Source organism: Camelina sativa, chromosome 2 (genome assembly GCF_030686135.1).
Source record: "Camelina sativa cultivar CO46 ecotype springtype chromosome 2, ASM3068613v1".
Classification (NCBI taxonomy): Eukaryota; Viridiplantae; Streptophyta; class Magnoliopsida; order Brassicales; family Brassicaceae; genus Camelina; species Camelina sativa.
The window spans coordinates 28,888,437-29,010,332 of NC_141881.1; the positions used below are offsets into that span (position 1 = coordinate 28,888,437).

A 121,896-nucleotide genomic window follows, 5' to 3' on the forward strand; every position below is an offset into this window, starting at 1 on the left:
TCTACAACTTACTAACAATGATAAGAAGACGTCAAATCCTTCTGCGTTGGAGCTATAAAATGACTATTAATAAAAGGAAAATAAATAATCTTAGAAAAAGTTAGTTATATATTTCCCAAAACCAGATTACAGTCATGGACAATTGTATGTCATATTATCTAAAATAACATCAGAAGCAGGTCTGAAGGTTCTGAATATGGTGAACATGGACGAGGAGAGACATACAGTTACACATAAATATTCAACAATGTCACCAAGTTTACGTTAAAGAAGGTATTCTCTCAATTAAATATTAAATAATATCAGATCATAAACTCTACAACTTACTTGCATACAAAAGAACAAAAACCCTACAACTTACTATCAACGATACACAATATAAACATACGAATAAGATTCTTCGTGTGTGTGCTGCGTTGATACTGTGTTGATTAGGATAAGAATAAAAATAAAGATGTTTTGTCTGACTTCATAGTTCATATATTGCTTAGTTTATAACATAACATTTGAAGTTTTCCTGAATATGACGATATCCATATGCAGCGGAAATAGCACTGAATAATTTATTTACAGGAGAACCACGAGTAATAGAAAATAATCTCACAAGCTATTTATATAGTCAAGTTATATATTATTATTTTCAAAACAAAATCTCTAGATATTCAAGTAAATGAAGGACGGAAGAGTAAGAGACAAGAAAGTAAAAGAAGAATTCAATCGAAAAAGGTAAATGACTAAAATATTTGGAAGTCACTATAGGGGTGTTATTGGATTGAGGATTTTAATAGATTTTAATTAACCCAGGACATTAGTGGATTTAAAAGTCTAATGCATTTGTGTGGACTTTATAATGCATATAAGGTGGATTTGAAAGTCATTAATAATGTATTTTTGGTGATTGTTATGGATTTTTTAAAAAGTTATTGTTAGAAAAAATATATATATATCCATAAACTGTGTTATACACCAAAATTATATTAAATTAATAACACCCAGACTTTTACGCATGTCATAGAAAACTTGAATTAAACTGTATTTGTTTTCAATCCAGATTATTGGTGTAATTAAAAAACCCAGATGTCATGAACCCAGAAAAAAAAAATTAAAGAATACAAAAAAACACAGATCTGATGAATAAGTGTGATTATATACAAAGGGTTTGAGGAGGAAGAAACAGAGATTGAACCCAGAAAAAAAAAAGTGTGATTATATCATAAACCAAAAAAGGTTATAGATCATGAACCCAGAAAAAAAAGTTAAAGAACACAAAAAAAAAAATTCTCAAAAATAATACATATCTGATGAATAAGTGTGATTATATAAAATGATTGAGAAAAAAAATCAAACAATAATATGTCAAAGGCTAGAGATCCATCTAAAGAGAGGAGAAGAAAATGAAATGATTGAGAAAAGTGTGGTATTGTGTTTGTTCATATTTTAGAAGCAAAGTACGTTGAAATCCAAAATCACACAAAATCCAGTAGATATTGAATAACACTAGATTTTAATGGATTTTTAAAAATACCCAATTGAATAACACATGATTCTTAAATACATCAAACTCCTTTAAAAACCACAATCCAATACCAACGTATGTCCGAATATATACATAGCAATACCAACACCATCAACAAATAATCACTCTAAACCCCCAAACACCATCATTTCAAAAAAAAGTACCGTAATATAAGTAAGCTCTATACATTGTAGTATGAAATGAGCTTAACAGCAACACAGTCACACAACCAACTCATCTCAAAATCAAAAGATCACACGGTTAAAAAAAATAACATCAGCTACACAATCTCATATCCTCCAACGAGTAGATACTAAAATCAAATAATACACATTTCAGAAAAATAAACTAATCGCTATTTATGCTAAACAAAAAAATATGTATATATAAATAACTCGGTGCAACGCACGAGACTATTCCTACTAATAAATAATGCAAACTTCATTTATTCATTTCATTATATAAAGAAATGTAAATTAAAAAATGAAGAATACCATAATTTTCTTGTTGTGACATAAATTAATTTTTCTTGATCCATATGTTTAATGTTGTATAGAGAGGCCAAACTTGCCAAATAATATATATAAAAAGAAAGAACATACTAACTACTGTAGCATGGATTGTCTACAATGCCACCTTTCTTAATATTTGAAATATCGTCAAGCAACTATTGCTTCTTCAGAGATTCACATGCAAAAAGATAAGAGTGTGTCCCTAGAATTATAGTTTTGCCTAATATGGTCGAGGCTCAAATTCGAACACCATTTGACATTTTCTATGCTCTATCTAAAATATGGTTCAGTTCAATATTATAAATTTTATGATCCTATATTGCCATCCGTACGTGTGTTCCAAGTCAAATCACATGTTAGTGATTTACTCATAGTTTTGACTCCAAATATGTCCACGATATAATATAAAAAGTTTGTATTTGCTTTATAAATGTTCTAACGACACGAAGAAACTTTTCCTTAATACTGTTTTGAGTTAGGCTAAAAGCTAGAATATGTTACTATGTCAGCACCAATCAAATCATCAACGTGTTAGATTCCATGCAGACAAAAATTTTAGTTGTGGTTTATGTCGTCAACTAGAATCTATGTGCAGTACGTTGGTTATTATATTATCATTATATTCATAAATTTAGTCAAAAATTATTGAAATCTATGTGCAGTTGGTTATTATGTTATCAATTTGATCAGCCTAAAAAAAAATACTGGAATTTATTTTTTATATAAAAAAGTACTGGTATAGAGATATATACGATATGATTGTTACAGAACAAACACACTAAAATATGTCTCTATTCAACAATAATAGTTACAAGATTTATTGGCAAAAATGGCTACAGAAACAAGCATATACATAAAATTAAGGTGCCACTGTGTTTGGGCCACGTATTGGATTTGAGCATCTAAAATATATGATGAGAAACGAAACTCTCCATGTGGATTCTAAGACTAGAAACTAGAAAGTGTCTAATTAGATTCTTTGTCTTTATAAAGCAGATTCTTTTCTATTTTGTATTGTATTGTTTTTTTGTCAGATTATCTCTTCAATTCTTGTTAAATTATTTGGAATATCTACAAATCAATTCATAAGCCAATAATATCTACAAATCAATTCATAAGCCAATCATCACAGTATCTGGTTTTCATTTTGCATCGACACGCGGGCGTATTCTTTTCTCCATTTGGTGGATCGAATATTCTGATTGTAATGGATACGAAAATTATTTACTGTTTTTATTAAAAAAAAAACAAAACAAAACAAAACGTGAAGATAATTTTGAAAGTCTGACTTGATGTTTGCATTTATAATTTTTAAAAATTAATTGATAAATAAATCTTATGTTTGATAGCCAAATGCATTTACAAAGTTTTTTTTCTTCTTGTGTTGAAATTATTCTCCTTGTTTAAAATAGATTTTTTTTTTAATAGTTAAACAAATGGTAAGAAGAAGTTGTAGCTTATCCAATTATAAGAATGTAAGCCAATATGGTTAGAAATTACATGTAAGATATTTTACAATGTATAATGATGATGACAATGTCAAATAGTAAAATAATAGAGCTTTTATGGAAAACTATCTATCTAAATTAGTCTAGTAGATATACACACAAAATCCCCTTTTATCTTCCCATTTGTGCCAAGTCTCAAGATTCTTTTGTTAGCCTATAAAAAGCTGTCAAGAGAAACCATCATCATCATCATCACAAACACAAACACATTGGAAGCAAAAGAGAAAATGTCAAGAGAAATAGATTCACTAGTAGTGGGAAGAGTTGTAGGAGATGTTATAGAAATGTTCAATCCAAGCGTGACAATGAGAGTCACTTTCAGTTCCAACACAATCGTCTCTAACGGTCGCGAGCTCGCGCCTTCTCTTCTCCAATCTAAGCCTCGCGTTGAGGTCGGTGGCCAAGATCTTCGTTCATTCTTTACCTTAGTACGTAATCATCTTTCTTCTAAACTAAAGTATTTATGTTAAGTACTTACCTAGTCCTCTCTTCTAACGTTTGCTGCTTTTCTTTTTCACTCGAAAGATCATGATAGACCCCGATGCCCCTAGTCCTAGTAATCCTCATATGCGTGAATATCTTCATTGGTATGTCGGTTAGATATATAGCATATTTCTTTTCATATATAAACAACGTACAATGTATAATATGTACTTTAATGTTCATCAAATTCAGGATGGTGACAGACATTCCCGGGACAACTGATGCTTCATTCGGTAAGAATAAATCACATCATAACACATGCATATATGTACATAGACTTTTGATTCACCTCAACATCTTTGGTCAAAATACATCCTCAAGCAAACACATTTTTGGACTAAGAGGACAAGTAATGATGTATGTATGTTGATGAATGGTTTGATTGATTTGCAGGGAGAGAGATAGTGAGATACGAAGCACCTAAACCGGTGGCGGGAATACACAGATACATCTTTGTGCTGTTCAAACAGAGCGGAAGGCAAACAGTGAGTGCAGCACCGGAAACAAGAGAGTGCTTCAACACAAATGCGTTCTCTTCTTACTTTGGTCTTTCTCTACCTGTTGCTGCTGTTTACTTCAACGCTCAACGTGAAACTGCTCCTCGACGACGTTCTTTTTATTAATTAGAATAACTCTACTCTATATTCAATAAAGTTATGGATGGTTAATTAGAATAAATCAAACCACTCCCAATATTGTTTAAAACTATCCAATTTATTTCAGGTTTTGTTGTTGTTTCTTAAGAAGATAATTAAAAGAGTGTATGTTATTCTTTTTTTCTCTCATAAATGCTTATCTTATACTCCATCCGTTTCAAAATATAAGATGTTTTAGAAAAAAAATTTGCTTCATAATATATGAGGTTTTCAAGTTTCTATGCAACTTTTATATTAATTTAGTATTTTATATTATACAGTATTGTTTATGATTGGTTGAACTTGTTAAAAGTAAATGACTTATTAATCTGGGTCTTTTGTTAAAACATCTTACATTTTGAAACAGAGAGAGTATAATAAAGTATTTGCTTCCAGAACTTGACAAATGGCGTTTATGAAGTTGACACATGTCCATCAGAAAAGACTGAAGCCAAAAAATGATTAAAATCTACAATTATTTCTTCACATAAACCTACTTCATCTTCATTCTTCAAGGTCTTCTTCGGTGGGATGTGGCGGTCAATTCCGACAACTCCGAAGCTTTCTCCTTTAACATAATTAAAAACTGCCACAACCCAAGATTCAACTCCAAAGCTTTCTCTTCTGTGTGAGGAGAGGATTATAGAATCATTGGGTGATGAGCAAAGATTAGTGTAAAACGATGTCAAGTTTAGCACAGATGAATGATCATTACTCTTCTTGGTTTTGGTCTCTCGTCGTCGATGGAGTTAGCTATATCATGGTTTTGTATTTCTTGCAAAGTCCATACACATGATATAGCTAACTCCATCATCGAATAAGTTGTTAATCATAAAGTTTCTTTTAATCTTTGTTTTTGCCATCAAAGTAAATTGAATTGTTCAGTATACATATTGGTTTTTCATTTATTAGATTCCAAATCCTGAGTTCTTTCCCGTAAATTCCTAAGAATTTTTCTGCAGTTAATATTAATTTCTGATCTCTCTATTAACGTATACATTAATTCCATTTTAAGCGTATTTTAGACCTGAATGCTCGATTACTAAATTTTCTATAATTTAATGCATGATTGTTGGTGCGGGAATTAGCACCCCAACATACCGGTCTAAATCAGAAAGATAAATCGATTATTTTACCGGGAATCCGGTCTAACCTTGAATTCGGCGGTTGACTTAAGGCCCAGTCGGATCGGAAGGCCTAGCCCCGAGGATGGAGAGTCGACTTCCCAATTCGCCTCACGACCGACCTGATGAAGAAGAAGCAACTTTCCAAATCTTGGTTAAAGTTATAAGAAGAGTTAATATATTCTGTAATCTTGTAAAGAGTATAAATAAGGGGAGACCCCTCCATTGTAAACTATCGAGCAATTGAATACAAAAAACTCTTTTCTCTTTGTTCTTGCAAAAATCCTACCTTGAGCCCCAAGAGATCTAAACCCCCTTTCCAATTTCTAGCTTTGATCGAGTTTCTTGAGAGAATACTTCTTTGAATTTGTTTCCCCCTATCAAACAAATTCATTGTAAAAACCTAGTTTCTACAATGATATATTCAATCCATGTGATACAATTTTGAAATAAAAAAAATATTTTATTATTTTTTGGATGAAAATAATTTATTTCTTTTAATCTTTTAAATAATTTCAAATTTCAAATCACAATCGAACAAATTCAAAAAAATTTACTCTAAAAATGTTTAACAATATGTAATTGAGTTTATTAAAACATATGTAACGTCAAATAACACTCAATTCCAATAAGTAATAACCACAATAAACTGGATTTATTATTCGAATTAACTCACAAGTCACAACTATATCTATTGAAAGTTCTTTTTTTTTTTTTAACTCTTAATGAGCTAGAAATCATGCATCCCATTATGTTCGAATTCAATTATTACCTACATGCAAAACAAAATCTTTTCACTGAAATAAAATTTATTTGAGTTCTCGACTTTCTCTTATTGGACGAACATGTAAATTTTGTTTTTTTTGGAGAAAGACAAACTTGTAAACTACTTGTTGGTGCGGGATTCAGCGATAAATCATCCAGAATAAACTACTTTTTTTGGAGAGACTTCTCCATTGTAAATCATCCTGAATCGAATACAATAACCAAGTTCTCTTAGCAATAAACCCTAATTTCTTTGAGTTCTTCTTCTTTACTTCTAATGTCAAGGTTTAGATCTATTTTCTAGAGAGATTATCTTATTGAATTTGTTTCCCCTCTTAAACAAATTCATTGTGGAAACCTAGTTTCTACAATTGGCGCCGCCTGTCTATAATATAATATTTGATGCACTTTCTAATGTTCCTTATAAAATCAATAATGATCATAAATTATATTGCAGTCTACTTTGATACAAGCTACTTCAAGTGCAATCTTTGAAACATGAAACATGTTCAGTTATTGACATTCATATAGCTTGCCATATATAAATCTTTGTTATAGGAACTCTCTCGTTATCTCTCCCTTCTTCATGCTGAGATTGAAGCCCTTGTCTGGGTTATGCGCTGTATGATTGGGACGGATAACCAATTTGTCTTCTTTTTCACTGACTGCTCCGACTTAGTGAAGGTGGTGTCTTCGCCTTCCGAGTGGCCAGGCTTTACGCCTTATTTGGAGGACATTCAGGCAGATAAAAAGGAGTTCGGTTTTTTTCCTTTGTCTACGTCCCTCGTTCTTAGAATGTTAAAAGCGGATAATCTTGCACGGCAAGTTCGCACAGTTCCACACTTAGTTACCTATGTAAACAATGTCCCTTCGCATTGACTCGTTTGAGCTAATCTTGTATTCTGTTGTTAAAAAAAAACAAAAAAAAAAAGAGTTACTTGGACCATATGAATGGAATTGGTGTCTTTAGGTTGGATTGGTCGTTTGCCAAAAAAAAAAGGTTGGATTGGTCATTTCAAGTTATAGTAGATTACATTTCACTATTATTGCCTTACATTTCACTACTGTAAAATAAGAAAATCGGACACATAGTAGTAGTTGTAAGAAAAACTTAAACTTAAGTGGCACCTTTAAATGTATATTCTTCTGATTCACAAAAAGTGTTATTTTGACACACTTCATACAAATTAAGAAAAGTTTGAATTATACATGTTTGTCCCTATTTAATAAGTGATCAATGATATAAGTACTTTGAGTTTAAGGGTAAATTAGAAAATTTAATACTCTCTCTGTTTCAAAATATAAGATGTTTTAAAAAAAAAAAATTTGTTTCATATTATAGGATGTTTTCAAGTTTCTATGCAACTTTTGTATTATGCAGTATTGTTTCTGATTGGTTGAACTTGTTAAAAGTAAAATTTCTTAATTTGGGTACACTTTAGTTAAAACATCATATATTTTGAAACGGAGAAAATATTAAAAAGTCATCACGTTCCAACAATAATGATAAAAATCTCTCTGTGTAAGCTACTACAGTAGTTCACTTTTTAAATCCAAAATCTTTATTCAATTTTCCTCTAACAAAAATTAGTATGCACCACTTCGGATCGATGACCTCTTCTTGCTGTTGTAAGCTGTTCTTCTTCCTTCCCTTTCTTCGCTCTCCAAAGCCTTGAGCCTCTTACTTACAGGACTCAACGATGTTGCCCTCGGGTTTACAGCTGGCGAAGGTGGCAGTGTCTGGTTCTGTGAATGGTCCTGCGTCATGGCTTTCATTTTCTTCAGAGCTGAAATCAGGTCAAATGATGGTTGTTGACCTGGAGGACTTGGAGGCAGTTCAGGTATGCGCTTAATCACTGTCATTAATCACACCACATAAACACCATTCCAAGTTAGTAAGTCTGACAAATGTCCAAGATTTCAACATTGTTATTTAAGTTAGCAGAAACTGTACCTCAACGGTTATCAAGAATGACAGTCCTGTTATAACCGGCAAGATGTATAAGCTGCCGGGAGTTGTTAGATCGGTAAACTAAAATACCCCTCCTGTTTGGAATTTCGCCATATTTCGAATCTGGGAAAAAAATTAACTCATTTGAGACAAACAACGTAGCCCAACAAGCATCTTCAAAGATTAAAAAGGTCTTACAGCAAGAAAAAAGCAGATGAACAGAGGCCCCTGAATAAGCATCCCTTTCATTGGAGTGAATGGAGTGACACCGTATCTGTAAACTATGAACAAACACTGTATGGTCAGTTGGACATTTCAAGAAAAAAAACTCAAAATGTAAGGAGACTACACCAACTTAACAGCCTGCAGAGCAGACGAGCTATTGATCAACGAGGGGTAATTTTAACATAAACTCCAAATTTTAATAACTAGAATTCTTGATTATCAGACCAAAGAGATGTTTAAATTTACAAGCAGCTTACTCTTTAAACAAATTCTTCTTCATTTTTTTTTTGACCTGCCATCGTAACGGTGCCCTGAACGCAAATAAGGGGGACAAGATAACAATTTTTAAATTTTTTAAAAAGATGTAGATAAAAAATCCAGTGCAAAAGCTATTGGCAGATTAGCAAAAGTGAGGAGGAATCCATGATGTTTGGCTGTAATAACAAAGTTAACATACCTTGTTTTGCATTTCCTCCCGGATGGACTCCAACCGTGGCTTCATCAGCTGCATATAATCATAGAATAGACTTTTACTGAAGGATGCAACATACAGCAGAACCAAGTATAAATGCCAGAAAATATAAGTTTAAGTGCATAGACTTATCCTTTTGTATGTCAAAATTTGTTTCAGAACCTGAGTATGTAAACACACAAGCAAGACAAAAAATGTAATTGTTGAAAGAACTTACAGCTTATGTTGCCTTCTCTACAAAAGCACATCTCCCATTCGGAACTTACAGCTTCTGTTGCCATTCATAGAATTCGTTCAGCCACATTCGATCAGGATAAAAGGGTTCAAGATCCTCCATTCAAAAATAAAATGAAAAGGATAGAACAGACCACCTACCTGATTTCCAATGTTGAGAGGTATGACATCACCCACCACAATGTGTCATAGATTGAAATATCCACTCGCCTTCCACCTCTTGTCACCTGCAGCAATCAGCACAGGTGTAGTGTAAGTAAGGAGGGAACAAGAAAAATATTATTGAGGGAGGAAAAATTACATTGGTGCAAATCTATACCTCTAGATGTATGTTTCTCTTTTCATCACTCAAGTTTTGAAAATGGAGATGCTGTTTGTAGTCACTGACAGCTGCAGAGGAGAAGAAAGCATCAGAACAACACAAAGAGTCATTATCAAAACTTCACATATTAAGTGAAACAAGTTAACATTACCTCTGACAAGAATCACTGGAAACGCAATGCTTCCTACATCATACCAATCTTCTTTGATACCCTGTCGATATTAGTTTGATCTACAAGCAGCTTCCTTGGCCGTTGAGTTTGATCTTCAAGCAGCCTCCTCCAGTCCACTAGTCAACTGAACAAACAATCTGAAATTGTAATTTCAAAAAGCTAGGCACAAACATGAACTGTATAAATAGGCACCTCTGAGCAAGAAGCGTTATGATTGGTAATCCTATAAGAATTATAAAAAGCAGTTGAAACTGATAAGTTGGAACCAATGTAAAAAATGGTGAAAAGATTCATGTACCTAACCACCGCAACAGTTCTCCAAAAATTTCCGTGTGACAAAGACTTCTCCTGCAGCTTGCTGGTAGCTATTTGGAGCATGTATGGCTGCAACATAGAACAGAGGAAAGATCAAAGTTAGAATTGTGACAAATACCACTTTGTACGAATAATTGTTTTGATAGGCTCGGCTCACACTTGAGTTACTGTTTCATCAACTTCAGCAACTTTAATGAGAGGTTCTCCATTTAGAGAATCTAAAAGCGTGTGGTGATTAGAAGATCCAATCCACTTTACCTCCACTATAAATATAACACGGAAGTAAAGCTCATCAGCAACTTAAGTAAGAAGATTTAAGTACCAAATACATAATTCTATCTGAGAAGTAAACACACACACCAAAGCTCTGTACTTCAGCAGGATGAGCACCAGATAGCTCCTTGGCATCTAGGGTAGCAAAAGGTATCAAATGACTCAATCTGCAAAAACAAAAATACAAAAATTAAGTCAAATGAAGACACTCTTTTAGATTGATCACATTCAGACATCAATTTGGTAATCAGAATGGAAACTTAAATAGATTTTGTGTTACCTTAGTAAGGCGAGCATATGAGCTGGTCTTTGCCAAGATATCTCCATAGTACCTTCTGTATAAAAACATGAACATGAGTTTCGTATCTTCATATGTATAACAAACTGAGAAATAATAACTCAACAAGAAGAAATTGATAGAGAATTCACCAAGGCCGAAGCAAACCATATGATACCTCTCTGGAGATTTGAAAGGGTTATGGAGACCACATGCATGAGGGCACTGGGAGAAGCTGTCCACATATATAAAGGCTGCAACATAGAAAAGAGGAAAAATAAAAGTTAGAATTGAGACAGATACAAATTGGCAGTAGGAAGAAGAACGGTTTTGGTAGGCTAGTACCTGAGTTTCTGTTTCATCCACTTTAATATTGAAAGATTCTCTCCATTCAGAGGATCCGAAAGCATGTTATGATTGGAAGATCCAATCCACTTTCCCTGCACTATAAACACAACACAGGAAAAAATCTCAGATACCAAACACAACAGCACCTTAGTAAGAAACTTACCAAATTACAAAATTCAATCCGAGAAGTAAAGACACACACACCAAAGCTCTGTAGTACTTGAGCAGGATGAGCACCAGATAGCTCCTCCTCGGTAAAAGAGTATAAGGTGGATTATATATAAATGAGTACCTAGAACCAGTTTGATGTTGTTACTGTAAGGTGAAGTTCATCTCTTGTTTCGGTTCTGAATCTTCAAACCCTAGCATATCACCGATCTGCACACAAAAAGAAATATAGAACTAGAATTAGCTTCGTCAATTTTTATATATTTCTTTTGAAGTTCTGACATAAAGGGAAGGGAGAACTGTTACATACATACCTTCAAAATCAGTTTGATGATGTTACGGTATGAACGCCGGAGACCGTGTTCTACCAGATATTAGAAAACTACCCAACTGAGATCAAAACGAAAAGAGGCACATAAGCAAAATTGGAAGCCAAACCGTGGAGGAGAGAGAGGAGCAGAAATGCTGGTAGTCCGGTGAATGCAGCTCTGAGTACAAGGAAGTGTAGCTCAGACACCTCTTCTCCGCCCATCAATTTGACTAGCTCATCATGTACAATCTGCAACATATCAATGATCAGTACTATTGAAACCAAACATGATAAGAGTGAAACAACTATAAAAACCATTATGCTAATGTAAAAATATGGGGAAGGACTAAGGAATAAGGAGATGAAACAGAAAAAAAAAAAAAAAAAAAAACCTTCACCAACTGCTGATCTAGTCCGATCAGTCAAACCCATCACTGAATGATAAAAGCATCATCCAAAACCTGAAATGATAAAAACGACAAGTAGATATTAACATGTAATGAGAAGAAAAAGAAGACCATAGAACCAAAGTGAATATTCAGAGACAAATAAAAGAGATGTGTTTAGAGCAAAGGAACCCATGAGAATGCCTGAGGAAGATCACTGATTGATGATAAAAGCATCATCCAAAACCTGAAATAACAAAAACGACAAAGTAAATATTAACATGTAATCAGAGAGAAGAAAGAAAGAAAAAAAAGAGAGAAGCAAAGTGAAAATTAAGAAGTGAACATGTAACTTTGTACCAAGAATATCAGAAACTAAACCTTGTAGAGTCGTATACATCATACATAGACAATTCCATCTATAGCGTCAACCTTAGTAAGTAGCATCACAAAGCATCAAGAGACAGTACTGATCCCATTCCTGAAAAAAAAGAACACACACACAAAGTAAGTTACAACGATGTAAACCCTACAAACCATCAATATTCAAAGTTTGACAAGGATACATCAAAAAGCCATATCACCGACCAATTATTATCATAGTAGCAACCTCCACAAATATTAAATCAGTGAGAAGTAAATAACAATGTCATTCAATTTTAGAAACCCAAAAGTGAAAATATCAGAAGCTATAACGAAAGCAGAGGAAACGAGTGACAAAGTTTCAGAAAAAAAAAAAAAAGAGAGAGAGCAAAACAGCGATCAATCAATCATATATAGCACCTTTAGAATCAAACCGTAGGAGGAGGGAGCGAGCGATGATGATCGGATCATAAATTTGTTTCAAAAAAACCTGCAAAAGACAGAAGAAGAAACTTACTTAATCAGATTAAGAAGAAGAATAATAAAGAAACAAAAAATACCTTCAAACAATTGGGAGGCTCGCCTGTTAGCAAAACCGCCAAGATAATCTAATTTGAGCTCAAGGGAAAAAAAAAACAGAGAAAGAGAAGAAAAAAAAATCAAACCTTGGCCTTTGAGCTCAAGGGCAAGCGGCCTCCTCAACCGAACAAACAGCTTGGCTCTTAACTTGGCTCCTTCCGTAATGCAACTTTCATGGCCAACATGCACCTACCAAACTCCATATCTTCGATTTCAACCAGCTCCATATCTCTTGCCTCGCTACTCAACACAGGACATCACAAAGAAAGAGAAATATGAGAACTGCAAACAAGAAGAAGAAGAAGGAGGATGAAAAGAGAGAAAGTGAGATCAGAGAGTACCAAATGTAATTGTATCCGAAGAGGTCTTTTCAAGGGACTCGTTGTCTAAGAGAATGTGAGAATACAAGAATGACATCTAACGCACCCATTCTGCAAAGGTATTGGCATCATGCTCCTCATGGCCTAAAGAACCTGGCATGCTTTTGCTGCAGGTAAAATACCTATAAACCAAAACAATTAGAAGGTTAATGTTCATTCATGTTCAAAGCACTAGGAAAAGTGTAAAATTTATTCCTCTAACCTGTGAAATTATAATTCTAGAAGCATAGGCAATAATAGCTTACCCGACATCTGAGTAAATCCCGAGCTGTGAACATATCCGCAGGTGCTTTTAATACCAGAAGGGAAAGTTGACTTCTTCGGCACCAGACTTCCCTGGAAAACAGAGTTGAGGAATATAACATCAAGTAAAACTACAGAACAAGAAATGAAACCAGGAATCACAAACAAGTGTCTGAAACCTTATTGTCATGAGCAATTTCATCAAGATTTCTGTACTGCGAGTAACAATATAACTCATAAATCAGATATAAATGTTATATCATATTACCTTGGCGTCATCAAACGTATGCCATATCTGAGGAGCTGACATCACATAAGAGGAGTAATGACCAAAAGATGCTATATTCCAAAGATGCTCCACAATGGCATAAAGATGGTATTTTGTAGAAACCTGAAGAAACAAAATGATAACCAGTTATTAAGTTAAGACATGGAAATCTCAAGATTATTTTATGGAACCAAAAGGTCACTTGGGAATTGGAAGCCAAACCGTGTAGAAGAAAGAGAGAAGCTTAATTGCTGGTCGCCCGGTGAATGCAGCTCTGAGTACAAGGAAGTGTAGCTCATATACTTCTCCTCCACCCATCAATTTGACTAGCTTAATCAGCAACAAATCCATGATAGGCCACACGTTAGTACTATTGAAACCAAAATGATGGAGTGAAACAGCTATAAAAACCATTATGCTAATGAAAAAATATGTGGAAGGACTAAGGAGATGAAACAGAAACAAAAGATACCTTGGCCAATTGCTGATCTGGTTTGACTCGACGAATGACTCCCATCCCAACGGTTTGGTTACTAACAGATTGAACAAACCTTCTCACATGTTAGCAAAACCGCCAAGAGAATCCTACATTGAGCTCAGTATTGAAAAAAAGAAATCGAACCTTGACCTTTGAGTTTGGTCTGCAAGCAGCATCCTCGAGTCCACCAGTCAACAGAACAAACATCTTGGCTTTTCACTTGGCTCCTTCTGTAATGTATCTTCCATGGCCAACAGTCATTGATTTCAACTACCTCCATATCTCTCGTCTCGCTACTCAACAATCACAAAGAAGACAAATAACCAAAAACAAAAAAACTTAGAAACCACTCAACTGAGATCAAAACGGAAAAAGTAACATAAGCAAAATTGGAAGCCAAACCATGGAGAGAGAGGAGCTGAAATGCTGGTAGCCCGGTGAATGCAGCTCTGAGTACAAGAAAATGTAGCTCAGATACTATCTCATCCACCCACCAATTTCAGTAGCTCATCAAGTACAATCTGCAACATATCAAAGAAAAGCCACACTTCAGTATTATTCAAACCAAAACGATAGAGTGAAACAGCTATAGAACCATTATGCTAAGGACTAAGGAATAAGGAGACGAAACAGAAACAAAAAAATACCTTGACCAACTGCTGATCTGGTCTGACTCCACGAATGACTCCCCATCCCAACGGATTGGTCACTAATAGAACTGAAGAAACCTTCTAACCACCAAGAGAATCCCAAAACTGAGCTCAAGGGTAGAAAAAGCAGAGAAAAAAACTGAACATACATCTGAGCTCTTCACTTGGCTCCTTGTGTAATGTACCTTCCATGGCCAACAGTCTTCGATTTCAACCAGCCCCATAGCTCTGGCCTCGCTACTCGACACAGAACATCACAAAGAAAGAGAGAAATATGAGAATTGCAAACAAAGAGCCAACTGAGAGTAGAGAGTACCAAGTCTAATTGTAAACAAAGAAAGAATTGTAAAAAAAGAAACATGAGAAGGAGGATGAAAAGAGAGAAAGTGAGCGTACCAAATCTAATTGTATCCGAAGAGGTCTTTTTCAAGGGACTCGTTGTCTTTTGCTTCCTCTTTGAGAGTACCAAATACTTCTCCTCCACCCAGCAATTTCACTAGGGCATCATGTACAAATCTGCAACAATGCCATGATAAGTCACAGTTCAGTCAAGGCTCATCATGTACTACCAAAGCTAATTCGTTAATGCGTAAAAAAAACAAAAAAAAAAACAGAGAATGAAGAAGGGAACCTTGGCCATTGAGTTTGGCTCTCTCCAAGCTTCAGAGAAGCAGACCTTGACAACAATCATGTGTACAAGTTATGAGCACTTGATTGAGTCCTTACGGCGTAGTAAAGTGCACGGAAGCCACCAAAACTCTGCAGGAAAAAAAAAAAAGAGAAACAAGAAATCAAATGACAAGTAGAGTGACTGAATTAGACAACACAAAGACATATAAAAAAAATTACCTGACCCAAAATAGTCCATAGTTCTCGTCTCAGCGGCTCAGCCACTCTACACATAAGTCATAACATCACAAGAATTGGGAAGACAAACCATGGAGGAGAGAAGATGAATTGCTGCTGGTACCGTTACACCGGTGCGGCGGTGAATGCACAGTGCTCTCTCTCCCTCTCTCTCTCTATTCACACCTGAGAAATTTTAATTGCTGGAAAATTTTCCCTGAGAGGCAAAATAAATAATCATAATAATAATAATCTTCTAAATGATTATAAATAAATAAAAATAGAAGGGCTGAAAAAATTCACCTGGGCTGGGCATGTCTTGTTTGATGGGCTGAAGTTGTTGTTATTGGGCCTTTGTCGGCCTGCTGAACACACGCACGAAATAAAACGATCAATCCACACACGAAATAAATCTGAAAAATCAAGAAGGATCGAACCTTGGCCTTTTTTGAGTTTGCTCTCTCCAAACAGCAGCCTCCTCAAAGTCCACCAGTCAACTGAACAAACAAACATCTCGGCTCTTCACTTGTGGCTCCTTCTTTAATGTATCTTCCATTGCCAACACTTTTCCATTCCACCCAACTCCATAGCTCCATTACAATGCTTACCTAGCCAAAGTAACAGTGTATTATTTCAAACAGAGATGGAACCAATACAATTAGGAAGAGACTATTATTCAATGTGAATGAATAATTAATACCGTACCTTGCTGTCCACTCTAAGAAGAGGTTTGTTAATTACCTGCATCACACACAAATCTATGGTTTCAAAACAAGTCACAAAACAGAGTTGTCATCAAATACAAACATCTAGGAAGAATGTGTTACCTTAGGTAAAGCGAGCATATGATCTGCCTTTGTCGAGATATATCTCCATCTCCATACAAGAGGTATCTGTACAAAAAAAAAACATGACCATAAGTATCTTCGAATATAGAACAAACCAGTGGAGATTTGAACGGGTTATGGAGACCAAACTTATGGGGGCCGTGGGAGAAGAAGCTGTCCACCAATATATAATGGCTGCAACATAATCGAACAGAGAAGTTAGAATTGAGAGTAATACAACTTCGCAGTAGCAATAAAGGCTTTTTGATAGGCTAGTAGTACCTGAGAGTTCTATGTTTCATCCACTTGAGCAACTTTAACATTGAAGGGGTTCTCTCCAATCAGAGGATCCAAAAGTGTGTTATGACTTATGATTGGAAGATCCAAATCCACTTTCCCGGCTGCACTATAAACCTAACACACAGGAAAGTAAAAAAGCTCAGATACCAAATACAAAAGAAACTTTAGTAATAGTAAGCTTACCAAATTCAAAGTCTGACAAGTAAAGACACACACCAGACCAGAGAGCTCTGTCGTACTTCAGGAGCAGTCTGAGTACCAGAGAACTAGCTCGTAGAGTCGTAGGCATAGGGTTCAATCTGCAAAAACAAAACAAAACACAGAAAAAATTAAAGTCAATGGTTGGATTCTGATGAGAGTAGAGACAAGGTGATACGATACATAACAAACAAAGAAAAAGAAAAAGAGTATAAGGGTGGATAATATATTAAAACAAAACATAAAAGAGAGTTAAAGAGAACCAGTTTGTTTGTTTGATGTTGTTATTGTAAGGCATCTCAGTGTTGGTTCTGAATCTTCTTTGTCAGTTCTTCAAACCCTAGCATAGCGACCATGTTCTGAATCTACTTTCGTCGCTTCACAAGAAAAAAAAAAAAAAAAAGGAAAAAAAACCAAATCAACAGAAATCAGAAACGAAGAAAAGGAACAAGAAGCACAAAATTGGGAAGACAAACCGTGGGGGAGAAGAGAGAGATCGAGACGAGTTGAATTGGTGGGTGAGGATTGAGGAAGCAAGAACAGAGTAGCAGACACGCAATCTCTCCTACACGTCTCGACTCGATGATGGTTTTGCAATCTTGTCCGAAAGAAAAAAAAAAACCCTAAAAACAAAAATCAGACAAGTATGAGAATTGCAAAACAAGAAGAAGAAGAAGAACAGAGAGAAAGAGAGAGATCAGAGAGTACCAAACAAGAAATAAGAAGGGCTCGTCGATCATCGTAGTCTTCGCTAATTCCTCTTTAGAAATTGGCCCGTTCGTGTTTTGGACTGGAAAACATCTCCCACCGTTGGATAAGACAAGACCTAACAACAATATCAGATGTTAGAATTTTGGAAATCCGTTAAATTCTAAGATGAAGGAGAAAAGCAGAGAGTAGGGAAGCGTACTTACTTAACTTGGATAGAACGTATATCTCTACTACAATCGGGTCTTCCCTTCGGCTTCATCGATTCATCATCGTCTCGAGAGACCACCGGCGGCGACAGAGCGGCTTCGCTCTTCGCAGAGAGAACCCAAAATATAAATAAAATTAAAAAATAGAAAGATATGATTTTTGTTTTTCCATCGAGTGATGTAAGAGTATTTATAAGATTTTGTAGGGTTTACTAACTCCTAATAATAAAATAAATAGGATTTCCTTTTTCCTTTTCTTTTTTGTTTTGTTTTGCATATTTCTTTTTCTTTTTTTTTTAGATTAACGTTTCTTTTTTTTTTTGCAATTGTACTATCAGATCACAAGATTCACAACGGTAAGATTATAAATAGTAATAAAAAAAGAATTGATGTTTTATTATGATTTGTTGTAAGAAGAGATGTAGTTAGTATATTTATTTATAAGTTAAGGTTTTTTAACACAGACAAAAAAAAAAAAAAAGAAGACTTGTATTGTTTCTTTTTTTATATGATTTATCAGCATCATTCACAATATATATAGGCTATCACAATTATAATATGGTTCATTCATTCTAAAGAAACCAGTATCATTCACATACACAAACACATTAATTGGAAGACAAAAGAGCAAATGTCAAGAGAACTAGAACCCCACTTATGTAGTGTGGGAAGTTCATGATATAGGAGGAGATGTACGTACTAAGACATGCAAATGCAGCAGCGTGACAATGAGAGTCATCCCCTTTCAGTTCCAACACTATCATCCTCTAATTAACGGTCACGAGCTCTCGCACCGTCTCTTCTCCTCTCTAAACAGCTCCCATATATGTTTAAATTTATTTCATATTTTGTTACTTAACAAGATAATTAAAGGAGCGTATGTTATTCAAATTGTTTCTATAAAAACAATCTTCTATTCTCTAACCGGTAAAAAACAAACATACCCTACCGTTCCATAAAATTATCAAGGAACACATATGATTTCACTAGTGTAGTAGCTGACACCTCCAGCTTTTTTTAGCTCTCAAGAGTAGTTTCCATCAATAATGGGAAAATTCTGTGTATGTAGTAACTAGTTCACTTTCTTGACTCAAAAGCTTTATTAATTTTTCCTCTGGCCGGCTAGCAAAAATACTATATGCACCCTTCTGGATCACCTCTTCTTGCTGCTGTTCTTCTTCCTTCCCTTCACTTGGCTCTCCAAAGCCTTGAGCCTCTTACTAACAGGACTCAACGATGTTGACGAGGCCCTCGGGTTTACTGGCGAAGCTGGTAGTGTCTGGTTCTGTGAATGGTCCTGTGTCATGGCTTTCATTTTCTTGAGAGCTGAAAACAGGTCAAATGATTGTTGTTGACCTGGAGGAGTTGGAGGCAATTCAGGTATGCGTAACATCTTCTTCACTTGAGGACGCTTAATCACTGTCATTAATCACCACCACATAAACCATTCCTTGTTATTGTTTCAAACCTAGAATACGCTGCAATTAATTAGGAATCTTGATTATTACACACTCACTCACCAAGTCCATACATGAGGGAGAACATGTTGGATGTAATCCAGTAACAAAATATAGCCTGCAAATAAATTTTCGCAGAGACATTAGAAAATCCATATCACAAAGTCTTTGGGGTTGCTATTACCGGTAATAATAATAACCTGTGGAAAACTCATTGTCATGGGCACCGTGAGGAGAGCGAACCCCCGGAAAACATTTTTTATTGTGCCAGCCATCGGATTCCCTTCCATGCCTTCTTGTGCATTACACTGGGAAGTAACAATTTTCAAGCTTAAGTTAGTAAGTCATGACAAATGTTGAAGATGTCAACATTGTTATTTAAGTTAGCAGAAACCGTACCTCAACGGTTATCAAGAATGTCAATCCTGTTATAACCGGCAAGATGTATAAGCTGTCAGGAGTAGTTAGATCCGTAAACCATAATGCCCCTCCTGTTTGAAATGAAGGTACCTTCTCTGCCATATTTCGAATCTGGGAAAAAAATTTAACTCATTTTGAGACAAAAAGCCTCATGATAAACAACATATCCCAACAAGCATCTTAAAGATTAAAAGATCTTACCGCAAGAAAAAAGCAGATGAACAGGGGTCCCTGAATGAGCATCCCTTTCATTGGAGTGAATGGAGTGACACCATATCTGTAAATTATAAACAAACTCTGTATGGTTATTTGGACATATCAACCAGAATAGCTCAAAATGTCAGGAGACTACACCAACTCAATAGCTAGCAGAGCAGCCGAGCTATAATATGACATAATATGATGAACGAGGGGTAATTTTGACATGAACTCCAAATCTTAAGAATTAGTCTAGAATTCTTGTATCAGACCAAAAGAAGTTCAACACTCCAAAAGAGATGTTTCAAGTTGATTTCTGGTCAAAAGAAGTTTAAGTCTAAAAGCAGCTTACTCTTTAAACAAATTCTTCATCTTCTTTTGACCTTCTGCCATCGTAACGGCGTCCATGCCCTGAACGGAAAATATGGAGAAAAAAATTAAAGAAAGATGTAGATAAGGAAATTCGGAGCTAAAGCTGAGTGGACATGTAGTCAGTGCCAAAGCTATTGGCAGAGTAGCAAAAGTGAGGAGGAATCCCATGTTGTATGGCTGTAATAACAACAAAGTAAACATACCTTGTTTTGCATTTCCTCCCGGATGGACTCCAACCGTGGCTTCATCAGCTGCATATGATCAGACAATAGACTACTGATGGATGCGGCATACGGCAGAAAAGATAGAGAACCAAGTATAAATGCCACAAAATATAAGTTAAAGTTCATCGACTTATTTATGCTTTTCTTTTATAACTTAAATTTTGTTTTAGAACATGAGTATGTAAACACAGAAGCAAGACGAAAATGTAATGGTTGAAAAGTAGGAGATCCGCATGAAATTTACAAGTACTTCCTTTATGATTTATTGGAGACTTGTGTCATTGACTACAGTGATGTGAATCTCATTTCCTATTCTATTGAGAGTTCATATTCCACATGTAATGTTTAATAATTTCATAATCGAAAAAGCATGTCGAATTCTCTAAACACAGACAATCTCCATATCTGAAATGACTTTATATAGGCACTATCCTAAATGGTCTGCAAAGTGTAAAAAGGAGGAAAAAGGAAGATACATACCGCCAACTTTGTCGTGTCTTTCATTTGTTTGATCAAGAGAGGAACTGTTGATGACCGGATCAATATGGTTGCTACAACAATGGACGCCCACCTGTTAATAGCCGGAAAGGATATGAGGAAATGGTAATATATTAACCATATGCTATGTTCAGAATATAACTCATATATATCCAGGAACTCAATCCAGAACTATTCAGCTAACATTTGATGTATAATACTTAAGATCAACTCCAGGCAGATTGTTGAAATCAAGTTCCTTACCACTCAAAGCCAGTGAATGAATGCACCATATCAATGCAATGTTGAAGGGCAGCAATAGGGAAGAAAGAGTCAGCAGCTGCAAGTGTAACTTCACTGACTGCAGCAGCAGCCTGAGCTGGAACATCTTGCAATGTTGATTCGCTTATGACTTCTGCAATATCAGACATCACACCAATATTTTCCGAACCGACACCAGGTGCACTTGACATGTAACGATAGAAAGCAAAACCAGAAGCAGGAGCCAGAGGCAAATGTAAGCCTCTTCCTCCTCCTCCCGGAATTTTGGAGAAATCAAAGCTGTTGTTAACGGAGCTTTGGTGAAGAAAGCTATGGTAACTTCTTTGGGATGTTTCTTGACAAAATGATTCCCCTTCATGATCATTTACACGAGGAGGTACAATATGATAAACTGGTTGATTCCGACGAGCGAAAAGTGTGGACCTTATAGATAAGGTTCGCCTGAAAGCCATTTTCAGAATCTAAACAAGATCCTGCAAGTAGTAAAAAGGACAAATTACTAAATTAGTGAAACTGTAATTTTGGTCATAGACGAATTAAAAATGTGATTTTTAGATTAAAGAACAAAGCTTTTGTCATCCTCGATCTTACTAACAAGATCCTTACAAGACTCATACTATAGATTGAACTGTGACATATGAAAGAACCAGAGCAGATTTGAAATCAGAGACTTAAACATACAATATCCAAATCTAAGCTAACCATATGGTAGAAACAAGCATTTTAAAAAACCACAAACAGAGTAACAATCAATAGCAGCAGAGGAACAAAACCAATATTGAACAGAGAGAATCTGAAGAAATAGTGAAACCTGGAAATGGAAGAAGAATACGGTGGCGGTGAGATGAGACAGCTACGGCGAAAACTTGACGACGATGATGAAGGGGTTTTAGAACGGCCCAAAGTTTTTTTTTTTTTTTTTTACGACATCACTAATGGAAGAAGGTACGAGATTCAGATTGGTACGGCAAATTAGGGATTTTAGTTTAACCGAACTGGTTTGTGTTTGGTTTATAAATCGAACCGAATCCGATCGCTTTTGACTTTTTGACTTTTGATCTCAATTTGTTTTATCTAACCGAATCCGATCTGGTTTGTGTTTATATCCAATTTTACTTAAATTTGTTTTGTATATTTAAGATGTGAGAAGATTTGTATATACAGTATTTTAGTTTGTTGTAGAAGAAAAATAATTTGTTGTGATAAAAATTTCATATTCTGTTTAGGTTTACTACTCACAATTTCTATTGTTAAATAAAAATTTTACGTTGTATAGGGTTTTACAAAAATAGACGTGACGAAGAGAAGAAGCAAAGAGAACAATCACAATATCTCATCACAACGACAACGTCGTCGCTATCGTGAAATCTCCACCGGGAAAAAGTCCGGTTTTATTATGCATAGCATACCCCTCTCGATCTAACGGTGGAGATCCAATGTGTTTATATTAGTGTTAAATTTTCCAACATACTGTAATTTTTTTTTTAACTCTCTTATCTCTATGAGCTTAATTCTTGATCACCTTTTACTTGCACACGGTTTTCACTACTAACATTTGTTAAGAAATGCTAAACGTGCACGTCAATGACACTATTGTATGCACCATGAATCACCATTCGCATGAAATGACTTGTTTTTAGATGATATCACACAACCTCTGTTGGAAACCAACTCCAAACACACACACGGAAACGCTCATTTTTTTCTGTCTTGTCTATAAACCATAGCTTGTACAACAAGCAAAAACGTTCTAACTAGCTAGTTTCGTCAAATAAAGATTCATCATCCTCTTATAAAGTTATGTATATGATGAAATCATTCTATCCGATGATGTCTCTCTTCTTATTACTATTGTCGGCTACATGTTCAGCGACGGTGGAAAACGCTGCCGATTGTGCGGCGGTAGGAACGCTGGTCACGTCGTGCACGGAGTTTGTAAACTACGGTTACCCGGATCCGATACCAGGGTCTAGCTGCTGCGACGCCATGACGGTGATCGGAACCTACTCTGATTCGTCGGAGAAGAGAAAGTGGCTCTGTAATTGCTTCATGGAACTCATCAATGTCTATAACTCTAACGCCACCGCCATTTCTACGTTATCTGGTTTCTGCGGTGTTGTTTTGGGTTTCACCATCGACCCTAACACCGATTGCAACTTGTAACTTACTACTAAACCTTTCCTCTTTGTATATATATTCTTGTATCATCTAAATTATCAAATTTGATTAATTTATATGCTTTTTTCTAGCATTCAGTGAAGGCACTAAAATCTTTCAAGCTGGCTCAGTGGATTTAGAACGATGTCGTAGCACTCACGACTAATAAGTGTTTAAATCTGACTGAGGAGGTTTGGTTATCCTAAACAAAGATGTATTAAACTCACTGTTGTTGTCTTGGAAATATAGTTACATCGGTTAGCCTTTGTTTAGTTTCGATTTGTTCTAATATCTAAATCATTTTAGCCATTTCAACATTCATTCCGTTTTTTGACACAGTTTTTAGTAAACACTTTTTACCGGTCTAACTTGGATCAAAGCAGTTTGATTTATCTTTGATTGAGCACTACTAATCAACAAAGATAGAGAGAACAGAGCTATGTTCCTTCTTTTGCAAGCAATCGAAACTTGTTAAAAACAATTTACACATCCCCCAGTGTTAATACTCTTTAGCTCCTGGAAGGAAAATTACCAAACTCAAACCACAAGAAAAAGAAAAGAAAAGAGAAGAGAATCATAATCTAAACAAGAAACGAAGAATGCATCCTCGATTTAGCGCTTTGGTTACGATTCAATCGATCAGAAAGTCCTCCTCCGTAGTAACCGGGGCTTCCAACATCCGCACTCTCTTCTGCAACCGCCGTGTAGTAGTAATACTGTCCCTGAACAGATCTCTTGTAGCCACTGGTATCATTAGAGACCTCAGCTCTCTGTTTCGGTGCGCTCTGTGACCGGACTTTAGCTTTATAAGACTCTGTGTTAGCCATGTAATTCGGATGATACCCCGAGTAGTAATAGTTATTACATCCCCAAGAATACTCGCTTCTTGATGTCGGCGTAAACGGAGTTCTTCGTCTTGATCCACTAGACCCAACTTGAGGACTATTCTCTGTACTTCTTGGACACAACAAAGATTGTTGTCTTTTCCTCGGAGACTCGTTGTTTCTATCTGAACGTAGCTGTTTGGGATGAAAATGAGGCTTCCAAGTATCCACTTCTAGGATCTTGTCTTCGTCTTGGACTTCCTCGGCTTGCCAATCTAACCGCTTAGAGCCACCTCGGTGGTCCATAGAGATGACTTCAGCGTTTGAAACGCAGCGAGTGTGGAGAGAACGTGGAGAAGAAGAGGAAGATGGGAATAATAGAGCGGTCGAGGAGTGGAAAGAAACAGAGGAGTGAGAAGAACGAGAGGCTCGAGCACGAGCTTGAGATTGGAGACGAACCAGAGTTTGCATCCTTCTAAGCATATCTGCGGTTTGTTTTCTCACTATGTTTCCTCTCACTAACGCTTGAAGCTTCACTAATGCCTTTAATGCTCTTAATGCCCTCCTCGCCTGAAATGTAACACATTAGCCAAAATAGAACCAAAAAAAAAACTTCAATGCAGACAATAAATGCAACAAGACACAAGTTACAATCGTTTGCATGTACTTCCGAAGCCAATGTATAAAGTTTATAATTTTTGACTTCGTATAAAATAATTTGGCTCCACCACAAATAATCGAAGTTGAGTTTGTTTGAAAGGGAATGATAACAAGGACAAGACGAGTTTAATGATTTGTTAAAGACACAATCATCGTTAATTTTGAAAACCGCTAATGGGATTAGTGGTTTGTGAAATTATTCTATCTTGCTTTTAGTTTCCCAACCACTTCCACTTGGTACCAAAAACTAGATATAGTAATCACAGAGCCCACCATTCTCGAAAGTATTATGTCTCAACTCAAGGTCAAATGTACACACACACACACGAGTTCTTCTTTTCACATTGGTCAAGATGTGAGAACACACATACTAGATCTTGGAAATAACATAATTTAACTCGAATTAAAGAATCTCCAAATTCCGTGTTTTGAACCCTTTTATTTATAAACAAATTTATTCATCCATAAGAACTTGAAAAAGAGTTGGAAAAAAAACATGGTTAAAAAATGAAACTTTATTAACTAAAAGTGAAGATAAAATAGGCAACTTGTAAAAGTTTTTGGCTAAAGATTTCAACTTTAAAGTTTCTGTCCTAAAGAAAAAGAGAACCCATCTGTAAAATACTAATTAGTCTTATTTATTTCCATAAAGTTCAGAACTAAAAAAAAAAAAAGCAGAAAATAACGTGGAAAGAAAGAAAGAAAAAAAAAAAAAAAGAACTTGGCCCATCATACAACTAAAATCAAATGATTCACACCAACAATAATCTAACTTCATCTCAAAAAATTCTTATCAGATCTTTCATCAAATTTTCCTGAGTAGTTAAAGAAATAAAACAAGTTTTTAAGTACTCTCTAATTCATAACCACTAAAAATAGTGTCGGCAGAATGTAACAAGTTTCAAAGAAACTTCTATGATTCACATTTGTTTGTCTTCTTCTTCTTCTATAGTCAGTTTCTTTCGGACCAAAACCCCACACAAGAAAATACAAAATTTTACCCATTGTTTCCAATTTTTCAAAATTTTGAATTTTGGGAATGATTTAAACAACAAAACCCCGAATTTTCAGACAGCTAGTTCACACTACGTTAAAGAATTTTAGGAAAGTTTCCTTAATAGACTAAAAGATTAATTAAGGAAAGAACAGAGATAAGAGTTTTCAAGATTCAAGAAAATCAAGAAAAATGAGTAAACTACTAACCAGATAACCACGAAAAGATGATTGAATCTTCATAGCCGCGAGATTCTCCTGAGCCCACCGACGGTTACTTCTTCCGATTTGAAACACCGACGAGTTTCCTCCACCGCCACCGTTTCTCTCGCTTCCGTTTCCGCTAGTGAGTCTGACGACTTCCGCAGCCGCATGAGCAGCAGTAAGAGCAGCTTCAGCCACAGCAGCAGTCGCAGCCGCAACGGCTATCGCATGTTTGTCGGCATCCAAACCATTTTCCTCAACCACCACCGAAGCCGACGACTTGGACGGAGCTCTCTTGCTGGAATTAGAAGATCTGGTGGTGGTGAAGCTCCACCTCCGTTTATTATCTGACTTTTTTTTACTTCCCCCGAAAAGTCTCCCGAAAAAGCCCATCGTTCATCGTCGGAAACTCGCCGGAGAATGTTTACCGTAGATTTATTTCCCCGGTTAATCTACTACACTCTTCATCATCATGTACTTGCTGAGACTTTATTTTATTTTTAAGTTACAAAGAAAGAAAAAAAACATAAAACGTTTTGGTAATGGAGAGAGAGCTTTTAACGGCTTATATATATACACATTCAGACAGATTACAGAGTACGCATCCACGCGCCAAGATGTAAAGCGTTGGTTACACGCGTATGTTTTTGAAAGGCTTTAATAAGTAAAAAAAAAAGAGCGTCGGTTAAAGTCAATGGGCCTGACTACACTTCCTACCAACCGTACCAGATCTCTTCTTTGTGTTTCGGTTTCAAACCCTTTTATTATAACATACGTCACTTTTATGTTTTCTTTTTTTTTGAGTATGTGTGTAATGTGAAATGGGATGTGAAATTGTGAAGTGATGAATATTAGATATTTGAATTATGTAATGTTGAGAAAAAATAAAATTTTCATTTTGTAAAAAAAAAAGAGAGAATAATTGGGAGGACGTGTCATTCTTTGAAGCCCATACTTTCACTGGAGTCTAGTGTCTACGACTTCTGCATACTGCAGCTTTTTTTTTTTGTTTCTTTGTTCCAATGACTGCAAAACTATACAATTTGTGTTGGGAATATATTTTTTTAAAAACAGATTTTTTTGTTGTTGTTGTTGTTGTTGACTTGTTGTTGTGTGGATGATACTGGATAGGTGGTTTATCTTTTAATCCAGACCACATAATGTTACATATGTTGTTATTGTGGTGGCATACTGGCATAATTCAAAGTCTTATACTCTTTATTGCAACACTAAAGATGTTACCCATATATTTCTAACCCAATTTGAAAGCTTTATAATTCCTTCCAAGTCACTTATTATTCGTTGTCGTTTATTTTCTACTCATTATGAGGATGCAGTTTAGAAGTAGCTCAGTAAGTTTATATGAAAAAAGAAAATAATAGGGAATATTCGAAAATAGAAATAGATGTGATGTACATGATAACGATCGTCTAGACTAGATCAAACCCCTATATCTTATCCTCAAGTCTTATTCAGCAATCAGCACTAGGGGTCAGGTATTTGTAGACTTTCTAGCTTCTTAAACACACATACTCCACTTTTTAGCTTAACAAACAAAACAACTTGCATGATTTTTCCATGCATGTTTTAACAACCTACAACTAATCTAGGAGTACTTTTCCGATAACTAGACTTTCGTACATGATTAAAAGCATTTATTTCGTACAGGGAAGTTTTATCCTCATAATTAGCAAAGCCGTATTATTACACTAGTACATAAATTTTCAAGCAAAACTTCTCAGAACTTTATTACAAGTATTAAAAGAAAACAAAAGGCAGGAGCGAGAAAAAAACATAAAAATAGAATTTTTATCGTTATTCTTTTTTTTTTTTATCCATTTCCCTCTCGATCATCTCAGAATTGACTCGTAGCTAAACTAAGCACTTATACCTGCACAACACAAACCAAAAGACAAAAAAACCTCAGAAAAGAGTTATGAAAATACGAGTCTATACATCATATATAAAAGAACACTAGTCGAGTTAGCTAGAGCCTATAGAGTTGATATTTCAGGTACGATTCTACTTCATCTACCTTTTAAAAATGGCTAATATTTTTTTAGCTAGCCCAACAAATTTCTATTGTATTATTTATAAAATCGTATAGATGTTGACAACAAAGCTATCGTATCCAAACTCAAACTATGTATTGAGATTTTTTCTGTTCATGCTCATCTTGGAACGAACCAAATTTTCCAAACTTATGGTTAAAAGTGAATAAATCAGTACCGCAATCCACAGGAGGAAGGCTACAAAGCGCAGGAAGAGAGGTAGCTGCGCGGAGAGCGTTGCATAGACAATCTCTGTTAGTTGATTGAAGTGCGGCGCAACACTCTGAATTCGGTCTGCCTGAACCCGGCAGCACCATGGCAGCACACACCTGAACATTTGCTAGATCGTTGCCACATTCTTGGGCTTGACCCATCAGTATAGCACCCATGGCTGAGAACGGCTGCCAAAGACTTTAACGATGCCATAGATAAGTTTGTTTCTTTATATGTATATCTGATGTAGTTCTATCTATATGATTTAATTAGGACCTCACAGCAATATATGAATATTTATATAATGTCACGAGTGTGTATATTTTGAGAGATTAATTAGATAAAGAAGCGCGGAGACGTTTGGCATGGCCACATGGTCTGGTTGGTTCATAAGATTAACATGCGAAAAAAAACTAAATTAAAGAATATCACAACTGTTCCATTTTTAGTTTGTTTGTTTTTTTTTCATAAATTAAATCCACGCTGAGTGCATTTATACGTGTACTCAGTTATCTTATTATATACAAATAACTATAGTATCTATACAAAGAGTTGATTAATTAGCTAGAATCTCTTCTATATTGTGGGGTGGATTTAGTAGGATGGTTGGTATATGGAAAATGAAAAGTATATGTTTTTCAAGTTTTTTTTTTTTTTGTATAATTTTTAATTAAACCTTGCATACTATATTTTTAAAAAAATGCATAGAGACATTTCATCATAATTTCACTATTTCAGAGTCAGAATTAGCAGACTACATATATCCAGCCTATAATAAATGTTATCATTCGACTTGAAAACAGAAGGTGATGTTTAGGCCATCTTTATAGGCATAACACCAAGGATGTTCTTAGCACAAAAAATTAGAAAAATAATGAATAGTGGCATAAGAACACCAAGATCAGTTCTTAATGTAGAACTGTTCTTGGCTCAGTTCTAAGCTGATGTGGCAAACTGTGAATAGATATTATTTTTTGTAAACAATTTTTCACAAATTAAAAGAGGATTTGATTGAGAATATATAGAGTAAATTTGGACATTAAACTATATATTAATTAAATAAAATGTTTGTGTGCTTTAATTAAGTAATATGTTTGTTTTTTTTCTTTTTTAATGTTTTTTTGTTTCATAAAATTTTAGTATTGTATTTTGAATTTTAGTAAAAGTTTTATAAGTTTGCAATTTAAATGTTATTTTATAAGTTTTTATAATTGTAATATATTTGACATTATTATATTATTAAATCTTATGATCTTAAACATGTTACCCCAATAACTAACTTTTTAACAAAAGATCTTAACTACTGATCTTACATTATTTTCATAATATATTTACTCTAAGAACCCCCAAAATAGTTCCCCCTATAAAGATGCTCTTAGGGACAGTGGCCAAGTGTTACCTACGATGAATGATATACCCGCTTATGCTCGGAGATAAAAGTAACAAAGTTTTGCCTTGCTCAATGCTCACGCATACTTAAATCACAAAGGCTGTAATTCTCTACGGCTCCAACGATCAGTGTTCTGTTTAGTAGTATGCAGAAAAAAGTCATTTACTTATTTATTGAGAACAATATATATCATCTAACTACTTTAATGGGTTCGAGTCATATATATAACTTAATGTTTACTTTTCAAATCTCGTTATCGAGTCTCTTTATTGCTCTCTATAGTCTATGGCTCTATGCTACTACATATAGCTATAGTTTACAGCATCTGTAAAATGGAACTGACCTTACCCAGCCAGTAATAAATACTGAACCTTTCATCTGATTTGGAGGTTTGAATATACTGATGTAATCGTAATCAGAGATCCAAAGTGTTAAACTAAAGACATCAGTGTTTAGCTTGTTTTGTAATTGTACCTATCAGCTTTTAAATAAAACATTCATATAGACGAAAAAAGCACATATTGATTGATAAAGCGATGAGTTCTTGAAGAACAGAGTCTTCTTTTCCAGAATTAGTAACACTTTCCAGAAAAACCTCTTCATAAAAAGAGAAGCTTAATCTAAGAAGAAGAAAGAACAACAACATCGTAGACACGTCAACATTGAAACCCCCTCATGAGATTCATATACCTAAGAAAGTTAGTCTTTAACTCAGTTCTTTACAAAGACAACATTGGAAACTAACTATCAAATCCCAAAAGACCTCTCATGCCTTCCAAGAATATCCCATGTTTTCATCAACCTCATTGCTAAAGAACCCGTTATTAGCAAAGTTGAGAGATGTATTAGAGACCATACCGTCCTGGTTTTGGCCCTGCTCTAACCCCTTAATACCTCTGAATCTGTTGGAGCCGGTGCTTAGTGTTTCCACTGTAGGAACATAATCTGTTCTGTTTCTTCCCATGTTGGCATTGCAATTCATCATGTTCTGACCAGATAGTGACTGCTGTTGTTGTTGTTGTTGACCGGAGCCTCCATTGCTGTTTGCCATCTGTTGCCATATTTGGTGAATCATTTGTTGTTCCAATGTTTGGTTACCGCTACTACAGGAAGGTGGTTGTTGGTGGTATTGCTGGGTTGAGCTATTATTATAACTGGAGCTTGGCATTTGCCGCTGAGGAGACAGATGGGAAGAAACACCGCTTATAGATGGGCTATGCACAAAACCAGGCAACAAAGGACTAGTTCCTTGATAGCTCGGAGATGCACTCCGGTTTCTTGATGGCTCTTGTTGGATCGTAGTGTTGTTTTGGTCTGAATTCAGGTGGTTTTGTTTCATGAGCATGGTCTGGTAATTGGTAAGCGCAAAGGCAGCAGCTTGTGCAGAGCCAGGAAGAGCACCTTGACCGGTCATATTGTTCATCGGTATGTTAATCCCGGAATTTCGTAAGGCCATCAGTTTGTTGAGACTGTTCCTGTCAGGTGGAAGTCCACGAGCAGAATTTGCTAGTTGCTCCATCTCCTGCATCTGCGATTTACCAGCCTTCATTCGATATGGATAGCTCTTCAAAGCCTCTGCAGATGTAAAAAGGTAGCAAGCTTTATATAAGCACAAAGAAATAGAAACACAAATGCGTTTTGATGAATCTCAAGGAAACTCTAAGGTTTATGTATTGACTTACCGATTGGACCAACTTTTTGGTCACGGCAGAAGTCAATCATATCTTTCATGCTGCTGACAACCTCAGAAATCTGTTAAAAAAAGAAGACTTAAGAAAGTGCAGAGAAATTAGGAAATTACTGACTTAAGAAAGTAAGCATAGAGATACCTGCAAACATCGAACATATCGTTTGGAGAAGCCTAAGTCATTGAGTGAATGTGACTCCAAGCTTTTTGCTAGTTGACGTCCAGCAGCCATGACCCTGGAGCAAAAGACTTGGCATCAGCACATAATATTTGTACTACTATCAAGCTAAATTAGCTCTTATCTTCTTCTCATCAGTGAATATTTTTACCTCAATACTCTAGAAAATGCAATAAATAGTGAAAATGAACTGACTGAAAGAAATAAAGATGAAAGAAATGTAAAAATTGACTAGACTCATCGACTCACATATTGCTATTCGCTTGCAAATCCTGTTGATGAATCCCATCTGATCCACTTTGATCAATTGTGCTCTGACATTTCTCTGCAACCTGAAGTAGTTGGTTCACCTGCACGACCAAAGGAAACAGACATTCCAAAGTCTCAGGACCAGGTATTTCAAAGATACAAAGATATTACGAACCATTTATGTTACCTGTGGAGCTACTAGGCGACGAGGAAGTAGCTCTTCATGTCTGCGAGTACAGAACTCCCATGAGAGAATCTGGAAAAAAAGCAAAAGGATAAGCCAAATCACTCTAATACATAAATGATTGAAAGTATTTAGAAAACAAAAGCTCTTTAAACCTTAAGCTCTTGGGAGAATATAATCCGAAGATGGCCTTCGCGAACAACACGGATCTGTTCATACACACTCTCCTGAACTGCTTTTGCGTACTCTAACACCATAATACCAGAACCATATCTGCGTTCAGATGGTACGCCCAGATAAAGAAGCTCGTCAAGGACACCACTTGCAAATTTGATCTCGTTAAGCCTTGGCAGGACATCAAAAGTTGCTTCTGCACATTTCATAAGAAAAAACTTACTAAGAGAAGATGTTTTGGTTTTTTCCTCTTCTTCATCAGGGGATAAGTAAACTAGAACTTACCAAATCCTCTTCCTGATTTAGAACCACAAAGATCACACTGCCATTCATCCTAAAAATAGCAAATATACAGACAACAAGAATAAGTAACTTATGTGCAACTCCACCGTAAGGCAAGCATATGATAAGCTCACATGATCAAGAGAAAGAGAGGAGACAAACCGTGGCTGCCTGAGGAGAAACACCAAGTGCGCTATGCCCCACATTATCATAATGAGAAAGACACCATCTTTTCTTTGCGCGAGGAGAAAAATACTCCGTGACAAATTTCCTCCAATAAACAATACTGCTCTCCTACAAAATCAGCAACGACACGACTGGTATCTGTCAAGAGCTTTTTTCTAGAATACACATAAAAAAACAAATAATTCTGAAGACTATGAGCACACTCACAGAAGGCCTTTGTCGCTGATGATATAAGTACTGCATCAATCTTCGAGCGCAGACGCTATTTTCATAAGGTCTTGGCCCACCGGTTAACTGCAGTTGCATTCCTTGTTGCAACTGTTGCTGTTGTTGTTGGTGCTGCTGCTGCAACTGTTGTTGTTGCTGCACTTGTTGCTGTTGCTGCAGCTGAACCCGTTGCAATGGTGGGAGCGACTGAAGATATTGTTGCTGCTGTTGCCTCAGCTTTTGTTGCTGAAGCAAAAGTTGGAACTGCGGGTTTTGGCCTTGCTGTTGTTGCTGCTGCTGCTGCTGCAACATATCCTGTCTCTGAAGCCACTGACGCAAAATCTGCTGCTGCAAAGCATCATCCTGCTTTGAATCTAACCTAGGTTTTTTCCTAGCTTGGCTCAAGTTGTTTGGGTCTTGAAAGAAGGATTCAGAAGCACGACGAGCCATAGAAAGCGGGATTTGATTAGTTTGTGATGTAGGCAGCGATGTAGCACTGGAGCCACCAAGCTGAAAACTAGGATCATGCCGTTGTACCACAGTAGACCCATCAACAACTGACGACCCAGAGATGCTGATATTGTTTGAAGAGAAGGACATAGGAGACGCAGGCAAACGCATATAGGACTCGTTATTGATGCTAGCACTACGCTGCAAATGAGGACCACCTCCAGAAAGCCCTGAATTAGCATCAGTCACCATTGAACTAGCTCCAGCGCTTGGACCAGGGGTTGAAACACTCATCATAACCGGATTATGCATATCCCCAGAAACCATACTGAGATTGTGATAGCCACCACATCCAGGTACAGAGTTAGATGAATTCCCATAAGAGGAAGTCAAGTGAGAGTTGATGAAACTTTGAGATTCATCATCTCCTTGAAAGAAAATCCCAGAAGCTGAAGAAGCCATTAAAGTAGGGTCTCAAAGACAAAATTGTTTCTTCTTCTTCCCCAATGCGACAACAAATGTCCCACCTTTTTACTGCGGATACCTACAAGGACAAACAAAAATACATATTCACCAGTTATATAAATCAGATCAATAACATTGTCTTCTATCGAAACCTAAACTCGAATCTGGTGCTCCACTAACATTGAACTTGACATCTGTAACCCCCCCCAAAAATCAAAACCCTAATTTTTTTTTTTCTAAAGTTCGTTACTTTACATAATTAACCGAGAAACTAACCAAATCACACAACAAAAATAGTAGATTTCATCCCTTAAAAATCTCGAAATCAGATACTTTAAAAGCAACATATAAATTACAAAAAGGAAAATAAAATTAATATAGAAGACCACAGAAGAGACCAACATACCAAGAACTGTGAAGTGAAGCTTCGATCAACATAGAACAAAAGCTGAAAACCACAACTAGCAGAAGAAAAAAAACACCCAACTGAATCGAAACCAAAGACGAGGAAGAGAATTAATAAAGTGAAATAGAGAAAACAAAAAAAAAAAAGTTTTAAGCTTTGTTTGTAATATATTTATAAAGATTAAAAGCTACAATAAATAAATCTTTTTTTTTTTCTTTTAAGTTAGAATATAAATGGGGAAAAAAATCCTGGAGAGAGCTGGAGGAACAACAATGCACTTGACGCGCCTAGTTGAAATCGTAAAGAACTAAATCTGACCGGACGAGCCAGTGCCCATCCACCGCCTTGTGGTTTTTTTTCTTGCAAGTGCTTTTTATTACCCGTTAGTCAATACCGACACGTGTCGGATTCATCGTAACAAGTATCGTTTGATCTATTGGGTAAGCTTTAGATGTTCTGATTGCGTGGCGTAATCGTGACCCTATACCGATAAAGTTTAACTGTATTTTTGGATCGTCCGATTGAGAGAGCGGATCGTGTGCGACGCGTGTAGATTAATAAAGTTGATTGACCAAAATTATAATTTTTTTTTTTTTTTTTTTGGGGTGATGATAACTGTACCAATGATTGCAGCTGTAAATGAGTGGGCTACGACAAATATCCCCTTTTGTTTTGCATGATTACTTATTGACCCCAATATTACTCACTTTGACAATTCAACCCACACAAACAATATATCGTATAAAGATCAAATGATGGAGCTAATAAGACCCATATACAATCACTAACCATAAAATCTTAGCTCATTGAGAGCCCCAAAAAAACTAAATTATGCTTTTTCAATCACACACCTTACCAAACTAAAAACATAAGCCCTAAATTAGGTTCTTGCGAGAGTACTTCACCTACAGAACAGAAGATAAAGAATCTTGCGAAACAGAAATTCAGGTTAAAAAAAAAACATAAGCCCTAGCTTTCCAATTTCCAACAGGCCCATTTTATCAAACTCTATACCCATTATTAAGCCCATTAATAAAATACCAGAAATAATACTAATAGTTTACAAAAAAAAAACTCTCTGTTCTCCAACAGTGGAAAGCTCTGTTCTGGAACAGTCTTTTTGATGTCAAAACCCAACCGTGTCTCTGTCTAAAGCACTAACTTGTTTCAGTAAAGGATTAAAGAAAGCTTTCGTGTAGTCTGTATGTTATCAGGTCGAAAACTTAGCAAGAAGACACACCACACCGACGATAATTCGAGACAGTTTGGATCTTCGCAAGAGAGAGAGAGATTTATTACAGTTTGCAGAGTATTTTGTCGGAGTTAAAAGCGATGACGTGTAGAACACGACTTATATTAATAACAGAACAGAGATGATAAATGTAGGGGATATAAATAGCGTCATTATTTATCATGAGAAATAAATATTGTGGGGGATACAATACAAACATATAGTATGAGACATAACAACAATCACATTAGCTGTCACTCTTTCTTTTTCTTTTCTTAATGATTCTTTCATCTTTTCTTCTATACTTCTAACTTGTTCCACGAGTTCTGTCTAGAAACGGAAATATTAATTTATTAAAAAACAAAAAAGTATATTTATTTTGTTTTTTTGTTAAAGGTATATTTATTTTGTTGAGAGACGTTTCTTTATTCTTCTTCTTGATCGTGTTCAGACGTCAAGTTCATCTCATCATTTCTCTCTTCTCTCTTTTACCCCTAAAAGAAATATGATGAAAATGCAAATTGGAACAACGGCGACTACTCCCGGCGACGGTGAATTAGAGCTCCGACCTGGAGGAATGGTTGTACAGAAACGAACGGATCAAATCTCCAACGTGCCACGTGTTATTCGGGTTCGGGTCAAATACGGTTCGGTTCACCACGAGATCAGTATCAACTCTCAATCTAGTTTTGGTACACAACAACAAAAACCTAGGAGTTATGCTCTGTTCTTTTTTTTTCTTCTGAATTTGATTGTTTTTTTTTGTTGTTGAATTATATAAATGGATAGGAGAGTTAAAGAAGAAATTGTCTGGTGCGACAGGAGTGCATCATCAAGACATGAAGATTATATACAAAGACAAAGAAAGAGATTCAAAGATGTTTCTTGATCTTTCCGGTGTTAAAGATCGTTCCAAACTTGTTCTCAAAGATGATCTGATTTCTCAGGAGAAACGTCTCCTCGAGTTGAGGAAAATCTCACTCCATGACAAATCTACTAGAGCAATCTCTGACATTACTTTCCAAGTCCAAAAACTCGCCGGCCAAGTATAACGACTTTTTTTTTTTTTTTTTTTATATAAATTCCTAATTTCTCCGATCAGTTAATTAACACTTTCTTGTTTTGTCTCGTAAATTGAAGTTTAGAATTTTTTTTAAAAATGTTTTTTATTTTTGGATTTTAGCTGTCGGCGTTTGATACAGTGATTGGTAAAGGAGGAAAAGTTGAAGAGAAGAATCTGGAGAATTTGATGGACATGTTGATGAATCAACTGGTTAAACTCGATTCTATCTCAGGAGATGGAGACTTTGAATTAAAGAAGAAGATACAGGTACTTAACTTTAAGATCTTTTCTTTGTAGTAAATAATGACTTCGTCTTCTTGTTACTAATCAAACCTAGAAATTCTATGGAATGACATAACTCTTATTAGTATAAGTTACCAATCATAAGCATAAAGTCTTGTTATTTAATATTTTTTGCAGTCGAATTGATAAGTTTTTTTTTTTAAATAGTAGTAGATATTTTGAGTCTAATGTGTTTTGAAAACACTGTTTTCTAATGATTGGATTTGAAAAATGTTGGAAGGAGGAAAGATTACAGAAGTATGTTGAGGCACTCGACTTGTTGAAGATCAAAAACTCCACACAACCGCAACCGCAACCGCAAATGCAACCAAAGCCACAAACACAACCGCGATACAAGGAACAGGATTTGCTGACATTTGATGAGCAAGTGCCAAGGAAACCGACGGCCTCCTCATCAAGTCCTTCGGTGATCATAACAACGAGATGGGAAACCTTTGATTCCCATTCTACTTCCGCGGCCACGCCACAAACAGTTAAACCGGTTCAACCTAATCACAAATGGGAATTATTCAATTAAGACACATATACATATACATATATATATATACACCATACTTTACATATTAAATATTTTGCTCTCAGATTCCCTTTCTTGTAACATATGTGACTTTTTTTTGTGTGTGTCGTGATTAGTCTTTTCGGTTACATTATCTAATTTTGTTGTCGTGTGTTGCTTATGCTTCAACGAATACTGATGATTATCATAATCGTGTATATGTATATATATGTTTTCTGTATCTTCATGATTTTCGTTAAACTCATCATTTTTATTGATAATATGGAGATCAATCGCATACATTAAAACAAGTGTTGAACAATAATGAGCTTATGAATTGGCACACACATATATATAGTAGAGTAGTAAGTAGTCACTGTAGTGTAGTCGGTAGTGGTGGATGGTGTAACAACGACTGTTCAGATGCGAAAAGATCCATAGCAATTCAAGAATATATATATAGGGACAAACCATAAACTTCCAAGCAGTCGTTGTACACCTGATGTAGGGAAAAATAATAATATTGCTCATATAATTTCTCATTTCGTCGCTTTATTTCTGAAGTCTGAATGGTTTTTGGCAAACGTTTTTTTTTTCGTATACCAACAAATTTAAGACTACACAAACGGTTCCGAACGACAGAACAAAGCCTACAAATGATAATTTAATAAAATAAATCCTAAAAAATTACAGATTAATTAAAACAATCGGCTTTAGTATTAAAAAGACGAATTAAAATAAAAATAAAAAGAGTATTAAAGTTTTGAGGCGATTTGCCCAAAAAACTATATATATATATATATATATATATATATATAAATTATAAATTATACTGTTCTAACTTCTAAGCATAGATCTACAACTACAATCACTCAATATATATATAATCTATTAACTTCATAAAACAGCATCCAAATTAAATATGACGATTAAAAAAAAATATCCAAAATATAAATATAATGTCAAAACCAAAACAAATATCCAAAATTTAAATATAATCTCAAACCAGAACAAATATCCCAATTTAAATAGTCTTAAACCAAAACAATATCCGAAATTTAAATATAGTCTTAAAGAAGAGAACGACATAACCAAGTTATCAGATATTAATCAGATACTTTTATTGAAAGCGAAATAGAGAGGGCCTCGAGGCTCTTTTAGAACAAGTCATCAATATCGATCATAAAGTTCATGCAGTCTCCTTCGGTCGTCCAATCCTATATCAGAAAACATAAACACATACCAGTCAGTTAATTTGATATGAGAAGTTCGAATGTAGTTCACATGTGACATTCCTGAACTACAAGTATAAAAATACGACCTAATATATCTATGCCTAATATTGATATAAAAATGAGAATAAGGTATTGGTATATAATTAGCTTTTTTTCCCCCTTCGAAGTTTAATTTGAAACAAAATGGGGTTCAAAAGGTTTAAAGCATTTTACCAGCTGATCGATTGGTGTCAATGGAACTTCCGGCAAAGGTGCAACTCCTTTTTCCTATGCAATTAAATGTTTAAATATCAATTACTATTTGTCATGCCATTTCACATGAAAATAATTCAAAATAAAAGATGTCTATAGTTACCAGATTGCGAGTGCTTATGTCGGGAGTAGGACTAGGAATACGCATCTCCGAAGAACTAGCAGCGATAGAGTTCAATGTTGATTCATCGCTACCTTGTTCCTATGCAAGTAATGTTCAAATATCAAATTATTTGTCACGTTAATAATTTGCATGAAAGTGATTCAAGGAAAAATTATATTCATATATAGTTACCTGATTGATAGCGTTCATATCTGGAGTAGGAAGATACATCTCCGAATTCACAGTTAGATAGTTCAATGCTTCTTCATTCCTACTTTGTTCCTCCTATGGATGCAATAATTGTTTAAATATCAATGGTTTGTCATGTCACTGTAAGGTAAAAATAATAAGATATTCTATATAGTTTACCTGGGTTATTGCGTTCATGCCGGGATTAGGAATGTACATTTTCGAATTAGCATCGACAGAGTTGAATGTTTTCTCAGTAGGGTTGTCATTCACCTAAATCATAGATTATGTATATATGATTCATAAATTTTCTCTCCATATAGATATACAATGTACACAGTTATATATGCTACTAAAAAGAAAGGTTAAAAATAAACATGACTTACGTTACCAAAGTTCCAGTTGCTCCTTTCAAAAAGAGCATTTTTGGCGAATTCAGGATATCCAGCATTCACTTGACCTTGATGCTGCTTAATTAAATCATCACATATATCACTACATATATCACTATATATAAATTAATTTTAAAAAGTTATATATACATGACTTACAATATCAAAGCTCCCATTACCAAATGCATTTTGAAAAACACCATTGGCCATTTCATAATTTCCAACATTCACTTGACTTTGATACTGCAAGCGCAAATCATCACATATAAATCACATATATAGTATATGATACTAAGAGTAAAATATATAAATATGACTTACGTTATTAAAGCTCCAATTGTTAATTGCATTTCCTTCAAGAAGAATATCGTTGGACAGCCCAAAATTTCCAGCACTCACTTGACCCTGATGCTGTTCAGATCATCATATTTAAATCACACTATATATATAACAGATATGCTACTTAAAGAAATTAATAGTATAAACATGGCTTACGTTATAGCTCCAGTTATTAATCACATTCTCTCCAAGAGCAATACCATTGGGCAAATTAGGGTTTCCATCACTCACTTGACCTTGATGTTGCTTATAAATCATATATAAATCATATATTTACGCCATTAGAAAGAAAGAAAAAAAAGTTAGTTAATTATGACTTACGTAATTATTAAAGCTCCAATTATTGATGGCATTCCCTTCCAGAAGAACATTGTTGAACAGTTCAGGATTTCCAGCACCCACTTGATATTGATGCTGGTCAAATAATCACATATATAAATACCACTAATAATAAGTAATATAGACATGGCTTATGTTACTAAATCTCCAATTATTAAGTGCATTGCTTTCAACTTGACCTTGATACTGCATACATCATCTCATATAAACGGCTTATATATGGTAGTAAAAGAAAGTAATTAACACAAACATGACTTACGTTATTGACGTTCCAATTATCAATTGCATTCTTTTCAAGAAGAACATTGTTGGACAATTCAGGATTTCCAGCACCCACTTGACCTTGATACTGCCCAAACCATCACATAAAATCACATATATATATATATATATATATATATATGCTACTAAAAGAAAGTAATATAATCATGGCTTACGTTATCAAAGCTACAATTATTAATCACATACTTTTCAAGAAAAATATCGTTCAATTTAGAATTTTCAGCACTCACTTGATCACCATAATGCTAGTCAAATAATCACATATTTATGCCAGTAGATAAAAGGAATATAAACATGACTTACGTTATTAAAGCTCCAGTTTGTAAACTTCTGAAGAAGAGCAGTGTTGGATAGTTCATGATCTCCAGCACTCACTTGACCTTGATACTGGTCAAATAATCACACATATATATATATATACCACTAAAATACTATAGAAAAGAAACATAAAATAGAGTAATATAAAAATTGACTTACATTATTGAAATTACTCCAATTATTAACTATATTCTCAAGAAGAGCATCGTTGGACGATTCAGAATCTCCAACACCCATTTGCTTTAGAAGCTGCTCAAATCATCACATATGAATCACACACACACACACACACACACACACACTCATACGTATACATATATATACTAACTAAAAAAAACAAAAAATCATGCACTTACGTGATCAAATTTCGAATTGCTAGTTGCACTTCCTTCAGGAACATCGTTGGACAATCCAGAGTTTCCAGCACTCACTTGACCTTTATGCTACTCAAATCATCACATATAAATCACACCATTAGCTTCATTTCTGTAAACTAATATTAAAGAAGGTTAAATTAGTTAATACGGTTATAAGTTACTCTACCTGATTCTGATCAAACTGGGAGTTAACTGTATTGCCAATGTCATCATTGCACACGCTCATACTCTCTAGTATAGGTATCAGACCATCCAGTTGCGCATTCAAATTTCTTTGTACCCGATCCTCGCTGGCAAAGAAGGATGACAATGGGGAAGAAAGCCTCGAAGTTGAACTTCCATGGCTCGTCATGTTATTGTTCATTGTGCCCACATTTTCACCAAGAGAGCCATTAAATCTTGCTCCACCATGTCCAGTCAAATCTATATATTCAGTTGTATTGATCCCAGCGTTGTAAACATCATTTCTTGTACCATATTGCCCAATTCGAGGAGCTTGAGATGTCCCCAAGGTGCTTCTAGAAGCCCAAGCACTCATTTGTGCAAGCAAATTGCTCTGTGTCTGACCACCGTTGGATAAGGACTTTCCAAATGTAGAAGGAAGAATCGGGTCACTCATATTGTTGTTATTGACATCCAAGTTCATGGCAGCCAAGCTTCCACCAGGAGAGCCATAAGCATTACCATCAACTCGGCCGGCTCCATAAGCATTACCATATTGTCCAAGTACAGGAACTCGAGACACTTGAGGTGTTGCCGAAAAGCTTCTCATTTCGTTGTTCAAAGGCAACACGCCACTAGAATATCCGCGACCTCCTCCCACAGGCAACAAGTTGGATCTGGTTTGTTGCATCATGTAGTTTCTAGAGGCACTCTTGTTCAGAATAAGGCTCGACTGACCAACACCATCGCCGAGCTGGGATTGAAACAGATCGTCCATGTTCAGTTGTGCGCATTTGAAGGTGCCTTGTAGGTCAAGTACACCGGATGATGCAGATGCAGATGCAGATGCAGAGATGGTGAGTTTCCTATTAATTATTTTTGCCATTGCGGCTCTTTTGGCCTTTTGCTTAAGCCTTTTCAAGTGTTTTCTGTACTTCTGTACAACGTAAACAACTCCAACATTAGTCATATCTTTTATGCTGATATAAGATATTACGTCCAACAAATAGCATTGATTATATTATGTTCTTTGAAATATGATTAAATGGCATATATATGGTTATGACTTTAAGCAATGTTATAGATCAGGATCGAACCTGCAAGTGGCTGGCAATGTGACTTCTAGTTATGCCTTTCACGTTCATGAATTCTTGGATCGTCTTGGGCATAGCCTCTACAAAATGATATCAATCACCAAGCAAAAGATAGATCATTAGTTTGGGTATTAAATATATATGTCCCAATAACTTGACATATGAGAAAAGTAAAATAAATTATGAAGCATGCTCGATAGAACGACCTGAACCTTCTTAAGTTCTAATACTTAACGTATTTAATCTACCTTAAAATGAATTAAAGATCAAAACTTAAAACTACACTTGATAAATATAATAATGTTGCCATAATTTTTTCATATGAATAAGCAACTAAAAATAGATCATGAATTTACTTATCGGGTAATACATCGTCAGCCCTAAATTACAAATATATATATATATATATCGACATTAATAATATGTCGTTACTATATTTTAATTTGGCTGAGCGGTTTTAATATCATTCTCTTCAAAGTACTGGTTCTTTATTTGCAAAATCACTGATATTTTAAAAAAACTTTTGCAAGTTAGGGCTTGACACATTTCATTGTAATTTTTCATTTACTGGATAAGTTAAAATTAAGAAGACGAATAACTCAGTCTAAAAATTTATTGAGTTATACGTCAGCCCTATATAACCAAAAGAAAAAAAAAAAAAAAAAAAAAAAAAGCAAACTAAAGTCATGAATGTTTAATGGTTTTTAGATTATAGTTTATGATTTTTAGATTTTGGTTTTTAGTTTTTAGATTTTGTAAAAAGAAAAAAAAATTAAACAGAAAAAAAATATTAATCTTCGTTTGAGAACAATGAAAAACACAAATATTTGGTTTTTGGATTCTTAATGAAGAAAATTGGTGAAAATTCCAAAAATCAGATTCCCTATTTTTAAGAGAATCTATTTTGACAAAAATTTTGATTGTGTAAAATATGAGTTTTGAGAAGCTAAATCCAAAATCCATAGTTCTAAAAACTATATAAACAATCAAGACCTAAAAGAATTTATATACGTCGATATATCATGGCTTAAAAATTATAACACAACATTCCCTTTAAATCTTATGGCATCTCAATGTGTAATAAAATATACAACCTAAAAACATTTGAAAAGTAATATCTTTTGCAAATAAGATATTTGTTTAAATTAACACGAACACGACGAATACCCAGCCCTAACTTAATAAATAACTCAAGCAAAATAACCAAATTGATATTAACGATAGACTTCAATTCTAATAAACTGATGTTAGATTCTTTATTCATCGCTATAGTAGGTAAAGAGAACTTTTGATACTTACTGCGTAGACCAAGGTGGTCAATGGCTTCCAGAAATTTTTGTTGAAGCTCATTTTCCCATCTGATCTTAGTTTTCTTTGGACGCCGTCCCTGAGAATTGTCACCATTTGAACTGATGGTTGATGCTATCATCCCGTTTTGATTTGAACCATCAGCTGAATTGGTTTCTTCTATATATATATACTAGTAGTCATTCCGTGCTACGCACGGATTTAGTTTACACTGTTTTTAGATATTTTTTTTGTAATTTTTTCTTGATCATCAACACAAATATATTTTTTTTACCTTAAAAACACCATATCTTATGAAGCCGGTTCAAATAGAATAGCCTCGTGAGCTGACCATTCCGGAACTTGCGGACTTACATAGGAAAAGAAAGATCCTTGTGCTCGAGCCATTTTTGCAAGACGGTCGATACGGACATTGATCAATTTAGGTATACATTCAATAGAAAACATAGAAAATCAAGACTGTAAAGAATCTAATTCTGAAGCAAACGCTGGCCAGTCTTTTAACTCATCTATGACAGTTCAAATCCCTTAACAATCTGTCACAAAATGAACCACAACATATCCCAGAGAGAAAGCACTTTCCATGGCCCAGCATAAAGGCTCTAGTTCTGCATGAAGAGGTGATAACAAACAGGGCATTGCTCTTAGGCCCCAGATAGGCAGCTCTAAGCCAGACAAAAGAAAGCCAATACCTATAGCTGTGTCATCTTTTTGTAACTTTGGAGATTTTTAGTTAAGACAACATAAATTAAATAAAAATATTATGTAAGATTTGAGATATGAGGGTTAGTAAAATGTCTATCTTTCTATTTATAAGAGAAATTGTAGTTAAGAACATATAGAAAATTTATACTTTCTCCAGTTTTTTACTTGGCTATAAATTCTTAAAATCAAAACACATGGATTTTGAAATAATATGTTTTATCCTTGAATTTGAATCCTTCTATTTTACACTTTCAAATCCATGCAAATCCATTTAAAACATAATGTGGATTTGGAAATCCAAAAACAAATCATTGAATGAATAACATGAGATTTTAACAAGTATTTGTAAATCATAGAACCAATAACACATAATTTTGATAAGTATTTTAAAATCAATGATTGAATAACACATGATTTTTGTTTGGATTTCCAAATCTATTAAAATAATAGAACCAATAACCCCCTCTTAGTACAACATATGGGATTGATGAGACAGAATAGAAAAGTTAATAAAAAATGTGTCAGGTTTATAAAACTGTCCATTTTTTTAAATATATATTCAAGAGTTATATATTATAAATATAGATCTATGAACGGACATCTTAGCTAATCAAGTCATGAATTTAAATATATATTCACTTCTCTGTTTAAACAGAAATATATACAGTTATCTCTTTATCAAAAAATTATATTCAATTCTCATTTAGTTATTTAGATATTATATATTAAAATATACTTTAGTTTAATTTAAATGGATTGAAAATGAAATAAAATAATGTAATATCAAGATTATGTGAATTATTTATATATATTAAAGTGTGGAAATAAAACAGCCAATAATTACTTGACATTATCCTATACAACCCAAATATATATATATATATATATATATATTATAATCTTATATCCTTAAACTATTTAATCATCAAATTATTTGTTAAGCGAAAATTTTATTATGTAAATTCAATTGAATAAATTTGTTACACTAAAAATTAAAAGAAACAAAATGACACATGTGAAAGAAAAGGGCATCAAATGACAATCTTTTGGAAAGCATTTTACTTTATTATTAGATGATATAATAATAAACCTGACAGTTGTAAAGTTTCTTTCAACTCTTGCTCTAAGAATCTGACGCCCAACATCATTATATATTAAAATTCTTTTAAAATCAAATACTCATGAAATTATTTATTTTCTTTTATAAATATTTCAAAAAGATTGTATAAATCATCAAAAGATGAACAAAAGTAAAAATAATTTACATTTTTGGAAAAGATATTCAAGACTTAGTAAGATAATATTTCTTCTAAAGTTAGGAACTTCCCGAAAATGAATGATCAGAACAACGATACTATTGTTACCGGTGTTTTGTTGTTCGTTGGAGATTGAATCGAGGATATAATAGAAAGTAAATGTTTTAGTTTTCACAATAGTATGAAAGAGGATGTGTTTGTATGGTAATAGGTTGTTTTTAGAAAACTAAACTTTATAGAATATTTGAGCCTTTAAGAAGGAGAAAGGATTGAAATCAAATATTAATGATCATAAATCCGTAAGTGTTTCAAAATAATAAGTTTAAAATGAGAAGTAATATAAACAAAAATGAAAATTAAGGAAAATAGTGGGTATGAGGCAATGCATAAAATGATGGTATTATTTCAAATCAAAACATAACTGATAATATTCATAATTTATTCTGAAATTTCTAATATGAAAACTTATAAATTTTATGTAATTCAAAAATACCATGGCGTTTGAAATATAAGTGTGAATCGAACAAAATAATTATAGAATTAGATCAAAACCATCTCACAATCTTACGTAATTTTCCTGAAAGTAAGCTCAAAATTTTAATTTTATATAAACAATTTTTTAAAAATTGAAACTAATTTACTTAAATAATACCTACCCACCATCTTACTTAAATTTAATTTCGTTTGTGCCCGTGAAAATTATATAAGATTCAAACACAGAAACTAAACCAAGAATTCAAACCTATAAATTTAATTTAATGTTGGTATAGTTCCGAGATGAAACCAACCACAGACTGATATAAGGTGGCTTTAAATTTTTGGAGGCTGCATATATTTCTGACTAAAGAAGGAAGGAAGAAAAAATAGATGTTTTTTTTTTTAGTTTTATGGGCTTGTAATTAATTAGATATAATTTAATTAGGCCCAAACAAAAAAATACAGGTGTCAGAAATATATGAAGCCAAGTGTCATCTCCTTAGCAAAAGTTGAGAAAAACCTTCTCATCTTATTTGGAAAAGATATTCAAGACTTAGTAAGATAATATTTCTTCTAAAGTTAGGAACTTCCCGAAAATGAATGATCAGAACAACGATACTATTATTACCGGTGTTTTGTTGTTCGTTGGAATCCAATTGGGTCTCATCACTGTTTACGCTTCATTTCCATTAAATCTCCAATTCAGCATCGTCTCCGTTTTCCCCATTTGGTTTAATTTTAAAATCTCCTAAACTTATTTAAATTTGGTTTAATTTTAAAATCTCCTAAACTTATTTAAATTTGGTTTAATTATCCTCCACTAACATTCAATTCTAACCCATAAGATCCCTACCAGCGATTCCAATTGTATGTGACATTAATTTGTATTCATCTTCGTTTTCAAAAAGGTTTGAATCAAATTTTATTACAACTTTCCCAAATTTAGTTTAAGTATCCTCCACTACCATTAATTTCTTATCCCTAAGATTCCAACCAGCTATTACAATCGTATGTGTCATTAATTTGTATGCATCTTCGTGTTGAAAGAGTTTTGAATCAATATTCATTATTATTTTTTCAAACCAAAGTTAAGATCCGCACGACACACTATTTTGATTTTTACAATCGCAAATTTTAGTAAAATCACCCGATAAATTTGAAACAATTTTTTTTTTTTTTTTTTTTTTAAAAAGCAACTAAGATCCGCAAAAAACACTGTTTTGATTTTTACAATCACAAATTTCAATATGATCCTCTCGATAAATTAGAATAATAGAAAATATAATTTATGGGCCTGTAATTAATTAGATATAATTTAATTAGGCCCAAACAAAAAAATACAGGTGTCAGAAATATATGAAGCCAAGTGTCATCTCCTTAGCAAAAGTTGAGAAAAACCTTCTCATCTTATTTGGAAAAGATATTCAAGACTTAGTAAGATAATATTTCTTCTAAAGTTAGGAACTTCCCGAAAATGAATGATCAGAACAACGATACTATTATTACCGGTGTTTTGTTGTTCGTTGGAGATTGAATCGAGGATATAATAGGAAGTAAATGTTTTAGTTTTCACAATAGTATGAAAGAGGATGTGTTTGTATGGTAATAGGTTGTTTTTAGAAAACTAAACTTTATAGAATATTTGAGCCTTTAAGAAGGAGAAAGGATTGAAATCAAATATTAATGATCATAAATCCGTAAGTGTTTCAAAATAATAAGTTTAAAATGAGAAGTAATATAAACAAAAATGAAAATTAAGGAAAATAGTGGGTATAAGGCAATGCATAAAATGATGGTATTATTTCAAATCAAAACATAACTGATAATATTCATAATTTATTCTGAAATTTCTAATATGAAAACTTATAAATTTTATGTAATTCAAAAATACCATGGCGTTTGAAATATAAGTGTGAACCGAACAAAATAATTATAGAATTAGATCAAAACCATCTCACAATCTTACGTAATTTTCCTGAAATTTTCCTGAAAGTAAGCTCAAAATTTTAATTTTATACAAAAAAAAATTAAAAAATTGAAACTAATTTACTTAAATAATACCTACCCACCATCTTACTTAAATTTAATTTCGTTTGTGCTCGTGAAAATTATATAAGATTCAAACACAGAAATTAAACCAAGAATTCAAACCTATAAATTTAATCTAATGTTGGTATAGTTCCAAGATGAAACCAACCACAGACTGATATAAGGTGGCTTTAAATTTTTGGAGGCTGCATATATTTCTGACTAAAGAAGGGAGAAAGAAAAAATAGATGATTTTTTTTTTTTAGTTTTATGGGCCTGTAATTAATTAGATATAATTTAGTTAGGCCCAAACAAAAAAATACAGATGTCAGAAATATATGAAGCCAAGTGTCATCTCCTTAGCAAAAGTTGAGAAAAACCTTCTCATATTATATAAGATATGTAGATTTGGATTATTGTATCAAAACACAGCATAAAATTCTCATTAGTGAAAACAAGGCTAAACAATAAGGTTGTTAATTCATCGGTCACATAGTTAGATTTACCGCTCATTTTGTCGCTAAGAGCTTGGACTGTTACCACACAACGTTGAGGTCACGTGAAACAAAAGAGCTCCAATGGATCGGACAATAGAGCTTTGTCCCCACCCAAATTTTTTGTTCTTCTCCGCGGATATCACTGTATTATAATCATATAAAAAATCGTTAGCATCATCAAATTAAGGATCTAAAGAATAAAACACTGCATTAAGAAATCTTTTGTTCTAGTGCTATCTTTCTTCTTCTACACTGACCTGAGAAATTTTTTCTTGCTTGAGTAGTAGATTTTCTTGTCTCACTATGTTCTTATATATGACATTATACTGTTAAGTGCAATAGCTTAGCTGTATATGACCTGTATTATTCTATTCAACATTTTATTATTTCAAAGATAGAAAATGAAAATGAGAAATTTATGTTCCCTTTTGTATATTACCCGTTTTATTACTGACAGGTCCACTTTATAAAGAAAGAAAAAAAAAATCCCATTTGTGCTATGAAAATATCCCTAAAATCTTTAAATGCACAGCTAATTTTTTAACAACTAAGATTTACAAAATATTATAAAATAATCACAAGCAAAATTAGTGGTTTATACATGATAACAAGATTAATTGAAAATCTGTGCAACCAATAGTAATCCTGTTTTCTTTATCATCCCTTATCACTTATCCTTTTATTACAAGGAAAAAATTGTTTGACAGCCAATTTGCAGTATTATATAATAATAATTACATATATAGCATTTTTCAATTACTTTTTTTTTTTAAAGCCAAAAGTAGAATAAAAAAATAACCAAAAAGAGGAAACATGCACTTTCCAAATAACAGACACATCCCAAATTTTTAATCAATTATCTTTTTTTTTTTTAAAGGTGAACAAACCAGCAGGCATATGATATAATCTGTGATTACAGTACATGTCTACAACGTCTATGTTGTTACATTGATCTCTAAGCGTAGTTGAGACATGCTAATCGGTGATTACAACGTCTACGTTGTTGCACTGAAGCGTAGTTTTGGAACCCTCTAAAATCAAGACCGACTTTGAACTAATTGGTCCATAGTTATATAGTTTATATACACAATACATATATTAAAACATTTGAAGTAATTGTAAGTCTATCCATAAGAAACAGATAAAAAAATATAATAAAACATGTTCTTTTTTTTTTTTTTTACAATGAGAAAATTGAAAAAGGATTTTTGTGAGTCAAAGAGCGGGAAAATGAAACTGGTGATCTTAAAGGTCGATTCCTCTCTCGACGGTAAAACTCTCCGGCCGACGAGCCTAGAGAGCAAAAACAAAAAACACAAAAAAAAAACCAAAAGAAGAAAACAGGAAAATATAGAGAGGAAGACCTTAAAAAGCGAAAGCAAATTCACCACAGAAGAACCAAACAGCATTGCTTGCTTCTTCTGCAAAAAACACACCCTAAAACAACTTCTGGACACCGGAGAAACTCGCCGGAAAAAATAAAAGATAAAAAAGAGACTTTTTTTTTTGTGAATCCATTCATTCACTTGGATTTCTTGAGATGAACGGTGGTTCTGAAAACAGCGTCATCGCAGACAAAACTCCACCAAATGTAAGAGAGAGGGATCCCTGCGGCGCGCCAAAGAGCGTGAGCATCGATGTAGCCTTTGTACGGTGGGAAATCTAGCATTCTTAGGCACATTGTGAGTATGCTCAACATTAAGAAAGATCTTAGCTTCCACTTTGATGGATGTGACGTTAAAGCAGCCCATATTCCCCACACTACTATCTCTATCCCTCCAATCCCGAATATAACTTTCCTGTGAAGCCCTGTTAACATTATAGAGTGAGATGCATTTGAAGAAACCAACGTTTTAGTTTCATAATCCCTAAGAAAAGATGATACCTTCGTCGAGGTTGTAGAAATTGAGGTAGAGAATATGAGTAGCTGCAACAGCGAGAATAGGTGCAGTAACCATGATTTTGACAGACTGATCGTGAATACTGAAAGACCGGAGTGTTGCTAGAATGAGAGTAAATGCAGCTAATACAGTAGCTGAAGAGTAATCTAGCCTCTCTGTCAGTTCAACATCTCTATATATAGAAAGCAACAAAGTTACTAAATAAAGAGAGGATTCCTTGATTGACAATCTTGGATATGTTAGTTACCTGCTATGACAAATACCACTCCAGAAGAGTGAATTCATAACGATGATGGCATAGATATGCATCAATCCGTTGTACTCGTAGTACGTTTTTCGATTTGGCTGGAGAGGCAGTTTATAGTAAACGAGGATGAAATATGAGACCCATCCTTGGAACTGCATAGCAAGGTCTAGAGCAGAGAATGCAACAGAGACAGGTTCCTGAAAGATAGATATACATAGATATATCAGCTGCTGAAAGGGTTGCTGAAATATACAGAATTGCAAAAAGAAGACGAGTTACCTGAATTCCATAGACATGTTTGAGTGGCCATTTACCGAAATACTTGGTAGGTCTCTCCCCATTTCTTCTTCTTTCTTCTTCTCTTGTCATCATGCATTCGTACTGACAATCACTTTGGCAATCCCATTGTTTCCATCTCAAGTAAAGTGGCTCTTGCATGTACCATGGACCGTCAATGACTTTTCCATCAGCTGAGAATTTACAGTTCTGGAAGCAAGTATCCCCCACACATCCTGTTTTCTGACATTGCTCAACACATGACCTGTAAACCAAAACCAATCAGCATATTAACACTGGTTTGTTCTTTAAACTGAGTAAAAAGCCACAAGGATAAAGCAGCATCTTTAATCCCAGCAGAGAGAGTACACTAACAACCAAACTTTAACCAATGTTATTAGCAAACAGAGTGAACTTAGACGATACCACCCTCCTAACTTAGAAGATGGACAGGGAGAAAGACAAGCTTCCACTAAGTTAAAAAAAAAAGAAAACACCAAACTAGTTGAAACCACTTGCAGCGACACAAGTCACTTTCTAGTATCTTTGGCTTTATAATCTTTCCAACAAAAGCAAATGACCCTACAGTTAAAATGAAAGGGCTTGTGGAAACACACAAAGATCTCATCTCTAACGTGTCCCAACTCTCACCCACAAGACTTTGGAAAGAAGAAAAAAAGAAAAAAAAAAAGATTTGGAAAAGTCAACCAACAGAGTTGATAGTTTTAGTTTGTAAACTCATAGTTAAGCCCTTCCCCACCACCTCCTCCTCCTCCTCCTCCTAATCACTCCATTGTTTGTGGCTCTAATTTCCAACCAAAACCTGTGAAACCATAACCTTACATGTACTTGCATCCTAAAAGGTAGTAAATAAAACACAGAGTTTTAAGACAACAATGAGAATCATCCTAGCTGCCAAGTTATGCAATCAATGAATATCTTAACGGTCGACTCTGACAGTAATTAAAAAACCTAGACAGTATCAATGCAATCAATGAATGTAAATAGATTCGTTCCGTTAGAGATAACAAGAAAGCTAATTAAGATATAAAAAAGATTGTATCTTTAAACATCTCCAACGATATGAAAGCAGAGAAGAGAGGGTTCTGAATTGGAAACAAAATCTGATCTAAGAAAAAGAAAAAAAAAAAGAAAAAAAAAGAAGAAGACTTTATTATTATTATTACTTGTAAAGAGGATCAGAATCTCCGTCACTAGCTTCAAGTGCTGAAACAAGACACAACGAGACCACAACGATAAGCAGAACCCATCTCTGATTTCGCGCCATCCGATTTAGAGAGTAGAGACAGAGTAACAGAAGAGGAAACGAAAGAGAAGAGGAGGAATAAAGAAAAAGCTTAAAACTTTATTTAGTTATCTAGAGGAGGAGGGGGTGAGTAAGTCGGTGCGGGATGATCGGAGTAAATTGAATAGGTTTCGGTGTGGCAGTTTCTTCTTGTCCATCAAATCGCGGAGACAGGTGGATGCTTCATAGAGAGAACAAGAGAGAAGAGAGAGAAAGAGAGAGAGATCTCGCTGCGGCAAAAGAGAGAGAGAGAGAACCCGTGAGAGAGATAGAGGGAGTGAGGCGTGAAAGAGGAAGAAGAGAAGCGCGTGGCGAAAGAGAGAGAGACGCGTGTGAAGAGCAGTGCCTTCACAGACGTCGATTCACCCTCTCACTTGTGTGTGTTTCTTTTCTTGTCTTCTTTTTTTATTTGTGTAGACTTTTTTTTTCAGATATTTTATTTTATTCATATATATATATATATATCAATATATGGTCACAGTGTCACACCAACATTTTTAGCTGTGAGCTATCTACTGTAATATTAAGCCAGATAATCAAAATCATCAAATCACTACTGTACAAGTACAACTAAAGGTTTGATGAACATTAGATGATATTGTTGTCACACCATCATCATCATTCACACACTTAGCATATATGCTTTGCTCATATGTGACATACTGCAGAAAAACTAGTCGACCAAGTCAAGTTTCTCGGCATTATTTATATATGTCATTATTATCCACCAACATCACTTTGCATTCAGTTTATTGAAATGTTCTTTTACCCATTGTGAATCTATATGATGATGGTAACTTTGAATCTAATTTTTTTTATCTAACTCATTCATCATCACTAGTAAATTAATCTTTCAAGAAGTTTTAGGAATTAGTCTTGACTTCAATAACTTCTGTTACTTTCTTTAGTTGACAAAAGTGTTTTTTTTTTAATCTTTCAAGAATTCTTAGGAATTAGTCTTTGGCTTGTGTTTTGACTTTGGACTTTAGATCAGGGCCGGCTCAAACTTTTCTTGCACCTTATGCCAAATTTTTTTTTTCTCCTAATTTACAGGTCTTATTTTTAGATTTTCAATATTTTGGGGTTTTTTTGTCAAAATATGAAACATTGAAGAGCCTAAAAACCTTATAATTTTTTCCAAAATATTGTGACATGGTGCAAATGCACTTTGTGCACTGGGTCATCGTCGGCACTGCTCTAGATTCTAAATAAGAAGAAAAACGAATCAAAATAACTCTAGTTTAACGTGAAACCAAATAAAAAATACGTGCGTTGGGCGAATACATTGACAACACGATGATTTCACCAGCCTCACGTTTCAAGTCTTGCGCGTGTGAATGTGAGAGAACTGGTCCCCAAAATTTTGGGAGGAAATTTCCTATCGATGAACTGCCTTTTGTTTTTTCTTGTACTATTATCACTAATGTACTAGTTAAACTGTCCTTAAAAACTACACCAGTTAAGTAAGTAGTACTGTATCTTTTTAAGCATCATCGACTGATACGAAACAGTACACACACATACAAAAACCATTATTATCATTTGTAGTTTATTGATTACAACAATCCTACAACTATAGTAGTAGAAGAGAAAGGAAATCTTTTCTTGAAACGTAGTAAAACAAGAAGATCAACGCAATGATATTATAGTTGCACGTGGTAATTAGTGTTTGGCCAGAGAGTTTTGTTGATTTCTGAGTACGAGGAAGATTTTATTCCATTTTCCCAAACTCATATCTTTTCTTTTAACTAAATTTACACATAAGTCTGTTATTCTTTAATTTATTTAACCAATTTTATGTGCGTAAAACACGGCAACCAAGTTGGAAGGGAACCCTGAAGGCAAATTTGCAAGAAGAAGAAGAAGAAAAAAAAAAAAAAATACAATAATAATATAATCATCTGATGATGCTTTTCTACAGTATGAAGAAAAAAAACACTAATTGTTTTCTGGAATAAGTCATATCGAACTTTTTCATGACAAGTCATGTACAGTACAGTAATCAATCAAATTTTTCAAACAAAAGTAGTATCATCAACTACAAGGTCGGTCAGATAAAATCACGAAGATAATATATATTTTTGGTAGATCACATTTCCACAAACGAACAAGTGTTAAAGATATGTGTCAATCGCATTCACTTCTTCAATCTGTAATTTGGTTTTTTTCCATGCTCAGGCCCATCATTTCTCCTTTTCTTTTCTATTCCTAGGGGTGTCACGCAACCATTACAATTTTAATGTATTCAATTCTTCCACAATCATCTATGAAAAAACATACTAATACAAGTTTGTAACAAAAACAACTTTTGTTACTTCAAAACTCAAAACAAATTATAGCTTATCATCAAGATCAAGATTCAAGATCAAGAATCAGAGACTGAAATAACAGCTTGTAGATCGGCGAGACACTCCTCCGGAAGAGATAGGAACGTGTTCATAAACCAATCGTCGACGGTCTCAACTTTAGCCACGCCTACGAGTCTACACTTCCCTTCTTTATCCATTCTCTCCCCTCTCCCACTCTTCCTCTCTCCTCTTGACTCTTCCGTCGTCAACACCGTTTTCACCACCAACGCTGGTGCTCTGTATATCCCTCCTCCCGCCGTGAAAAAGAACTTCGCCGTAAACTCCAGTTCCACCTTTCATATCAAACCCATGTCAAAAAAGTTCAAAAAGAACTTCTAAAAACAGAGGACTTCTAAAAACAGAGGATTTATAAGAACAGAGGATTTTATGAAATTTGTTACCTTTCCGGATTCAGGTTCGATAGTTCCTTGGAAAACCTCCGGTGAGATATCGATTTTTAGAAACGGAGGCAATGGAAAGCCGAGAAATTTCGTGGTTTGGCTAGTGAGAGGAGGGATATAGAGAGTAGCCACATTGAAACAAACAGACAACAATCCAAAGTTTGATGCTCTGTTTTCGTCGATCTTTTGAGCGGTTCCGGTGCCGGAGCCACCTTGAGGAGAGTATTCGAAATCGGGATATCTGGAGATGCCAAGCTTACCTGTTCCAACGGTTTTGAAGCTGACACTGTAGAGATTATTGGGGAGCTGTGTTGTTGTGTTGGGTTTTGGGTTTAGTGAATTTGAAATCACAAGTTTGATTTGGTTTTGGGATTTGTGGTTATTGTATCTTCTTGGGGATTTGTAGATTGTTGTTAATGGGTTTATTTTCGTTGAAGCCATGTCTCTCACTCACTACTACTATTAACACTTACTTGTTTATATTGTTTATGATGTTTTTTTTTTTGGTTTGCTTGAATCATCAATTTGATCGAAGAAAGCATAAATCTTATCGTCAGTTTTGATTGTGTGGTAGTAAGTACGACAGATATGTGGCTAGTTATAATAACACCAATGTGTAAAGTCTACAATGATAGGAATAATACCAATCTGTTCATTATATAACACAACAAAAACAACGGGCTAAAAGAAGAATTGTATTTGTTGTTTACATGGGCTCAAAATGCTCAATATTGAGATTATGATCTAATATTTAAATTGTGCTGAAGATCTGACATGATGTGGGTCTTGGACTTGTGGTTAGTGGACTTGTGGTTAGTCAAAAAATGATGGTAAAATAAAACATGTAACAAATGGATATGGTTGAGTTGTAAGTTTGAAACAATACTACTAGCTTCTATTAGTTGATGTCCGAGGAAAAAAACCAATATAAAGTGATAAGTTGGAAATTAGCTGTATGGATAATAGCAAAGATAGAAATTTGCAAAAACAAAGATAGAAGAAAATCAAGTATTAGCTATGATTTAAGATACATTATTAAAATTTTGAATAGTTTAATTTCCTAAAATATTGTTATAAACGTTACGTTGGGGCCACAATCACATTCACACACCAACGGCGGACTTGGCTAGAAGGCCCATCTGTTTTTTTTGCCAACAAGGCCCATCTGTTTTGGTCATGCAAGACATGTTTTCAAATGAGTCTCTCTCCACTATGATCCAGCATCCACTTAACCTACGCACCAAGTTATGTTTTTAAAAGAAAACACTAAGATATCATTTATAATGACTCAAAAGACGAGAAACATGTGTAAAACTATATTAGTCATATATTCATATTGATTATCCTACGATATCTAAATCTTGTTTCTCATGTTAATCAAGTAATGGACTCTCTCTCTCTCTCTCTCTCTCTCTCTCTCTTATTAAGAGTAGGTAGCTCACTTGGTTGTTGATTGACTTCTGAAATCTAACTGAGGAAAACTTCATACGTTAGTATTCGAGTTTTTCTTTGGGAGGAAACTAATTTAGCCTCCAGCCCACATAGACGCATGGACTTTTTCCCGAAATTGGCAGATAACCAAAACAAATTATTGACTTGTATGATTGTATTGTATCATTCAAATTTCCTCGACTAAACAAAACACCAATTTGTATAGTAATGAAAGCCAATATATATGATCGAATCATTGGGATGGTTGGACATTATTAACTTAATTTTCTAAAACTCATAAAAAGAAACCACGACCATTAAAAAAAAAATCATATATTCCATAATTGATAGTTTTATATAAACCTTTCTTGCGCAAATATGTGCATATGAAACACTTAATGGATGCTTATAATAACAAGTAAGACTTTCGGCCGTTGTGGAAAATATATAAACCTATAGAATTGTTGGGACTGCTTTTATAGAATGTGGACCGATCGGACTTTGTCAAATTTCATTCTAACCGTTGATCCTCATTTCGTGTTTACTCATCTTCCGCACGCCATTAACAATAAAGATTCCCATTATTTTTCGTCGTCAAATTTGTCTAACCTTCACTAACACCATATTCCCTAATCTTAGTGTACATCAACACGATGTATACTAATCGAGTATCTAATTTAAAAGTAAAAGCATTCAAAGATAAAATTTTAGTTTTAAATTTAATATAGTGATGTGCTTTCACAAAGTTTTGGAATGCTAAATTTTAAAATGATCATATCCTTTAAAATACATTTCATCGGGTTATTCAGTTACATCTATCAGATCCCACTATCTCCTATGTATAAATTTGGTTAGATGTTTGTTTTTCACTTTTGGTTTGTAAGGTTTTTACAACGTCCTTCTTACGTTATTGCTGAAATAGGATCAATATTAGGAATAAAAAGACTTTGCTACGCATTTATCACTATATGGAAAATTCAGTTAGATGCTGTAGGAGAGGATGCATCTTTCTTCAAACTTATCAAAACGTATTGCAGTTTACTTGGTTTGCTCAGTACCCATCTTCAATGATTCATAATAATACTTAGATTTAATGTACTACAAATTAAAAATAGCTAGTTGAATAATTAATTCCGTTATATCAAATCATTTACTTTCATCAAATGTTATGACTGGTTCACCAGGTTATGGTATGGTATATTCACGACAGGACAACCGATACGATGACAACTGGTACGAATTCTTTTTATCCAAAACATACGAATAATAGAATCGATCGGCAACACGTTGACAAAAAAAAAAAAAATGATAATACTGATGAACCACTTTTATAACGAATTAGAGTATTTTGTAATTTGAGGATTATAAGAAATCGTACATAATATCTAAGGTTAATTAGTTAAGTAATAAAAGGTAGTTGGAGCGTTGGCTTTTGTGGAACTATAATAACTTACGTGTCTTTAAATGGCGGCTGGCTAGCTACTCTCGAAGGCTACGTTTCTTTTAACCATATTCTCTATTTTCCTTAGTTAATACTTCACAATATAAGATGTTTTCAAGTTTCTATACAATTTTTAGATTAATTTACTATTTTATATTATGTAGTATTGTTTCTGATTGATTGAACTCACTTAAAAGTAAAGACTTCTTAATCTACGTATTTAAGTTACCATATACTATATTTTGAAACGAAAATAGTATTACTTAAATACGATATCCTAAATTTTTTTCCAATATAATCTATTTGATAAAACATTATATACTCTGAAAAGTATCTTTGGTGGCCGTGGGCAACATTGGTACATCTCATTCGCAGGAACTTAAGAAGAAAAGATCGATTTTTCGTTTAGAACTAGTGTTTATCTTTTGGACTTTATTGTTATTGCCTCTGTTCTTAGTTGTTTGGTTTCGACCTACTTCGTTTTGGCTTTCAATCTTTCTGTTGTGTAGTTTTAGCTGACTCCAGGACTTATCCTTTGTCCGCCGGCCTAGCTTCCCTTGTTTGGGCTTAGACTCTGGGGATATATCGTTTTTCCGCCGGCAAAGTTGTATTTCTACCACTTCCAACAAGGGTTACTGCTAAAACACCGCTTACTTTTCAAAGACAAACTGCTCCTAAACCAAGCCTGAACACGTTTCCAGTTGTTGATCGACGCGTGTCGTGATCACCAGCATAGTCGGCGTCGTAACATTTCAAGTATTATCAATATAACATTAGATGACAAAAAAAAAAAGTATCTTATTTTATATTTGTGATACTTTAATTGAAATTATAGATTTGGTGTAGTATTAATTAAATTGATTGGTCAACTATAACAATATCTAAAATAAACAAATAAATAGTATTTTCAATATCTTAACTAGTACTAAAAGAGGAGTTCAGAGATATTATGAAAATTACTCGAATCTAAAAACTCCATTACATGTCACCTTGTCATCTCTGCGACTCTACCATTCATTTTGTTACACTTGTGAAGATTTTATTTATAGTTTTTAATATTCTATATTTTTTTCTTTCTACCTTTTTTGCTAAATTTTTTGGCATATAAAATGTTATTCACTATTATCTAAATTTCGAATCTACTTTTTTTTTTTTTTCGTAGTTTAACTTTTTTTTTAATATTTTAGGAAATTGCTATTAGGCTACATGTCCTAAGCTGTTTAGTTTTAAAACGCCACCTATATAGGTTTTTTAATGACATACATTTAATTTTATACAATGACATAAAAATCCATTTATTAATATATATAAAATAAAAATATATATTCAAATCAGTGATAAGGATGCTTTTTTTTTTTTTTTTTTGGGAAACTGATAAGGATGATATGACTTGGAGGAATAGGTTAAAAGAAAGTGCAAACATCTCCTTTAGTGAGTCACAACCGTTGACCTGCACCACAAGCATAAAGAGACCAAGTCTCTAACCCAACCAACACAACACAACACCCCTAGACCAAAAGACGAAACTACCCTCACTTCTCTTCCCAATATAAAACAACTCAAAACGCATGTCAAATAAATACATAACTCAATTTCCCATTCCTTATCGAAAGAGAGAAAAACTCGAAGCGTTTTATACTTTTGTCTTTAATATAGAAGAAACTAAAAAGGCATGAGAGGTTCAAGAACAGGTTCTTCAGACATGAGCGCTTGGTGTTCTGCTGTTGTGTTGCTGTCTTTAATACTTTTGTTATCTGTTCGTGAGAACAACGCTTCTAACTCGATCAGAGGGTCTCAATTCTCAGAGAAACCTTGCGAAGAGATTTACGTCGTCGGAGAAGGTGAGACGCTTCATACCATCGGAGATAAATGCGGTGACCCGTTTATAGTGGAGCGAAACCCTCATATCCATGATCCGGATGATGTCTTTCCGGGTCTTGTCCTCAAAATCGCACCTTTTTACTTCTCCAGAAAATTCTAAGACGTAACCAAAAAGAAAAAAAGTTTGTTGTTTTTTTTTTTTCTCTTTTAATTTTGTTTTAAGCATACTTTTTCCTATGTACATATATACTAAAGGATTCCATAATAAATACAGAGTTTTCAAAGAAACAGAGCAAAAACAGAGTATTTGTTTTAGGTATACAAAGTAAAGTAGTATGGATACGTTTCACGCTTTGAGTTGAAAAATTGATAGTATAAAATAAAAATTAGTTGCTGAATTTATGCAATAACGAAACGCCAAGTTTCATTCAAAAAAAAAAAGTATAACGAAACGCCAAGTTAGAAAAAAGACCAACTGACTTTGGACTACCGTAATTTTAAAAGAGTATCTTTGGTTATTTGATAAACTCTGATTTACGCCTAAGAAAATCTTGAATAAATAAAAAAGGATATGAATTTGATTTATATATACTGTACGAATATTTAATGATAATACTCTAACTAGGTAAACAAGTGCGGATAAATTGAATTCAAATAAAATTATTACGAATAAAATTATTATTTGAGATCTAAGATTCGTTTGTATAAAACAAAATATGTAACTAATTTTTATTATTATTTAAATTTGTGACTATTTTATGTAAAAATACATTTTACCCGTGAAATATTTGAATGTAGAAAAGAATCTTAACGTGGTGGAAAAATTTGTATGAACTTTATTTTAATAAAATATGAATAATTATCATTTTAAAAAAATAATTTGTTGTTTTTAAAAAAATAGTAATATAGTTTCAAATTAAATGGGTACAAATAGTTTTAATTTATGTAATGAATTTTGATATAAATCTATAGTGACATAGATGTAATTAGTATAATTAATAAAAGTTATTTGCTAAAATATGCTTCGAGCTCTCTGGCGACGACACATCAGCATTTTTTCAAGAATGCTTCTCTTTTAATTTATAGGGGATTGACCAAGAACGGAAGAGTAGCATAAATTAACAAGAAGAGAGCTCCAATTGATAAAACTAAGTTGTGTACGAGCTGTATCCTGTATGTACATCTTTTAAAGGGTTTAAACAAAAACTCGATGAAAAGTTTCTCAAATCCATGCCCATTCGCAATCCATAATCAGCTGAACGGCGATTACTTTCGAGCCCCGTAAGCCACATTTACTTGTGATGTGGATCGTACTTAGTTATGGCGTATAAACCCTGAACTAACATGTTTCCAAATTCCTAGTTTTTAAGATTCAACATGCGCATTCCCTCTCTTGATACATTAATTGGGATTTACGGTAAATTTACAAAATTATCTTTCTTAGTAGTCAATAGAGTCAAGCTTTCGAAATTTGCAATAAATACATAATTACCAAAACTATCTCCAACTATAATTTTTGTTTTTTTTTTTTTTTCCTACGTTTTGCAATAAATTAGTTTGCAGAAACTAATAAACTACACATCTAGACTAATTATGTCGTCATCTCCAAAAACCACTGCTTCTAATTTCAAATACAAAATTTCCAATTAAAAGTTTTTAAAAACAGTATTACTGCGCATGTCGACATTATTCACAAAAAATTACACAAATTCCATATCTTTAGGGTCAAAGGAAAATTCAATATCTCTAAAACCCTCTGTAAACGAGAATCTCTTATATATAAGCAACGCGAATTGTTCACTGTTACAAACTCACGATCAAAGCCATCAAGGAAGAAAAAGAAAAAACCAAAACCCTAACTTTTTTCAAAAGCCAACGATGGGTAGATTCCAAAAAACCCTAATTTCTGCTTTCGTTCTCTACTTGGTTATTCTACCTCTTCTAGTCTCAGCTGCAGAGGAAGAAAACGAATGTGGCGGATCCAAAGGTGGTGACGACTCTGCTGCGGCAAAAGCATCAGTTCGTAATTACAAGATCATAGCTTTTTTCTCAATCCTATTTGCCGGAATAATTGGCGTCTGTTTACCTATTTTTGGCCTCAAGTCAGAGAGCGATTTCTTCATGTATGTGAAAGCATTCGCCGCGGGTGTAATCCTAGCCACCGGTTTTGTCCACATTCTTCCTGATGCTACCGAGAGTCTCACTAGTCCGTGCCTTGGAGAAGAGCCACCGTGGGGTGATTTTCCGATGACGGGGCTTGTTGCTATGTCTGCTGCGATCTTGACAATGTTGATTGAGTCCTTTGCTTCAGGTTATTTCAACAGATCTCGGTTGGAGAATGAGGGTAAGACTTTGCCGGTGAGTACAGGCGGGGATATGGAGGAACATTCTCATGCTGCCTCTGCTCATACTCATGCCTCACAAGGACATTCACATGGCTCTCTTCTTGTTCCCCTTGATGATCACACTAATATGAGGAAAAAGATTGTAACTCAAGTAAGTAAAAGGACAAAACCCAAACCTTTTTTTTCTTCTGTTATAATTAAATTCTTGAATATGTTTTAGAAAATCTGTTTTAGTATTGACTCTGTTTTTCATATGGTGATAGATATTGGAATTAGGTATTGTGGTTCACTCAGTGATAATAGGAGTATCTCTGGGAGTATCTCCAAGTGAAAGCACAATAAAGCCTCTCATAGCTGCAATTACCTTCCATCAATTGTTTGAAGGTTTTGGTCTTGGTGGTTGCATCTCTGAGGTAATCTTAAATTCATTTTTTTTTTTACTTTCATATGATTATATCAGCTGAGGAGATAAAACTTACACATTTCTGTGTATGCAGGCAAAGTTTGAAGCAAAGAAAATTTGGGTTATGTTGTTGTTCTTCTCACTCACGGCACCAGTAGGGATCGGAATTGGTATTGGAGTGTCAGAGATTTACAATGAGAATAGTCCAATGGCCCTAAAAGTGTCTGGTTTTCTTAACGCTGCAGCTGCTGGAATCTTGATTTACATGGCCCTTGTTGATTTGGTAGCTCCACTTTTCATGAACCACAAAGCTCAGAGTAGTATGAAGATACAAGTATTTTGTAGCTTATCTCTTGTTGTTGGTGCTGGTTTGATGTCGCTTATAGCTTTGTGGGCTTGAATAAGTTTTAGTGTGTGTTTTTTTCAGTATTTTTTCAGATTTTGTAGAACAAAGAAATAGTATTTGGATTTTTGATTAAAAACTCAGTCAATTCGTGGCAAGATACTATCAGCTCTTGACTAAGTTATGAGGTTAGAATGTAAATAAATAAAATCCTAAGTCTAATGGTGCCTCATAAAGTAGAGCGAAACTTTGACCATTTTGTGGGACAACAGCAAATGACTCCCCAACCTGCAAAAACTGGAAGTAAGAAAGAGATTTGTCAACAAGCTACTCAAAAATTGGATAATTTGTAATGAATATGACTCTCACAAGTCACAACTTTGGCTCTTCATAAAAGCATAAACCAAAAAGAGATCAAATTCTCATCAAAACGATCCGTTTTCATCTTCTGGATATTCATGGAATAACCCCTTCATACAGGATATGCCATTTTACAAGTTTTTATTCCAATTCTTCCACTTCCGTAATCACCAGTATACATTTTAAATATCTTGAGACAACCAAAAAAAAAGCCTAGATTCTTTTATTTTTCGTTATGAAAATATCATGCTAGCATATCCTGTAAAATGCTTCGTTAGTAGAGACATGCCTTTGAACTTGGGTGGGTAAAAAACATATTTGGTTGATTTCTTCCACTTCCATAAGCAGTCTACATACTCTTTTAATTATATTGAGACAATAAAAGGACTAGATTCGTTGCTTTTTCATGGAAAAAATCATTCTAGTGCTCGCCGCATATGAAAACATGAAAGTGTGTGTAGATGTATAATACATATGCAAAGTAAAATGCTTCATTAGTAGAGACATACACGCTTTCGAACCTGGGTGGGTATTAAAAAAAAAACACATACACACACATCCTTGAATGGCTTCATTATGAAGCGAAATAATGAGAGAACAAGAGAAGCATCATCATAAAAAGGCAACACTTCAAAAAGAAACAAAAATGGAGATGGATATCCATGGGAATAACCCATTAAAGCATCTTCTTCTTTTTTTCTCAAATCACTCAAATGTCAAAAAGTCACCTTTATTATCAAAACTTGTATATATATAAACTGAGCCATGAGTCCATTAATAACCAACCAACCTTCTCTGAACGCAAAACACAAGATGGAGAAGGAGAAGTTATTACAATAAGCGGAGAAGTAATAGGGCATCTTTCTATTGGCAGGCGACTCTGTCGATTTGCCTTTGTTTTTTGTTTTGCATTGTTCTTTTGGCTATTGGCTATGTCACTTGCCAAAGGAGAGTTGCCCTGTCACTGCTTCCGCTTAAACACACAAATCCGAATCAGAGATTGATGAATCTATCATAGTAAGTTTTCACTTTGCTTTTATGCTTTACATTTTCACGTGGAAACACTTTGCATTTTTTGTTCTTCCGGTAAATATAAAATATACACAGATCGTTCATGGTTATTCTCTCTAGGCTACACACTCGTGGCTATTGCAGTAGTATGTTTATAGCATTTGTTTTTCACATTGAATCTTTGACATGAACTATTCATTCATCAAGGATCTAAACCATTGTTTTTTATGAAGTTAAACCCCCAATTTCGATCACGATTGTTTTGATCTATCTTGTTTCTTCAGTGCAGATATTGTATTAATGTTCCAAGAACGTACCAGTATCATCCCTATTGGATTAGCGTAGATAATATCCAGATGTAAACTGAGACGAACATGAACTGGTGAATGTCTCCGATCAGCAGTAATTTAGCTTGAAGCGTAAACGTTACGTTTAGTTGGAAACTCTCTTTGGGCTTTTGTTACAATCTTTTATCTAAATGGGCCTATGTTTTTTTCTTAATGCATATAGATAATGGGCCTTTTGGGCTTTACGTAATCAGAAATTGGATGGAGAAAAAACTTAAACTCAAATATTTCATACAACTGTTTGAGCGTCTCTCTTGAGCTAATGAAAAAAGAATAATTGAAACTAGGAACAGCGAATATTTCCAAAATGTTTCGAAAAAAAATTTCAAGATGTGTAAAGTATGACTTATCGCTCAACGAAATTATATACTAATTCTGTTGGGAAACAGTAAGTAATGGAGGAAGTGAAACGAATCAATGCAAGACACGTGAGAAAGCCCACTGACATGTATTGTACGATGATGTCGATGCCAACTTCGACGACACTGTTTCCTTATTGGCGTTCCACTTTTTCGATACTGTTTTCTCCATTACTTAAATAATAATAGCAAAAAATGGATTTTGATCACCAAAAACAAAATAGAAAAGAGGACAACAGTGTTATTTTCTTAAATCATAACCATTATTAATCCATTAAGATATTGACACGACCAGACTCTCCAGTTCCTCCTATATACTACTTTTTTTTCCTTTCTGTTAACGTCTCTGTTCACTAGGAACTACTACTAGTCATAATACAGATCTCATACCGTGGTCAAGAATTTCAAATTTCGGTTCTTTATTTCCAAACTATATGCATTTTACAAATTACAACTTCAACTTGTGTTGCTTCTGTAAACCTAAAGCTTCCGGATAATCCCTAAAGATTTTGCTCTAATGGCCATGATCCAAATTAGTATCAGCATGATGATGATAACATCAAAACCTTCCAGCCTCATCATGATTCTTAAAACCATCTTTCCTTTTTTTTTCCGGCTGGCATGTCTTTCCACGCAGTCTTGACACAAGTTGTCATGATCATGTCTATGATCTAAAATTTAGAAACATTGGTTTTATATGCTTTAATGCTTACAACATAATTTTGAGACAAAAAAAAAAATATGAAATATGATAGAAATGGGTTTGTGAGCAATATATTTTCGCTAGCTGTGAGCTTTGTCGAGAAATGGGTTTGTTATTAATAATTCTCTAAATTTTGATTCAATCACTAAACCTTTTAAACTAATTCCCACTAACCATATAATTATACATTTCTCTTGTAATGACGACATTGTTAGAAGTTCAAACCCAAAGAATTATTTTATTCATATTGCTCACATAGTCCATACTCCATCGCTCTTTCTCTCTCCCAAAATTTCCTATTTTAGAGGCGACTTTCCAAAATTTGTAGTTCTTTCTTTCCTCGTTCATTTTGCCAAAACAAGGTAAAGAATATGTTTATTCGTAGTCGTAGACCATAAGGCAGAAGCCACATCACATGAATCCTTTCCTAATGCTTAATATCTTTTTTATATTTTTAGGTTATATCTCGGACGGACATTATTATAATGCAACATTTTGAACCTGCCACGATTGTCTTTTTCTCAATTATTTATCAAAAAGTTGAAATACTATAATCGGTTCACCAGTTGTCCCAACAAAAAAAAGACTATAATCGGTTCACAAGTACAATTATTTGCTCTTTTCCCCCGTCGTTTTAAGCGCCGAATATTAATGTTCATATTTATGTTTAGTAGCTTGAGGGCGAAATATCGAATAAAAATACACTTTTAAGTTTAACTAATTAATGTAGTAACTATTTCCTTCAATTACCTTTATACTATAGTATGTAATCACAATATTTTTTGTTGAAATTTGATACACATAGATAACCAAGAAACATAATGCATTCAATAGTATCTAATTAAAACAATAGTCTCTTTTTTTGAACAACAAGACAATATTCTAAAGTAGCACTCATAACCTCCGGGGGCCAATCTCAGATTCTCAGTCCTATCGCGATTTTGGCGTCCCCATACTGTGGTTATAAGAAGAATTTCGAAAGAACAGAAGATCATAATGATCTTCTTATAACCGTTCCATAGTTCCATAGCAAACATTCCTCACAACGACAATGATAAATTGATAACGATGAACCATATATAGGTAATACTTTGAAGACAATTAACCCCAAAAAAAAAACAGATTTCTTAACTATATGTTAGGAAAAAAACAGTCACTAAGCAGTTTCGTGTAACTTCGTATTTTTCTTTTCTAACTATATCTTCTTGTAAACATTGTAAGGTAGTGAATAAGTTCAGAAGTAAAAAAATGGTTAATATCATATAATTTTGCTGACAAACATATCAATTGATATACTCCAATATGGAGTTCAGACATAGATGAAATAAAAATAAGAAATATCCTGTTTCTTGTTTTGGCATCTAATTATCCTTATGTATGTGGCGAGGAGCAGATATGGACACAAATTAGAAATATTCTACACATTACATTTTTATTATTATCAAGAACAAAAATTAAAAAAATAAGAATGGCATCATTTTATTGTGTGACCCATGACAAAAAGAAAAGAAATAAAAACTTGCCCCTTCCTTCTCTCACAGATCATTCTAGGGTTCCTGACAAAAAAACCAAATACCTTTTTCTCTTTCCATTTTTGTAGAATATCTATCAGCTCTTTCTTCTCCTCCCCAACCAAAGTCTCTTCTTTGTGTAATCCGTCCAAAAATCTTTCGCAATGATCTTTTCCTAATTAATTAAGAAGTTCTTGATTTAAACCTTGTACCCTCTCTTCACAAACGAGCTTATCTCTTCTTCAATTTTCTCTGCCGACATTTAATTACTCTCCCCTTTCTGGTGAGATCCCTCTCTATTTATCTCTCTTTTATGACTCTGGTTATTATGTTAACCGGTCAATGGCTGATTTAGGGTTTTAATCTTTACAGATCTTGTGGCAGAAAAAGGTCAAAAAAGAAGAAAAAATGGTGAGAGGAAAGATAGAGATGAAGAAAATAGAAAACGCGACGAGTAGACAAGTGACTTTCTCAAAAAGAAGAAATGGTTTGTTGAAGAAAGCTTATGAGCTCTCAGTGCTCTGTGATGCTCAAGTCTCCCTCATCATCTTCTCTCAGAGAGGAAGGCTTTATGAATTCTCTAGCTCTGAGTATGTGTTCTTAATTTTAATTTCTTCTTGATTCTTTTTATTAAATTTTTCTTTTACTTTTTCGTACTTTTTTTGGGGGGTTAATTAGGCTTTTAGGTCATGTGTTTGTGTCTGGTCTGATTTTTTTTTCTGAATCGTAATTGACTAAAGCAAACTTCTTAGATTTTGGTACTTGAGAGATTCGATCCTTGTCTGAATCCTAAAGATTTCTTTCTTCTCTTCCCCCTATTAATATAATTTCAATTTTCTATATTATCATATTATTTCATAATTAATTGGTTAGAAATCTAGACAAACTCTGATATATACCTGAACTTTCCATCCAAACTAAATAGTGAGAGTTTATATATTGATATATATGTGTGTCTAGGGTTTCCAAATTCTTGAAAGTATTAACAGAAAACAACATCGGAACTAGCTCTAAATAGGACTTAATTATACTATCATTTAGATAATTATTTGGTGTGATCCGTACCAAGTTGCACATATTTTTACCAATTTATTTGGTGATAAGATTAAAAAAAAAAGGTTTACTTTTTCGTGCCCCTAGTTAGGTTGTGTACTATCGTTTTTGGTTTTCGCCATGTCTTTATTTGGGCACTACTTTTGTAGCCATAGTAATTATACTTGCTCTTTCTTCGTTGATTCAGGTGTGCAGTGCATACATAGAACCCTGTCTATATATATATGCCTGGATATATACTTGTTTGTCACTACTAATATATACAGTATTCTATATTTATCAAAAAAGAAGCCAATCTAAGATTATAAAATGCATCCCACTTAATGTTTAACACATTTACATCTCTAAGCTGGTGCTATATATAGTCAATGTTGGATCGGCGTAGCTATAAAGTTGTGATATTTTTTTCTGTACTAATTGTATATATTTGTATATATCGTTGGTTTTGCAATTGGATTAATGGTAGATTCAATTATTTGATGTTAGGCAAATGAAATTGCCAAAAAAGTTGGAGAAAAAGGCATGGTAATTCATAGGGCATGGGTTTAAATAGTTACCTATAGAGATATTACCCGTCAGCTAAAAGATATTGTAGTACATTTTAGGACTAGTTAAGTCAAGTAACTTATAATTTTTTTCAGTCAAGTAAACTTTTCATATCTCGTCGCTGTAAAATGTACCTCTTATTTTAAATATAATAAATTTAGTTAGAGATTCAACAAAGAAATTACGAAGATAAGTACATGAATTCGAATCTGAAAAGATATATATGTCTATGTTTGATCAGTATGAAGAAGACGATCGAACGCTACCGCAAGTACACAAAAGATCATGAAACCAGCAATCACGACTCAGAAATTTACATACAGGTTTGTTACCAAACAATTTGATTTTTTTACTTGGTAAAAGTAAAATTTCATACTTAACTTTACATGCCGTTGATTCTTTGACTTTTCAACCAAGTCTTGAGAGATCAAAACTACACATTACAAAATAAATGATGCGGTTTTATATAATATGTTCAAAAGTCTATTAGAATCGATGGTCACATAGATTTTAGCAGTTTATAGTGGCCATATATACAACGATTACGTATTGATCTATTTTACTTCTCTTTTGCGTCCTATCATTTCAATTGTGGACGAAATGTAGCAATTAAAGCAAGAAGCAAGCCACATGATAACAAAGATTGACCTCCTTGAGGTTCACAAACGGTATATATCATGTCTTAATTATAAACTTTGTTTTCCTTTTCTTTTTGTTGCTAGCTATTCTAAATCTTGATTATTATAATTAATATTTTTAACATTTACGTTAATGTTTGTGTTTTATATAAACCCTTATTTATAGTTAAACTTTTTGACCAAAAAAATATTTATTAATAGACTTAATTTTGGACTTTTTGTTAGCATTTTAGGAAAATAGCTTAATAAAATTTGAAGCTTTAAAATAATTTTTTGTTTCCAGATGTTAAGGTAAATATAATCAAAGACCAAACTATAGTAACATTAGTAATGTATTTGTTAGTGATTTCCTCTTTAACAGTTTATTGAAAACTCAATATTTTTTACTACGTACTTTATTAGCATGTTTTCCGATTACTCTAAATTTATTCAAGAGATAGTATCGAAAAGAATCTTATTACGCTCTGCATGATGAATTCTCGGACGATGAATCCAAAAATCTATCTTTGATCTCAGATATGTGAACAATTTTGGAGATTTTACAAAATTAGTTATGAATTCTCTTTTGCGTTTGTATATATAGGAAGCTGTTGGGACAAGGAATTGCTTCTTGTTCTCTAGAAGACCTTCAGGAAATCGATAGTCAACTCCAAAAAAGTCTAGGCAAGGTGCGAGCAAGAAAGGTATATATATACTTCATCACTATATATTACTAAGATGATATAAGGTAAATATGCAATATACATGATGACAATAATTATAATATCCATCTCAATCATCTAGTTATGTATAGTACTCATTTAGATAAGAACCTACAAAACGAATTTTTTAACGATTAAGTGACAATCAATATACGATAACATTGATCAAGACATGTCTGTATTTTATATATTAGTGTTGTTATCATGGTACTGAGAAAAGGTTGTAAAAATGTTTTATATATAGGCTCAGTTGTTCAAGGAGCAGGTGGAGAATCTAAAAGCAAAGGTTTGATATATATTTTTAAAGTTTAACATATAGTATATGGTACATGTATATATATTTAATTAGCTTTGTATAAAATGGCGAGAGACTGTCGGTTTTAATATTTCAGGAGAAACAATTGTTAGAAGAGAACGTCAAATTACATCAAAAGGTGATCCATCTTTCTTTCTATTTTACATATTTAATATATACCTTTATACTCACATAATTAGAAATATATATATACATACGGATACTAGTTCACCCTGAAAATTACATATGTAATGAATTGCTAATGTTTTAATATGCTGAAAATATTACCAAAAGACCTCTTATTGGGTTTACTGATTGATAGTTTAAATGATAAATTCAATATTTTAATATAGATCAATATCACACGGGTTTGTTCGTTAAAATTTGGATCTAGTTCTTTTCTTATGAAATATATCATTAGTTTTACGGATTTCAAAGTAAGAATGTGTTTGTTTATTTTGTTTCGTCTACAATTTTTTGGAATAAAAAAGAAAGAAAACAGTACGCATAATCTAGATGTCATTTTATCCTTTTCCCTAGAGATAAAAATCATATATTTTGTGGTTGATGAAATTGCAATCTATCTATGTTTATGAACAGAATGTTATAGATACATGGAGAGGATCGAATGAACACCAAGAGAAATACAGAGTTATAGATCTGAATTTGGATGTTCAAACTGATTTATTCATCGGTTTGCCAGATAGAAACTGCTAGTAACATTTTATTTTTATGTTTATTTATTTATCATGAAATTTGCAAAATCATTCAATAAATTGTGCCATAATGATTTGGGATAATATCTCTCTTTAGTATAGTTGTTGTAATTCTAGTCCTTACATATAATTAAAGAGAGTAGTATGTATCTATACATTCAAAATCCTTCAGCTAATTGTGAGGTATGATATTATATAACTCGAAGCTCATATTCGTACTTGGAATGTCTGGTCATCATCCAAGATCCAAAAGACCAAAACCAATTCTATTAGGCCGAAGGTTTTATTAACATCTCAACTATTCGCACTTGTTAACATAGGTGAAACACTTTTTTTTGGTTAACTTTTGTCAACTAAAAAATGAAAAGAGGCTGAATTATGCCATTCTTTTCTAAACTACTTTTACTGCTCATTGTCTCAACTTTAAAGCTTTCTTGTTCATCAAGTTATGGGCTCCAAGCGGCCCAACAAGTATCTAATGGATTAAATTAATACTATTTTCTGGCCGGATCTGATACACAGGCACAGCCAACCAACCACTCACTGATCACCTACCCGTCTTTGTTTCAGCTAACTCGTTTTGGGGATCTGATAAACATAGACATGCATATTAGTATATTACATAGGGTTATATTACTTCATTTCATTATATTAGTATTCTACTAAATGTATAGAAGATAAATGCATCAGGTCACGGTTAGCTACTTATTCTGCTGTATTTGAATTTTGAAATCCACTAACTTCGACCGTTGAATTCTGTAAGAATACTTTTATTCATTAGATACTCTTTAATTATAATTAAGTATATATATGTGGAGAACATATTATTGCAGCCGTAGGTTTGGGATTATCGTATTCTACAGCTCTGACGATATGTATGTAGTTCTTTAATTTTTCTTCTCAATAACGGTAAATTTACCTTCTAGACAAAAGGAAAAATTTATCGATTACGAAATTAATTACATGTATTAATTATTTCATTGTTATACTTTTGGTTGTACTTGTGTATATGAGGATACATCGAAGTGTTTAATAATTACATTCTCGTACCGTACGTACATAGGTTAGAGGAGCCATGCATTTGCATTTGCATTTGCATATGACTGACTGGTTCGTTTTTATAGTTGTTCTAGGACTTTACATAGTATGCTTTCTAACTTTACACTTTTTCCTGATCTTCTGTAAATCCTTTTCAGTTTTCTCTTGGACTATTTTAAATATATAAAACCAATGTGTAATAGGTAGGCACTTACACTTAATTTTTTTTATTACTAGAAAAAGAAAAGTGTAAATTGGAACAAAGGTAAATTATTCTCTTTTCTCAAAAGGGTCGCCTAACTGCAATTTCCCTTCTTAATAATACGAGAGGGAATATAAATATCTAAGAGAAACGTAAAATCTAGCTTTTGTAATCGGAAAATATTATCAAAAGGTTAACTGTAAGTACTTTAGATTTATGCAAACCTAAGTGTATATATTTAGTATTTTTTTCCCAGTAGTAAAATTTATTAATTGAATCCCAGACATAGTACTACTACATCTATACTTTTTTAGATGTTTATTAATTAAATAATTTTCCTTCCTAATCCAAGATTTTCTTTTCAACAAGTATGCCACTATACAGAACCTTTCATTTAAACATATATAAAACGAAACTCTTAAGTTTTAATTTAATAGGAGGGATTAGTTGTTCAAAAAGAAAAATGTTTAATATACAGTAATTATTTAAAAAATGCCAGTACGAAATAGTCCATTTTCATGAACAAGTTATAGTAAATTCATGTCAATATTTTTCCACAAATCCATTGTAACGGTAAAATTAATAGAATTGCACTACAACAAATACGGTAGAAGACGTCACTTTTTCTAAGTCATTTTCAAAACCGACGTTAAAAATTAAATTGGGAAGGGATTTAGCGTCAGTTACTAAACCGACTTCAATTTTAAGTTTTTAATAACATAAAATAACTTAACATATATTTCTTCCTTAACAAAACGAATAAGTTTCATTAAAATAGTGAGTTGTGTGGATCGATCCAGAGGAACTCATACTATTTTATCTCTGATTCGGTAAAAGCTCGAAATTCTGAAACTTCTATGGAGTTCTTCGTACTTTTACATCTCCGATTAGTTCAAATTGATAATCTCCATCGACATTCAAATCCCTAGACGAAAAACTATATCTCAATTCGATCCCAGGTTTGCTTTCTCTTTCTCTGAGAGTACTCTTCTATAATCGATTGAGATGCATTTGATAATTTGATTCTGGTTCTGATGAATAACTTGGATTGTAACGGTAAGGGATAGATAGTTTTGTAGAATTTTTTTTGGGTAGGATTTCATAAATCGTAAGTAGAAGGTAAGGTTTTGATTAGATTTCTATTTTGAAGAATTTTTCAATCATGAATATTACTTCTGGTTGAGATATTTGCAGGAATCATGAGAAAATTGATAATATTGAGAGTTAGTGATTCGAATAGATGGTATATCACTTGATTTTACTGTTCTGTTTGCACAAGTTAGTGTATTGATTCATTGTTGTGGGCAAATGAATCCAAAATCAGGAATGGAGAACAAGTTTAGCGACTCAGAGCTCTACCACACCCAAAAATTCTCAAGACTGGTTATGAAAAATAACTTTTTGTTGCAGGTCTTGAATTTTGAGTGCTTATGAGAATAGTTGTGTTGCAGGTCCTGAGATATGGTCATCTGTTATATAAGGTGACTACCAAAAGATCATATTGAAGTAGAGGACACAAAGATTATCAAAAGGTTAGCCTTAACCATTATTCTCTTCCACTTATTGAGTAACTATATTACATTGAACATATAAACACCAACAACAGGTTGGGATCACTTCACAAAAACTAAATACTATATAGTTTAGTTATACTGATACAGCCCTTGATTCTAGTTCTACAATCTTGTTATTTCTCTAGGACTATTCATAAGTAGCTAGGGAAAGTGAACAATGGTGCTTCTCTATTGAACTTTGCTCCCTTAATGATTTCTTTTTCGTTTACACTCCATAGTTTGAAGTACGAATCTTTTAAGAGTCCACTACATCCGTCATATTGATACATTAGCAAACAATGATGTTGTTTTTGTTACTTTCCAGTTACTGATTATGTTGGCTATATTAGAAGAGTTGGTCTTCGTTGGCATTTCTATGGAAGGTTGAGAAGAATGTCTGGACTCTAGAGTATCTTCATGATGGGGTAATTTACTAAAACTATCCACCAGTTTAATGCGTATCTAGAAAACATATCTTCAGAACCCATGTTCATGTTCAATTAAATTCATTCTAGGATGTCCATCCTATAATCCACAAAGATCAAATCATCCAAGAAACAAGTTGATGGTGGGTCAATGTCAATCCATGAGAGCTTACGTAAATGTATCTTCACTCTCCTTGAAATCTCTGTCTAAACCACCCCACCCCGACTCCGAGTTTTGCTCATGGTGGATTGTCTTTTACTTCAGGTTGCTGACTTTGGACTATAATGAAGAACATGCTACCAACATCAAAGGTGAAAGGACATCTGGTTATCTCAATTCCGAAGATGTTTCGAGCAGATAACTCATTCACCAAGAAAGGAGATATTTATGGCTCTGGGCTTTACTCTATGGAGTTTTTGAGTTGGTAAATGTATCTATAATATTATGTTTATGTTTTGTAAGACAGTGACAAAATTACATTTTGTATTTTGATCAATAGATATCTAGAATGATTTATATGAATCGGCTTTTACAATTTTTTTTGTTGAACCACATTTGTATTGTTTTTAATAAATAATCAGTATAAAAAGAAAATAAATAATGCATACTTGCGTCGGTTTTATATTTGACCCAAAGCTGAAGATTTAACGTCAAACTAAAACCGATGCTAAAGTGAGAAGAACCGACGTTATTCTTTTGACGTTAAATATAACGTCACTTCTTTAAGTGACGCTAAATGCTAAACTAAAAAATTTAGCGTCACTTAAAGAAGTGACGTTATATTTAACGTCAGTCGATGTTACGTAGTTTAACAAAATGACGTTAAATTATTAACATCAGTTTAGTACCGACGTTAAGTATATAAACAAATGACGTTACAATCCGTGTTTCTTGTAGTGTTGGAATACTAGTTTTGCTACGCCCTACATAACGTAACTTCAGTTTTTTAGCCAAATTTTATCGTTGGGTATGTGGTTGTGTTCGAATAAAGGAAGAATGTTTTTTTCTCTTCTAGTTATACGCACATTATACATTTTCATATTGAAACATGTGTAGGACTTTATAATAATCAGCTTTCAAATGTCAATTTCTGATTCTTCAAACTCATATACTGTGGATAATATACTCCTTAGGAAAACATTTCTTCACGTTTACTTGATTTCGTTTTTATAAATTTAACATTATCCGGAAATACCGTACCTTGAAAGAGTACTCTAGGACACTTCAAATTTACACTATGCAAAATCACATTCTCGAAAATATATATGCTAAATATAAAAATAATCCAACAGTAGACTATTTTATGTTGCTTATTTAATATATCTCGAATATGTTCATAGATTTACCAACATAACATTTAAATTCCAACAAACTGGGTAATCAATTAATATTCGCAAGAAAAGATGCAAAGAGATTAACTAATTAATATGAACATCAATTAATAGATGTTGGTCAACCCTATCAATAACGGTTAGTAAAAGAAGATCATACAGATTATATATAAAATATATTCATGACCCATGTGACTTTGGCTCTGATCTTATAATTTTTGCTGCCTATTTTTGAATCTCCCGCTCAACGGTCGACAGATTAGTTGGACACCTAAGCTACGACAAATATAATATGATCATATGATAACGTCTATACACACGCATACAACAGACATTTAAATGTGGAAATCTGATGATACGATCGATCCAGAGCATTTTGTTATATGTACTTGATGATAAATGTGAAACTTTGGATATATATATATATATACCAGCCTGTTATAAGTTGAGTCATCGATCTTGTTTGCTGATAAATTAATAATCTTTTATTTCAAAAAGTTAATTAGTTGTGTGCTGGAATTATATGTATGTTGTGATTTTTTCCTTTCTTTTATATATAAGATATTCAGAACTTCGTCAAAAGTAATAAACGATAAAATGTTTCAATTTGAGAGGTAACTGATGAGATTTCAATGCTGAAATTTATGTTGATAGTGTGAGTTTGTAACTGTCAAATGAATTCTATAATGATTTAAGTTTGTATGTCCAATACAAGTAGATTTAATTTACAATCTCGGCTCTAGCTTAGTAAGAAAGAATTAAAAACACAAGAATGTTTATAAGAATGACTCTCTTATATTAGCTTAAAGAAACTGACTCAAAACTTTAAGCTTTCTCTCACAATCTCTCTATCTTAATCTCTCAAGCTCATAGGTTTACCACAACTTTGGCAACTCTATATTTATAGAGATTAGAGATAATTCCTAATACAAATTATAATTGTGTTTAGATAACTCCTAAACTTTAGCTAATCCTATTCCTTTTAGGGAAACCATTACTCGGTAGGATTAGGATAGACTTTGACTTAATCTCTCTTCTTCTTCAAGCTTATCCCAACAATCTCCCCTCTAAGCTTGAAATCCTTCCTTGACATGCTGTGAACTCCAATATGATTTCTCATTTCCTTGAATCTGTTCTTATCAAGTGCTTTGGTCAGAATGTCAGCTTTCTGTTCAACTCCTGGGACATGTAACACCTCAACCTGTCCATTTTCAACACATTCCCGTATAAAGTGATAACGCCGGTGAATGTGTTTACTGCGACCGTGGAAGACAGGATTCTTAGTAAGTGCAATAGCAGATTTGTTGTCGACTTGTATTAACACCCTTTCACAAGTGGTTCCAACGATTTCAGCAAAGAGTTCTTGAAGCCAAATAGCTTGTTTAGCAGCCTCTGTTGCCGCAATGAATTCAGCTTCGCATGAGGACAAGGCCACCACTTGTTGTTTTTGCGAACACCAAGTGATAGGACAATCGTTGAAATAAAAGACATGACCGGCTGTGCTTCTTCCATCATCAACATCCACTCCATGGCTACTGTCACTATATCCGACTAAACCAGTTTGATCTCCTTTCTTGAAATGAAGTCCGAAATCAAGTGTTCCACGAAGATATCTCAGAACTTGTTTCAACGCAGCTCCATGTGATTCTCTAGGCTCCAATAGATATCGACTCAGAATCCCTACAGCATATGAAAGATCAGGCCGAGTGTGAAGTAAATACCTTAAGCAACCAATATTCTTTCGATACACTCGTTCATCAATTCGTCGAGGATCCTCTGTTTTAGAAAGAACCAAACCAGTCTCCATTGGTATAAGAACAGAGTTACACTCGTTCATTCCTGCCTCTGTTAAGATCTTCTTCGCATATCTCTCTTGTTTTAACCAAATCCCATCAGCTCCTTGGAAAACTTCGATTCCCAGATAGTAAGTGAGTTTTCCCAAGTTACTCATTTCAAATCGTCCACCCATCTCTTTCTTGAAGTCAAGTATCAGCCCAAGACTCGAACCAGTGACAAGTAGATCGTCCACGTAGACTGCTACGATGAGAAGTTGATCATTGTATCGTTTCCTATACAGAGATGGCTCTTTGGTACACCGTTCAAAGTTTAAGTCCCCAAGAATAATGTTTAGCTTGATGTTCCAAGCACGAGGTGCTTGTTTAAGCCCGTAGAGCGCCTTGTGCAATTTGTAGACCTTCTCTTCACAGTTCTTAACAACAAATCCCTCTGGCTGTCGAACATAAACATCCTCTCTTAAATCACCATGAAGAAAAGCTGTCTTCACATCTAAGTGGTGAATCTCCCACCCTCTTGAAGCAGCTAAAGAGATAATGAAACGAATTGTTTCAATTCTAGCAACAGGAGCAAAAACCTCGTCAAAATCTATCCCATGCCTCTGAACATATCCTTTTGCGATAAGCCTCGCTTTATATTTGTTAATGCTGTTGTCCACATTACGTTTTAGTTTAAAAACCCACTTCAAACCAATAGGCTTGACTCCAAATGGTAAATCGACTAGACTCCAAGTCTTATTCTTCGTTATCGAACTAATTTCTTCTTCGCAAGCATCTCTCCACACCTTTAACTCGCTTGCTTCTCTAAAATTACAGGGTTCTCCATTAGCCACCAACAGAAGATTCTCTCCTTCAATGTCTGCTAACAATACATAGTCATTCAGGTAACTAGGTCTCTTCACTTGTCTTGCTGATTGTCGTAAAACCAGTGGCTGCTGCAACTGTTGGTCCGTAACAGGGTTCTGCGACAACACAGAGGACTCATGTGTCTGTTCTTGTTCTTCTGCAGTTTCGGTTTCAGATTCTGTAGCTTCATCATCTCCAAGAACATCACCATTATTTCCTCCATTTTCTTCATTCTCCTCTGTTTCGTTTATAGTGTCTGCAGTTTCTCTCACCCCATTATTACCAAACTCACCAAAACTGAGAGTAAACGAGCCTGATTCTGCAGATTCTTCTTGAGACTTATTCCACTTCCAGCTTCGATTCTCTTCATACACAACATCCCTACTGACTGTGATTTTCCGGTATGTAGGGTCAAGAAGTCGATATGCCTTGGAGCATGGTTCTGTTCCAAGGTACACAAGCATTTTCGATCTATCATCGAGTTTCTTGAGATGTGCATTCTCTATCTTAGCATAGGCAACACAGCCAAATACTCTAAGATGCTCTACATTCGGTTTCCTCTTCTTAAAACATTCGTATGGCGTCTGAAACACCAAACTTCGTGTTCCAACCCTGTTGATGATGTAGGTCGCATGCCTCACCGCTTCTCCCCATAGGTAATTGGGCATGTTCATATGCTTCAGCAGACTCCTAGTCATCTCAAGCAGTGTCCTATTCCGCCTCTCGACCACACCGTTTTGTTGCGGTGTATAGGGTGCGGTGAAGTGCCTGTTGATGCCTTCTTTCTCACAGAAACTCAGAAACTCTTGAGACATGAACTCACCTCCCCTGTCTGTTCTGAATGTTTTGATCATAACTCCAGACTCTTGTTCAACTACTGCTTTAAATGCTTTGAATTTTTCGAATGCCTCACTCTTCTCTTTTAAAAGAAAAGACCACATATACCGAGAATGATCATCAATCAAGACGAAAATGTACCTCTTGTGTGCAGGTGTAGATGGTGAGATTGGACCACAAAGATCTCCATGGACAAGGTCAAGAACCTGTGTTGCTCGATAAGATGTTGCTCTTGGAAAGACTTTTCTTGTCTGTTTACCAAGCAAACAGGATTCGCATATCTCCTTCTCTTTTGCCAAATTCGAAATTCCAAACACTAGTTTCTTTTCTGCCATGGTCTTGATGGTTTCAAGACTCACGTGTCCTAGGCGTTCATGCCACAGATTCGAATCATTAGAAGCCACAAGTTGCAGGTACTTAGTACTGTCGACTTCCAATACTACTTTGTAGAGTCTGTTCCTCGACCTTAATGTTTTTAACAGCAAGTTTCCTACTCGATCATACAAGGTGAGACAACCTCCTTTCATCCTGACCTCACAACCGGCTTCAGTAGCTTGTCCTAAGCTAATGATGTTGCTTTTGAGGTTTGGTATGTAATAGACATTCTGCAACACCTTACGCTCTCCAGTTTTAGTAATAAACACGATCGAACCTTTACCTTTTATGTCAATATGTGAGTCATCGCCAAAACGAACTCTCCCTGTGACCATAGTGTCAATTCTGCTGAACCATGCTTGATTTCCAGTCATATGATTACTGGCACCATTGTCCAGATACCAAGTATTGTCTGAGCAATCTTCATACTTCTTTAGCTGCATATTTTTCTCATTGAGAAATACCACCTCATGCATCATAAGAGACTCTGCTTCTTATGTGTTATCCTCATCTTCCTTCTCCAAAGTTTCTTGTGCTTTGATTAGTTTGAGGAGACGATCAGGGCAGTTAGATGCATAATGTCCAACCTTGTCACACCTATAACAAGTAATTCTCGACTTGTCTCTTGGTTGGAAACCAGAACGTCCTTGACCTCTGCCTCTCCCACGGTAAGAACCTCTTCCTCCTCTGCCTCCCTCATAGTTGAATTCATAGGACTGTGAATCCGAATTTGCATACATGAGCTTACTCTGATTATCTTGTGAATCTTCTTCCTCTGCGATCCGTTCTTCGTAAGTCTTTAACCTCCCAACAATGTCTTCAAACGTTGTTGTCTTCAGATCAAGAACCTGCTCAAGTGCTGCAATGATGTGTATGTATTTCTTTCTCGGTAAACTTTTCAAGAATTTCTTCACAATTTTAGTTTCTTCAATGGTTTCTCCCAATGATGCAGATTTTGTGGAGATCTCTGCGAGTTTACCGACAAAGTTGTCAATAGTATCTGTCTCTTTCATCTTTAGCCTGTCGAATTCAGCCATGAGAGTCTGCAGTTTTGCTTCCTTTACTCGATCAGCTCCAAGATTTCTTGCTTTGATCGAGTCCCATACCCCTTTAGCAGTAATCTGATCACCAACTTGCAGAATCATCGACTCTGGTATGGACTGAAACAAGAGAGCTCTTGCAAGGTCATTCTTCTCCGGTTCTGTTGTTCCAGGATCGATTGCTTCCCAAACTTTGTGGACACGCAGAGCAACATTCATCCTCATAGCCCAAACCGTATAGTTGATAGGGGTTAGCATCGGACATTGTATCGATGAAGGTACGTTCTCTTTTGGTTTGATGCTAGTCTCGGTTATTTCACTCATGTTTCAAATACCGAACCTGGAGGCTCTGATACCAAATCTAGCTTAGTAAGAAAGAATTAAGAACACAAGAATGTTTATAAGAATGACTCTCTTATATTAGCTTAAAGAAACTGACTCAAAACTTTAAGCTTTCTCTCACAATCTCTCTATCTTAATCTCTCAAGCTCATAGGTTTACCACAACTTTGGCAACTCTATATTTATAGAGATTAGAGATAATTCCTAATACAAATTATAATTGTGTTTAGATAACTCCTAAACTTTAGCTAATCCTAATCTTTTTAGGGAAACCATTACTCGGTAGGATTAGGATAGATTTTGACTTAATCTCTCTTCTTCTTCAAGCTTATCCCAACATCGGCCACCGTAAGTCCGTAACCAAACACAAAACAAAACAGTAGTTTCATTGTCATGCAATATAATTTCAACAAACTATGTATTATATGAATTCTAAATTGCATGAATGGTGTCTTCATTACGACAGATGTAGCTTTAATCTTCACGTAAATGTCTCGGGTCCATGCAAAAATCTATCTTTCGTATTGTCTTTTTACTACTTTACAAGGTTCCCTGCACCTTTTTAATTACTTTTCTTTTTCTTTTTTTCTTTTCTTTTTTCTTATGTATATATATGTAAGAGATATATTCTTCTCTTACACTCCGTTACTATAATTATTTTGGACAATCGTCAGAATTATTTAAGCTCTCTGAGATGCACAAACTCTCATGACATGATAATAAGAACAAAGATACATAATAAGATTCCTCTTGAAATTTACGTACGTTTTTGTACCCATCGTCAACGTCATAATCGTCAAATGCTTTTGAAAATTTGTTGTGCCTGTATATTATTCTTTTTTATTATAACTTCACAATCTTGATTTTACCATCGTTTCGATACGTTTAGCATCTTAAGAAAACATGAGGTTGGGAAACAAATGACATAGTCCACACTAAGAGACTAATAACAATTTAACATATGAATTATGTATTCTAGGGAAATTATGACATACATTATAAAGCAGTAAATTATTAATATATCATCATTCGCCACATTAAATATCATAATTAATCAGTTGATCAAATAGAGTACGTAAAATCAGGCTTATCGCTGATTTAATATTTCATCAAGATGGTTCAATAACTATATAAGTGTCATGTGTTCAATTAATTTTAGAAAAATTGGAATATTTTTGTCACATTTCATAACTATAGTGTCATATTCCGTTTGGAGTGAATAATTCTTTCTGCAAAAATGCGCGATGTGTGTCACATCGTCAGAGAGGGTACATAATTATAATGGGTATTCTGAAAAACTTTATTATGGTATGCTCGACAGTTTCATTTATATATTTTGTGAAATTAAAGTGTATGGATCATTGTATAATTTGTTTTTTTTTTTTTAAATCTTGGATGCTATTGTCCAAAATAGTTTATTTTGTTGCTTTGTTATGACAAATAATGAATATAATTACATACAAATACACATGAGATCATAACACTCATCACACTCTTCACAAACACCTTTACTTCTAAAGTACTCCGATGAAGACTCTGCACCACACCGACATTTAAATATGCAATCAGAATTCACAAAATAAAATATATTATCTGGTAATCAAACCATTATGGTCTTTAAACACTAAACAATTCTAAGATAGAATTCAAAATTCATGTCGAACTGTAAACAAAAAAAAAGTTGAAAATTCACACAAAGAGACAACATATAGAATAAGGCTAATATGGCAACAAAAACAAAAATTCAAACAAACAAATTAAATGTTTTGGGCCCAAAATTATTTCACTTCTCCTATCCTATGACCCCCAAAATAGTATATGCTTCTCTAGTTGGTGTGTATAGTATTCAAACCTAGATGTACAACGATATGATTTCAAATATTTCCAATAGACCCCCATAATTCATTTTTGACTGTTGATTCAGTGTCATCAAGTGCGTGAAAAATAAAAAAACACTTGTATTGACACATCTTTATCTTAACCAAAAACAGCCTGCCAACAACAACATCAAATGATCATTCAAAAAAAGATATTAAAAACAAAAAGAGTCATGAATATGAATACTATTCTTTAGTCTACATAGCATATGCAAAACCCATGGGATGTTGGAATAGACGGGGGACAAAAACATCTGTGAGATTGACACATCTATCTATCTCTCTACCAAAAAGCTCCATTACGGTCCACACCACTCTCTTCACTTTTTCAAAAAAAGAATATATAAATTTTAATTTTATTTATTTTATATAACGGCTACAAAAGTATTTGAAAATTAATATAAATAAATAGTCTTAAAAAAAAAAAAACCTATACAAAGAAGAACCAGTAAATGTCTGCCATGTGGAATACTTCTTTTATCCACGTGGAAGTCTCAATCTCCTTGAGAACGAGTCGTGGTGGGACCACTTTTGAAGAGTATCTCGTCACGTGAACTCCCCACGTGCCACTGACATCATCGTTACGCTTGAGCGGCGCCGTTTTGGTCATCCACGTGGTAAAGTAATCCGTCGTCGTTTCGGTCACGAGTGTTTCAAAGATTCCTCTCTCAATCTCCGTGACGATTCCTTCTCCGTCCTCTTCAAACGCCGACTCGATCTCCGGGAAATCTCCGGCGACTAGAGCGTCGATGTCTTCTAAAACCAAACACTTTGCTAAAGGGAACCTCTCGATTCTCCGAGATAACTCGTCGATGAGCTCCGAACCTTTTAGATTCCTCTGTGACTGAGCAGAGTAACGACACACCCAAGGTTTAAGGTTGAAGTGTGGTTTTAAGATATCGGCGAGGATCTCGTCGGCTAAGTGGAAGAGTAGCTTTCTGTTGCATCGGAGAGAGAGATTCTCCGGTGAGCTTCTTCTACTAGGTTTGGTTGATGTAACAGCGAAATGTTCGAGGAAGTAGAAGATTGATGGATCGAGTGGGTGTGAAGGAGAGAACCATTTAGCGTATGAGATTGGTGTGTCTCTGTCGATCCCTGTTCTTCTTAGTGTTCTTGTTATGTACTCTAACTCGCCGCCGGCGATTGGTGCAATGTGGGGTTGTTGTGATTGGCTCGCAAAACTAGGCAACTCTGTTGTTGATGATGATGCTCTGTTTCTTGGTGTTTGTGTTTCTCTGAGCTTTACGTTTGACTGCCAAAATAATAAATAAATAAATATTTAAACTTTGGATAAGGGTTTTTTTATTTCTAAGAGAGAGAGTTGTATTACCGATTTGTGATGAGGTGATGAATCTTTCTTCTTGATGGTGGATACACTAGTGAAGTTGATGAGATGATTAATGGACAAAGGTGTCTTTTTGTTGGAAGATTTGTCTCCTTGAATGAGAAGAAGACCATTGTTGTTCTTGTTACTTGTTGTTGTTGTTGGTGGTCGAACAAACGGCTCTTCTTGCATTGTCTGTGGCGGTTTCACTAATCTCGACTTGAAATTCTCTGGTTTCTTGCATTTCTTTGTAGAATTCCTCTGTTTTACTTGCTCTGTTCCTTGTGGCTCTTCTTGCACTGTTGGTAACCTGTTCTTGTCTTGACCCTTCACTGTTGTTGTTTCCAGATTCTTGGAAGCGACATTATTTGTTTGTTTTGTTTTGGGGATCTCCGTTAGTCCCAGTCTCGGGGATGAATCATGAGTGATGATTGTGATCTTAGAAGATGCTTTCTTGGAGTCATGAGTCTCTTCTCTTGATTGTTGTTCTTTGTTGGTGATATCAGTTCCCATTCTTCTCCGTCGGCTTACGTTCTCCTTTAACTGCATCACTATCTGTCTAGCGTACTCACGTGGACTCCGATTCTCTTTATCTTCGTGTATCTTCATCTCTTTCACCCTCGTGAGCTTCACATTGTTAATACCAGACAACACGTTGTTGTTGTTGTTGTTGTTGTTGTTGTTGTTGTTGTTGTTGTTGTTGTTGTTGTTGTTGTTGTTGTCTCTGAGATGAAGTGAAGAACGTTGGTGTTCGTAGGAGCAGTTGACGTCAACGGATCGTCTCCCGAGTGAAATCCTCGGAGTCTCGGGAAGAGAACGTGTGCCTCCGTCTACAGAGTTTCTTTGGAGAGAGTAATGTCTGTGTTTCTTGGAGTGAGAAGATCTTGTTGTTGTCTTTAGATCGATTAAGGTAGAAGAAGATGAAGAAGATGGAGTAGGAGATGATGATCTGTAATTGTCAGGAACAAGATCAAGACCCATGAGTCTAGCAACCAAAGTTGGTGTCTTTATGCTCGGAGAATATGATTCAGTTGATGTAACTGATGATCTTGCTTGTGGTTTGGTCTTGATTTTGATACCCATCTGTAAAAATTATGATTATGGTCAAAAAGGAAGAAACTTTTTAGTAACCCAAGAAGCTTATATTAAAAAAAACAGAGTTGGATAGATAAGTTTTTTATTATTCACTTACAGAGATATTTAGATTTCCATCTTTTCTGGTTGGTGAAGATGTAGTCTCCTCCTCCGTTGATTCGAAGCTGTTTCTTGGAGCATCTACACCTGAATTTGATTTATTATTGTAACAGAGAATCAGATTATGTAATGTAAAATAAGTTTGAAAGAAGTAATGAGAAGATGGTTAGTACCTTTAGGAAGATGAAGATGGTGGTGGTTAATAGGAAACTGTAAATGTTGAAGATCGAAAATGTTGTTGAACACAGCACTCATACAACCAGCCGCCGTTGCAGTATTCTCGGCGAGAGTTGATGGTGGTGGCGGCGGTGGTGGTGTTTTGATTTCTTCTTTCTTTGACTTGCTTGAGGATTTCTTCTTCCCTCCGCCGAGCCAGGACCAGTCTCTTCCCATTTTTGTATTTTTTTTTACCGTTTTAAGAATGAGCTCTGTAGTCTCTGAGAGTTGTTGAACTGGTTTTGTGTGTGACTTGAGGAGGAAGAAGTAGAAATATGAAGAAGTAAAAAAAATTATATAGCTGAAGCTGAGAGAGAAAGTGGATCCATGAGATTGAGACCGTATAAATAAATACGTAAATAATATTTTTCGTAGGCTTTTTTTTTTTTCGTCAACTATATTTTCGTAGAGTTTTAATTAGGAGAGATTTGTCAAATGAAAAATCAATGAATATTTTGAAAAAAATAAATAAAGAAAGAAAGATGAAGAAAAGGCTATTTCTAATGAAAATAAGAAAAATGTTTTTAGTTATAAAAGGCAAGTAGGGGCCCTGCAGGTTTTGGCGTCTTTGAAATATACGTAAATGTTTAGTATTCCGTCGGTATCACATGATGTATATATTTATGTTGGAAGACTATAAATTACATATCTAGCTCGACCATGACATGAGTAGTGCAATATATAATTACATGCAGCTTGAACCGCGTTATACTTCAAAATTTTCAAAATGTGTGTCCGTTTTTATTTTGACAACGACACAGTGACACAGTTTTGTTTTGTATTTTTGTTAGCAGTCTTACCGATCATAAATATATCTTTCGCTGTTAGTCTATATCACTCACAAGTAACAATTATAAAAAAAGAAATGGACCATATTCTACAATAACTTGCATATTTCGGAGTTTATATATATATATTTTTTCTTAATCATGTAAAAAGAAAATAATAATATATATAGTTACAACTTACACAAACAATGTCAGACTCTCGCAACTACACCACCACTGTTTTATAAAAGAATCCATAAACATTAATTTATTCAAAAGCTCAAACTACAATAAGATTCGTACACAAACTCCATGGCGGTGTTACCAAACAAACAGCGAGGGGATCTTCAATCGTGACCCTTATGTTTCAAACCATGACGTCTTCCTCCTCCTCCCTTTCAAATTTTTATCCTTAAATTCATTTTGACTTGATTTCTCATAATTTAATATCCAGTGATCATTAAACAAGTACAATATTTATGATCTTATCCATCAATAAATGTGATGTGAAAAAATCAGTACTTAGATGGTATAGTACGACTACTACTCTACTTATTCACATTGACCCAAATGACCGTTGTTTGGTCATCACTCGTATGTATTTAATATGCGACAGTTCTATTCATACTGATTGATACATATATCATTTATTCGTCCTTAGATTGTATGTATGTATGTATAAACAGTAAAATAACTTCAGCTAGCAGTGAAAGTAAAAACAAAAACAGCCCATATATGTAGTGCGCATGTACTACTAAAGAATGATACATTGTGTACAATGTATATTAATAAAGGGAGAGTAGAGACTGGACCATAACATGGTATTATTTAAGTGAATGTAGCCAATACGAATCACATGAATTTTTTTTTTTTTAATATAGGTATGGTCATTGTACGTCCCACGTTAGAGTTGTCCTTGTAATTAAAACAAAGCAAAAAACAAAGAACAGAGAAAAGGACTGAATTTTTTTTCAAAAGATTGTGCTTAAAGCAAACAAGACGAAGAAGAGGAGGAAAGAGCCAATGAGATCAATTGTCTCTCCAGTCTCATACTAATTCGGTAAGATCTCAGTTTACGTTCCTGGAATTTTCCAGTCTCTATAAACATGCATCATTGCAACATCCTGCAATATTGCTATCATCTATAAAAAAAAAAGGACCACAACTTCTATATATGGACCATTTTAGATATGTTTTCGCCAAGATTCCTTCCTAGTGGTAATCACCAATTCAAATCACATCAATTTATATATAGTATTTGTTATTTTCTTATCTTATAAAAATCCAACGGTGAATTAGTATTCTGATTGTTTGGTTTTGAAAACAAATGCAATGATTGTTTGTGATACCGTATTTACAATTAAATGCCGAGTGAGCGAAATCGTAAGAACGTAATAATTTGCAGAGTGGAAAGAAAAGTTCAAAGAGGAATTAATGTTGTTGTATCATATATTTTTTCCGTATTGCAGAGTGGCAACATTAATGTGCTACTAAATCAACAGAGTAGCTTCTATAAGGAGTAGGTCCATATTCTAATAATGAAACATAACTCTTGCAGAATTGAATATATTTCATGTAAATGTCTCCTCTTTGAGTCTATGTCTTAACTGTTGTGCCCACAAGCTGTTTCTTCCAAATCAGTAAGTTAATTTATTTCAAGATTTGGTTAGAAATTGGCATTGTTTTAACTCAAACTTAATATTAAAGATAGTGAAAATTGCTATAAGTTGGAATCGTTACAAGTTTTAAGAACTTGGTTAGATCGACATTGATACAATTCCAGGAAACGTAAAAACGTACCAATGTATGGAGTTAATAAGTTCTTTGAAAGATACATGACTTAAGTTCTGGAGACATAAACGGCAGTAATGATCCCCCCCTCCCAGGGAAATTGTTTTTATGAGACAACAACGTGCTTCAAAATTACAATTACAACTTCTGTTGTATTGAACCCAAATATTAAGTAGGCCCATAAGGTATATATAAAGCCCATTTTTGTTTTTGTTTATATTAGCTAGGTTTTTTTTTTTTTTTCGGCAAATCAAATATATTATATCATTAAGAGTTTTACAAAATACATGAATCATTCTTATACAACCATTGACACAAATAAAGAAAATTAAACTTAATTTCGGTAAAAGAGTGGAATTGACCATGCTTGCCAATCGGAAGCCTTATAGGCTAACAGAAAAAGCTGTTATATCTCTCTTTCACAACTCGTAATTGGCTATCATCGTATAGACGAAACTCCAAAATGCTTTTTGCATTACTTTTATTAAAATAAAAAACAGAATTGTTGCTTCAAATGACTCTTGTGTTTTGAAACTCAATATGATATGCTGAAATCGCCTTACGCAACGTTACCAATTAATGACCATGAACACCCTTTTCACAGAAGTAGAATTTTCCAACTGAGGGAAAGAGATAACATCACGATCACAAACACCCGCCGTCCTTTGCCTTCCCATCACGCTCACATCTCGTTTGGGCTTAGGTTTATACCAAAGACAAATTAATTTAATAAAATAAAGAACTCGTGTCGGTAGAAGAAAGACTTCCGTCCATGAAAAGTTATCACCATCACCATTCTCAAAGAAAGTTTCCACCTTGAATGTAGAACTATATATTTCACAACTTATGAAATATTTCAACCAGGGTAATAAGGAAGCATCACGTTGATCACCATCATCTGACATCGTTATTGTAAGATCACAAATTTTGATTCCATCCAGTTGACTGATTCCTCCATTGATTCCAGGATCAAAAACCCATGTAGAACTTCCATACCATTGGGTAAGAGGACATTCACCGGTTAATACCTGGAAACTCCACCGGTAGCGAGCGAACACTCCAGAAACAAACTTTCTATAAAGAAAGACATCACGATTCCTTTGAATCGATATTATATGAAAGGAACAACAATAGATATGAGATAAATCTGTTATATTGATTAGTGAAATTCCAATGAACTGACAGATGAACCAAATCAAGGATGGATCCAATGACGCGGCCAGAGTCTGTTAACTAGATGATGGACTCAGTCCCTGAAACACCATCGACGCAAAGAGGCAACTTGCGTGGATTTGATAATCTCGATTTGCCATTTTAATTACTGAAAATCTAAAACTGTATAGTACTTAGATGAAGTACAAACAACTGATTAAAACAAGCAACGGTGGCCGACGCCGGAGAAGCCGACGCCGGCCAAAAGCACTGGAAAATAGAGTTTTACTATGAAACGGTGGTAAGGGGAAAATCACCTATGGCGAGAGAGAAAAAACAGTTATTTATTCTTTATTCTTTTATTAGCTAGTTTATATCATTCCATTTCTTAAATTTCGCGTATCTCATGTATTTTTTTCGTTCAGTTTTCTCTAATAAAGTACTAAATCTTCTATTAGTGGATCGTGGAGGTGCAAACTACAGTAGAACCTCTATAAATTAATACTCTTTAAATTAATAATCGCTATAAATTAATAAATTTTTCCGGTCCCAAGTTGGGCCGGTGTAAAAAATGACATATTTCGATAAAATAATAAGATAATAAATTTTTTAGAAATCCTATGTAAAAATATAGTCCCATCAATATCATAAATTAATAAATTAAATAAACTAATATATATACATATATATCTAAGAAAATCTAGTGAGATATGACTCTTTTGTTGTTTACCTATCTAAGAAAATCTAGTGAAATATAACTCTATTGTTGTTTGCATATTCTTGAATTTGTATTTTTGTTGAAGCTCATCTCTAATCTTTTTCATTGTTATCTTCTTAAATTGCATTCAAAAATTGTGGAGAGTCCTAGATGTGATAACTGCTTCTTTAGAAACTGGTTCTTAAGGTACTGCAATATCTTTTTCGATTTCATCATTACCATGAAGGATATTAGTAGCAATTTCTTCTAAACTCTAAACTTCTAACATTTATCATTTTTATTTAGATAATCTAGTAAACAATTAACATTCATCCTATTACGATAGCCAAGATTATAAATTGAAAATATTATTTAAAAATGTGAATGATAACAAAAGTACATATCTTATTTTGTAATATAAAATTATAAAAATAAGAAAATCTTTTCATAAATTAATATTTTATTAATTTATCGATAAATTAATTATCGATAAATTAAAACCTCTATAAATTAATAAGATTTCTTTGTCCCGACCTTATTAATTTATAGAGGTTTTACTGTAGTTCCCTGAGATTCTGAAAACGACGAAGTCTCGAATACAATATGTAAGTCTTTTGGGGATGGAGTTGGCTTGAGTCAACGCACAAAAGATTCACTAAACCCTCAAGAGGACATGTTAATTCTTTCTTAAAAATTCTTAACAGACTATTGCTTCCCATAAGGAAATGGTGGAGGCTGTGAAGGGAATGAAATGTGAGATTGAAACAATGAAGAAGGTGACATGTGCTTTTTAATATCTTGATGCCAATGTGAGATTGAAACAATGAAGAAGGTGACATGTGCTTTTTAATATCTTGATGCATATGACATGTTCCTCCTTTGTGACACGTAATTACTGCTCAGAACGAGATGCTTGAGAACGCATAAATATATAACCAGAACAATTTTGTAAGAAAATAAAGTTAACAAAGAATTAAATAGAAATACTTTAATCGGATATAAGTTCTTGTTTAAGATATTGTGTAGTAGATTTCATATACAAAATAGTGTGTTTAATGATATATGTTTTCGTAATTATATGGAAGTACACAATTTTTTTTATAGACTATATAACTTTCACAAGTTGGTTACAAAATAGGTTATATAGATTAAATATAGGTTAGTTACAAAAAAGGTCATGGATTAATTGGTCAATTTATGGGCTACATAAATACATTTAAGAATATCCCAAAGAATCCTCAAGAATATTCCAATGATTTATATAATTGCCAAAATAAAAACTTTAATATTCCATATTGTTATAAAATATATAATGTTAGACATAAAAATATATTGTTAGGTGTAAAAAGAAATAAAATCTTGGTAATTTATCACACTTAATCGTGATTTCCGAGATCTTATTTTGCAGTTGTAAATAAAATTTTACCTAAGCACGAGTCATATTAAAAAACTTTCACCAAACATGTTCAAAAATTAAAATAAAAACAAACAACAAACATAACCATTTCTCATACATAAGATTACAAATTTAACAATATAAAACTTACAAAATAGATGTTTTTTTCAAGCCATCATATTTAGCATATGATTTTATTGCATAATATATTATCCAAAAAAACTTTTAAAACAATAATATAAAAAGAATTTAAACTCGTGCTATAGCACAGGTCCAAATCTAGTGTCTTATTAATTTCAAAAGGGGTGAAGTATAGTTCATATGAAATTTTTTAATTTTCAAATCGTAGTGTAAATAATTATTTAAAGATTTTGTACAACAAAAATTGAGACATAAAGAAGAAAAAAATATACTAGGAGAGCAGTAGGTAAAAGAGCTTTTTTTTTTGTTTAAGATTTTTGTTTTTTGGATCCTTGAAATAGAAAATTTTGATTTGAAATTCTGAGTTCAGTGGATTCAAAATAAAAAGAAAGTAATTATCGTTATTTTTTAAAAAAACTTTCATGAATCCAATCCAAATATGCAGCTTAGCTAAATAAAACGAATTAAGCAATTAGCTAGAAATGCTCGAGACAGTTCTAAAGTGGAGCAATCATATATTTGTTTTGAGGAAGCTCAATGTTCATCCCTACTATTAAAAAGAAAAGTCATAAAACTAACCTTAGTTTTGTAAAAAATGTCATTGGAGTTATGATTATTCATTAATAGAAGATATTCTAAGATTTAATTTTCCTAATTTTTTTTTTGACAACATTTAATTTTCCTATTCGTAACAATATAATCTTACTCCAAATTTAAAGAATCACTAGGATTTACCCCGTGGTACACCACGGGCCATTTTTTTTTTACATTATCAAATTTAGTTTGTTGCAAAAGTTTAATTTTTTTTGTTTAGTTTGCTAAGACATACTAAATATATTTGCACAATCTCAGTTTGATAAAACTAACTATACATATATAGTTATTACTATAGGAGATGAGGTCCACAATTATAGTGCTATATATATCTAACTTATTTGTTATAGTGCTGACTTTATAATTTAAGGTGTATCTTCATTCATTTTTTAAAATTCAGAATTTAAGTTGTGTTGCTACATAGTTTTATTGTTTTTATAATTATTTAGATATATTGAACTATAATAAATAACAGAATTAGTTTTTACTGAATCTAACATATATATATATATGTTAGTTTTTACTGAATCTAACATATATATATATATATATATGTATATTTATTTATTTAGAATTTTGTACCCCATACTAATGATTTTTTAGTGATTTTTGTTTTACTTGTTTACGAACACAAAAAAATAAGAATAAAATTTAAAAGGAATTGTCAATATTAGTTTTGATAAAATACATATTAGCCCTATTAATTTACTATCCCATATTAAAAATAGCATAGCTTTGTTTGTGACATAAATTGAACATCAAAGTAATGTTCATAAATTTTTCAGAAGACTGGTAGTAATGCTAAATAAAGAGAATCCCTTATACTGCTTATTTTTATTTTCATTTCTGTGTACGTCCTTCTAAAGTTCTAATTGTACCAAAGAAAATGTTAGGAAGTAATAAAAAAGAGAATCATATTTGGCATTAATGTGCTTTATATTTGCGTTATTGATTTGATATTTTTTAACTTACATGTAAAAAACAGGGAAAAAACCCAATTTTGTCATCTTGACCTGGAAAAGAAAATATAATTCTCCATCATCAACCTTGATTCTTCTTATTATCATCCTCTTTTTTTTTTTTGAACAACAGCAAGACATGCTATATAACATCATCTTCCTCTTTTCATTATCTGAGATTTTCTTATGCGATTAAACCAGAAATTAAGGCATGCTATATAAAAATAAAAGTACTCTAGAAAACTCACTTTTCAACTCTTAAATAAATATCGATTTATTAGTTGGATTGTTGTTCTCTTTAAGCAAGTCCACTCCCCAATGTTAACGATTTGGCCATCTAGAAAGAAAAGAAAAAATTATTTAGTATAGTTGCTAAAAATCTGAAACAATGACTCATCTACAAAAACAATTAAGACGTGGACTTATATAAAATACAAATCAACAACCAATAAACAAATATAAAGCAGCCATTGGAATATTAAGGGTTGGTTTGTTTCTAAGCTAAATGCTCGTTTGAGATTGTGCATTTTCGTTAAAATATAACCTTAGTATTTATAGAGTTTAATGGTGATGATAATAGTAGTTGTGATTCAAATCGTAAAAGAAATTGGTGAGCAAGGAAAATATCTTTGCTAATCATACAATTACGAATTAATAGGAAATAATGAATAATACGTGAAGATAAGGAATATGTCATTGTATTTAACTCAAATTATGTTAATTTTCTCCATAGTATGTAAATTAGTCACAGAAAATTTAGAGTTTAATTCGATTTTATTGTGAGAAATATTAACATTTATTATCAATTAAGATTTATCCCATAAAAGGTAGTTAATGGGGACATATTACATTTTTGAGTTTTATATCTTAAATGAATCTTGCCTAATAAGATTGTATCTTTAATTTGTTGCTATAATTTAGGGATATAAATAAGTTAGCAAGTCCGATAGAATATTTGTGTAATAAAGAGGATGAGATTTGCAAAAAAGAAAATCACATATATTTTGTAAAGATCCGATTTATTGAATCGGTTTAAATTCTTTAAAAAAACCTGACCCGGGTGTGGAAAAGAAGGAGACAAATTTGTACTCCAGGCCATCGATCTTGGTTTCAAGAAAGTTATGTTCGCTTCAGATTCACTTCAGTTGATCAAAGCTCTCAATTGGGAGGTCTCCTTCAAGGAGCTTCACGGGATTCACCATGACATCCTTTGTTTATCGCGTCGTTTCGATTCTGTCTCTTTTGTTTCTGTATCTAGGGAAGTAAATGGTAAAGCCGATGCGTTAGCAAAATCGGTTTTATTATCCCCAACTGCTGTACCAAACCACAATTAATGAATGGAAAACCGGTTTGTGAAAAAAAAAAAAAAAAGATAATAAAATCTATATCCAAAGATAATAAAAAAAGATAATAAAAATGAATGGATGATCCATACGCGCGTGTACAGTTCTTTTTGAATGGCGAAATGGCTCTCCTGGAGTGAGAAGGCAGATCGATGAGGCACAAGAGTGCTAGTTGGATTGAGGTGGGTGAAAGATTCAATTCATTCTCCATCTTCACCGTTAAGCTTCTTGACTAGACTTTTTGATCTTTCTCTGTCTGACGCTCGTCATCTCATATCATTAGATAAAACGACTATTAATTTCAAGTCAGTCAGAATTTGCGGGATCTTGACTGTGAGGAGCAAGAAAAGAAAGAAGAACTCATCAGGCAAGAAGGGACTTTTCACTCTTTCGGAGATGTAATAGAAGATGCAGACTTCGGGCATTCAAATGACTTCCTGTTCTGGAATGTCAAGCCATTAGTAGTAGATGTCGGCATTTCCTAAAGAAAGCTGTTTGAGTAGCAGGAGGCGCTAATGAATAATCGAAGGCGGATTAAGAGAAGAGAGCGTCATAGTTTAATTGTTTTGGATATAGATATAAAAAAAGATAAAAAAAAAAAAAAGATAATAGAATGAATGAACATTAGCACCTACCATAACAATTAGGAGGAACATAAGAATTAAAAAGAACATAATTAATAATAATTCTAAAATTTATCATAATAATAATTTCACAATCTTAACAAAATATATCTAAATCCAAGGTTTTTTGGCAACTCGAATGTAATACATTATTATTGTTTAAGAATATTGCACCGGATCTGGCATATTCTTTTCATCGAGTAGTTACATATGGCTATAAATATATAAACATCCTCAAAGTTTAACATAACATCCCACTATTAAAACCATTCACAAAAAGCATACACTTTTGAAATCACAATAGTTGCAAATGTTATTCACAAGTCTTGCTATGACCAAACCTTTTAAAACAAGTTGGAGGTTCAAGTGAAAATAATGCACACATAGAAAATCATACACGAGGAAACCATAGAGATGAATTTACCCGATGTGTCTCTGTAAGTTACTTGATTTTTTTTTAATTATGTTTTGTTGGAAAGGATTATATATAGTTATGACTAAACTATGTTTATTACTTATGATTTAGGTTCCCGAAGGATGGACTATCACATCCTTGACAATTCAAGAAAAGTATATTTGTGGTGATATTTGTGGTGAAAGAGATGCTAAAAGTAAGGAATATTTGCTACCTAAGTAGTTATGATTATTAGGAAAATCATTTTATGCAATAGTAAAAGTACAAGAAACATTGCCCTATCTTATACCATCTCTATATTTATAGAACAAAATCTCTAGTTTGGAATAATTATTTGAAAATTTTAGGAAACATTTTTTTAATAACATGTAAATGATGTCATTTATATAAAAAAATATGATCTTATAGAAAAGAACGTGTAACAAACGAGAACGGGTAATTCAAACAATAAAAGTAATTATCTAAACTATTTCTAATCAAAAAACAAGATGAGATCACATAATTTGGATAATTAAATTTAATTTCAACTTTCAAATATAAAAATGGATAAGATACAAAAATATGTTGTATGTCGAGATAGTACGTAAAAGATATCTTAGTCTTAGTGGTTAATAGGTCATTGTGTATTATGTTGTTTATACAAAAATAAATATTTTTAAAAAGTTGACTATGCGATATATAATCAGTTACTTTGTGGTGCAGCGTAAGCTTGATAGAAACTCGATGTTTGTTGATTCAAAGAATACCAAACAAGGAGTTGTCTCGAAGATCGTTGATTCCGAAGAATAGCTGCTCAACGAGGGATCTTGATAATCGTTGATTCACAGAGAATGCCGATAACAAGGAAGATTAGAAGCTTGAAAAGCTCTAGGTTTTTATTCAATAAACGTATATCTCGATCTTTTACACAAAGGAGGCTTTAAATACTAAAGTCTCAAAGACAAAACCCTAAGCATAGCAAAAGGAAATAATCAAAGAGCAAACTTAAAGCCCAAGAAACAACATAAAGCCTAGATAATAAAGCACAGCCCACAAAAGAAATAAGAGATATAAAAGAGTCGAGATGCGCTGCATCACTTTGGAACGAGTACTTTGAAAATTTTGGATATTTCTGAAAACAATTAAATAGTTTTTTGAATAATTTCAACTAACTAAATAAAAGTAAGTATTTAACGGGGAATTCAGGTATCCTGTCTAATTTTTTTACTCAATTTCTATTAATAAATATCGTCTAACGAGTAATCATTTAAAAGACGGAATGGGAGGATACATGGAACAAGATGGAATGGAACAATAAGGATGGAACAGGAGGGGACATATTCCCCTTTCTAAAGTAGATATGTCTAGATTATATACGTACAATAATCCAAACTAAAACCAAACTGAAATCTGATATTTGGATTTAATACCAATATTGTACAAATACTTAATTTATGTATTTAAAATAATAAAATTCTAACATATTTTTACGAATTTAAATTTTATAGAAAAAAAAATATTTTGTCTGTGCTGTAGCATGGGTTACTACCTAGTGTTCAAATAAAATGAAACAAGTCTCTATGAAAACAATAAATTTTTATGTAAAGCAAAAATAAAATAAAACTTTGATTACTATCAGGGGGGTATTGGTTTAGGATTTCGAAAGAATTTTAATGACTTTGTGTTTTTAAAAATCTTGCTGATTTTTAAAATCATAGAAAATTAGAAAGTAAAAATGAAGGATTCTATAAGAGATTGTTTAGGAAGTTATTTTAAATCTTGCTGATTTGTGTTTCCTAATCTTGTAAAATCTTTCATAAAATCTTTCTATTTGATGAAAGAGTTTTCATGACTTTTGTTATGAAGGAAATGATATAAAATCCTAAACCAATAACACAAAATTTGAATTCATTAACAATCCAAGATTCTTTTGTTTTAATTGAATAACATAAAACTTTTAATGACTTTATAAAACTCTTAATCCAATAAGACTAGATTTATCAAGATTTTAGATAACTTTTTACAAATCCACAACCAATAACACCAAATTTTTTAAAGAGTTTTAAAAAGTCTTGATTGAATAACAACATATTTTACATAACTTTTAATGTCATTAAAATTCTTTCTAAATCCTAAACCAATATAATCCCCTCAAATAATTCATGTCAAATAGTTAGAATGAATTAAAAATATAATGAACTTTAATAACCAATAATAATGCACCATGTGTTCTAGTGGTCCCAAATTTTGTTTATTCAACATAGTTTAGTCCACATCAATTTTTTTTTTTTCATTTTTCAACACCTTCATTTATGAGTTTAACTATTGAATTAATGATTCAACACATCTATTGAATATAGTCAAAGAGTCTTACCATAAACTTCTATGTTCACTTTTACTATAAATTGCAACACAAAGTGAACATATTCATCATCAATCAATCTTATTTTCTCTACTTCTTCCAAAAGAAATAAAAATAAATAAAAGAGATGAAGTTTTTGGTTTCATTGATTATGTTCTCTCTTCTCTTGAATGGTTTTGCATTTGCTCAAACTCTCATTCAAGATTCTTGCAAGAAAGCAACCGTGATAGAACCGGGCTTGACATACAATTTCTGCGTCGATTCTCTTACACAAGATCCACAAAGCAAAACCGCAACCACCCTTGAAGGTTTGATCATAGCATCGACGAAGAACGCTGAAGCAGAAGCTATGAACGTTAAAGGAATTGTTGAACATATCCTCAAGGGCAAGGGATATGCAAGTATTGAAGCAGAGCTACGCCTCTGCGTCGAGTTTTATGGCGATGCTAAAGATTCATTACACACTGCTTTAGCGAGCGTTCGATCGCACGATTATAAAGAGGCTAATGTAAATTTTAGTATTGCTGAGGATGTACCAAGAAATTGCGAGGATGCTATCAAAGATAGAATACCGAAATCTCCCATTAGTAACGAGAACTATATTTTGTTTCAGAAGATTGTGATTCCTTCTGTTTTTGATTATATGCTAATATGAATTTGTCAAAGTTCTTTACCAATTAAACATCGATTAATGATTACCATGTAAAGTTGAGTGCAAAGAGACTTTATCATAATAGAAATAAAAATTTGCTTTACATGTTTGGGGTTTTTTTTTTCCAGCAACATTGACATATTGATTTTTCTTTTTGGTAACACATTGACATATTGATTTTAAAACGTAAAAAATAAGCTATTTTCTTGAAATTTAAACTTAATACGCGATTTTAATTAGATAAGATCTTATCCTACTATATTAATGAGAATTTGTTAGAAATGCCCTCTTTGACATACCCCTTTTCAAAAATACCTCTTTTTGAATATTTTCATTTTTGCCCTCTTTTACACAATTACCCTATGTTAAATTAATTTTTAGAATTTGTTTTTTTAGGTTTGGGTTCCAATTTACATTTAGGATATAATTTTTAAGTGTTAGGATTTAGTATTTGGGGTTTAGGATTTATAATTTTGTCATTTTATATATAAAAGGGTATTTTTGAAAATGGACACCATTAAAGGGTATTTTTAAAAAGTGACATAGAAAAATGGGTATTTTTGAAAAAGAAGTACAAAATTAAAAATAACCTTGAAAAGTGTAAAAATTTACATTCAATTGCCATTAGAGAAAGTTAAATAAAAGCTAAAACTGTTGAAGGTATAAACGATAATTATTAATAATCATCTTATTACTTATTATTAATCATTAATCAACCAAAATTAATCACCCAAAATCACGGGTTACATGGATAATTAATCGACTTAAATGGACTTAAATTAAAAACATGAACCAATTAATCGATCTAATCCCAAATCTTTGGCTAAAACTGTTGAGCGTATAAAAATAATTATTAATAATCATCTTATTATCTTATTACTTATTATTAAATACATTAACCAATACGCCATTTAGATTTTTTACACATTTTTAAAAAAATTAATTAATTTTGTTTGAGACATATCAACATTTTCTCCAAAAATTATAATACAATAATTTTACTTTATACAATAATTTAGTTATAACACAATAGTATAGCACGAAGAGTTTTTCATCAAAACAAAAAATTAATCAACCAACTTTTTTAATCACAAACTATTATAAATAATTTATTTAACAAATATATTATTACATATTTTTTAAAGACAAAATGTTCAGCCCGCGGTCTACTGCGGGTTAGTACCTAGTTTACTTTTTAATTCGTCAACCAATAAGGAATTATTATATAGGTTTGAATCTCAATAGTAACACTATATATGAAAATACAACTTACGAGCATAAAAATCATGTTACATATTTTGATTACAAAAGTATTATTTATTTGATTAGTTTTTCACTAAGATAATAGAAATAATACATGTCACATCTATCCTACTATTTTTGCAGCAGTTTTTGCTCAAAAATACTTTTTGAAAAGTTTTGATATTTAATGCATTGACTTTAATATTAGTTACCAAAACTTCAAAATTAATTATAGGTAAGATTTAAAAAAATAAAGAAATCTTTTTACCTCATTCAAATAATATATGATTCCCTTTCATTTTTTATTGGAATTTATATTTAAATTATTTTGAATTATTCTATAATACATTTAGTTTATAAAAATTGTTATTTTTCCTGCATATGATGTAATACAAAATTTTAAAAACAGACATATATTATTCAATAGATGAATAAAAATATACCGGTACAATATCCCACATCTTCTAAAAAAATTGGGCAATGTTCAGAGTCATAATATAAAATAAACCAAAATGATTCCGACTAAAAATGAGTAGAAAGCTTGATTTATCAGACATTCAAACTTTAAAAACTTTTATTTGGTTTATTTCGGTCTTTATTTTAAAGATTTTCAAAGGTTAAATATGAAAAATATTTAAAACTTTTAAAAAGTTAAATATGATAAATATTATACCATAGATACACAATAAATATTAAAATATAACAAAAGATGATATAGTATGAGTTAAAATATTTCGGGATGAGGTTATATAGCGGGACGGGTTTTATCGATATTTATATAAATTAAAAAATATCATTAATTCGGTGTTACAAGGGTAAAAGTGTAGGCCTAAGATTAATATCCGATATCCGCGGATATCCGTATTTGTATCCGAATCCATTCTGAAAAATGGATATCCGGGCAAACGGATACAGATACGGATAGTAAAACAGCAAATAAAACGGATACGAATACGAATACGAATAGTGCTAAATTTTAAAACGAACAACGGATATCCGTTTTTCCCCAAATATCCTTTATTATATACGGATAAGGATACGAATAATGCTAAATTTTAAAACAAATATTTGTTTTTTACGGATATCCGGTATCTATATACGGATATCTAGTATTTTTGTCCAAAATACACGGTATTTTATACAAAATACGCTGTATTTTAGTTCAAAATGCATAATTTTCTATTTCAAAAAATTAAACGGATATCCGCGGATAATCAAATTTTTAGTGGATATCCGGATAACGGATATCGGAAATTTTTGGATACAAATACGGATAATAAATCACGGATAAAACGGATACGGATATCTCAAAAAAGCGGATATCCGCTCTGTTAACAGGGCTAGGTAAAATATCATTTCATTATTTTGTTAACACTGTCGGTATTAGAGAATAGATATATCTGATTAAATTGATTAAAAATATTATGTAAAAAATAAATTATATTGCGGTATTATATGGTTTATTTAACAATTATTATATAATTATAGCATATTTAACCAACAAATACAACATATAATTTAAATATTTTAGTTATAAATAATTTTGCCCCGCGGTCCTAATCTAGTATATATATATATATAAAGTTAACTTTGCTCACTTCTCCTTCATCCACATTAACATCCACCTAATCAATTTTTTTTTCCATAAAATTTACTATTTTTAATATTCATTAATTGCATAATTCTTACTTATAATAAATAATAGTAAATATAAATAAAAAACGAATTAACTAAAATTAATTGAATTTTAAAATAGTGTAAATAATAATATAATTTTTTAGTAAAAATAAAAATAATAACTATCTAAAAATGAATTAAGTAAAATAAATGTAAAATTTTTAAATAGTAAAAATAATACTATAAATTTGTTTTAGTAACAATGTTATTTTTAAAATCATAACCAAAAAATGATTATATTCCAAAATTTAGAATGGGTTAATGAGTTTAAAAATGTAAGTAAGATTTTAATGCATGGTGGAGTAAAAAAAAGTTATGTAATTGTATTTTAAAAATCTAAACACGAAAATAAAATTGAAGTGAAACATTAGTTTCTAAGAAACATATACCATAACGATTTATCATCAAATTTTATTTATAAGAAAGAAAAGATTAATTACTTAACTTAATTTAAAAGTTTTTATCTAAAACTAAGATATTGTAACGGACACAATTTTTTTTGGGAAAACTATGAAAAAGAATTTTGAAAAAATAATCTATCTAAAGAAACAAAATCAATGGTCAGGAAATATAGAAAAAATGATATGTAAGCGGTTACAAAAAGTGGCATGTGATTTGTGTAGCATATCTCATAAGGTATATTATCAACTGGAGCAACAATTTTATAATTAACACATATGGTTGACAAAAAAAAATAAAAAATATAACATATATAACAAATATGATATATATATATATATATAATCAAATGCTTTTAACCCAAAACATTTGCAAAAACAATATATCTAAAGTACAATATGTTTTTTTTAGAAGACGAAGCTGGGTTGCATCACAAAATTAACATCTGCAAATAACATATGAGATTTTAGAAAAATATGTACTTTGGATTAGTGAATAGATATTCATTTGGGATTTAAACGTTTCATCATTTAAACATTCTTGACTTAGTTGAAAATTCTATTATGGCAGATGATGCATTAGGACAACCTAGTGACATAACACTAAAACTGTTCATGAAACTTTTTATATTCGCATTTAATGTAGGATATCGATATGTTTAAATGGTCTCTATAATTAGGTCAACGATCGACATTGACGTTAAAACTTTTAAAATTATGTTTTCATGGGATATGAATATGGAATGAACTCTTATAAAGATAAAACTATAAAAAGTCAGAAGATTGTCGACAATATTATAATCTTCAAATTATATTCATATTCAATGATTTTTACTGATAAAAAATTAATTAAAATCCCACGTAAAATCGTAAATAAATATAACAAAGAAATATTATCGTCAAAAATATATATGTTGTATATCACTGAGTAAAGTAAGTTTAGTATATATAGATTTATTCTCAAAAGTTGGAATAATTATATTTGAGCTCAACAATTTCTATTGATAAAAAATATTTAAAATTAAAATCTCCTACGTGTGCGGGTACAAATTCTAGTATTATATAATATGACAAAGTATTTTATCTAAATTCCGTATTAACTTTGCTCTCCATCCCCACTCCTATAAATGTCTTCTCAACTTATATAATAAGACGACTCAAGAGTCAAGAGAAAGCCTTGAAAGTGTAATAGTTATTACCATACATTTCCAATTTAATTCCACCAAAAATTATATAAACAAACAGCAATATGAAATCCATCTCAAATCTTCCTCATATAGGTTTCGATGCAAAGGTCATAAATCAGCAACCAAACAACATACCAATAGAATTCATATGGCCCGACAAAGAGCAACCCTCCACCGACGTCAAAGAGCTCCAAGTCCCTATCATCGACATCTCTAGTTTCCTCTCCGGCCAAGACAACCAGATCTTGGCGTCTCGAGCTTCTAGGCTCGTGTCCGAAGCTGCAAAGATGCACGGGTTCTTCATCGTCACAAACCATGGAGTTCACGAGGGGATTTTGTCACGTGCCTACAAGTGTATGGACATGTTTTTCAACTTGCCGGCTTCCGAGAAGCAGAAGGTGAAGAGGGAGTGGGGTGAGATCTCCGGTTATTCCGATAGCTTTGTCGGAAGATTCTACTCACAGCTTCCTTGGAAAGAAACGCTTTCGTTTAGGTTCTCCGCCGAGGAGAAGCTCAAGAATGGCACCGAAACTGTTAAAGATTACATCTCTAGGTCAATGGGTGACTTAAACGAAGAGTTTGGGTAATATATATTGAGTAATTAATGAGTATATATATTACTCCTTTTCTTAACAATAATAGACTAGTAGTATTGAGTAATTAATGAGTATATATATTACTCCTTTCATTATAAGTTTGGTTTAAAGTTTTCTTTAACACAAATTCAATATATTAAAAATTAAAGTTTTTGTTTTACTCCTTATTAATCAATAATGGGAGTACGTAGTGTCATACTATATTATAAAAAAATTTTGTTTTGAATTAATTTCAATTCAGATTTTTAAAAGATTCTCCTTCTATAATTTTTACATTTGCTTATTAATTACATATAGAAATTATAAAAAATATTAATAACGGCTATAGAAATTTTAATAGTTCTTTGTTTGTTACTTCTTAGTATGCATTATTTAAAAAAAAACTGATATTATAATGAGATAGATGGAGTATAGGTGGAGTGTAGGTTAAATTATAGTATTGGGTTTAAAGTAATTATTTTAAAACGACAAAAATATTGTGATGTCGAAAGGCACAAATCAAAGTAAGTGACAGTGATTTTTGTTTTCAGTGTATAATAGTTAATACATTAATGAGATTCCACGAGTATTCATGTATAGTACGAATGCATGATTGAGCCAAATAATAATAGACAACAAAAACTATTGGGATTATGCCATGCAGAACTGCATTTCAAGAATACGCAGAGGTGATGAACACTCTCTCGTTAAAGATCATGGAGTTTCTTGGAATAAGTCTAGGGATCGACAGACGCTATTTCAGAGAGTTTTACGAAGATAACGACTCAATACTCAGGCTGAATTATTATCCGCCGTACAAGCAGCCAAATCTAACATTAGGGACAGGTCCTCACAACGACCCAACCTCTCTAACCATACTTGATCAGGACCAAGTTGGTGGTCTTCAGGTTTTCGTGGAGAATCAATGGAGATCCATCGCTCCAAAGCCCAGATCATTCGTCGTTAACATCGGCGACACCTTCATGGTAAAACTAACTTTTTTCTTACATAGGGAACATGTATATACAAATTTGTCACAAACCAAAAAAAAATTTAAAATATATTATATACTGTAATATCTTGTTTTATATGACAATATGGTAGGGTATATACTGAAAACTTATCTAGATCACCTAAAGCATTCAACTTTTACGAAATATTATTTAAATAGATTCATATCTAGCTAAGCTTATTTGATCCAGAAAAGTTTCATGATGATGAGAGTAGTATATGTACCATGCGACTAAAGACAAAAAAAAAAACACATATTTAGTGTTAATATGTCGGTTGTCGTGGGATGGTGGGAGGGTTATATATTTGCGCATTTTCATGTGTATATTTTTTGGATATATAAATAGAAAGAAATCATATCCTATACCTTTAATAGATATTATATAGAACATATATATAGAGAACTGATATATATATATATATATCACTTTAGTGCATTTGGTTTGGGGATATTTCTGCTGAAACATCATTGGACATACTTGATTTTTAACTTACATGCAAGATCAACATCATCTTTGTCATCTTTAGTGTTTGAGATGTGGGTCGCAATAGATAGGATGATTGGAGCGTTACATGTATATAAAGATAACATACACACATAGAAGATATAATGTGGAAAGGTATCGACTGTAGAATCGAGTTATTAATAACCGTATAAAAATTTTCTCCCTGATAAAGAAACTTTGTAATAACGAATATTGACAATTTGTGTTTATTTTTAATTCCAAGTTTGTCTATGTATATACAGGCGTTGACGAATGGAATATACAAAAGTTGTTTGCACCGGGCTGTGGTGAACAGCGAGAGGGAAAGGAAGTCGATAGCATTTTTCTTATGTCCACAAAAGGACAAAGTGGTGGAGCCACCAAAGAAGCTACTAGAAGAGTTCGGTCAAAGAGTGTACCCTAACTTTACATGGTCCATGTTTCTTGAGTTCACGCAGAAGCAGTACAGATCTGACAAGAACACTCTTCAAGAGTTCTCAGAACGGCTTAAGAACAAACAGGTTGTCAGCAACAGTGTCATCTAAACCAAAAACAAAAAAAGTTGTCAGCAACAAACTTGTCGAACAAAGTTAGAAGAGAGCGAGAGAGAGTGATTAGAAAACAAATTAAAGGCTTTTGATTATTTTGTGTCAACGTGAATCATTTATTTAAACAATTCGTTTGATCATCCGGACCGGAAAACAAAGATTACATAAACAAAGTAATTAACAAAAACCAGACATATATACGAGCTTACAATCAGTCAAAATACAAATCCAATTTTGATCAAAAAGCTATCCACATTCATGCATATATTATATATATGCTTTAAATATCGAAAGACTCTTTAATGAAAATTTCTTAACTAAAATTTGTTATATTCGGACATAGGATCACACATCAGATACAAAAGATTAGACTCTACAGCTCAACGTCAACTAACCCCATTAAAAACCTATCAACATCGTTTCTTAATTTCCACTGGAACCACAACATCAATGCATGGTAATAAATTGAACACTTAATCTTGTACATATATCATCATCAAGAATTCTCCAGGACAAATAAACTAAGTTCATATATATAAACCTGATGTTGAGGCCGGGAAAACACCACCAGCTTACGGAATATCAGAAAAAAGCCCACGTTTGTCAGGTCTTCTCCAATCCAAATACGTACACACCTTTCTATTTTCGAGTTTATGTGGCCGTTCTCCTAATATAAATTGTTTTTATTGTCACCCATTGCAAAAATCACGTAAACACAATTAACATGCTCTACAAAGTTTCAAATTCAAACATCCTATTGGAGACAAAGAGTTGCACATTCGTAGCTATGCTGATACATCAAACCATAGATATTTTTAGGTCTTATCGTCTTTGAAGATAAGATTCTGACAGTCATTGACAATAAGTGGGAGATATCGTTACAGCAATACAAGACATGTCTAAGACCGTGACAAGAGAGCTAGAGAGCTGAGAAACAATCTTATACATTTATGTTGCATATACCCGCGGCACAAAGGCAGTGGCCCTAGGAGTTAACATAACTACGGACCCCTTTATGTTATGTTATATGTTCCTTCTGTGTTATCAAATTATATTTTCAAATATCAAAATTTTCATCCTTATATCAACTGATTTGATCAGTTTATTTAAAATGTACATTTTAGTAGTTTAGAAATAAAACAATATAACTTTATGTAGTTATTAAAATTAAACGTGCTTTAAGATCTAACCATCTCAGCTAAGTTATCGTTAGATTAGTTATACACCACTTTAACCATATCCTCGCAGTACACATTTCTAATGCATTTTTTTTTTTTTGCTAAGAACATTTCTAATGCATTGTATATGACCGGGTGTTTTGTATTAAAAGGGTAAAGACAAAGAGAAACATAATGTATATAGAACAAAAAGTATGGCCCATCTTAATAATTTTCTGTAATGACTCCACATGAACAGTAGTTGTTCATTCCGCCATATCTCCATTAAAGCTCGATAAATGTGTTTTTGTTTTCTTCTTAATTATAATGTGAGTACATGTAGCTAGTGTTATCATGAACAGTTTATTGAATAAAATATTAAGATGAAGCAATTATAAACTCTTTTAGTATAACTTGACTATAAACGTGCTCTTTTATCTTTCCCTTTCTTTATTATATAGTACTGCGCCATCGTGCTAGTGTTATCAATGAACAGTTCCATGAACAACCAACAAGTGGAAAAAAAGTATCTAAAGAAGTAACGTAACTAAAAAACTAAATTACAATTTTAAATCAATTTAAATAAAACTAGGTTCGGAGCCGCACGTACGTGCGGGGTTATGCTTATAAACTAATTTATTTTAGTAGTCATAATCAAACTCATACTAATTTAGATTTTAGTTTGACTTTTTTTGGTTTAGTTTATTAATGTTTGAAAATTTAAAATAATAATGGTTTCACCAATATTTTAAAATTCGGAACAACATAATGGTTGGACTGATAACAAACTAAATCAGACAAATGATTGGTTAGATTCTATTAAATTAGTGAGCTATCAAATCAAATATATAACCGCTAACAACGATGAAAACCCGTTTGAGACCAATGCAAATATTTAGGGGTAGACGTAATTCTCTTTCCGTTTTATCATGTTCCATCATGTCCTACACCCGTTCTCAAATTTCCGTTGCATAAAAGAAAACATTCTCAATATGGGACCAATTTGTATTTTCGATCAAAAACATACATTCTCAAACTCTCGTATAGAACAAACATAAATATAAATATAATTAATAGTATATTTATATCATATGTTATAATAAAAATATTACAAAATTAATTGACTTCTTTATTCTTATTACATATTATATGGTTCATTCTTAAAGATAAGTTATAAATGAGGAACATAGGCATGTATATTTTGGACATCCCGTGTCCATCGAATGTAAATTTTTGTTATATAATAATTTTTTTAATTATTATTCGTTTGAAAAATATTTATATTAGTCCAACGAATAAGAGATTAGGAAAAGAATATCCGTATTTAATTGTCAAAAAAAAAAAAAAGCTTCTACGGGATATCCATGTTTTCCATTTGATTATTTAATTTTTACAAAATTACTACAAAATTAATGGAAATTATACAAACTTTCTTTATATTTTTTTAAAAACATTATCTGTTTTTTTTATTATCCAAAAATAGCTGAATTCTACAAATTATATGTTCTTAAATTAACTCTTACCAAAATTATTAAGAATTTAAAATTTTAATGTTGCTATCTAAATTTTCTAATCTCATGTGGTATTTTTCGGGGTAGTCCTGTTTCTAAATTTTATAGACTTTTTAAAGATAATGATGACTTAAAAACAAATTTCAAGATACTCATGTTATAAAATTTTACGTATTGTTTGTTTTATTTTCCATATACATAATGCTTATAGTGTCATTTTAATAAAGACTGTTCACATCATATATTTGAAAAAATAAGAAAAATCTATAAAAAATCGATTTCTCTATTTATAGACTGGAAAGAGTCAGGCTAAACATTTTTTATTTTTACGTTTAAAACAACAAAAATCTATATAAAATTTTTAAAAATCTTATTTATTTTTTAGTTAATGCATATACAATATGTTAGAATCTATATGGATGATTAGATTTGGATAATGAATAAATTGTCTAGATTTTGCAAGTCCTATTAAACCGATGAGAGTATATGTATAAGGTTAGTTTTAGAAATAATCCCTAAATTTTAGATATTTGGGAAACTAATTACTGATTTATTTCAAGATTTCTTAAAATAAATCATCTGTTTAAATTAAAGTTAAATTATTTTCATATTACTATTAGAAATTAATTAGATACATTCGTTATGGAAATCTTGTTAAATGATAAGTTTTATTAATTGCAAAACTATCTTATTATTTTATAAAATTCTAATAACTATAAAATTCAAGGAATTGTTAATAGAAATAATTTTGTTTTTATTATAATATTTAAAATTTTCATTTTGTAATCTTATTGGCTGTAATTTTTTTATAGTGACGGTATGTCAAATATTTAAATTTATTATTTGTAATTAATATAATTTCATAAAATATAGGAATGTATCTTTTATAGTTAATATAGTTTCCTAAAATATTGGAAGAGTTAATCATTTATTTCTTTAGTAATTGTTACCATTTTTTTAAGGAAGTTTACTTATGAAAGAGTTAATCATTTATTCTTTTATAATTGTTACCATTGGTTTAGAGAAGTTTAATTTTTTTTTTTTAATTATATAGGTAAGTTGGTCTGTTTGACAACATGGATATATGTCATTTTTTTGTTTTTTTTTATCCTAAGTGTACTCCCCATTTAGTAGTATAGATAAATTAAGTGTACATAAAGATAGAAATGCATGTGATGGGCCATCAATTGGGCCTTAGTTTGTGGCGAGGTCTGACTTTAACCAAGTAACCTTCACGTGCTACGTCTTGGCTGACAGTGATGCGAAACAAACACAGTCGTACTGACAGTCGTCAACATTTATATGCCTTGGCCGACAAACCAAGAGACGTTTAACGTTTATGGGGCTGCTGGGGAACCTTAACGTTTATGTTGCTTGTTATTATTGTAAATTTCTAATCTTACTTTTTACAATTTTTTTATTGTGACTTTTTTATTTATTTATTAGTTAAATTTTTGATATATTAAGAATCAATCTCTTTTTCGGTTTTTTTTTTTTTTTTTTTTTAATTAAGGATTTTGAGAAAATCTTAGCAATGTTGTTAAAAAGTGACTGGTAGAACTTGATTTTTTAGTGATAAATTCTTATAATATGGGGTACTGAACATAGAATGATATGGGCCTAAATGTATTAGGCTCTTTGTTTTACTAATTTGTAATGTAATCATCAATTGGGCCTTTGATATTAAATTAATAAAGAAAACAAAAAAAACGGTTACGGAGCAGAGGAGGAGGAAGAAACGAAACTTCCGATGGAAAGAAACAGAGCTTTACGCTTAGAAGGATCCATGATCTCAGCACCGTGACCATCGTCGCCGTTAAATAGCTCCACCACTTCAACTCTCTTCTTCTTCATCAGCTTCGCCACATCTCTCTGCCAATCTACCATCGGATCTAGTTCTCCTCCAATCACCATCACTTTCCATCCCAACCGTCCAAATTTCTCCAGATTCTCAGATCCATCTCCCACCGTCGGATTCGAATACTCATGATCCCTATCAACGCCGACGGGAAGAGACAGATCCCACATTACGTCGGTGACTACGGGAGGGCAAACCTGGTCGTTCGCGAGCCTGATCTCAGATCCGCACCGCTCTTTCCCGCCGAAGAACGGGTGGTGCAGGATCAGTCCACGGATCTGTAACGGACTCAGATCGGAGACGGAATCGTCGGCGGATCTTAGCCCGACGTTGTAGGCCAAGTTCCCACCGGCGCTAGTTCCCATGAGGAACACGTTTGAGAGATCGGCGTGTGATTTGATCCACTCGTCGTCGGAGTTTTTGATCCACTCCAGCGCCTCCGTACCGTCTTCGTACGCCGCCGGTAATCTATGCTCCGGAGCTAAACGGTAAGAAGGAGAAACGACGATGGCGTTGAGATCACGCGCCATCTCGGAGCAGAATTCGTGGAAGCGTTGAAAGTCTACGCTGCACATGACGAATCCTCCGCCGTGGTAATAAACAACGACGGGGAGTTTCTGAGACGAAACGATGTCGTTGGTTACGGCGGAGGTGGGGACGTAGAGACGGAGCCACGTTGACTTTGAGTGGTTTAAGGGAAGATCTTTTGAAACGGCGGGGTTTTGAGGGGAGGGATCAGGTGTGGCTGCGGTGCATGGGAAGTTGCTGGGGAGACGAGTGATTGAACCATCTGGATTCTTTACCATGTTAAGATAAGCGTAAGGATCAGAGATTGGTGTTTGTTCCGACATTTTTTTTCTTCTTTTTTTTTTGGGAAGGTTCGGTCTTTTTGGATTTTAATGTGTGTTTTGTTGTACTTCGTATATGTTAGAACTCGAATATGCTAGTCTTTATATAATACTTACTACTAATTCGTGTGATAAATTGTTTTATAATTGAAGATCTTGCCTTTTATTTTTAATGAATTATACTAGTATCTCTTTGCATTTATAAGAACCACCAAAAAGAGAAAGAAGAATCTACAATGGTTAGCTGAGGCAAGTGGAGAAAGAAAAGATTTAAACCACACAACATAATGACAATGACAGTAGTATAAAGAGAAGTGCTCTTTGATTTTCTCTCTTTTCATATGCATTGAAACGAGAGACCAGTCTTGGTTTACAAGTCGCTAGCACATCTTTTTTCATATATGATGATCTAGAAGTTGCTGTTGACTTGTTGGCAAGGCCAAAACTAATTTTTACGTTTGACAAATTATTGAGTTGATTTAACACCATACATATTTCACTAGTGAATCGCTTTTTTTTTTCTTTCTTTTACAGTAATTACTAATCAGAAGCTAACTGATAGAAACTAAATAATAAGTAAAAGTTCACTTCACAAAGGAAAGATTGAAGACACGAAAATGATAGCAACATGAATATATTGTGAGGTATGAAGTAATAATTAATCATCATTATCACCCAAATTACACAAAATTGATAGGAGGATACAAGAGAGAGCCTCCTTAAGTTTGTTCAAAGCCAATAAAAAAAACATTCAAAAACACCTATAATGTAGAAGTCATCAGCGCAAGAAGATATATAGTAAAAAGACATTATAAGAGGAGAGTTTAGTTTTTATCAAAAGGAGACGTAGGGTTTGAGTTTTCAATATTTCTGGCCTCTACCACCTACCTCCTCCTCTACCGCCACCTCTTCCTCCTCTGCCGCCACCACTGCCGAACCGGTTTCCACCACCTCTTCCCCCACCACTGCCGAACCGGCTTCCACCGCGACCAAATCTTCTTTGTGGCAATGGTTCTCTCTCCTGAAGTTTAGGCATCTCCTTAACCACTTCCAAGCTCATACTTCCAGCATTCTTTTGTCCAGCTGCAAGGAATAAGTCTAGATCCGATTGCACAACGTCAAACACTGCTCCGCTTTTATCTGCTGTTAGACTCAACCCTTCAATCCGCTCCACCTTGTCTTCTGGTAAAACTCTTCTTAGCATTCCATAAACATATCTGTTGCAATAAATCATTTTAGTACTTAGCTTTTGATGTTAACAAAGACTACAAAAGCAGAGTATAGGGAGAAAGAGGAACTTACGACGGCGAGTATATTTCCCTTCCTGCTTCAAGATGTAGTGTTACATGGTTCTCCATTGATGTAAGAAGTGACCTTTTCTTAATCTCAGTGAAGCCCTGTAGTGATCAGAAACTAAGTACTTGTTTTGATTGAGAAAAACAAAACATTTTAAAAGGAAATTTTTCAAGGAGACTTACCGCTGTTTTTGCAAGAGCTTTTGCGAGGAGTACTTCAGCTGATAAACCAGAACTTTCTAATAAATTCTTCGCAGCTTCCAAGAATGCAGGAACCACACTGCATTTAAATGTATTCTTAGGTAAATATACCATTTCCCAGTTATTAATTAGATTTTATAGAACATGGAGGTGCAACTGTAAGCATACCTGTCGCAAACTTGTTTAATTTTCTCAGCAGCATCCATACCACCAGCTCGGGCAATATCATCAGGCTGAGGTGCAGACAAGTACTCAAATTTTATACCTGCTTCTTTTTCGATCCTGGATATACTTGACTTTCTAGATTCGTAAAGTGTAACTGCAACTCCAGTGTTGCCTGCAACAAAAAGAAAATAAAGATTATAATAACATCAAGCAAACCTTACTCATTAATCTAGGAACTGCACAAATATGATAAAGTCGTCCAAATAATGTCTATGCTTTTACCTGCTCTTCCTGTTCGGCCTGAACGATGAATATATGATTCAACATCACGTGGAGGCTCACACTGCAACACATTTAAACAAAAGGCATGACATTAGAACACCAACAAGGCATTAAACCATAATGATTAGTACGTGCGGGCTGCCACTAACCTGTATAATTAACTGCACATCATTGATATCTAGACCACGAGCAGCAACGTTAGTAGCCACCAATGTCGAAAACTTGCCCTTCCTAAATCCAGCAAGAGTAACCTATAATCACAGGACTCATAGTTAGCAGGCTGATACTCCAATGTTTGAGCAATTCAACCGGATAAGAAGAAAGATCATATTCTCCCCCACTTAAAATTCACATATGCAAGAAAGCTTAAAATAAAATTTAATAATATACCTCGCGTTGTGATTGCTGTATGTCTCCATGCAAAGTTCTTGACCCAGCCAACAAACCAGAAAGCTCGTTCGCTTCCTCTTTTTTCTCAGCAAAAATAATGGTTTGGCCTCCACTAGATTGTGATAACAAAATTGGTTAAGAGTCTTGAGCACTTTCACTCGAGACGAATAAAGGTTATGAAAAAGCAGTAACATAGTTGAAGAGCTAAAGGATACCTGCTATAGCAACTGATAATATCAGGAATCAACCGAGGCATGGCTGCCTTATTACAGGGAATAGCAATGTGTCGTACACTATTACTGGCCTTCATTTTATCATTACCAACAAGATCAATAGTCTTCAGGTCTTTTTTAAGAAACTTGCGAGAGATCTGGTAGGAACAAGAAAGGTCTCAGCCACAAATAGAGAGAAAAGGAACAGAAAAACAAAATAAATGAAGCTTAACCAATGAAAAATAGTAAGGGGAAATATTTGAAAGGGACGCACACTTTGAACCCATTGTGGGAGAGTAGCACTGAAGAGAAGAGTCTGGACTTTAGTAGCATCTTCCACTTTCCCTGAAGTTATGGAAAGAAGATATAAGACACTATGAATAAGCTTTATATCAAGAAAAACAAAAACCACATTCCATACCTAATATAAATTCAACATCCTCAACAAACCCCATCCTCAACATTTCATCAGCTTCATCAAGCACACGGAATTGTAGATAGCTCAGATCAATTTTTTCGGTATTAATAAAGTCCTGCAATGAATGTCAACTACAAGGTCAACAGATCAACGATGATTTGAATCCAGGGGCAACCAAGAGAGAGAGACGTACCTTAACACGACCAGGGGTTCCAACCACAATGTCAACACCTTTCCTTAAACTATTCTGCTGGAAAGAATAACCTTCACCTCCATAGACACAGCAAGAAGTTAACCCAAGTGCTAATCCGTATGTTTCAAAGTCAGCATTCACCTAACAAAGAAAACGATACCATCAGTAAAAAAACCTAGAGAGCCTAAAAAAATCGTAACAACAAGCTAACAAATCTTTACCTGCTTGGCCAATTCTCTGGTTGGTAAAAGGACCAAAACACTTGGTGGCCTCCCATACCCATTCTTCTTTTTACTTTTCGCAGGTCCATTGATCAATGATTCCAATATAGGCAACACAAAGGCCAGTGTTTTACCCTGCATCACACCATATGTAATCAACAAAAAGCCCCTAACTTTAAAAATCTCACTCCAAACAGACAATACATTCACAATACATTAATAATACTAAACCTTCCACATATAAATCCAAAGCACCGAACTTGAGTAATTACATAGAACAAAGAAGCATTATTACCTGACCAGTACGAGCACGTCCAACTAAATCAGCACCATCGAGAACCATATCAAAGGTTGTAGCTTGAATAGGGAAAAGAGCTTCAATACCATTCTTCTTAAGCATCTCCCTCAACGGAGCAGAGATCCTAAACTTGGAAACAGCGTTAGGGTTATCAACCTCAACATCTTCAATACCCAACTTAACCTTTTTGCTGCTCTTCTTCTTCTTCTTCTTCTCAGAGCTAGAATCGCTCTTCCCTTCTTCTTCTTCCTCCTCCGACTCCGCAGCCTTACGTTTCTTGTCCTTCCTCTTACTCTTCTTCTTCTCCGAATCTTCTTCATCAGAAGATGAAAACTTCAGCTTTGCCTCCTTCTTCCCCTTCTTAGAGTCAAGCTCTGGGGTTTCCAATGCTATCTTCTTCTTCATCTTCTTCTCCTCTTTCTTGTCGGATAAGATTAGTGAAGGCATTTAGGGTTTTTAATTTGGGGAGGTTCGAAGAATATTTGAGAAGCGAATCGAATCTCTCCTGCTTTTAAAGAGATTGAGGCGATTGAAAGAACGGAAGCAGGCAGAGAGACGAAGAGGAAGAAAAATGTTTAGGGTTTACGCGACTATTTATAGTTTCTAGGTTTTGGAGGCTCCTTTGTTCCAAAACCCTAGTTAACGCCTTTTTAACTGTGCAATCTGGTCCGTTGATGAGTTTTATTTTGCTTTGCCGTTTTTATATTTTGGAAGGACAATGCGTGTCGTTGTTGTGTCCCCTTGTCAACTAGGTCATAGAAGACGCAAAATATCTTCTTTCTTTTTTGTTTAATTTTAAGACTCAAAAAAAAATGTATATTAATAATATCACTTTCGATAAAAATGGTAAGTTGCTAATTTTGTGACCCAAAAACAAATCCCCTATATATTAATAGAGAAGCACTGAGAAAAACCTGATGTGTCACCGCGAGAGAGCTCATGACACTTTCTAATTAATTACAGCTCTATGTCATTGTATTTATTTTTTAAACAATTAACAGAATAATAATTAGATATGTTATCATTTCTCACACAAATTTGATTGTAAGGCAAAATTTCACTAAAATTTACTTACAAATATATAAGTCAAAATTATATTAATTTTTTAAAATTAATATAAATATTGATTTCTTAAAATCAATAAAAGTAAAATATTCTAAAAGGGCTATAAAAACATATCAATTAATATAAAGTTATTAAAAATAAAGAATATATAACTTATTAACAAAATCATATAAAAACAAAATGATATTTTTATGTTAGTATTATTATCATAATAATTTAAATAACAAGCTTTCAATAGTTATTATAATTGATTATAAAAAGAAGTATATTACCCATGAATTATCTCCAACTCATTAAAAAACTTAATTTCCAATAAATATATATATATATTCATAAATAAATATAAAAATGACAAAAAATTAGGGGATATCATGATGTGTGATTATTTATATATATATCTAAGTCTGTAAACTAATTAAACATTTAGTGTGATTATTCATTAAAAATGGAAATATTGATAACCGAATAAGAATATATGTTCTAATTGTATATTCATCTATGTGCTATTAAAAAGGAATGAGACAATAATCCTTATCATAATAAATAAACTTAGTAACAAAAAAAATCATAATATATTTAAAATAAGTGATTAGTAGAATATGCAAAATTGTTATAGTTACTTGATAAATCATAAATAAAAATTTGATTTTTAAAACACACAAAAATATATATTGCCATAAATTTTAACATTTTATAAATATTTCTTTACCATGTTCACATATTTCACGGGAAAATGTATTCTTACACGAATACATTGATTTTGGAATTTCATTAATTTTTCATAATGTTTTTTTGGTAATAATCCGTCATTTATAGAAAATATTAACAAACCGACTAACTCAAATAATTTAAATAGCCTAATCAAAAATATTAAATCAATAAATTAGATTATCTTCAGAAAATTTAGTTTAGAATCTGATTGTTACAAACATATAATAAAATTAAATAATTAAACTACAGAGTAATTTAGTATATGTTGTTATGGTTACATAAGAAACATGCAAAATTGTTGTGATTACAAGATAAAGCATAAGAAGATATGAATTTGATTTTTAAATCACACAAGACATATTGCAATAAACAGTAACATTTTATCAATACTTTCTCTACCATAAAACCTCTTACACATTCAAAGATTTCACGGGTAAAATATATTTTTTATACAAAAAACGCAGCTTTAAATAAATAAATAAAAAACTTTAATTACATATTATGTTTGATACAAACAGATATTGGTTCTAGGATAATAATTTTACTTATAATAATTTTCTTTAAATCGATTTGTCCCGCACATGGTGCGGGTTGTTACCTAGTGTTGTTTTATTCACAACAACGTGGTTTAAAACGGAATCTTAAACATAGAGTTTGATGTCGGTCTGCACATACCCAAATACCCAATCCGAATCCAGTCCAAAAAATTAGGTTCGGGTTGGATACGAATTTACTTATAAACTCTATTAGATTTTATTTTCCAATATATATGGATTCGGGTTAGGATCGAATAATAGCCGGTATCAGTTCGGGTACCATCCAACCCGAACATATAAACATATTTATAATATTTAGCATTAATATAATTTAATTTACCAAAATTATAATTTTTTGAATATTTTAATTAATTTTATATCTAAATATCAAAAAATAATCAAATTATTTAAAATAATTTGTTACATAAGTCAAAATTTAGCAAAATTTATTAAAATTTAATAATTAAAAAAAAAAAAATTTTGGTGCTCGATAGTTCGGATAGTAATCAGTTTCTGAAATTTGTAAACCCAACCCGATAATACCCAAACCGAACCCATATATCAAAATACCAAATGAATTCTATTTTTCTAAACCTGTTTATCCGAAGAGGTTACCCGAATGCCCAATCCTAGTCGTGTCTTTGATGGATGGGTTGTCACAAATTTCTAATGGATACACACACTTCTCATATAATCTACACACTCTGTAATTAGGAGTAGTAAACTTCATCGTAGCTTTTAATGGTTAATACATGATCTGAGACCCAAGAACGGTACACATTTTATTTATTCTTCACAAGTCCTAAATTATGTTCATACAAAAACCCGACAGTGAAAAAAAAACCGAAACCATAACACAACAGCTTACAAGAGCAATGTTGTACCGGCGAGAATAAACCCTAAGAGTATGATAACGATCCTTCTGAGACCAAAGGCTAAGACATTAGAATCCGAGGCGCTATTGCAGTAGTTGAAACCATACCATACACTCTCAGGGACGTGCGTGTTATATGAGAAGGTGACAGCTTTGGAGCCATGGCTATATATCTTTACACTCTCTGGAATCCAACCATCTGGACCTGACCTGTAGAGATACACATAGCATATCTGGTATGTGCATGGTCCGTTTATCTCAAATGTATCTGATGAACATTGCTCAAACGTTTTTGTAGATGGATCGTCAAGCCTTGGTGCATATATCTGATCACAAGAAAACAAAACTCCAGCTATGAATTTCATCGAACCAAAGCTAAAAACTGAGCATCCTAACGGTTTATTAGTGACAGATACAATAAGAAATTAGAGACAAGATACAACCAAAACCAATCCATTGACACTTTCATCTCTATACTACTCTAAAACTCCACATAAACGATCAATTTGGCATCGATATTTTGGTAGCCCTGTGTGTAAAACACGAAGCTGTACACCAAATAAGCCAGAGCAATAGAAGAATTTGACAATTTTGGTTGTTAGGTGTCTTCCATACCAGTGATAATGTTATGCATATATAGAACTGACCTGAGCATACTAGAAAAAATCTAAAGAAACCAAAGATGAGCACAAAATCTGAGTATGTCCACTATAACTAAGCTCAATTACAAAGAATTTAGATCAACCACTTGTACTCAAACTAACTTAGCTTCTGGGATGAAACATTTCAAATTGGAACCCTAAAAATCAAAAGTCATACCAAATTCAAAATCAAATGTTCTGAAGCGGGAAAGAACCTAACCTGGTTCCCATATCCATCGCCGAAAGCGACGCTGATCTGATCTCGCGTGTACCTAGTCGATGAACAGCTCGTGGAAATTATCACTGTGTACGAACAAGTATTCCCCAATCTCTGCATCATCGATGGGAATTTAAAACCATAGAGGGAGAATCATAAGTTTCTCGAGAAAAACCGTACAGAAGAAGACGGGAAAAAAAAAATTATCCGGAGGAGAGTTCAAAAGGGGAAAAAGAGAACGAACCTGGATGAGGCTGACATTGAAAGATTCAGCGACGTGAGGCTCTAATTCGTTTGATTTGGCAACAGAGATGGATATAAGGAAGACGAAGCAGAGGAGAGTGAAGAAGAGTCGTACCGACGCCATTTTCGTGCTTCCCAGAAATTTGCTTCGCAGATACAAAACGAAAGAGAGAAATCGAGAAGATAAAGTATCGAACCAGTTTGAGCTGAACCGGAATAGACCGGATCAAAATTCGATTTCGGTATACGAATCGAATTAAAATGGCCACGCTCCCAAATTTACTGGCCACACATCTCTCAATGTGACAATGTCTGTCATTAGGTAAGACCGTCATTAAGAGTAGAAAAGGTAATTAATGTTTTTGTGTATTAGATAGGTAAATACTGTATCTAGGTTATGTCTTAATCAAGATACCAATTTAAGCTTTGATAAAATAAATTTACATTTCAAAACCATACTTGCAAACTGACAGATAAATTTATAACTTTTTACTATTATACAATAACTTGTCAACGCTAACACTAGAATTAACTCATTAAGTATAGAAAGATTTGAATTTCAAGAGTGCGTACGTGCTCATTAAATTGGTAATTTGGTACACAGATGACGTTATCAATTTGTATTTTCGTGGAACATTTTACTTGTATGTTAATTAGCGTAATCTCACATTCAACAAGAAAGTCGTAATATATCACATACTAAAACACATGATGGCGAGTTCATATGGAATACTTAAATATAATTCTAAGTTAGAGAGTCTCTCTACTAACTCATACATTATTTTTGAAGAGACTAACTCATACATTTAACTAATAATGTGTCCACAATATCCAACTACAAAGGTATTGCACCACACTCGTTAGTTATTGAGCAAACTCTTAACTAAAATAACTCACACAGCCACGGCCGCAAAGGCAAACACAATCGTAGCAAACGCAAGAACCAAACAATCACCACCTCTACGTCCAGAGGCAGCAGATGGCCGTGGTGGCGGTGGCGGGATAGAAGGTGGTCCCGGAGGAAAAGAAGGCGGTGGGACGGTGGGGGGAAACGGTGGCCAACTGGTGGTGTTGCAGTTGTTGTTGCCGGACCAAATGTTCTCAGGGACGTTTTTATTGAAATCGAATTTCACGGACTTGGAACCTTCCTTGTATATCTCGATGGTTTCAGGGATCCAGCCGTCGGGACCAGAACGGTAGATGTAGACGGAGCAGATAGTGTTGAGACATGCACCTTTTATTTCGAATGTGTCCGAAGAGCATTTCTCAAAACCTCCTCGTCCTCCACTTAGCGGTTCGTTTAGCCTCGGTGCGACCACCTAGTAGCAATATTAACACAAACTGTTACACTAGAGCTCATGGTTTCCAAATATATAATCTTAAATAAGAATTCACATCATCATGGTTTAGTTCAGATTTTGGTTTTTTCTTTTCTTTTTCTTTTTTTCTTTTTTGGTTTATCCGATTCCGATTTAACACACTTCTTACATGGATCCGTTGCATCAACTAAGCTTGAATATAGTAGTTTAAAGATCTTTAACCAAAAAAAGAAAAAAAGAGTTTTAAATTAATATAAAATAACCGACAAAAAGGAAAAGAAAGCAAATTCTAAGGTGTTTTGTTTTGTTATGGTAATGAAAATCCTAAGGCTTGTCGTAATTTGTAGAGACAAACCTGGTTGCCGTTGGCGTCACCTAAAGCGATAGTTATCTGATCCTTAGACCAATCAGGAGATAAACAGCTTGTAGTGACAATCACAGTGTAAGGGCAGCTCTCTTCTTCATGAAGTTTAAGAGAGATCAATGGCTGATCATCAGTTAGGGAGAGAACGGAAGTATTGAAGCAGAGGACAAGGAGAAGGAAGATGGGTGAGAGAGAGAAAAACTTCATTGTTGTCTTCTTGAGAGTGAGAGTTAAAAAGAGAACTTGAGAAGTTGTTATATAGATGACTAATGTTACCTTCTTACTTAAAACATTTACACTTGGCACAACACAACCCACGAACGGAGTATATAGAGCCACGTAACCAACAAGCAAAATATCTTTACTGAAAAAGTGATAGTTTGTGGACTCTTTTCTTTAGTATTACTATTACATTTGAGTTATGAGTATATGTATATTGGTATTATTCTTGAAACATAGATTATAATTATATATTATTTTTTTTGTCAAAGGATTATAATTATATATTATACACCAACTATCCTTTCTTTTAAGGCCATGTTATTTTGGGTGAACTTATCTCCCATTCCTTGTAACCGATTTTGGTGTAGACTTGTTCTTTACTTTTGGTATCCAAAACAAAACAAAAAAAACTAAGTAAACCCGATTATTAGTGTCGAACGTATTTACACTGGCAAAAAAAAAAACATAATAGACTCACACAATCAACGAAACCATATAAAGTTTAAAACTGATCTAGCTTCTTTTCTCGATCGTTACGGATTATTGGATTTCTTGGGAATTAACATACTATTTGTCAATATATCTACAATCATCAAAGTGTCACGAGTATTACACGATTCTCAAACCTAACCCACAAAATCAAATTCTACTACTTCTCCTACCTACCACCTCAGTTTCTATCTTCGTACAACTTATATTAATTATTTGGGTGAACTTATCTCCCGTTCATTGTAACCAATTTTGGTGTAGACCAATTTGTTCTAAAAAAAAAAAATTAGTAAATCAAACTTTAAATTTATTTAAAAGCAAAAATTCAAAACCAAACCAAAAATTTAAATGCTAAATCTACATAAAGATGTAGATAACAAATTAACTTGTGGAAT

The 121,896-nt window shown here is 33.3% G+C and overlaps 18 protein-coding genes, 1 long non-coding RNA gene and 5 pseudogenes across 37 annotated transcripts; 9 read left to right on the forward strand and 15 right to left on the reverse strand.

Annotated features, from left to right (window-relative positions):
• The first annotated feature begins 3,664 nt into the window (after positions 1 to 3,664).
• LOC104739445 (protein BROTHER of FT and TFL 1) lies at positions 3,665 to 4,808 on the forward strand. Its single transcript, XM_010459795.2, has 4 exons — positions 3,665 to 3,964; positions 4,062 to 4,123; positions 4,212 to 4,252; positions 4,413 to 4,808. The coding sequence occupies exons 1-4, from the start codon at positions 3,764 to 3,766 to the stop codon at positions 4,640 to 4,642; spliced, it is 534 nt and encodes a 177-aa protein (XP_010458097.2). The 5' UTR covers positions 3,665 to 3,763; the 3' UTR covers positions 4,643 to 4,808.
• A 3,172-nt stretch (positions 4,809 to 7,980) lies between these two features.
• Positions 7,981 to 11,494, reverse strand: LOC147949314 (uncharacterized). The gene is made up of 16 exons (XM_087473027.1): positions 11,425 to 11,494; positions 11,130 to 11,229; positions 10,963 to 11,038; positions 10,788 to 10,842; positions 10,595 to 10,674; positions 10,394 to 10,497; positions 10,218 to 10,303; positions 9,899 to 10,056; positions 9,745 to 9,815; positions 9,567 to 9,652; positions 9,409 to 9,462; positions 9,177 to 9,224; positions 8,977 to 9,030; positions 8,693 to 8,775; positions 8,498 to 8,617; positions 7,981 to 8,399 (listed from the first exon to the last, which is right to left on the reverse strand). The coding sequence occupies exons 3-8, from the start codon at positions 11,027 to 11,029 to the stop codon at positions 10,014 to 10,016; spliced, it is 435 nt and encodes a 144-aa protein (XP_087329153.1). The 5' UTR covers positions 11,030 to 11,038; positions 11,130 to 11,229; positions 11,425 to 11,494; the 3' UTR covers positions 7,981 to 8,399; positions 8,498 to 8,617; positions 8,693 to 8,775; positions 8,977 to 9,030; positions 9,177 to 9,224; positions 9,409 to 9,462; positions 9,567 to 9,652; positions 9,745 to 9,815; positions 9,899 to 10,013.
• Positions 11,495 to 11,738: 244 nt separating this feature from the next.
• LOC104739455 (uncharacterized) lies at positions 11,739 to 18,225 on the reverse strand. Of its 9 annotated transcripts, XM_087472999.1 has the most exons (27): positions 18,043 to 18,225; positions 17,837 to 17,954; positions 17,392 to 17,751; positions 17,147 to 17,229; positions 16,913 to 17,044; positions 16,781 to 16,825; positions 16,631 to 16,696; positions 16,509 to 16,544; positions 16,241 to 16,411; positions 16,107 to 16,168; positions 15,807 to 16,020; positions 15,589 to 15,716; positions 15,354 to 15,473; positions 14,955 to 15,194; positions 14,710 to 14,828; positions 14,452 to 14,600; positions 14,302 to 14,380; positions 14,052 to 14,159; positions 13,830 to 13,952; positions 13,564 to 13,654; positions 13,280 to 13,440; positions 13,025 to 13,178; positions 12,780 to 12,849; positions 12,378 to 12,477; positions 12,201 to 12,243; positions 12,009 to 12,071; positions 11,739 to 11,859 (listed from the first exon to the last, which is right to left on the reverse strand). In XM_087472999.1, the coding sequence occupies exons 16-21, from the start codon at positions 14,481 to 14,483 to the stop codon at positions 13,403 to 13,405; spliced, it is 471 nt and encodes a 156-aa protein (XP_087329125.1). In that variant the 5' UTR covers positions 14,484 to 14,600; positions 14,710 to 14,828; positions 14,955 to 15,194; positions 15,354 to 15,473; positions 15,589 to 15,716; positions 15,807 to 16,020; positions 16,107 to 16,168; positions 16,241 to 16,411; positions 16,509 to 16,544; positions 16,631 to 16,696; positions 16,781 to 16,825; positions 16,913 to 17,044; positions 17,147 to 17,229; positions 17,392 to 17,751; positions 17,837 to 17,954; positions 18,043 to 18,225; the 3' UTR covers positions 11,739 to 11,859; positions 12,009 to 12,071; positions 12,201 to 12,243; positions 12,378 to 12,477; positions 12,780 to 12,849; positions 13,025 to 13,178; positions 13,280 to 13,402. The 9 variants fall into 9 exon arrangements, with proteins under 9 accessions (XP_087329125.1, XP_087329121.1, XP_087329130.1 ...); XM_087472995.1 differs by having other exon boundaries at positions 12,003 to 12,243; XM_087473004.1 differs by lacking the exon at positions 11,739 to 11,859 and having other exon boundaries at positions 12,003 to 12,243; positions 12,357 to 12,477.
• Positions 18,226 to 18,939: 714 nt separating this feature from the next.
• On the reverse strand, positions 18,940 to 22,583 carry LOC104739507 (mitochondrial inner membrane protein OXA1). Its single transcript, XM_010459893.2, has 10 exons — positions 22,287 to 22,583; positions 21,458 to 21,948; positions 21,197 to 21,287; positions 20,696 to 20,743; positions 20,473 to 20,531; positions 20,124 to 20,199; positions 19,902 to 20,033; positions 19,703 to 19,810; positions 19,566 to 19,620; positions 18,940 to 19,464 (listed from the first exon to the last, which is right to left on the reverse strand). The coding sequence occupies exons 2-10, from the start codon at positions 21,925 to 21,927 to the stop codon at positions 19,199 to 19,201; spliced, it is 1,305 nt and encodes a 434-aa protein (XP_010458195.1). The 5' UTR covers positions 21,928 to 21,948; positions 22,287 to 22,583; the 3' UTR covers positions 18,940 to 19,198.
• Positions 22,584 to 23,129: 546 nt separating this feature from the next.
• On the forward strand, positions 23,130 to 23,941 carry LOC104739513 (putative non-specific lipid-transfer protein 14). Its single transcript, XM_010459902.3, has 2 exons — positions 23,130 to 23,634; positions 23,725 to 23,941. The coding sequence occupies exons 1-2, from the start codon at positions 23,276 to 23,278 to the stop codon at positions 23,732 to 23,734; spliced, it is 369 nt and encodes a 122-aa protein (XP_010458204.1). The 5' UTR covers positions 23,130 to 23,275; the 3' UTR covers positions 23,735 to 23,941.
• A 116-nt stretch (positions 23,942 to 24,057) lies between these two features.
• Positions 24,058 to 27,129, reverse strand: LOC104739523 (protein IQ-DOMAIN 23). The gene is made up of 2 exons (XM_010459912.3): positions 26,320 to 27,129; positions 24,058 to 25,026 (listed from the first exon to the last, which is right to left on the reverse strand). Exons 1-2 carry the CDS (start codon positions 26,704 to 26,706, stop codon positions 24,214 to 24,216), a joined length of 1,200 nt encoding a protein of 399 aa, XP_010458214.2. The 5' UTR covers positions 26,707 to 27,129; the 3' UTR covers positions 24,058 to 24,213.
• Positions 27,130 to 27,967: 838 nt separating this feature from the next.
• LOC104739539 (tapetum-specific protein A9-like) lies at positions 27,968 to 28,790 on the reverse strand (annotated as a pseudogene). Its single transcript, XR_015574546.1, has 2 exons — positions 28,543 to 28,790; positions 27,968 to 28,204 (listed from the first exon to the last, which is right to left on the reverse strand). The product of XR_015574546.1 is annotated as a tapetum-specific protein A9-like (transcript).
• A 1,679-nt stretch (positions 28,791 to 30,469) lies between these two features.
• On the reverse strand, positions 30,470 to 34,827 carry LOC104739547 (putative transcriptional regulator SLK2). The gene is made up of 10 exons (XM_010459943.3): positions 34,436 to 34,827; positions 33,115 to 34,108; positions 32,884 to 33,015; positions 32,725 to 32,773; positions 32,421 to 32,635; positions 32,269 to 32,337; positions 32,082 to 32,182; positions 31,797 to 31,890; positions 31,650 to 31,719; positions 30,470 to 31,542 (listed from the first exon to the last, which is right to left on the reverse strand). The coding sequence occupies exons 2-10, from the start codon at positions 34,024 to 34,026 to the stop codon at positions 30,734 to 30,736; spliced, it is 2,451 nt and encodes an 816-aa protein (XP_010458245.2). The 5' UTR covers positions 34,027 to 34,108; positions 34,436 to 34,827; the 3' UTR covers positions 30,470 to 30,733.
• Positions 34,828 to 35,866: 1,039 nt separating this feature from the next.
• On the forward strand, positions 35,867 to 37,769 carry LOC104739557 (BAG family molecular chaperone regulator 2-like). 4 transcript variants are annotated; one of them, XM_010459955.3, is made up of 4 exons: positions 35,867 to 36,358; positions 36,456 to 36,712; positions 36,850 to 36,996; positions 37,253 to 37,769. In XM_010459955.3, exons 1-4 carry the CDS (start codon positions 36,172 to 36,174, stop codon positions 37,547 to 37,549), a joined length of 888 nt encoding a protein of 295 aa, XP_010458257.1. In that variant the 5' UTR covers positions 35,867 to 36,171; the 3' UTR covers positions 37,550 to 37,769. The 4 variants fall into 4 exon arrangements, with proteins under 4 accessions (XP_010458257.1, XP_010458273.1, XP_010458265.1 ...); XM_010459971.3 differs by having other exon boundaries at positions 35,919 to 36,358; positions 37,261 to 37,769; XM_010459963.3 differs by having other exon boundaries at positions 35,920 to 36,358; positions 36,489 to 36,712.
• Positions 37,770 to 38,508: 739 nt separating this feature from the next.
• On the reverse strand, positions 38,509 to 49,166 carry LOC147949315 (uncharacterized). 2 transcript variants are annotated; one of them, XR_015571418.1, is made up of 19 exons: positions 49,139 to 49,166; positions 48,891 to 49,023; positions 43,910 to 44,077; positions 42,614 to 42,690; positions 41,521 to 42,453; positions 41,334 to 41,420; positions 41,137 to 41,226; positions 40,963 to 41,046; positions 40,637 to 40,726; positions 40,360 to 40,452; positions 40,195 to 40,274; positions 40,021 to 40,110; positions 39,859 to 39,942; positions 39,694 to 39,774; positions 39,488 to 39,580; positions 39,311 to 39,403; positions 39,119 to 39,217; positions 38,977 to 39,030; positions 38,509 to 38,745 (listed from the first exon to the last, which is right to left on the reverse strand). XR_015571418.1 is itself a non-coding variant. In XM_087473042.1 (19 exons), exons 2-19 carry the CDS (start codon positions 48,895 to 48,897, stop codon positions 38,686 to 38,688), a joined length of 2,373 nt encoding a protein of 790 aa, XP_087329168.1. In that variant the 5' UTR covers positions 48,898 to 49,023; positions 49,139 to 49,159; the 3' UTR covers positions 38,509 to 38,685. The 2 variants fall into 2 exon arrangements, 1 of the variants encoding a protein (XP_087329168.1); XM_087473042.1 differs by having other exon boundaries at positions 40,195 to 40,284; positions 49,139 to 49,159.
• Positions 49,167 to 50,086: 920 nt separating this feature from the next.
• On the reverse strand, positions 50,087 to 53,040 carry LOC104739576 (uncharacterized). Of its 2 annotated transcripts, XM_087473048.1 has the most exons (6): positions 52,493 to 52,872; positions 52,018 to 52,128; positions 51,309 to 51,570; positions 51,030 to 51,226; positions 50,767 to 50,954; positions 50,087 to 50,690 (listed from the first exon to the last, which is right to left on the reverse strand). In XM_087473048.1, exons 3-6 carry the CDS (start codon positions 51,465 to 51,467, stop codon positions 50,404 to 50,406), a joined length of 831 nt encoding a protein of 276 aa, XP_087329174.1. In that variant the 5' UTR covers positions 51,468 to 51,570; positions 52,018 to 52,128; positions 52,493 to 52,872; the 3' UTR covers positions 50,087 to 50,403. The 2 variants fall into 2 exon arrangements, with proteins under 2 accessions (XP_087329174.1, XP_010458286.1); XM_010459984.3 differs by lacking the exon at positions 52,018 to 52,128 and having other exon boundaries at positions 52,493 to 53,040.
• A 1,799-nt stretch (positions 53,041 to 54,839) lies between these two features.
• On the reverse strand, positions 54,840 to 55,990 carry LOC104739585 (uncharacterized). The gene is made up of 2 exons (XM_010459996.3): positions 55,361 to 55,990; positions 54,840 to 55,252 (listed from the first exon to the last, which is right to left on the reverse strand). Exons 1-2 carry the CDS (start codon positions 55,799 to 55,801, stop codon positions 54,977 to 54,979), a joined length of 717 nt encoding a protein of 238 aa, XP_010458298.1. The 5' UTR covers positions 55,802 to 55,990; the 3' UTR covers positions 54,840 to 54,976.
• Positions 55,991 to 59,819: 3,829 nt separating this feature from the next.
• LOC104739594 (uncharacterized) lies at positions 59,820 to 60,341 on the forward strand. The gene has a single exon (XM_010460008.3). It carries the CDS (start codon positions 59,905 to 59,907, stop codon positions 60,211 to 60,213), a length of 309 nt encoding a protein of 102 aa, XP_010458310.2. The 5' UTR covers positions 59,820 to 59,904; the 3' UTR covers positions 60,214 to 60,341.
• Positions 60,342 to 61,854: 1,513 nt separating this feature from the next.
• LOC104739601 (putative zinc transporter 12) lies at positions 61,855 to 63,297 on the forward strand. Its single transcript, XM_087478473.1, has 3 exons — positions 61,855 to 62,549; positions 62,662 to 62,811; positions 62,896 to 63,297. Exons 1-3 carry the CDS (start codon positions 61,932 to 61,934, stop codon positions 63,199 to 63,201), a joined length of 1,074 nt encoding a protein of 357 aa, XP_087334599.1. The 5' UTR covers positions 61,855 to 61,931; the 3' UTR covers positions 63,202 to 63,297.
• A 4,067-nt stretch (positions 63,298 to 67,364) lies between these two features.
• On the forward strand, positions 67,365 to 71,583 carry LOC104739611 (MADS-box protein AGL42). Of its 4 annotated transcripts, none has more exons than XM_010460032.3 (8): positions 67,365 to 67,718; positions 67,808 to 68,025; positions 69,276 to 69,357; positions 69,641 to 69,702; positions 70,256 to 70,355; positions 70,618 to 70,659; positions 70,766 to 70,807; positions 71,269 to 71,583. In XM_010460032.3, the coding sequence occupies exons 2-8, from the start codon at positions 67,844 to 67,846 to the stop codon at positions 71,383 to 71,385; spliced, it is 627 nt and encodes a 208-aa protein (XP_010458334.1). In that variant the 5' UTR covers positions 67,365 to 67,718; positions 67,808 to 67,843; the 3' UTR covers positions 71,386 to 71,583. The 4 variants fall into 4 exon arrangements, 3 of the variants coding, with proteins under 3 accessions (XP_010458334.1, XP_010458343.1, XP_087329185.1); XM_010460041.3 differs by having other exon boundaries at positions 67,389 to 67,718; positions 67,820 to 68,025; XR_015571422.1 differs by lacking the exon at positions 69,641 to 69,702.
• A 1,815-nt stretch (positions 71,584 to 73,398) lies between these two features.
• On the forward strand, positions 73,399 to 75,070 carry LOC147949316 (uncharacterized). Its single transcript, XR_015574553.1, has 5 exons — positions 73,399 to 73,583; positions 74,076 to 74,156; positions 74,503 to 74,602; positions 74,693 to 74,781; positions 74,868 to 75,070. It is a non-coding gene; the product is annotated as an uncharacterized LOC147949316 (long non-coding RNA).
• Positions 75,071 to 83,385: 8,315 nt separating this feature from the next.
• Positions 83,386 to 86,097, reverse strand: LOC104739624 (uncharacterized; annotated as a pseudogene). Its single transcript, XR_015584502.1, has 4 exons — positions 85,735 to 86,097; positions 85,560 to 85,648; positions 84,374 to 85,450; positions 83,386 to 84,295 (listed from the first exon to the last, which is right to left on the reverse strand). The product of XR_015584502.1 is annotated as an uncharacterized LOC104739624 (transcript).
• Positions 86,098 to 88,594: 2,497 nt separating this feature from the next.
• On the reverse strand, positions 88,595 to 89,648 carry LOC104756972 (uncharacterized; annotated as a pseudogene).
• An 8,413-nt stretch (positions 89,649 to 98,061) lies between these two features.
• LOC104756982 (pectinesterase inhibitor 12 pseudogene) lies at positions 98,062 to 98,753 on the forward strand (annotated as a pseudogene).
• A 4,399-nt stretch (positions 98,754 to 103,152) lies between these two features.
• Positions 103,153 to 105,768, forward strand: LOC104756983 (gibberellin 20 oxidase 3 pseudogene; annotated as a pseudogene).
• Positions 105,769 to 109,890: 4,122 nt separating this feature from the next.
• On the reverse strand, positions 109,891 to 111,341 carry LOC104739634 (carboxylesterase 20). The gene has a single exon (XM_010460062.3). It carries the CDS (start codon positions 111,146 to 111,148, stop codon positions 110,153 to 110,155), a length of 996 nt encoding a protein of 331 aa, XP_010458364.1. The 5' UTR covers positions 111,149 to 111,341; the 3' UTR covers positions 109,891 to 110,152.
• Positions 111,342 to 111,792: 451 nt separating this feature from the next.
• On the reverse strand, positions 111,793 to 115,611 carry LOC104739641 (DEAD-box ATP-dependent RNA helicase 7). The gene is made up of 13 exons (XM_087473068.1): positions 114,818 to 115,611; positions 114,523 to 114,657; positions 114,302 to 114,442; positions 114,112 to 114,223; positions 113,965 to 114,035; positions 113,694 to 113,848; positions 113,479 to 113,590; positions 113,238 to 113,339; positions 113,089 to 113,149; positions 112,810 to 112,978; positions 112,624 to 112,720; positions 112,448 to 112,542; positions 111,793 to 112,362 (listed from the first exon to the last, which is right to left on the reverse strand). The coding sequence occupies exons 1-13, from the start codon at positions 115,265 to 115,267 to the stop codon at positions 112,023 to 112,025; spliced, it is 2,040 nt and encodes a 679-aa protein (XP_087329194.1). The 5' UTR covers positions 115,268 to 115,611; the 3' UTR covers positions 111,793 to 112,022.
• Positions 115,612 to 117,890: 2,279 nt separating this feature from the next.
• LOC104739656 (embryo-specific protein ATS3B-like) lies at positions 117,891 to 119,414 on the reverse strand. Its single transcript, XM_010460092.3, has 3 exons — positions 119,109 to 119,414; positions 118,868 to 118,978; positions 117,891 to 118,332 (listed from the first exon to the last, which is right to left on the reverse strand). Exons 1-3 carry the CDS (start codon positions 119,229 to 119,231, stop codon positions 117,997 to 117,999), a joined length of 570 nt encoding a protein of 189 aa, XP_010458394.1. The 5' UTR covers positions 119,232 to 119,414; the 3' UTR covers positions 117,891 to 117,996.
• A 362-nt stretch (positions 119,415 to 119,776) lies between these two features.
• Positions 119,777 to 121,086, reverse strand: LOC104739666 (embryo-specific protein ATS3). Its single transcript, XM_010460103.3, has 2 exons — positions 120,782 to 121,086; positions 119,777 to 120,426 (listed from the first exon to the last, which is right to left on the reverse strand). Exons 1-2 carry the CDS (start codon positions 120,995 to 120,997, stop codon positions 120,001 to 120,003), a joined length of 642 nt encoding a protein of 213 aa, XP_010458405.1. The 5' UTR covers positions 120,998 to 121,086; the 3' UTR covers positions 119,777 to 120,000.
• Positions 121,087 to 121,896: the final 810 nt, after the last annotated feature.

Bases quoted from the DNA above. Each gene is read 5' to 3' on its own strand.
- LOC104739585 (XM_010459996.3), bottom strand. From the start codon at position 55,801: ATGGCTTCAACGAAAATAAACCCATTAACAACAATCTACAAATCCCCA. The intron at 55,253-55,360 runs GTAACAAATTTC...TTGATATGAAAG, and splicing joins TCGAACCTGAATCCGGAAAG to GTGGAACTGGAGTTTACGGC.
- LOC104739507 (XM_010459893.2), bottom strand. From the start codon at position 21,927: ATGGCTTTCAGGCGAACCTTATCTATAAGGTCCACACTTTTCGCTCGT. The intron at 20,034-20,123 runs GTAAGATCTTTT...TTTTTTTCCCAG, and splicing joins TCATCTGCTTTTTTCTTGCG to ATTCGAAATATGGCAGAGAA. The intron at 19,811-19,901 runs GTACGGTTTCTG...GTTACTTCCCAG, and splicing joins CATTCTTGATAACCGTTGAG to TGTAATGCACAAGAAGGCAT.
- LOC104739641 (XM_087473068.1), bottom strand. From the start codon at position 115,267: ATGCCTTCACTAATCTTATCCGACAAGAAAGAGGAGAAGAAGATGAAG. The intron at 114,224-114,301 runs GTACGTCTCTCT...CATTCATTGCAG, and splicing joins GAACCCCTGGTCGTGTTAAG to GACTTTATTAATACCGAAAA. The intron at 114,036-114,111 runs GTATGGAATGTG...CCATAACTTCAG, and splicing joins GGATGTTGAATTTATATTAG to GGAAAGTGGAAGATGCTACT.
- LOC104739611 (XM_010460032.3), top strand. From the start codon at position 67,844: ATGGTGAGAGGAAAGATAGAGATGAAGAAAATAGAAAACGCGACGAGT. The intron at 69,703-70,255 runs GTATATATCATG...TTGTATATATAG, and splicing joins CTCCTTGAGGTTCACAAACG to GAAGCTGTTGGGACAAGGAA. The intron at 70,660-70,765 runs GTTTGATATATA...TTAATATTTCAG, and splicing joins TGGAGAATCTAAAAGCAAAG to GAGAAACAATTGTTAGAAGA.
- LOC104739513 (XM_010459902.3), top strand. From the start codon at position 23,276: ATGTATATGATGAAATCATTCTATCCGATGATGTCTCTCTTCTTATTA.
- LOC104739557 (XM_010459955.3), top strand. From the start codon at position 36,172: ATGATGAAAATGCAAATTGGAACAACGGCGACTACTCCCGGCGACGGT. The intron at 36,359-36,455 runs GTACACAACAAC...ATAAATGGATAG, and splicing joins CAACTCTCAATCTAGTTTTG to GAGAGTTAAAGAAGAAATTG. The intron at 36,713-36,849 runs GTATAACGACTT...TTTGGATTTTAG, and splicing joins TCCAAAAACTCGCCGGCCAA to CTGTCGGCGTTTGATACAGT.
- LOC147949315 (XM_087473042.1), bottom strand. The intron at 42,691-43,909 runs GTAAGTATCAAA...ATCATTTTGTAG, and splicing joins TGACCACCTTGGTCTACGCA to AGGCTATGCCCAAGACGATC. The intron at 39,943-40,020 runs GTAAGTCATATT...TTGCGCTTGCAG, and splicing joins ACAATTGGAGCTTTAATAAC to TATCAAAGTCAAGTGAATGT.
- LOC104739523 (XM_010459912.3), bottom strand. From the start codon at position 26,706: ATGGGCTTTTTCGGGAGACTTTTCGGGGGAAGTAAAAAAAAGTCAGAT. The intron at 25,027-26,319 runs GTTAGTAGTTTA...GTTACATTTCAG, and splicing joins CATCTTTTCGTGGTTATCTG to GCGAGGAGGGCATTAAGAGC.
- LOC104739576 (XM_010459984.3), bottom strand. From the start codon at position 52,593: ATGGCGCGAAATCAGAGATGGGTTCTGCTTATCGTTGTGGTCTCGTTG. The intron at 51,227-51,308 runs GTAACTCGTCTT...TCTATCTTTCAG, and splicing joins AACATGTCTATGGAATTCAG to GAACCTGTCTCTGTTGCATT. The intron at 50,955-51,029 runs GTAACTAACATA...TTCTATATATAG, and splicing joins AGTGGTATTTGTCATAGCAG to AGATGTTGAACTGACAGAGA.
- LOC104739594 (XM_010460008.3), top strand. From the start codon at position 59,905: ATGAGAGGTTCAAGAACAGGTTCTTCAGACATGAGCGCTTGGTGTTCT.
- LOC104739445 (XM_010459795.2), top strand. From the start codon at position 3,764: ATGTCAAGAGAAATAGATTCACTAGTAGTGGGAAGAGTTGTAGGAGAT. The intron at 3,965-4,061 runs GTACGTAATCAT...TTCACTCGAAAG, and splicing joins TTCGTTCATTCTTTACCTTA to ATCATGATAGACCCCGATGC. The intron at 4,124-4,211 runs GTATGTCGGTTA...CATCAAATTCAG, and splicing joins ATGCGTGAATATCTTCATTG to GATGGTGACAGACATTCCCG.
- LOC147949314 (XM_087473027.1), bottom strand. From the start codon at position 11,029: ATGTGGACAGCTTCTCCCAGTGCCCTCATGCATGTGGTCTCCATAACC. The intron at 10,498-10,594 runs GTGTGTGTGTTT...TTATATTTATAG, and splicing joins TGCTGAAGTACAGAGCTTTG to TGGAGGTAAAGTGGATTGGA. The intron at 10,057-10,217 runs GTACATGAATCT...TTACAATTTCAG, and splicing joins AGAACTGTTGCGGTGGTTAG to ATTGTTTGTTCAGTTGACTA.
- LOC104739455 (XM_087472999.1), bottom strand. From the start codon at position 14,483: ATGCTGCTTGCAGACCAAACTCAAAGGTCAAG. The intron at 13,953-14,051 runs GTTTGGCTTCCA...TTGTTTCTTCAG, and splicing joins TTCTCTCTTTCTTCTACACG to GTTTCTACAAAATACCATCT. The intron at 13,655-13,829 runs GTAATATGATAT...TCTGTTTTCCAG, and splicing joins ATACGTTTGATGACGCCAAG to GGAAGTCTGGTGCCGAAGAA.
- LOC104739666 (XM_010460103.3), bottom strand. From the start codon at position 120,997: ATGAAGTTTTTCTCTCTCTCACCCATCTTCCTTCTCCTTGTCCTCTGC. The intron at 120,427-120,781 runs GTTTGTCTCTAC...TATTGCTACTAG, and splicing joins GTGACGCCAACGGCAACCAG to GTGGTCGCACCGAGGCTAAA.
- LOC104739601 (XM_087478473.1), top strand. From the start codon at position 61,932: ATGGGTAGATTCCAAAAAACCCTAATTTCTGCTTTCGTTCTCTACTTG. The intron at 62,550-62,661 runs GTAAGTAAAAGG...ATATGGTGATAG, and splicing joins GGAAAAAGATTGTAACTCAA to ATATTGGAATTAGGTATTGT. The intron at 62,812-62,895 runs GTAATCTTAAAT...CTGTGTATGCAG, and splicing joins TTGGTGGTTGCATCTCTGAG to GCAAAGTTTGAAGCAAAGAA.
- LOC104739634 (XM_010460062.3), bottom strand. From the start codon at position 111,148: ATGTCGGAACAAACACCAATCTCTGATCCTTACGCTTATCTTAACATG.
- LOC104739656 (XM_010460092.3), bottom strand. From the start codon at position 119,231: ATGGCGTCGGTACGACTCTTCTTCACTCTCCTCTGCTTCGTCTTCCTT. The intron at 118,979-119,108 runs GTTCGTTCTCTT...TCGATGATGCAG, and splicing joins TCAATGTCAGCCTCATCCAG to AGATTGGGGAATACTTGTTC. The intron at 118,333-118,867 runs GTTAGGTTCTTT...TCTTGTGATCAG, and splicing joins GCGATGGATATGGGAACCAG to ATATATGCACCAAGGCTTGA.
- LOC104739547 (XM_010459943.3), bottom strand. From the start codon at position 34,026: ATGGCTTCTTCAGCTTCTGGGATTTTCTTTCAAGGAGATGATGAATCT. The intron at 33,016-33,114 runs GTGAGTGTGCTC...CTGATTTTGTAG, and splicing joins ATCAGCGACAAAGGCCTTCT to GAGAGCAGTATTGTTTATTG. The intron at 32,338-32,420 runs GTTTAAAGAGCT...CTTTTTTTCCAG, and splicing joins TATTCTCCCAAGAGCTTAAG to ATTCTCTCATGGGAGTTCTG.